Source organism: Chionomys nivalis, chromosome X (assembly GCF_950005125.1).
Source record: "Chionomys nivalis chromosome X, mChiNiv1.1, whole genome shotgun sequence".
NCBI classification, from domain to species: Eukaryota; Metazoa; Chordata; class Mammalia; order Rodentia; family Cricetidae; genus Chionomys; species Chionomys nivalis.
Genome location: NC_080112.1, coordinates 118,428,497 through 118,568,498, shown reverse-complemented (window position 1 = coordinate 118,568,498; position 140,002 = coordinate 118,428,497). Strand labels below are relative to the sequence as shown.

Here is a 140,002-nt window from a genome sequence, read left to right as displayed (position 1 = left end):
CCAGAGAGCTGGACCTTGAAGATAAAACCTAGAGCTACAGCAGCTGTCTTAGATCATGAGGTTACCTGACAAATAGAAGCTACGAGCAATGGACTAATGAAATGGAAGAACCATAGGTGTCTGAGATCACTGGGTGTTCAAACACTTTATATCAGCCCCAGGCTGGTATAGTCCGGTTATAGAAAGATGGGTTTTCTTCTTGTTGATGCCACTATTATTTTGGAACATTGTTACTCTTGGATGAATCTAATACTAACCAATACAATACACATATGGAGAGAGGCGCTATGAGTTTGAAACCAAGAATACTATGGAATGGCCTGCATTTAAAAAAAACATGCATTTTATTATTTATTTATTATTTATTTGGTGTGTTGTGTGTGTGTGCTAATATGTGTGCTTATGTGTGTGCATGCACTCAGGAGTGTGTACACTTGTAGGAGTCATTTTTTTTCCTTCCAACGTGTGAATCCTAAGGACCAAACTAAGATCACCAAGCTTGATAGCAAGCCCCTCTACCCACTAAGAAAAATGTCTCTGCTCCCGTTCTTCATATGTGAAGTGTGTATGTATGTATTATATGTGTATGTATATATATATGTATATAGAGAGAAGTGGAATAATAAGCCCTTTATTTTGTACAATTAATTTTTTAAAAGAAAAATCCCATTTAGCCTGGCATGGTGATGCATCCCAGTAACCCTAGCATTTTGGAGGTAGAGGCAGGATGAGAAGTTTAAGATCATATTCAGCTAGAATAGTGAGTATGATGTCAACCTGCGCTATATAAGACCCTGTCTCAAAAAATAAAGAAGAGGAGGAGTAATGGAGAAGAAGGCAGAGGAGGAGGAGAAAAGCAAAGAAAATGTACATATTTTTCTTTTCCATTTTTTGACACAGGGTTTCTCTATGTAGTCTTGGATGTCCTGTAACTCTATGCAAGCCAGGCTGGCCTCACAATCAGAGATCCTCCTGTCTCTACCTCCCAAGTGCTGTGATCAAAGGGGAGCATCGCCATGCCAATCTGAAAAATGTTATTATCAAAAGCTTAAAAATTATTCCATGAAGCAATAATACTGAGAAGCTCCTGAATGACACCCTAACATAGCTACTATAGTCAAAAGACTCATGCTGTTACCTTTAAAATGTATGTTTAAGATTTTACAACGAACTGGAAATCAATATTTGATAAAGATTGCCCACCATTTTCTGCAAAGAACAGTAGCCAATACTTTTATTGGTTGTTTGCTAGGTGCCAGGTCCTGTTCTGAAAACTTTGATCCAATAACATCTGAAGTAAGGGTCATACTCACCATAACCTTCCCCATTTTCTTCTTCTTCTTCTTCTTCTTCTTCTTCTTCTTCTTCTTCTTCTTCTTCTTCTTCTTCTTCTTCTTCTTCTTCTTCTTCTTCTTCTTCTTCCTCTTCCTCTTCCTCCTCCTCCTCCTCCTCCTTCTTCTTCCTTCTTCTTCCTTCTTCTTCCTTCTTCTTTCTCTTCCTCCTCCTCATCCTCCTCCACCACCACCACCACCTCTTCGTCTTCTTAAATTGTTTGTTTGGTTTTTGAGACAGGTTTTCTCTGTGTAGCCCTGGCTGTCCTGGAACTCACTCTGTAGACCAGACTGGCCTTGAAAACTCAGAGATCTGCCTGTCTCTGCCCCCGGGTACTGTGATTAAAGGCATGTGCGCCCCTGCTGGGCTACCATCCCCATTTTCTGAAAGAGGAAGCAGAAGCACTGAGAATTCAAGGAACTTGAATGCAGCCAAACTAACAGCAAGTGTTGGAGTAAGGATTCTCACCAGACATTCTGGCTACAGAGCCCTTGCTCTAACTATGGTGAAATCTTATTTCAGTATCAGTAATTTTACAGCAATGGTACTTTGAGTTGCTGCTGTGCAATAAGTGGGATTGTTTGCATGAGTAAATAGCCGAAAGCTGATAGACACTATTTTTAGTATGCCATTAATATAACTTTAGTAGAGCTGTCTGCCCATAGCTTTTCAGGACTGATAATCCCCCACACTGAGGCTTGAAAAGGTTACTTTCTGAAACCAATCAGGAAAGACAGTCCTCAAGGGAGTCTTGTCTATGTTTTCATTTCCATCAATCTTTTCGTCATTAGCACCCTTGGTCGGTAAGAGAGGGATAAAGGTTGAAGCTGGATTTCATGTAGCCCAGACCGCCTTCAAGTTAACTATGCAGCAGAGACTGGCTTTGAACTTCTGCCCTGCCTGCCTCCATCTCCTGAGTTCTGGCATTATAGGCACTGTGCCATCATGCCAGTGATAGCAGATTTATTTTAGTATGATTTACTCATTCATAGTGAGTTCAGAGCTGGAGATAGAGCTTAGTGGTAGAGCAATTGCTTAGCATGCCTGACGCACTGGGTTCTAGCTTCAGAACCAGCCCTATGAAATATGACTACAGGAAATTCAAGGGGTTTCAGTATGCTCTTGTGCTCACGGGTAGTCACTTCCCACCATCCTCACTTAGCTTTAAGTCACTATTAAATTATTGTCTGTTTATTAGCTTTTCTAAATATCTCTGTAATGGAATAATATAGATCTTTCCTCTTTCTAGTGTCTTCTTCAATTTCTTTCTTCAAAGATTTAAAGTTCATGTCATACAAGTCTTCCACGTGATTGATTAGAGTTACTCTGAGATATTTTATGCTATCTGTGGCTATTGTGATGCGTGATGTTTCTCTGATTTGTTTCTCAACCCATTTATCATCTGTGTAGAAGAAGGCTACTGATTATTTTTAGTTAATCTTGTATCCTGCTATATTACTGAAAGTGTTTATGAGTTGCAGAAGTTCCTTGGTAGAATTTTTGGAGTCGCTTATGTAAACCATCATATAATCAGCAAAAATAGCGAGAGTTTAACTTCTTCTCTTCTGATATTTATCCCCTTGATCTTCTTTTGATGACTTATTGCTCTAGCTAGGGTCTCAAGAGCTAACTATATTGAATATATGGAGAGAGTGGACAACCGTGTCTTGTTCCTGATTTCAGTAGATCGCTGAGAGTTTCTCTCCATTTAGTTTGATGTTGGCTGCTGGCTTGCTGTACATTGCCTTCATTATGTCTAGGTATGTTCCTTGTATCCCTGCACTCTCCAAGACCTTTGTCATGAAGGCATGTTGTATTTTGTCAAAAGCTTTTTCGGCATCTAATGAGATGATCATCTGGTTTTTATTTTTCAGTTTGTTTATATGGTGGACTACATTGACAGATTTTTATATGTTGAACCATCCCTACATCTATGGGATGAATGTGACTTGATCATGGTGGATGATGGTTCTGATGTATTCTTGAATTTGATTTGACAGTATTTTATTTAATATTTTTGCATCAATGTTCATGAGTGAGATCGGTGTAATTCTCTTCCTTAGTAATGTCTTTATGTGGTTTGGGTATCAGGGTAATTGTAGCCTCATAAAAAGAGTTTGGCAATGTTCCTTATGTTTCTATTGTGTGGAATAATTTGCAGAGTATTGGTATTAGTTCTTCTTTGAAAATCTTGTAGAATTCTGAAATGAAACCATCTGGTCCCAGGCTCTTTTTGTTGGGAGGCTTTTGATGACTGTTTCTATTCCTTTGTAGTTATAGGTCTGTTTAATTTGCTTATATGTTCTTGATTTAATTTTGGTAAGTGGTATTTATCCAGAAAATTGTCCATTTCCTTTAAGTTTTCCAATTTTGTGGAATACAGGTTTTCGAAATATGACTTCATGATTCTCTGTATTTCCTCCACATCTGTTGTTATGCCCCCTTTTCCACTTCTGATTTTGTTAATTTGATATTCTCTCTCTGCCTTTTGGTTAGTTTGGGTAAAGTTTTGTCTATTTTGTTGATTTTCTTGAGGAATCAACTCTTTGTCTCATTGATTCTTTGTTTTGTTTTCTTTGTTTCTATTTTGTTGATTTCAGCTCTCAATTTGATTATTTCCTGCCATCTAGTTCTCTTAGGTGAGTTTGCTTCTTTTGTTCTAAAGTTCTATAAATTCACTAGTGTGGGATTTTTCCAGCTTCTTTATGTGGGCATTTAGTGCTATGAACTTTCCTCTTAACACTGCTTTCATTGTGTCCCATAAATTTGGGTATGTTGTGTAGTCATTTTCATTGAATTTCAGGAAGCCTTTAATTTCTCCCTTTATTTCTTCCTTGACCCATTGATGATTCAGGTAAGCATTGTTTAATTTCAAGCCATGCTTTTTTCGTCCATTCATCCACTACTGAACATTTGGCTTGTTCCTACAATTGTGCTATTGTGACCAGTGCTGCTGAGAAGATTGGTTCAAATACATTTCTGATTGCCTGCTTTTAATTCTTTTGGGTATATACCTGGTAGTACACTTGTTGGACAGCAGAACAGTAACACATCTAGCTTATTTGCAGTGCCAGGGATTGAGCTCAACACTTTACTCATGTGAAACAGGTGTAGGACATTGAATTATATCCCTAGCACTGTGCCCACTATTTAGAGTAATCTCCATACTGTTTTCCGTAACATTTACACCATTTACATCCCTGTCAGTAGACAATAATAGGATCACATACCTCCTTGTCTTTGCAAACACATTTTTTTTTGGAAGGAGGGGGTAATTTGCGGGAGACCTTTTGGGCAAGGTCTTGCTATGCAGCCCTCAACGTTCTAGAACTTGCTATGTAGAAACGGCTGGCCTTTAACTTGCTGAGATCATCTTGGCTCTGCCTTCTAGGTCGTAGAATTACATGTGTATACTATCAAGTCCACTTAACACTTATTATTTCTGGTTTGTTGTTGTTGAGACAGAGTCTCATGTAGCCCAGGCTAAAAACTTATTAAGTAGTATCTTATTATAGTCTTTATTTTCACTGTCTTAAGATTTATTCCTTATAGTTTGCTTGCTTTTTTTTTTTTTGACAGGGTTTCTCTATGTAACAACTCTGACTGTCCTGGAACTTCTTTTGTAGACCAAGGTGGCCTTGAACTCACAGAGATCCACCTGCCTCTGCCTCCCAAGGGCTGGGATTAATGGCGTGAACCACCCCCGCCCAGTTTGTCTGCTTTTTCTTATTCTAAATAATCAATAAATGCCTTACAAGAATGAAAGACTCTGTTTATGAAACAGATACCCCTAAGTATCTACAAGTTTCTAAAGTTAGCTTGTTTAAAGTCAAGTGCACCTGTGCCTGAAGAAACTAATTGCTTCCAAACTTTAAACATTACTATGGCAGACACTGCCAAACACTTGTCACAGGTTAGGTTAACCAGAAGTCTACTCCCTGGCGAGTTGTTAAGGAGTGACCAGAGGACAAAGTCCTATGAGAAGGAAGAAGAAGGCAGTATTTAGGTGCTCATCATTGTGTGTGTATTCGTGTGTGAGTGCACACATGTGCATGGTCGTGAGTGTGCATGTGTGTGTGCACATATGCATGGTAATGAGTGTGCATGTGTACATGGCCATGAGTGTGTGTGTATGTTTCTGTGCACATGGGCATAGTCAAGAGTGTGTATGTATGTGTGTGCACATATGCACGGTCATGAGTGTACATGTGTGTGCACATGTGCATGGTCGTGAGTGTGCATGTGTGCACACATGGGCATAGTCGTGAGTGTACATGTGTGTGCACATGGGCATGTTTGTGAGTATGTGTGTTGCATCATATTGCATGCATGTGAGTTTGTGGGTTCACACCCCTGCACTGTATATGCAGAGTCCAAAGAAGGACATTCAGTGCCTTCCTCTATCACTTGTCTCCCTATTTCCTTGAGACAGTGTCGCCCACTGAACCAGGAGCTAGGCTGGCCAGCCAGTGAGCTTCTCTCATCTGCCGGTTTTCACTTGCCAACACTGGAGTTACAGGCACAAGCAGACATGGCCAGTTTTTTTGTGTTGGTGCTAGGGATTCAACCTCAGGTTCTTACACTTACACAGCAAGTGCTCTTACCCACTGAACCATCTCCCCAAGCCTCAACGTTTTTTAGGCATTCTGACCCTGGGATCAGAACATCTAAGAATGACTAGCAGAGGTAAAACTCTGAGTCACTTCAAATCAAATTGTTCTCAAGCTAGTGAGACCAAAAGACCCATTCTCTTGTCTCATCTCCCCCTTTCATATTCGCTTGCATTCTCTCTCCCTTTCCTCCATGTATTTTCTCCAGGCTCTGTCACCTTCCCAGATTTATTTCTTTCTATACCACTTCCGGGATTTGTGTATCATCTCATGTTCTATGCTTGTATCTTTTCTATGGCTCACTCCTGAAATTTCCATAAATTTGTAGGCAGTATGATGAAGACAGCTAGGAGAGTTTAGATTCAGTTTGGTTTCTAGGACTTCTAAATCTAGAGAGGCATTGTGTTGTTCACTGTTCTGACAATCATTTTTCTACACTGTAAAGTGACATTGCACATTGTAAACCAGAAAGCTTCAAAAATATCAACAGCATCTACTTAAAACTTATCCCAAAGAATGAAATAATTGCCAGCAGAAGGTTAGGTTGTCCAATCTGAGTAAGACCCACTAGAAATATGGAAGTTTGGTGCCTCTATTTATTTCAGTCTGATTGTGGAAACCACCAGAGACCAGAAAAGCACCCAAAACTCCACCAGAGTGCCAGTGTTCATACAGTAGCATGGTAAGTCTTAGAAGAATGTCATGCTACACGGGACACAGAAAAAGTCAAGACTTGAAGCAACTCTTGTAAGGAATCTCAAAACAAACAATGTCAAATGAGACGAGACCCTTTTCCAGCTTGGAAACTTTTTGCTTTTTAGCAAAGAAAACACTTTGTTTCCTCTAATTGACATGAATTCAAACACAAGCGTGTGCACACACACACACGTGCGTCCACGCACATGCACACACATTCATATTTACGCAGCTTGCTAAGTTTAGTTGTAGCATTGTTATAATAGTGATGATGAAATTTTCCTCTGACCACAATGTGTTTGAGCCCAAATGGTTCCTCTTTCCAGGCCCAGGTCCGAGCATAAATAAATTGGCAGTGGGGTGACACCCACTCTCCTGAAACAGGACTCCTTAGAAGTGGAGAGTAAGGATGGGGTTGTCCTCCATTAAGTAGGGAACACACTAGGGAATTGAACTGCATCCCTGTGGAGGAAGCCCTACCGCCTTTCTAGTTCTTCACAGAGACTGACGATGCCTACTAAGCCAGCTTTACCATGGCCAACCGAGAGCGTCCTCCACAACTGAGTGTGTGCTGGCCAATCTCTGCCAACCTGTGGTCTGAAAACCACTGGGACTAGGGCCTGCCCATTCCTGTGCAGGATCACAGGGACCCTTTTCCCAGAGGGCTTCATCACAACAGCTTGAACACGTACGCTGGTCTGGGGATAGAAGGGTAAGAAGAAACAGGAAACTGACTGGCAGCAAAGGAGAAATGAAAGAAAAAGGACGGAGAACACATAAGACAATGCCAGCAGAAAGGAGAACACCAGATGGGGAACCAGAAGCAATGAGGGAACTATAAAGTGAAATATGATAGAGTGCTAAAAATTCTAATAATAGGTCCCAGTTTAGCATCCTTGATACACTAGGTACTGGGTAAACATTTATTTGAGATTTTATTTTCTTCCAAACTTTATTTAATACAATAAACCTTTTGGAAGGTATTACTAGTACGCCTATTTTAAAGCAATGAAATCTTGTAAAAATTAACAAAATCCCTCAAATTTAAAAGAAGTCAAGAGAGGAAAGGATGAAAATAAATAGAAAGATGAGCTAACTAGCATAAAATCAGATGACTGAAATAAAAATGTTAGGTTAATTGTAAGCAAACTAAACTCCGTAGTTAAATGGCAATGGTTTCCTACTGGAAACAGAAAGAAACTTTACACTTCATGCTGTTTCTTAGAGCAAACCTATATTGTAACAGTACTGAAAAGAAATATCCCTGGCACATACTAGCCAAAAGAAAGCTTATAAAGGTCTATTCAAATTAGTCAGAACTGACTTTAAGGCAAAAAAACAATACTTAACTAAATGATGAAGGTTTGGTTCACTAAAAAGAATAACAATTCTAAAGATTTATATGTATCTGATGAAATAACATCAAAGTACACATTTAAAAGAAAAAATAACTATACTATCACAGCAGGGTATTTTAATACTTGCCTCCTCATAATTAGTAAGTCCGGTAGACTAAATAAATAAATAAATAAATAAATAAATAAATAAATATCGCAAGTAACCAGATGTGGTGGCAGAAAGCTATAATCTTAGCCCTCAGCGGATGCCAAGGCAGGGGGACTTTGAGTTGAAGACCAGTCTGGGATACATGATATATTTGAGGTGACCTTGGGCTACACACATGAAGACTCTGTCGTAAGGAAACAAGAACAGAGGCAGGTGGGACACTGCGAGTTCGAAGCCAGATTGGTCTACACGTCATGAGTTTCAGGAGAGCTAGGGCTATATAGAGAGTCTCTGTCTCAGAAAACCAGAAAGAAAGAGAGAGAGAGAGAGAGAGGGAGGGAGGGAGGGAGGGAGAGAGAGAGAGAGAGAGAGAGAGAGAGAGAGGGAGGGAGGGAGGGAGGGAGGGAGGGAGGGAGGGAGGGAGGGAGGGAGAGAGAGAGAGAGAGAGAGAGAGAGAGGAAAAAGAAAAAAAGAAAAGAAAACAAAAACAAAAAGAATCAGCAAATACACTGCTGTTTTGGTCTGCACAATCCAGGAACTTGATTTAATGGATGCGTGCAGAATACTGGGCTCAAAAAGTGGAGAGTAGATACTTTCCTCAAACACTCATAGGCCATTTATGGTGATAAATTACACATTGTGCCACGAAGCAGACGTCATGAAATTCACAACGACTGGCACCATCATGAATGCTGCAGATGCAAAGGAGTGGAATAACTGAACCTTGCTTCTGAGCGAGAACTGGAAGTTCTTTTAGCTGAGCAGGTGCAGCCACAGCACTGTGCCACGGGTGCCGTTGAGGAAGTCTTTTCATTCTATTACCCAGGATCCCAAGAGGCAATGCGTTGAAGGGGTGTGGGCCAGAGGGAGTAAGGCAGCAGCTGCACTGGGAAGGGTTCTCTCTCTCTCTCTCTCTCTCTCTCTCTCTCTCTCTCTCTCTCTCTCTCTCTCTCTCTCTCTCCAAGCCTGTTGTTTTTCAAGAGAAAAGTGAAGCCTCAACTCCATGTTTGCATAGGGACCTATCCAAAAGGCAGATACGCAAAGTGATCCATGGGGATACAGTTAAGGTGACATACAAGTCAGAGCCCTGTCTCTTGGGGAAGAGTTACTGGTATACTAAGAGCCTCCTACTCAGAGAACCTTTGCGGACTGAGGTCTGAAACTAGACTTTGATTTGGTTAAATGGAAATATTATTATCCTTGCCTTTCAAAGCAAACAATGGACAGCTTTCAAGGTGCAGGGGTTGGACTCAAATGTGCAAATGGTATATTTGAATATTTAAACCCAGGACCCTGAGACTGGAATAATAAGGTAACGCTAGAGATCAATGAGGATACACCACTGCACTAACCTGGCTGTTAAAAGCTGCTCTTGAACTAGGGATGGTAGTTCAGGACTGGCACTTCCCACCGCTTGGAAAGCTGAGGAAGGAGGATTGCCTGGAGTTCAAGGATAACCCCAGGCTCTAAATTAAAAGGTTTTACTAATAAAAGAAAAAAAAGCTTTATATGACAGTAGTGAGATTGAGGTAGGTTGATGCCTGATTTTCTGAGAAACCACCACACTGATTGCTTGTACAGGTTTGCATTCCCACCAGCAATGCAGAAGTGGTCCCTTTACTCTGCATCCTCTCCAGCATCTGCTATCATTGATGTTTTTGATCTTTAGCCATTCTGACTGGTGGAAGATGGTATCTCAGAGTTGTTTTGATTTGCATTTCCCTGATGGCTAAGGTTGTTGAACATTTTCTTAAGTGTCTTTCAACCATTTGAAATTCTTCTGTTGAGAATTCTCTGTTTATATCTATACCCCATTTTAATTAGATTATTTGATAGTTTGACGTCTAATTTCTTGAGTTCTTTACATATTTTGGAGATCAGTCCTCTGTCTGATGTGAGGTTGGTGAAGATTCTTGGGGCAGACTGTGGGGCCACTGGCAGTGAGACTAAGATTTATCCCTACTGTTTGTTCTGACTTTTTGGAACCCATTCTCTCTGGAAGGATACCTTGCTCAGCCTAGATATAGCGGGGAGGGCCTTGGTCCTGTCACAAAGCAATGTGTCAGACTTTGCTGACTCCCATCAAAAGCCTTACCCTCTCTGAGGAGTGGATGGGGGTGGTGGGGCAAGGAGGGGGGGAGCAAGAGGGAGAGGGAGTGGAAAATGGATTTAGCATGTAAAATGTGAAAATATGGTTTTTAAAAAATAATAAAGTAAAATAAAAAGATTGGGCAGGGAAGGGGGTGAGGCCTGGAGAGGATTTTGATTTATAGTCCAGAGGGAACACTGAGCAGGCTACTGGGGGTCCTGGCAGAGATGCTGCTACCAGAAGCCAAAGGAAGTTCTTTATATGCTAACACTTCGAGGTCCTTCCTCTTTCGGCCACTGAGGGTTGGAAAGCAGAATAGGGCCGGCTATAGGGAAGCAGTGTTCACAGCCTGAGAAATGGAGGCCAGGGAGCCGGGAATGTTCTGTTTTCATGTGGGTTGAGGGATTCCTGGCCCTGGGGCATACTCTTGTATAAAATAGCACTGCTTGCTTCCCTAGAGGTCACCGTGTTGACTTGCCTGGTGGCCAAGCCCTCAATTACCCCCAGACTTTCAGACCTCTAGATCTCAGTAACTCGTCTTAAACAGCTCTTTATTACATCACCGCTTTGTTTGGAAAGCTTTGCTTATCAGATTCAGCCACAGAAGCTGAGCTCCTCCTTTCCTCTCCTTCCTGCCCCCCCCCCCATCTCTCCTCCATTCTTGAAGGTTTAGTTCAGCTCTGAATGAAAAAAAAAAAGAATTAGAAAAGGAAAGATTTGGTCAGTGGTGCATGCCTTTAATTCCAGCACTCGAGGGCAAAGGCAGGAAGATCTCTGTGAATTTGAGCCCAGCCTGGTCAGCAGAATGAGTTCCAAAACAGTGGGATAACTAGGGCTACATGGAAGAAACCATGCCTAGAAAAACAAAAAAAAAAAAAGGAGAAAAAAACAAAAAACAGGAAGGATAGGACTGCTCCTAAGTATGGTGGAGGAGAAGGTTCATTGAGATGAAAGGGAACACATAGCCAGAGGCAGGGACATCTGGGAGAGTCCAGAGTGGACATGACTAGGCTGAGCAGGTCATGTGAGGAGAGGAGTGAGGAGAGAGGGGAGAGGAACTGCTTACCAAGAGGAGAGCCCTGGGCCAAGAGATCGGCAGCACCAAAATGGCTGAGTTATATACGGGTCAGAAGAGCTAGGAAAAGGAATGCACAGCCCAATAACTTGGCTGGAGAGTTTAGGGCAAGGCAGGGGGTATGCCAGCCAGGAGGGCCCTGTGACAAGTAAAGACTGAGGGATGCTGGGAGAACCTGGCAACCAGTGTCTGCTTTGATGTATTAATCTCACCTTAGCCATTTGTCCCAGGTTTGAGACCTATAAAACTCCTGTCTAATTTATGAGATCTTCAAAAGCAAACCTGACTATATTTGTCTGCCCCAACTTTTTCTGAACTTGACCCAGGGACAAAGACTTTTGTCGTTTGCTTATTATTGTGTATTATTATTATTAATTGTTTTTAATAATATTTTATCTTTGTTTCGTGTAACCTTCCAAAGTTTAGGCTAGGAGCACAGGAACTGTTGCCTTTCATTTGTTGGTTAGTATCCTTTTACAGCAACTAAAAATGAGTGATTTATTCATAAATTAAAACCTGATCTCAGTTTGGAGGCTTAGGAGTCTCTGGGCTTCAGGACATGGACCCAGCAGGACCTGCTGTGACATGCTTCCTATGCCTTAGGTTTCCCCGAAAGGGTCCTGTCACGCCTCATTCGCCAAACCTGTAGCGGAACACTTGCTAAGGAGCAAGGCCTTTCGATCCAATTAAACATGAGCAATGAGGGCACTGCATGTGCTGCTAACCGCATTACAGTCATCTGTGTATTTTCTGTGGTGCCAGGGGATGTCTTCTGGAAGCCACCCCCGAGAAACCCAGAATCTAAGCAAGAACAGGCCGCTTGCTCTATTGGTATGGCTTAAGGACAAGCCCCCCTGATGATTGTCTCTTCTCAGCCTTCTCCTAGCCTCTCTAGGGCCACGTGGATGGACTTGAATCTCACGGCAGAAATAATCCTTCCCCTCCGCACCCCTCTGTAACTATGACTGCAGAACTTACTGAATGCTATGAGGGGCAGGAAGGAATTTTGCTGTGGGGGAGCAAAGTAGTTACCAACAAATGTGACATCTGGCAAAAGGAGAAGAGCAAAGGGATACCATTTGTGTGGAGACAACAAACAGGAGCCAGGCAGTGGCAGGAGCTGGCCTGGCCAGGGAGCAACGGTGAGTGCACCGCTGCGGCAGACTGGAACAGGAGCGACACAAGAACACAAAGGCTGCTAGTCAGGAGGCCTGAGTCTTGCTACAATTGGCTGTGGGTCTAATAAAACGACAGTATTTTGGGTTTCTTTAAAGAAGCTGTAGGACGGGGAGCTACAATTCAGTCAGCAGAGTGCTTGCCTAACTTAATGAAAGAAACCCTGGGCTCACTAAGCATGGTGGCTCATAGCCTCTATCCCAGCACTCAGGAGGCAGAGGAAGGCAGACCTTTTTCAAGGAAAGCCTGGGTTACAGAGTGAGTTCCAGGACAGCTAGGGCTGTGCAGTGAGACGAAGAAGGCAGAAGATTCCCCACTCAGAATAAATGGCATATGATGACCCTCAATCCAAGCACTTGGGATGTGGCAGCAGGAGGGTTGGGATTCTTGTCTCCGTAGCCCTTTTTTGGCTTGGGATTTTTGTTTGTTTTGTATTGTTTTTTGTTTTTCAAGATGTGGTTTCTCTGTGTGGTCTTGACTGCTGGGATTAAAGGTGTGTGCTGCCTTGTCTTGCTTACATAGCCATTTGGAAGACAATCTGGAATACGTGAACCAGTTTACTTTTTTAAAGGGAGGGAGTAGGGGACTGTAGATCTGGAGGCACATGTGTGTGCATGTGGAGGCCAGTGGTCAGCTTTCGGTATTGTGTCACGAATGAGTTTTGTTCTCCACACCCCTCCCCGCCCTGATCTGATTTTTGTTTGTTTTTCCTCTTTTAGATTATTTTATTTAATTTTATGTATATGAATGTTCTGTCTACATGTATATATGTGTGTCACATACATGTCTGGTGCCCCTAGTGATCACAAAGGGAAACGGAATCCCTTGGAACTGGAGTTACAGATAATTTCGAGCCATCGTGTGGGTGCTGAGAACCAAAGCCAGGTCTTCTGCAGGAACAGCCAGTGCTCTTGATGACTGAGCCGTCTCTCTAAAACCCACTCCATTGGTTGAAATAAAATCTTTCACTTGGCCTGGAACTCACTGATTGGGCTGGCTGACCTGCCAACCCCAGATCACCTCTGAAGTCCCCACCCCCTTTCAGAAGACAGTTTTGTTAGGCAGCCTTGGCTGGCTTGCTACTCATTATGTGTATAACTACTCCTTGCCAGGAGTATTTTCTTCCCATTTACCTGACAGTCAAGACAGCCAGAAACATCCCCAGACACTGAGCAATCCCCTGTGGGAACACTTGGATGGCAAGAATGAAACAATAGGTTCCATTCCCTGAACAGAAAAAAGGTCAAATTTCTTCAGGGGATATTCAGTCTAAAGGTAACCAACCACCTTTTAGCTGGTTGGCAGTGGCAGGGATCTAAGTGCCCTGGGAGGAGCTGGGCTGCTGATGTAGCTGGGTGGGAGTCTGGAGAATCAACCTGCCCGCATGAGGAAAACCTGCAGGCAAAGAAATTGGAGGCTATGTGACACTTTGAAAAAGGGTGTCACTTAGGAAGGTTATGTGGAAGAGTATAGTGGTCAGATTTGAGCACTGAGATGTTCTGTGTTGGTTTTCAAGGCCAGCTGATAAGGACAGGAAGCAGGACCCTGCGTGTCTAGGTAGGATCGAATCTGAGAAATGCTTATCCTAATGTAGTAATTGACTGCCTGGCTAGACAGTATGATGGAGGAGCTGGGTGTAACGTGGGGAAGGAGTCTGTCAAGGCAATTGTAGCATTCATCTGATACAGGCAAGCACCGGAAAACGGGTGAATGAACACCAAGTATAAAAGACAAGGAAGAGAAAGAACCCCTAGTTTGGGATTTATCAATTCTGGTGCAAATGTGTCACTCTGAACAGGCTAAATCTCAGTGGTGGGCCTGTCCTGTATCTAGTATAAGTCAAGAATGTTCTCTCCCCAACCATCTCTGACAGCCATGACAACCAGTAATGTCCTGAAAAAATGTCACCTGGGAGGCCGAATGGCCCTGATTAGAAGCCATCACTCTAGAGTCATTAGAGGGAAATTCCTTGTGACTTCCCCTCTTCCCTTGTACTTCATGCTGTATCTGTTTGGATCCTCCCTAATTAAAGGTTGAGGACATGCTGTGGAATATTTTCCTAAGAGATGGGCACTTTTAGCTAAGCTCACAACATACTCTGCCGTCCATGTCCTTTTCGAATTTGTGAGGTTCTTTGTCACTGGCTCCAGGGAGACCTGATTTAAGGAAAAGAGGGACATCATTCTTTCCCCTTAAGGTGTCTTGTCTGCTCCTTTTGCACTCCTGTAGGAGGAGTGCCTCTGTGAGAAAGTGAAAATGAAAACAGCTAACTGTAGCTAGGCAAAAAGGCTGTGCCTATCTTTCCAGAACGGTGGAAGAATGGCTGCTGGTTTGAGGCCAGTCTACAGAGTAGCTGGTGACTTCCAGACCAGTCTGTAAGTCTGGGCTACAGTGCAAGACTCTGCCTAGAAAAACCATCCTCTCCTTTACAGAAAATAAGACAAAATAAACTAACTGAACCGGAGGTGGGCCCCACTGCCAATCCCAGTATTCGGGAGGATGGGATGGGAGAGCAGCATTGTGGAGGCTAGTTTGGGTTCCACGGGAAGACCATGTCCAAAAGTAGGAGGGAGAGGAGGAAGAATAGAAAGAAACAATAAAAACAGGCCTCACTCCCGCCCCATCCAGAGTGGATGAGGTTCATAGATCAGCTCAGAGCTCCAGCCACCCCAGGGTCAAAGTGCAAAAGAGGTAGATAGTAGTCTCAGGCCCAAGTCACATGGGCTGGAAGGGTCAAAACGAAACTCAATGTTGCCTCATCATGACTTGGATCGTTCAAAGCCAAACTGAGAGTTTCTTTTTAACTGCAGTTCCTGGAAAGCTTTCCATTTGTCCTTCTTCTTGCACACCAGAGGAGTGGCCTCATTGAATCTAATGTGTCCTTTGAAATAGAGCACGCAGAATCTCTAAAGAAGAGTTGGATTTTGAAGACGCATCGCTAGAACTTCTCTTACTCCACCCCTCAGATTAAAAAAATGTTGATGGATGTTTAGAGTCAGAAAGAAAGGGAACTGGCTTCATAGATTCACTCATGGACAGTAAAGCAAGATCAGCTGCATGAGAGGAAACCCGTTCCCTCCCCTCGCCTGTTCCACCCTTTGCCTTTTCTCTTGCGATGTTCAAACTCTCAAGGCTGTTTCTGGAGGTTAATGAAAATGACTGCTTTAACTTTTTAGAATCATTTTTTTTTTGCCATTGCTGTGCAAGTTTTAAAGCACTCATTCAATCTAGGCTAGGCAGTGCCCACGATGGCACACAGCCAGTCCCCAGGGATTCTCTTTCCAACTGGAGACTCCTTAAAAGGCAGGTGGCATAATCATTTTGGAAATGCTATCATAAACTTATTGTATAATGTTTATAGAACATGTCAACAAGTGTGTATGTTTGAGGTGATGAGGAAAGGGGAGCCTTGGGATAGAGAGTGCCAACCTGCTTACAGAGAGATTTTAAAAGGGCTGAACCAGCTACCAGTTCCATGGGCTTTGATGGTATTGTTTTCAGAATCATTATTTTATTTGATAATACATATATGGGTGTGGCTTTATACTGAACCTTCGACAGTAAGAATCAGTGTCTCAAGATTCACTGCAAGCAAACCCCCCTCCTAGAAACCTTCCTTGCCCCTTCCCTATCATAACACATATTCCTTTGCATCATCCCATAGTTCCACGTTCATGTTTCTGGTGATGACCCCAGAAACTGTTTGCAGCTCTTTGTTGACAAGTTCTATCTTTCCTGCTTTTTCAAAAAATGCCATTGCTTGGTGCTGAGGACAGAACTTAAGAGTGTTTCGCGTGCTAAGCACAAATTTAACCACAGAATCAGACACTTCCAGCAAAGGTCTGTCTTCAATGATTTTCTTCTACAGTTCTTGGACTTCACAAATATTTACTGAACTCAAGAGTTTTCATTCCAGAGTGGAGCCTTTGTTTAGCTAGATCAAACATTCTGATGGCCTCTGGGTGAGGTCGAGACTAGATATAGTATAACTAGGTATAGGTTATTAATAACTGTTTATAGCTACTTTCAGGTATTGACTTAATCTAATGAAAATACATCTCAATGCGTCTCATCATCCACTCAGACATCTTTATCAGGAAAAGAGAGATTTTTTTCCAGCCATGCTCTAATACTTAATAACACTTATAAGTATATTGCCTTACACAGTAAAAATGATTTTGACTTTGCAGAAGTGATTAAAACAATAGATTGGTGTGTGTGTGTGTAGGTCAGAGATCAATTATCATTTGTTTTTCCTAATTGCTCCCCACCTTATTCTTTGAGACAGAGTATCTCACTGGACCTGGAGCTCACCAATTTAGCTATCCTGACAGATTAGCAAGTCCAAAAATCCAAAGAATATTCCTGTCTCTATTTCCCCAGGGCTGGGATTACAGGTCCACTCTTCTGTCCTTGACTGTTTATGTGGCTTCTGGGGATCTGAACTCAGGTCCTCACGCTTGTGTGACAAGCACTTTACCAACTGAGCCATTCCCCTAATCCCCAAATCAAGCCCTCTGAAATGTTTGGGTTATTATTGTGGACTATTGCTCTATCACAAGGATCTTCGTAAGAAGAACATGGAGATAGATTGGCCAGAGTAAGAGAAAGAGATGTATTTTGACCACAGAAACAGAGGATTGCGTGTTATAGCAACAAAGCAAGCAATGTCTCATGGCATTAAAGGTCAAGGAAACAGTTTGTGTCTACAATCTCCAAGAGGAAAGTGGCTCTGCCCCCACTTAGGTTCAGCGCAGTGCGACTTCTAATTTCCAGAAATGTACTAAAGCAAAACTTAAGTCACCAAATTCATGGTGACTCTCACAGCAGCGCCACAAAACTTACAAAGCTCCTTTCTCTCCTTTCCCAGTCTCAGGAACCCTCATTAGCACCCAGCATTGTGACTCCCACGTGGAGTCTTTTAACAACTCGAGATCTTCTCAATGCACATTATTTACATTTTCACCGCATGCATTTGTGTATGTATGGTGCCCGTATGGAGGTCAGAAGTCAACTGGCAGGAGTCAGTTTTCTTCTTCCTCCATGTGAGTTTTGGGTATTGAACTCAGGTTGTCAGGCTTTGGAGCAATCATCCTGTTACTCACTGAGTTTTTCTATCTTTCTCTCCTCCTTTACTCCTTCCTCTCTCTCCTGCTGTTTCATGTTAATTGTGTCCATCATTTGAGACATGGTCTTACACTGCCAGCAGGCCTGGTGTGCAATTGGTGGCAGCACTTGTACTTCAGTCCCAGAATTGTTAATAACTTGTTCAGTCTAAGCCACTGTGAAATATCATACCTATCTACAATATAGAACTTGAAAACGGAATCTATAGTAGTTTATTGTGTGTTTAAACAAATACGGGTACATAGGATAGTGGCACTGTCCATTGTTTGGGGACTATCACTTTACAAATCCCATTCAATGTTATTACCAGCTTTCAAATATACCATCGTTGCCCTCTTGCACAAAACAGGGTGCCAATAAAGTCCCCTATTTGGACTACCAAGCCCTCCCAGAGAAATAAATAAGGTATTACTGATCTGGGAGTCAGGGCTTAGGAAACAAGGGCTCAGAGACCTAAGGCTGGAAGCCAGGTTTCCAAGCTCCCAGGCCAAGGTTCTTTCCCTACATGACCCTGCCCTAGTGTCTAGCAGGGTGCAGTCTTTGGCACTTGGGACAAATAGGCATCCTCATAGAAGTGGGAGCAGGGAGAAGCAGTGACTGGAACCTTGCCACAAAGCTTCAGAGGAAGTCGCCTTGGGTCCTAAACAGGACGTTTCTGTAGCTGTGACAGGTGGTGGCGCGGAGGGAGGCCAGGTGTCACTCGGTGGGAGCCAGGGAGCCGCGCGCCCCGCCCGTCGACTGCCCGCGCCCTGGCGCCCCCGCGCGCTCGGGTTACCTGCGGCCGTGGGCGGGGCGGCCCTTCCCGTCTACGCCTGCTCTGGCCTCCAGGGCGCTGCAGCCGGGAAGTGGGAGCGAGAAGCGAGGAGGCGGAGACTGTGGCGGCTCCAGCCCGGCCGCGCTCCGAGCCGAGGGGCTGCATGGCGCGGCCAGCGCGGCTGTGTGGGCTGTGGGCGCTGCTGCTGTGCGCCGCAGTGAGCCCAGGAGCCGCGGCCACAGGTGAGTGTGGCCCCGGGTTGGGGGACGTGGCGGGTAGGGACGTGGACCGGTGGGCAGGGAGCCTGGGGCGGAGGGGGCTTGATCATCGTGGCCTGGGTGCGCGCTGAAGTGGTTGTTGCTTGGACGCCCTGTACTGGCCATCAGCCTTCTCCCCTAGTGCTGGGGCTCCCGGATCCTGCTGGATTGCGGGGGACTCCGGTGCTGGGGATTTCCCAGGCGAGGTGGTGGGGAAGCCGGACTGACTGACCCTCTCACTTCCCTTGCGCTCTAGGGAAGAGCCAAGGAGGCTGGAGTCTGGAGGAAGGGGACTAAAGGGATTCTAATTTTGCCGAAATGACCCCATACTAGTGGCCTTGCCTGTGAAGGGATGAGGGATCCGGGGTGGGGGGGGGGGGGGGGGGGGGGGGCGCCACCAAGTCCTGGTGAACTGGGAACTTCCCAGGGCTTCTTGCCTGGAGCCTCTCAGATGCTTAGTTTGGAAGTGTGGATTTGGCGGTGGAAGTTAAAGGGAGCCTCTGAAAATAGATCTTAGACTTAGTAGTAAAAGGGCACAAGGGTCAAGACCTCCTCTGGCATTAAGAAATCCATTGAGAAGGCCTGACCGGCATCCGATGCCTCCCATCTTTAACAAATCGTATATCATGGGGGAAAATCTCAAATTTATTTAAAAAAAAAAAGTTGTACATTGCTTCTCAAGTCGCTCCATTGCCCTTGTGCTTGTGAGCAACTTTTAACTAATGAACTTGGCAGAGTTGTCGTGAAAATCGAAGGTGAGTGATTTCCTCATGGACTGGGCCTGGCAAGCCTAGAGATCTGGGCCTTTTAGAATAGGTTTTATTATCACATCCACACACACGAAAACCAATTTGCTTAGCGAATGTTTACTGAGTGTGTTGTGCTTTGAAACGAAAGCTGAGATGGTAATTAGGAAACTCCCATGCGCATCTACACAATATATATTGTATCTGTGAAGGGCGGTATTTCTAGGGGCTGAGGCTGTCACAGTGAGCAGAAGGGATCAAGACCCTGAGCTCTGAAGCTAGTTACACCATTGGCTGAGGCTGTGTGTTTCTGTGTATTGAGTAAAATATACCACTAATGTACTATGGAGAGAAACAAGACAGGGTAGAGGGTTAGCGTTGTAAATGGCACACAGCAGAAAGACTTTCTTGAAAAATTGGCATTTGAGTGAGACCTGAGGAACACTTAAGTCTGTTGGACAGTTATTACCCTTTTTTCCTGGGTTCCTGGAGAGGGTACCTGAGGGCTTCATGCGGGCTCTGGGGCTGAGTCACACCTCCAGCTTTTGATAATTATTCGAATGTTGGCCTTGTTTGTTTTACACTGAGCCAGGCTCTGGAAGGTTGACTTAGGATCTTAGAGTACACAGAATAATCTCTGTCTGTGAAACATCGCTACTTCAGTTGAGGACACCAAGTCTCTGTAGGTATATAGGAAAGCTGAAGACCACAGACTTACCTAAGGTCACCTATCTCTCGAGTGCCCTGATTTTCACAGTGTCATTCCAACACAACTCCCTCCTCCAGGTTTCTTCCCACACACACACCTGAAACAACAGCTGGCTCTTTAGACAAGACTGTCAACCCTCAACTTCTGGGCTTATTTTTGTCACCGTCATTTGTTGGAACCTTAGACTACAGAGGTTGACGTTTGTATGACTCTGACATGGGCTGGCTGTGAGACTCAGGGTTTGTCATTATCCCTTCCGTGGGTGATGCTTTTCTCATGGGTGAAATGAAGCGATTGAGCTGTGTGTGTTTTAAAGAACTGTTTTAATTGTAACGTCTGTGTTTGGGTGTTGAGAACCCCATTCATCTTAAGTGCTCCTTTCGTTTTGATCCTGCTGAATATTTAAAAAACGATTAGCTTACTAGTTGAGTTCAGTCTCTTTAGCACAGCAGCTACGCTGTGACATTGCTTAATAACAGCTAGCATTTCCCTGTCTACTGTCTGCCCAGCAGTTTTCTAAGGACTTGACTTCGTTTCATTTAAAGTTGCATTTGACACGTCTCTGTCCCATGAAGCTCGTTTTATATTATTGGCAGAAGCTGTGTGTTTCTTTGTGTTGAGGAAAATATAGTATTCCGACACTTCTAAAGTACTATGGAGGGAAACAAGGCAGGGCAGGGGGTTACAATTTTACTTACTAGTTTAGTTCAGTCTGTTTATCTTGATAGCCCGCATTGTGGTATGGTGTAATAACAGCTAGTCTTGAACTCCTGGCATGCAGAAGAGCTAGGTAGGTACCTTTCAAGGTACCAGTATAAGACTAGTTGGGATCCGTGAAAGTATATACAGACTAGTCAGTATAGTAAGAATAGTATATTGCCGGGCGTGGTGGCGCACGCCTTTAATCCCAGCACTCAGAAGGCAGAGGCAGGCGGATCTCTGTGAGTTCGAGACCAGCCTGGTCTACAAGAGCTAGTTCCAGGACAGGCTCCAAAGCTACAGAGAAACCCTGTTTTAAAAAAACAAAACAAAATAGTGTATTGGAGACTGGCTTGTAGTTTGACACATAATTGGAGTTTTGCTCTCTAGCCCAGGCTACCCTTGAATGAACTCCCTGAAATCCTCCTGTTTCGGCCTCCTCCTTGCTCAGACTATAGATGTGTGCCACCTTCCCCGATTTTAAGTCTTTCACTTCTATATCATTTAACCTTTACAAGCAGACTAAACTTCAGGTGTTAATATTGGTTCCCTTTTGTATACAAGGAAGTCGAGGCACACTGAGGCTGAAATTCTTAACTAAATAAAGTCGAGGAGCTAGGCTTCCAACCTTAGCAACTTGATTCCAGAGGCTATGCCTTTAAACACTATTGCTGTATTCAGTACCTCTTTCAAAAGAATTAAGAGGGAGTCCTTGGCATGCAGAAGAGCTAGTTAGCCACCTCCCATGGTATCAGTATAGGCACTAGTTGGCATCCGTGAAAGTAGAGGCAGACTAATCGTATATTGGAGACTGGCTTCATAATGGTTAGACCATGTAGTCCAAACAATAGGTATTCAGAAGAGAGGAAACTGAAGGCTGGCAGTTTCACAGAATAGGAAAAAAACTTGAGCTAGACCTCAGAAAAAGGTGGGATTTGAATGGAGAAAGTGTGTAGTGGAGGTTAAACAGGAGCAGCGATGAGGAAGTGGCCGGTCAAGAGCCTTGTGTGGTCAGAAGAAAGAGCGGCAAAGTCAGTCTGTGCAAAGAAGCTTGATTTGCTCGTAAACATCCTGATCAGGACACAGTCTGAAGAAAAGTCAGCAAGGAGACTCGTCTGGGTAGAGAGAGTCCTTGGCGTGTGGAGCTCAGTGGATTGGAAGGTGGCAGACACCAGTCTCTATAAGAAAGATGCACGGAGTGTATGCTCGTCCTAATGAAGATCATGACTTAGTGGTATCTTTCCTCCTTGTTGAGTTTAGGAGAGCTGGGGATGATTATGAAAGATGTAGCAAGGGGGGGCAGGAGTTGATGACTGCATGTGAATGAAAAAGACAGATGACTCACGTATGACTCTTACGATTTCCTTCACTTTTCCCGAAATCTGCATGCCTCTGCCAACTCCTGAGATTGGAAAAGAGAAAGCAAAAGCAATCAGTCAAATGAAGCACCTTAGAGTAAAACGATTACTGGTCGTATTACCCACTAATTCACACAGAATGTGAGGGTAAACAATAGGCAGACATACTTGGGGTTTAGCTAAAAAAGCTTCTTCTTAGGTCTTGTCCTGTTCTTCCCTCCTCATCTAAAGGCGGTGTTCATCTCCCAGCAATTGTTGGCAGTTGATGCTGAAGGAAAGCAGAAGAAGCCTGTGTTATGCCTCGGAGCCCATAGGTCCATTTTCACAGAAAACCAATGCAACTGTTGATTTTCTTAGCAGGTCTAAATACTTGCTGTGTGCAGGAACTGGTGTAGCGCTTCACCTAGTTTTTTACTTTTTGTTTTTTTTTTTTTGAGACAAAGTCTTATTACATAGCCCCCATTACCTGGTGTTTGTTACTTATTCCAGCTTGACTCTAAACTCTTGGCAGCCCTCCTCCCAGAGCGTCTTGAGTGCTGGGATTGCAGGTGTGAGACATTATCTATCTTGTTTAATACTTATAGCCACACTAGGTTATGATTCTCATCCTTAACATTATGGATGAGCAAGCTGAGGAGGAACAGGGAGGTTAAGTAGTTTCAGCGCTAGGATTTGAGCTAGGGTCGGCAGCCGATGTTCTTAATCTCTCCACTGTGGTGAAACCAGTCACTCAGAGCCCCTAGAGACAGTTCAAGTATAGTCAGCACTTATTTATGTATGTGCCTTACAATGCGTACTACAACATTCACATGTATTAATATGTGCTTACAATCTGGAGATTACGTGCTATCTTTTAGAAAGCACGTGCACTCTGCTATGTTTGGGGTTGAACCCAAGGCCTTGGGAACTCTAGGAATTAGATGTTGTACTAAGGTGGAATCTCTGAACCTGCTTCAGCCTTGGCCTTCAATGTTAGGTTAGGAACTGCATTTTTCCCATTTATAAGGATCATGCTTTCTCGGCAATGTCTTCTTTCAAAACTAGGGATTGTACCCAGGTTCTCACAAATGTAAGAAAAATTTTCTATGACTGTGTTTCCAACCTATTTAATTTTTTTTTTTAAATTTTGAGACAGAATTTTGCTAAGTAGCCCAGGCGAGCCTGAAATTTGCTCTGTAATCCAACTTCCAACCTGGCCCCTAACATCCACTCCCCATGCGTCTGTCTCCTGAGTAGATAAGATTGTAGGCATGTGACACCATGCCCAAACTTGAATGTTTTTGTTATGAAAAGGCATTTATTTGGGTGGCAACACCTGCAGAACATTGAACCCAGAGCCCTGTACATGCTACGCGCCCTAGCTCCAGTTGCTGAGTTTTGTCAGGTTTTTGTTCTGCATCAAGAGGGATAATGCCGTGTTTTTCCCCTTTCATTGTGTTAATGTGATATATTATATGGATTAATTTTCGTATGTTGAGTCATCCTTCCAGGAATAAATCTCACTCGGTCATGGTGTACAATCCTTTTGGTGTGTTACTGAAGGCCCCGTGTCGGCATTTTCTTGAGGATATCTTGTGTGTTGGGATTTAGGAACAGGTAGTACAGGGCTCATAGAAAAAATTAGGAAGCATTCTTACTCGTTAAGGTCTTTGAAAATGTTTGGAAATGTATAGTATTGACTTGTTAGACACTTGGTTCAATTTGCCCATAAAGCCATCAAGGTTGGATTTTTTTTTTTTTTTTTTTTTTTTTTTTTTTTTTTTTTGGTCAGGAGATAAATTTGAATACTGACTTAATACCCTTATTGATTACAGGTCTATCCAGATTATATATTTCTTTGTGATTTAGTTTCAGTAAGTTTTGTGTTTCCAGGAATTTGTACATTTCATCTAAAGCATCAAATTTGTTAGTATTGAGTCGTTTCTACTTCTTTCTTATAACTCTTTTTTATGTCTTAGAATCAGTAGTAATATACCCATTTTCATTTCTGATTTTAATAAGTGCAGTCTTCTTTACTGACAAAAGGATTTAGAAATGTTATTGCCCTTAACAAAGCCCTTTGTTTTGTTAATACTACTTTACTTCTCTGCTTCTTATTTCATTTATCTCTATGCTAATCTTCTTCATGATTTCCTTAACTTTTCTAAATTTGAATCTGTCCTTTTCTTTTTATAAGTCCCGTAAATTGTGAAGTTAGAGTCTGTTTGGATGTTTGTAATCCTATCTTTCATAAATTTGGGGAGCTTGCAGTTATTACTTCTTTGTTTGCCTGTATTTGATTTTCAGACAAGGTCTCGTGTAGCTCAGGCTGGTTTTAAATTTGTTATGTAACATAGCTGAGAAACTTGAACTGAGGAACATCGCTGAGGAACCTTGAACTCCTGATCTAACTGCTTCTGCTTCTGGGAGGACAGGTGTGCATCAGGCCTTCCCTCCCCTTCCTCCTCTGTCCCTCCCGTTCGTCCTCCCCCTCCTTTACTCAGCCTTAGAGAGCTGGTCCTCAGGTACTGTCCATTTGTTTTTGTGGGTCTCTTACTTGCCTGTAGCTTGCCAAGTAGGCTAGGTTGGCTGGCCAGTGAGGCGCAGAGAGCCGCGTGTGTCCACTTCCTCGGTGCCAGGATTATAGTCACGCTTGCTTTGCCATCTGAGCCATTTCCCCAGCTCCTTGTTATTTCTAAAATTTCTCTTTCTTCCTTTTTCTGTTCTCCTTTAGCCTCTTCCCCAATGCAGCCACTAGTCTAATGATGATATCCCACAAGTTCCTGAGGTTCTCTTGATTTTTAATTTCATCTTAAAAAAATGACCCACTAAGTCCTGTTAGTGTTGTCTGCAGGAACATAAACAACCTACCAATGGCCAAACCGCCAAAAAAAAAAAATGGTTCTCCCTCCACTAGCAGCTATCAGTGGCCAAGGGGTGGAGTCACACGAGCCCCTCCACCACCCATGTTGAAAATATTGATTGGCTTGACATTGTACAGGTAAATTCTTGTGTGCAGCCCCAGGGACAGACCTGACTGGGACTTTGAGGGAATGAAGAAAAGACAAACAGACACATGGACAGAAAGCTAGGAATCAGTGGTCTGGGCTCTCTAATAGAGAAGGCACAGTATCCCAGAAGCTGTTTATTATATAGAGTTGACTAGGAAGGTGGAATTACTGCACACAGCTGAGGAAGGAGGCAGAGTTATTACATACAGCTTAAACAGGGAGGTGGAGTTATTATACAGAGATAAGCAAGGAGTCAGGGTTTATGGTATGCAGCTAGATCAAGGAGACAGGTTTAGCTGTCTCAGCAGGAGCAGTAAAGTACAGTATAGTACAGAAGAGCTCGGGTGGGGGGGGGGAGCAGGCATCAGGCCGTAAAGATCTGGCAGGAGAAAGCTATGGGAAACATTTTCTGTCCACATTGTCAGCATCTACACATGAACAGAAGGGACGGCTTTGCCATTTCTTTCTGAGGCTTGGGTCCATGGCATGGCTGTGCCCATGTCAACAACACACAGCCACTCAGAATGTCACATACTCAGGGCTTTCTCTGTTCCCTGCAGGTTACCATGGCTACAAGTGAGCTCATGAGTTTAATGCCTGTAGTACGTCTAGAAGCATTTCACAGCTTTTCTCCTCATCCTCCATCTTTGAAATTCTTTCCATCCCTTTGCCCTTATCCCCTGAGATGCGAGAGGGTTGATATCGCTGTCTCATTTAGGGCTGAACACCCAATAGTCGTTCTCAGCGCTTTGACCAGTTAGGAGTCATCTTGTTGACTGTGGACGGCTGCAAAAAGAAGCATCTAGGAAAAAAGATTGAGAGCAGGACCTATTGATAACTATAAACATAAGTATTTAGAAGGCCGTTCTACAATCTGTCTAGCAAAACAACAGGGGTACCTTATTCTGAGGGCATATGATTTCCTAGCTATGGGCTTTTGACGAGTTTTACAGCATTAGGTATGAATTCCCTCTTGTGAAACAGGCCTCAAATCCCATCAGAGAAGAGTTGGTTCCCCCCAAATGGTCCTGCTGTTTTTCCACCAGTGCGAACACTTTGCCTGAAAGGTTGGTACTATAGCATGCAGAGTCCAATGCTGTGTAAGTTAGCTGATGAATTTTCTCCCCTGGCAGCCCACACAACACCTTTTATAACAACTTTCTTTGAAAGTTGGCTATCATCCCCGAGGAAGTATCTCCATTACTCCCATCTCGATTTCTCTATGTGCTGTGATCAATATATGTTGTGTCTTACCATCTCTCTGCAGTGGGCACTGAAAAGCAATGGTGATATTCTGTGTTATTGGGTGGTTGGTGGGCTCTGAAGCTTCCTTGACCAATAATTCAGAAAGGTGTCCCATAAATGGGACTGAAATTTAATTTAATAACCCTCATCTTCTGGGGAGGAGCATTGTGCAGAGTACCTCTGCTCAGACTCTTTTAAAAAATGTTATTTTTGTATTTATTTCTTGAGGGGGGTAAGCAAAGGACAACTTGCAAGAATTAGTTCTCTCCATCCACCACGTGGATTCTGGGGCTTGAACTTAGGTTGTCAGACTTGACAACAAGTACCTTAACCTGCCGAGCCATCTTGCCAGCCCTCCTCCTTTAAAAAAGTCATATAAAAACATATATATGTGTGATATATATATATATATATATATATATATATATATATATCTTGCTTATGAAACAGTGGGTTTCAGGAGTGTTTTTTCATACATCCCAAGTGTTTGTTAATTCTTCCCTCTTTGCTCCCATCTCTAGTTAAGCCTTCCACCCCCACTATTCCCCTGCCTAACTTACTTTTTTATTATATATGTTCTGTAATCTGCTTTCACCTTCAGAACTCTTCCCCTCTTCTGTATCCTAGGTCCTTTCTGAAGTCCTGTTTTTTATAGACACTGCAAGTCAAACACACACATCTACAATGCTTTGCTAAGATCCATGTTTCTTTAGTATGATCTTTCTGTCATTTAGACTCAGGAATTTTCATTGCATTATATTTGAGTTTGCTGATTATTTCATTTGCTTGATCCAATCTGGTTTTAAATACCTCATTTCAGTTGTTTACTTAGGTTTTATTTATTTCTTTATTTATTTTTGGTTTTTGGATACCTCACTCATGTAGCTCTGATGATCCCAGAACGCACTCTGTAACCCAGGCTACGTCAAATTCCTAGTCATTCTCCTGCCTCTGTCCTCTTAACACTGGGATTTCAGCTAAGAACCACCATGACTGGTTCAGTTATTTTATTGTACATCTCCAGAATTTGATTTTAGTTTCTTTTCAGGTTACTGCTGTTTCTGTTTTGTTTATCTCTCTTTTGTTTGTTCAGCATCTTTAAGACATTTTGTTTTGTAGCCTTTGTCTGGCACGCTCACCCTTCTCAGGATCGGTTTATCCTGATGGTTTTTCCTTTGACTGGCTCGTACTTGCTGGGATGTTGCTTAGTAATGAAGCACTTGCCTAGCATATACAAGGCTCTGGGTTCTGTCCTCAGCATCACCACGTCAGAAAAAAAAAAAGAATACCCATACTTTACTATTTATGAATTGTGATTGACTTTTATCAAAAATAGAGTATCTGAATAAGTGATGTAGTAATTCCAGAAAGCAGATTATTTCCTGGCTCCGGGGTTTTTCTGTCCCCCACCTTTCTATTAGTTTCTTTGAGAGTTTTGTGCTATGAGTTTTGATTATATTCACTTCGCCCCCTCAACTCCTTCAAGATCCATGCCCTTCCCTAACCGGCTTTGTGTCTTTCTTTTTTCACCCATCAAGTCAAATTGCTGCTGCCCATACATACATGGATGTGTGGCCTTCCACTAAACTGTGATCAGCATACCAGGGCAACATTCTTAGAGTCTTCCCTGTGCCAGAAACTAGCATCCCTCTCCAATAGTGCCCCAGCCAGGGATGGAATCCATGGCCGCCTGTACTCTCCATACTTGGATTTGGGCTGGTTTGAGCTTGCATGGGGCTTGTGCATGTTGTCCCAACCACTGCAGCTTCGTATGTGCAGCTGCGGGCTTGTGTCCTGAGGACACTATTTCCTTGTATTCGTCCAGGGATTTCTGTTTTGATCATCTGTGTCTGTTTATTTTTATTATTGAGAGTGTCTCTCACTTGAGATTTTCTTAGGTCTTTTGGAAGCTTTCTCTTTAATCTTCCTCACGTATGCAGTTATTTTTAAAAGTCTTGACTCTTTAATGTGCAAAAAGAAAAAAATAAGGGAAGAAAATGAGGAAGAGAAGAAGGGTACCAGTAATGTAAATTTCTTGAAAGCCACGTCTGCTAGAAGAGGAAGGACTTGCAGTGAGACAGTCAATGCAACAACTTGGTCCTGGCCTTTCTGTCATTGCCTCTTTCGTTGGAAGTAGCAACCAGTGATCAGAATCCAGGTCTCAGATATTTGGAGGTCAGGGACCTCTTTGCCTACTTTGACAAGCTTTATGCCAACTATCCCTGGGACACAGTCACGTTTTCCTGCCCAGGGTTGACTTTCACTAACCATTGTTATGTGGACAGTTACCACCGAGCAAAACTTGATTATAATGATTGTAAGTCACTGCAGTTTTCCTGGTCAATTCCTTTATCTGGAAATTGTGAAGCTTGTCAGTTACCTACAGGGTCTCTAAATAGTCACATCAAACAGATTCTTTTTCTTTTTTTTCTTTTCTTTATTTTTAGGGTCTTGATTTTATTATTAAGTTTAAATCAGTCATTAAAAATAAAATCAGATGGTTTACCTGATTAGCCAGCATGAAGAACAACTTTACCAGGAGATGTAATGGTTTGAACTAGATATTCTTTCCCTAGAAAAATAATATTGAATGCTAAGCAATGGTCCTTCACATGGTAATTGAACTAAATTTCAGTTACTGTGGGAAAAATGACAAAATTTGTTATATTTCTTAATTTTATAATTCAATTAGAGAATGCCGTTATTATGTTTGTCAATATTCATGTTTTCCACTCCTTTTCATTTCTCTCTCTCCCTCCCTCTTTTCTTCCCTTCTTTCTTTCTGAGAAGGATTTATTCTGTAATCCAAGCTGGCCTCGGATTTGTGAAAATTCCCATCCCTCAGCCCCTCAAGTGCTGAGGTGCTGTGCATGATCCACCATGCCTAGTTAGGCTGTGGCTTTGTATGCCTGGACTCTGCCATTCAGCAACACAATAGTTTCTGTGTGTGGGGGGGGGCACATATGCTTTAGACAGGATCTAGCTCTTAGCCCAGGCTTGCCTGGATTTCATAGCCCAGTGTGGTCTCAAAATCATGCCAGTTTTCTTACCATAGCTTTCTGAGTGCTGGGATTACAGTTTATCAGATTCTATACTGTTTCTATCTAGGTAGGATGTTTCCTATACTGCAACACCCCCCACCAGCAGCCACGTATAGTTTTTCAATTATAGGGAGTACAAAAATTTCAGCAGTTATGAAGCAGCCACCAGGGAAAAAACCAAAAAGAAAAGATGCCTGATAACCCCCAAGTAGCTTCTGTGCAAACCAGTTACATCTGGCTAAATAGCATTTCCAAACAGATGGGAAAATTGAATCTTATTTGGGAAATTAGAACTAGGGAAGACTTTTGATTGATTTCAAGTATAAATAAGAGGCCGAGGTAGAAGGATTGGTGTGAGTTCTAGGTCATCCTAGACTGCAGAGTTAGTTCAAGGCGCCTGAACTGGAGTGAGACACTATCTCAAAAACAAATAGAAAAAGCGGCAAGGGGGGGGATGGGGTTTAAACATCTTAAATTACCTTAAATTTTAGAATCCAACAGAAGTAAAAATAAGTAATAGTTTTGTTGTTTTTATTATAAGGCTTAAATTTTTTTGTGGGGGGGGAGTAGATAACTGGGTAGCTGAAGTGTCAGGAACCTGCTAAGCCAGAGATCCACGATTTCTGCTAAACTTTGTTTCTGGAAACTGCAGAATGAGAGAGATAGTCCTGAAGTAGATTGTGCTCTCGAAAATCCTAATTGATGGAATTTAGCATGCAGCTCAGAGTGACCTCAAACTCAAAAGTGATCCTTCTGCTCCAGTCTTCTGAGAGCTGGAATTCTCTCTATGATTCACCACAGCCAGCTACTAGCTCAGTTTAATACATTGGGCCAGGAAGTCCCTGCTTCTAAAGGCCTTGGCATGCTCAGGGATGCACGCTCCCCAGACTGGGCCATGGGAAAAGCTTATCAGTAGTTGTCAGGAGGGAGGGAGTGTTACATTTTAAGGGCTTTTGTAGACTGCTGCCCAATTAGTGGCTGCGCATGAAATTGAGTGTTGGGAAAACCTCAACTACATAGTGTCCGTGGGGTTGATGTTTGGGACTGATGGAGTTTTTTTTTTTTTTTTTTTTTTTAGTCAGATAAAACACTCTGGGGTTCTTGAACCGTCATTTTAATAACATCAGTTATTATTATTTGCAGTGCTGGATTAGAACCTAGAGCTTGACAAATTATAGGCAAATGCTCTACCACTGAGTGGTACCCTTAGCTCCTAGAGGACTATTTTTGCTTTAGTTTGTTATTTTTGTTGGCCTTGGTCTTGTGTTTGACATGGAAGTCTCCGTATGCAGTGCAGGCTAATATTAACTCATCACTCTTCTGCCTCCACTTCCCCACTGCTAGGATTGCAGGTACCATGTCTGGCTGGACTTTTAGAGTGGCTTTGGGAAACTTTGTTTTGCAATGTTTGCAGAAGCCTCGTAAAGAAGGGCAGAGAATTCCTCTCCATGCCCGCGCCCTGCTTCCGGTGTGGGGCTTTGATAATCCTGGCCTTAGAAGTTCTCAGGAAAGTTCAAGACACTTTTTGTTTCTCTACTTTTCCTTCCCTCTCCAGCTCCAGCTGTTTAGTGTCAGATCCCAAGGGGAATTGGGGTGCTAAATTTCTCTCAGTACTTCTTTGGAAAAGCTATAAAAACAAACAAACAAATATCAAGGACTAGAACATGTTCCTGAGCTCAACTGAAGAGAGCGCAATTGAAAAGGAGGTTTGCAACTCAGAAAACAGCTGAGTAAACTGGCTGAATTGAGTGTGGGGATATTAGTATTTAAGAGTTCATAGTCCAGACATGGTGATGCCTGCTTTTGGGAGCAGAAGCAGGTAGGTATTTGTGAGTTCAAGACCAGCCTGGCCCATATAGCCATAGCAAGTTCCAGGCCAGCCAAGGATACATAGTGAGATTCTATCTCAACAAAAGGTCCATAGTTTCTCACTCATAGGCCCTGTGTTTTCTGGTAAATTGCATGTAGATTAAAAAAAGAAGAAAAGAAAAATCTAAAAACATTACACCTGTGCTGAACATGTTATAAGTTTGTTTTTCTTGTCATCATTTTTCCAAACAATACAATACAATGTTGATCTATATACCGTTAAAGTATATGGAAGGATGTTGATAGACTATATGCAAATCCTGCAAGGAGCCTTTGCAAATTTTGTTATTCACACAGGCTTCTGAAATAGGCCTCCTGTGGATACTATGGAAGGAATATATTATATTTATATTAGCTATATTTAATTAAGTATATGGCTTTGGAATGTAGGTCAGCGACAGAGATACTTCCTGTGCTCAAGGCCCTATTTTCTATCCCTAGAAAGAAAGAAAAGATGCAGGCCATACTGGTGCATATGTATTTCTATACCGATTGAGAGCTGGAGGTAGATCAACAGTGGGAAGCCAGCTATACTAGGACGTTTGGGATCAATCTGAGTGGAAACAATCTCAAAAACGAATGTGACTTTAATGCCACATTATCCAGGTCGCAATCCCAGCTATGCCACTGATCATGGAGTATGAGGTAAAGTGACTGGCTTCCTTGTGCCACAGTCACTTTTGCTGTTCCTAGTCTTTTGAATTTTAAAAATGTAGGTATATGTGTTTGCTTGCACACTCATGCCACTGCACGTTTGTAGAAGTCAGAGGGCACCTTCCAAGGGTGTGTTCTCTCCTTCCACCATGTAGATCCTGGGGATTGAACCTGAGGTTACCAGGCTTGTGTGCAGGTGACTTTACCCACTGGGTTACCTTGACAGCCTGATTTCCCTTTTTCCTTTCCTTTCTTCCTTCTTTCCTTCCTTCCTTTCTTTTTCTTTTCTTTCTTTTTTTGTTATAGTCTGAGTCTGTAGCTCATGTTTGCCTGGAATTTACTGTGTAGCCCAGGCTGACCTTAAACTCAGAGCAATCATCTTGCCTTGGGCTCCCAATTGCCGGGGTTGCACAGGTGAGCTACCATACCCAACTAGTCACTGCATCTTTCAAATGACGCCAACAGTGTCCCTGTTTCAAAACTGTCTGTGCACATTTTCATTAGTATGTGTAAAGTGTAACCTTGTTTGTCTCAGCAAATGTTAGATGTTGTTAATTCAGCTTGTTATTGGTCTTGGCCCTAGGGTGTGGGAGAATGGATTAAATGAGCCATTAAAATTGATCTGGCGTTGATCTATGTTTGTCTTATGTTTGATTTGAACAGAAGTTCAGCCACCTGTGACGAATTTGAGTGTCTCTGTTGAAAACCTCTGCACAATAGTATGGACGTGGAGTCCTCCCGAGGGAGCCAACCCAAACTGTACTCTCAGGTACCTTAGTCATTTCGATGACAAACAGGATAAGGTAAGTGTTCTAGAGCCTGTGCCACTGCTGCGGCGAAGTGGGCAAACGCTGTGATCAAAGCAAAGAATGAGTCAAATTCTCATCTCCAAAATGGCAATGTTACTTTACGTTGTTCCCAGATGTCCCCTGGGGAGACCTATAGAAACAACCATCAACAAAATCGAACATTTGAAAATATTTGCTAATTCTTGATGATTGAATATAATTGATTGTCCTGATAGAAAATGCTGGATAGCCTTATGTATTTGGTGCCCAATAAGTAATCAGTTCCATTATTGATGTTTGTTCTTATGTTATTGTCTGTAGCTCTATCTTCTTGAATTTATTTATTTATTTACTTACTTGTTTTTTGATTTTTTTGAGACAAGGTTTCCCAGCAACTGTGGAGCCTGTCCTGAAACTCGCACTGTAGACCAGGCTGGCCTCAAACCCACAGAGATCCGCCTGCCTCTGCCTTCCGAAGGCTGGGATTAAAGACGTGCACCAGCTCTTCTTGTATTTATATGAGCCTCCATCACAGAGCGTTTTCACATTTAGCATCTCCTCGTTCATGTCTACCGGTAGATATGCATGAGCTTTGGGTCTGAAAGTCAATGCCACGAGGAATGGAAGGATGCGATGTTAGTGGTCAGTGGGTTTACATTTGCTGGTGCCTGAGGAAAATAACAGGGGAAAAATTACACCTTGCCTATTAGAAGTAATCAGCTGAGGACTTAAATAAATTTTGGGTGGCCTGGTGAGATGATTAGGTTCTTGGTGGCACGTCTATTCAATAGTCTTGTGAGTCTATTCCTTCTTGCATTGTGTGTGGTGAGAGAGGTGTTCGGGCTAGACCTTGTCCAGTATTTTGAAGAGGCACTACTGTCTAGACCTCCTGCAGTTTGCCACTGGGAGGCTGCAGATGAGTGGCAGGAGCAGTGCTTCTCTTCCTGTCCTTTGGGTGCAACCTCAGTGCATCTATAGAGTTGTATGTAGCCACTTGACCTATTGAACAGCGTGTAGTGTACCCAGAAGTCCGGTGTTTCCAAGTTGCTCAATGATATCAAGTCTGCAGGTTGCTTTTAGTCTACACAGAGAGGCTTATTGAGACAAGAGAGATATGCAGACAGGGGTTTTTTATATATAAAAAAAGCAAAGGATTGATATCACTAGTATCCCTCTACCATTGTTTTGTCCAGGTCCATTAAGTCTCCAATCTGGCAAGTAGAAGGCCCCTCTGGCAATGCATTTAGGTTATCTTTCATCACCGAGATAGGGAAATCCCGCTGGAAGAATAAATCAAAGGCTCTTGGGTCCAGGAATGCACAGAGGCCTAAACTGAGGCTGGCTTCCTTTCCTGCTGGGAAAGAACTCTTTAGCCGGGAAAGGTGTGACGGAGCCAAGAGGGTGGTCATTTTCAGGGAGATGGACAAATCCAGGACTGCAGCCTTGGGCTTGGATACAGTTTACAAGAAGGCCAGATTCCCAGAGGGGTGGAGCATACTGTCATAGCAGTTACCAGAGTGCAGTGACTTTGCTGGGAAGAACTGCGTTTCCTGTCTGATACAGGGAGGAATGTTTCACTTGGTGATCATTACTAATTAAGCCTCCTATTTTATTCATAGCAATTTAATATTACATAGCTTGGAATTGGAGCTTTTCTTTTTGAGGCAGGGTCTTTTGTATCTCATGCTGATTTCTGCCTCCTTATGTAGCTGAGACTAGCCTTGAGCTCCAGATTCCTCAGCCTCTGTATCCTAAGTGCTGGGAATCCAGGCATGCACCACCATAGAAAGAGACTTCAAAACCATTACCTTTAAATATCTGTTTTATTATTCATATTGACTAGAAGATAAGATTCAAATCTATGTTTGAAAGCATTTTTTAATTTAAAAATGCCAGTATAATAAAACTCTTTTTTTTTTTTTTTTTGGTTTTTGGAGACAGGGTTTCGCTGTAGTTTTAGAGCTTGTCCTGGAACTACCTCTTATAGACCAGGCTGGCCTCGAACTCACAGAGATCCACCTGCCTCTGCCTCCTGAGTGCTGGGATTAAAGGCATGCGCTGATAAAACTCTTTAGCTCTCTAGCTGGAGCAGTATCTAAAGATAATGAGGCAACTGAGATCTCCCACTCCCCCGTGATCCTAATTTATGATTTCTAAGAAATTCCTTTTAAACTAGAAAAATTACTTTAAGCAAAAAACATCAAAACTTGAGATACTGGGGATTGAACCCAGTGTCCCACTTTTGAGATAAGTACTGTGCCCTCATTTATGATGTTTGCCCATCCATTGTCCCTTGGCGTCCTCAGAGAGTGACCGCATCTCTCAGGTGAAAATTAGGAAGAATCCTCGAGTCGGCCAGGCTCATTCAGCAGCTTGGACTTAGTAAGGGGGTGAGGTTGGTGAGAGTTACATTGGAAGTTCTCCTGCCACCTTTATTGCACTTTTGAGGGCTGGGCTTGAGCTCCTTGGGCGCGGTCAGAGACCTTGCTTCCTCAGGCTGCATTGGTTCCTAAGGGGACAATCCTAACTGATGATGCATTCCAGGAAGACTTCTGTCAGCACTGTACTTTTCATCCCGGTAGGGACAGCTTATATGGGAAGCCAAATGATAAGTAGATTTCTTGGCAAGGAATCAAGAATTCCTTGTGAAAAAAATGTCCTTGGCTATGAATAGCCAGAGGCCCCGCTGAGGATAACCATAATTTTGCTGGATTCTCCATGTCCACACTATCAAGTCAACACCTCCTTTCTCTGAGCCGGGATTTTACTTGAAGAGATCTATTTTTTTTCCTGACCTACAGGCCCCACTTTTTCGGAGTACTATCCTAACTGTGGTTAAGAACTATTCTGTGTCCATATTCAACTTTCCTCTGGTATCTTTCCTCTGAGAGCATCCTCATGTCCTTGTTTCAGAGGTGACTGGAGTTTCCCTCAGGCCCAGCCAGCAGCAGGCATGCAAAATGTCACACTAGTCGCTTGAGGTGGTAGATTAAGCGACGTGACCATTTCCCCTCTTTTCATGGCTACCAGGAAATTATGAAAGGAAATACTATGGGAAACTTGAGTCAGGAACTATTGCAAAACAGGAAGTGCTCTTTGGAACTCTGATTAAAATCCGCTTCATTCTGAATTATTCCTCTCACCTCTGGCAATGTTGATTTCCTAGAGAGCCCTTTAATAACGTTGCTCTAAGTCATAATAAGCAGCTCTGTGATTTACTCTTAGATTTCTGCAGTGTCTGGGAATCTGTGGTTTCACAAAGCTTATTTACCCTTTTCTGTGTTCCAGATAAAGCGTGCAAGTGCATATAGCAAAACAGTCTAAACTTGCTCAGACACTACAGAAAAGTGTTTAATGAAAAGGGTCTCTTTGGCCCTCGATCCCTAGAGATCACCACAATGACTGGAGTGTTGATGTGGCCATTTAAAGCCTGGTCTTGATGGAATTTTGATAATTGCTTCCTGTCAGTTTGCTTGTAGAGAGTTGATGCTAGCTATCATGGTAGACGTCTAAGTAAATTTTACGATGGCTATACCCTTAAGTGTGGGAATCTCTTTATCTATACTAGAGGTTTTCAGTGGCAGGTGGTACTACTAGTGCCTAATGCAGGCATATTATTTATTGTAGGAGAAAGGTGGGCTAACCTATTCATTACAGGGTGTCAGGTATCATTCCTGGCCTCTGTCTATTAAATGTCAGTAGTGTCTTGCTTCTCCGCTTCGAAGTTATGACAACCGAAACTAGGGCTGAGACCTCATTGCAGGTCTACAGACATGGCAGAAGAGCAGAATAACCCTTTCAAAACCACTCACCCACACTATCTAAGAATGTATTGTTTTTCTTATACACTTGGGTCTGCTAAGACTTTGTGATTTAAGTGTCCCTTTTTTTTGTTTGTTTGCTGTAGAAGTTACTTTTTTTTTTAACCTTCCTAATCTCAGATAATTGCTCCAGAAACTCGCCGTTTAAAGGAAGTACCCCTAAATGAAAAGATCTGTCTGCAAGTGGCATCCCAATGTAGTACCAATGAAAGCGAGAAGCCTAGTGCGGTGAGGAGAAAGTGCATCTCGCCCCCTGAAGGTAACAGATCCAGATGTTCTCCCTTGCGAGTGAAGAGCATAGTCAATTGCTTGGTGTGCTCACATTCATGGTTGGTGGCTTCATTTCATTCTCAAAGTTTTGCTGAGTCAAATAAGGGTCAGGCCCTGTACCGGATGCTGATAAGTTTGAGGATGTTGCTGCTTTAAGTAGCTCAGACAGTTTGAATAATAGTAATGTTTACATAGTTAGAATGCTTTCTTCTATAATTTGAAAAATGAACACACACACATTGACACGCACTCCCTCTCCCATCCCTCCCTCCCTAAAATGTGCTTTACACACTGATCTGAAGTAAGTAAGGCGTGCATTGTTCTCCAGATGGGCTGCACCATGGAGAAGAGGCTGGAGTGGCGTGCTCTAGGTCTCAGGCTCAGCACTTTAGGGAACCTATAGCACTGTTGTGGTTATGCCATATGGAAATTAGTCTGCTATGTAGAATATTTAGGGGGAAATGCCAAAGGAGAATAAGTATGCTGGCCTAGTTTCAGGACATGACTAGTCAAAGAAAAAGCTCTTTGGTGGTGAGGATCAATGTCCCCTACTTGCACTTTACCCACAATCCTTCTGTGTCTTATATTATGTCCAGGGAGGAGCTTACATTAATTACAAGAAATGCTTCCTGACACCAGCCACCACCATTTAAAAATCCCAGTTCTGCCAGTTACTGATTGTGTGACCTTGGTTAGATTACTGCCCCACCTAAAAATGGGAGCACCTGCCTCCTACAATGATTGAGAGGATGACAATAAATAGTTTTGCACATTTTGTCTTTTCATATTATCTTGGCCCTTTGTTAGGCAGATCCAGGTCCCATCTCCAGCCTCTAAACCTTAGCATTGCATGGCTTGTTGTTTAAGGCATTCTCTCATTTGCGCTAATCAAAAGAAAAACCGTATGAGGCACTGCTCTTAAAGGTATAAAAGTTAGGACTGCCAGGTAACTGAGATCATGATTTAAACCAGCATGGCCATGATGGGCAGTGGGCGGCGCACGCCTTTAATCCCAGCATTCAGGAGTCAGAGACAGGTGAATCTCTGTGAGTTCAAGACCAGCCTGGGCTATAGAGTGAGGCCCAGGACAGCCAGGGCTACACAGAGAATCCTTGTCTTGAAAAACCAAAACAAAACCAGCTTGACCAACCATATTTGTAATTTTGGAAGTTCACTAACTTGAAAAGCAGTTATATTGTGACATAAAATGGTTCATGATGGCTCAGTAGAGTATTCCTTCAAGGAGCATGAAGGTTAAAGGCTGACATTTTAAACACAGGCATTAAATTAATGTAGGGACATGATAAATGAAACCTCTTTATCAAGAGAGATGTCATATCAGGACGATTTCAGGCCACATGTGGTGGCAAGTGCCAGTAGTCACATTCCTTGTGAGGCTGAGACAGGAAGAATTGTTTGGAGTCAGGAGATTGAGCCGGTTTCTTGAAAAAAATCCAGCAAGAATAACAAAGAGTAACAAAATAAAGAATAACAAAAGATAAAGATGGCCATCTTAGTGATCCACACCTCTAATCCAAGTATTCGGGGGAATGAGATAAGAAGATTGCAAGTTCACAGCCAGTTTGTGCTCCATGAGAAGTTCCAGGTCATCCTAGGAAACCATGTCAGAGAAGGGGGATAGGAGGAGAGCACCTAAAACCGCAGCATACAACAAGCAACTATTAAAGCTTAGGTTATGCTTCTGATCCCCTAGAAATTCCCTAGATGTCAGTACTGACGAGAAGAAAGGCAGGTAAATTGTCTTTATAAAAAGGCTTGCCTCTTCCAGAGGACCCTACTTAGGTTCTGAGCATCCGTGTCAGATTGCTGACAGCCACCTCTCACTCCAGCTCCAGGGTGCTGGATGATTCTGACCTCTGCAGGCACCTGTTCTTTCATGCACCTACCCATATACAGATACACAATACCAGCTGGTCAGCCCTGAAATCATACACGCAGCAAACAACAAAAGCAGACGACTCAGCTGGTTGAATTTATATATTTCTGCATACATGTGTCAGCTTTAAAAAGGCCATCAATTTGAGGGGAATAAAAGGGGATATGAGGGTGATGGGGGAAAGAAAGAGAAGGGGGGAGTGACATAATTATATTTTAATTAAAACAACTAATAAAAATGATAGAATATAGGGGCTGTTTGTATTTTTACATCCATTCAGTTATTCCATAGTCACTGAATATGGCTGAAATATTATTTGACTTTTCACCATTTTCTCTAGTTAGAAGAAGAGTAAGGCTCCTTTAGAGATACAAAAGATGCTTTCTTAATGCATGACCTGACGTTGTGGAGCCCATTCTCTATGGAGGGATGCCTTGCTCAGCCTAGGCGTGGGGGTGGGAAGGCTTGGTCCTGCCTCCACAAAGGAATGGGACAAACTAAGTTGACTTCCCAGGGGAGGTCTTACCCTCTCTGAGGAGCGGATGGGAGTGGGGTGGGGGGAAGTGGGAAGAGAGGATGGGGATCTGGAATTGGCATGTAAAGATAAGTAAATGAATGAATAATTTTAAGACAAAGGAAAAAAAAACAAAGAAACAAAAGCCCCACAAAAGATGCTTTTGTTGTATAAAGAGGTGAGAAAGAAAGCTGTGACTGAATTACATTTGGATTTTTACTGTCCTAAGTGACTTCTGGGTAAAATGGGTGTGAGATTAGGGGTTAGGTCAATAACTACTTTCCATGACAAGGACTCTTGCCTGGACATTCTAGGTGATCCTGAGTCTGCCGTGACTGAGCTCCAGTGCATTTCGCACAACCTGAGCTATATGAAGTGTTCCTGGCTTCCTGGAAGGAATACAAGTCCTGACACAAACTATACTCTTTACTACTGGTGAGCATGCGCTGCAGGCGCAACAGACTAACTGAAACATTGTGGTTGTGTTGGGAACCTTTGAGGTCAGCCTTATTTAAAAGAGGAATAGCCTATTCTTTATATATGGTGGTGGGCATAAAACTCAGGGCCTTGGCCCAGCAGTTGTGGCACACACATTTAAATCCAGCACTTGGGAGACAGAGCCAGGCAGATCTCTGTGGGTTCGTGGCCAGCCTGGTCTACAGAGTGAGTTCCAAGACAGCCAGGGCATCACAGAGAAACCCTGCCTCCAAAACAAACAAGCAACAAACCACCAGAGCCTTGCAAATGTCATGGCCTGATGAGGCTATTCTTCATCTATGAAGGCGGTAGATGAGTAATTAGTAATGAAACACATTATTTGGTATGGTAACTTAAAAACTAATCTAGAAAAAAAAATAAAAAAGGAAAGACACATTAAGAAAGCCCAGCAGGTCAAAGGCACTTGCTGCCAGGCCTGGAGACCTGAATTTGATCTCTGGAAACCACATGGTGAGTCTGGTAAGTTATTCTCTGACCTCCTCACATGCTCAATGACATGTGTACCTCCCACTAAATAAATACCTATGAATAAATAAATGTAATACGATGTTTAAAAAGTATAAAAAGGAAAAAGAATGTCCACCCTTAAAAAAAAAAACCAAAGAACAAAAACAAACCACCAAAAACACCACAAGAAGAAGTGACAACTGACTAGAAAATACATCAACTTAAAAGCACTTCCTGTTTTGAAATGTCCATTCCCACACTAGCGCGACATGTATCTGGGACGACCCCACACTCCTTTCACTCCTTTTCTCTCAGTGGTCAACTCTAGAGCAATCTAAAAACCAGGAAATTAGTATTGACAGTCTATGGCCTTGTCACATGACACCAGTCTCGTGTGTATTTGTGTGTAGAGATCTGTGTAGCTTTATCACACCACACGGCTCCGCCACTACAAGGTTCCTGCCAGTTGCTCTTCCATAGCCTCTGCCATCCCGTCCTCCTTTTCATTCCTCGCGCCCAAGTCTCTAACCTCTGGCAGCCACTCCCTGATCTGTCCCCCGTCCATATAATTTTGTTATTTCAAGAATGTCACTGGGATGAAATTCTACACAGCACATACCATATAAAATGGGCTTCAAAAAAAGCAGCACAATTCCCAAGAGCCATAATACACACACACACACAAACGCACACACACACACATTACATTCCTTTCTCTGTTTTTGAAACAGGTTCTCACACTGTAGCTTAGGCTAGCCTGGAGCTCACTGTGTATCCCAGGCTGGCCCCAAACTGTGGCAATACTCCTGGGATCATCATGCCTGCCTGAAACTGGGGGATTTTTACAAGCAGGTTTATTTACGCTTTATAAAGGCCCAACAGACTTCATTGATTTGATATTTGTAAATATTTGTGGAATATAATATTATAATTTGGTTTCTATAAGCTATATGCTGTGACCAAGTCATGCTAAATACCATATCTCTCTCCTCAAAAACTTGTTTCTGTATGCTGAAAGCCTTCAAACTCATTTCTTATCTTTGTAATTAGCTGTTATGGGTGCTAGCCCTGCCAGCTGTGGAACACTGAACTTACTCCTTACCCCCTTACCATACCTACTACCCACCCTCCTCTATCTATCTCCCTATCAGTCATGAAGACTGCATTAGTCATGGTTATATTTCTGTATAAAATGATAAAAAAAAAAGCAGCTAGGGGATGAGAGGGTTTCTTTTAACCTAAAGTTTATAATTCCTCTTGAGCAGAATTCAGGGCTAGAACTCAAGCAGGAACCTGGAGGCAGGAACTGAAGAAGAGGCCATGGAGGAGCGCTAATTACTTGCTCCCCCTGGTATACTCAGTTTTCTTCCACAGGCTGGGACCACCAGCCCTGAGGTAGTCCCACTTGCACTGGGCTGGGCTCGCTCACACCAGTCACTAATGAAGAAAATGCTTCTTCACAGCCTTGCCCACAGAGCAATCCCATGGAAACAATACTTCAATAGAGACTCCTTCCCTCTTTCCAGATATGTCTAGGTTTATGTCAAGTTGACAAAAAACAAAATCTATCCAGGGCAAGGATATTGAGACACCGTGACAGCTGGCTGGAGAAAGGAGTCCAACCTTGGGAATCTGGCCTCTCCATGGCCTCACTCTCCTCACTTGTTTCAGAAAACATCTAGGAGAGAAAGGCACGGGACCATGTCTAGCGCCTCTGAAGATGTATGTTCTGGAATATCAGATTGTGCCTGTGGCTCAGGGGTAGAGGATTTGCCCAACATGCACAAGACTTTAGGGAAAGAAAGCAAAATCTTAGAGTGACCATTTTGCCTGCTTACATCATGGAACATATTCGTACTATATTAAAACACTCATGGGTATGGGTGGATCATGAAGCAGCATGCGAAACCCCCATATGGTATTTTCATTTAAATTTATTTTTAAATGATGCATAAAAATCTTGCCTATTTATGGGCTACCACGTGATATTTCAATATATATGTGCGTGCATGTGTGCACTATATAAACCAGGCTCAGCATGTCAGCCCCTTCAAATCACTTTTTCATTGTTGAATGAAATCCTCCTAAATGTCCCGGGGCATTGCAATCACCCTCCTCCCCATTGGGTGGGAGGATCAGCCTGATAAGGTTGAGACACACCACAGGTAACCGTAAGATCGTGTGGTCAACTCTGTAGGCTTCTTTTTCCCAATCCCCCGTGTAAAAGTTCCCGTTGTTCATTCTTGGTACCCACTGGATCACCTTTTCTTATGCATCGTGTGGCGCTCTTGTACCTTTATGGTAAAGCCCATACTCTTCAACATGACAGACAAAGCCCCTTATCACCTGGCTACTGACAACCTGTCTAGCGTGTCTCATCCCCCTCCTTGGACCTCTGCCCCTCTTACAGCCTACACTGAATTTATTTCCACTCTTTACACGGTCTCTTCAATACCCAGAATAGTGGTCCTCAAACAGGGATATTTACCTAGACCAGTGGAAACGTATTCTACCTTCTCTCACAGTCTGTACCTTCCCCTTTGACCTAATGTATCCTGTTTGTCCTCCGCTCTGCTAAGATGCCATTTCCTCTTCAGACTGTCTTCCTGTACCTCTCAAGTCTGGAGACATATTCCCAGCAGTACCTTTGAGTGTCACGATGCTCTCTCTGCACAGTGCATCATCATTTCCTGTTTACTTGGTGGTAGTTCCCTTCTCCAGGCTGCAATCTCCTTTGCGAGCAGAGCCAGTGTTGTGCTTCTCCCAGCACTCGACACTTGGGGTACGTGTTACATAAATCAGTTATGAAATTCTTGGTAGGATCCAAAACTAGAGAACAGTCAGGGATAGGATGAGGCCGTAGAAGTATAAGCCGTGCAGGATCTCTATAGTCCGGGAGTGAAAAAGAAGGGTTGAGTACATCTGGCTCCCCAAGACTTGGTAGCAGGGAAACAAACAGAATTAAGCCTTTAGGAGTCGCCTGGCTCTGTGCTGCGGTGAAAGGCATAGAGAGATGTTGGTATAGGCTTGAAAGATACCTTAGGAACTGGTAGCATGCCTGTGTTTATTATGCTGTTAACCCCAGAGTTATCACAGGGAAAGCCTTTAGAAATGTGTCTATAGGAGGGGATTAGAAAGAGAGTGAGGGGGAGTCTTAAAATGACCTCATTTTACAACAGACTGAAGGAAAGCAATCCAGTTATTACAATTGGGGTGAACTAATCCTTAAGGATCTATTAAGTAAAAAAATAGGAGGAGGTGCGCACGCCCTGGAGATATGCTAGCAAAAACCAAGACTCAGTGCAAGCTGTGCAATGTCCCTGTGGCGGTTTGAAAGAAAATGCCCCCATAGGGAGTGGCACTATTAGGAGGTGCGGCTGTGTTGGAGGAAGTGTGTCACTGTGGGGGTAGGCTTTGAGGTCTCCTTGCTCAGACTATACTCAGTGTGACACATAGTTGCTTCTGCTTGCCTGAGGATTCAGATGTAGAACTCTCAGCTCCTTCTCCAGCACCCTGTCTGCCTGCACTCCGCCATGTCCCTGCCATGATGATAAAGGACTAAACCTCTGAACTGTAAGCTAGCCCCAATTAAATGTTTTCCTTTATCAGAGTTGACATGGTCATGGTGTCTCTTCACAGCAATAAAAACCCTAACTAACTAAGACGGCCTCCTTGGGATTAATCTGGGAAAGCATTCTTCTTCTCTGAGATGGTGCAGGCTCTTGTCACAGTTGACGACAGTGTTTGAGTTGGCCTTCGGCCCCAAGTTGACGCATTCTGGCAGAGCACAATCTGTAACTGGACATGGCTCAAGGAGTGATCTGGAAAGTGGTGGTTTGCTGACACCCCAGTGGTCAGTTATCAAAGATACTACTTCTTGTCAATGTATTTCCAGTGCTGGTCATTTGACAGAGGCTCTTTCCATGGTTTACGTAGTGTGTACTTGGCTGCTCAGTATAGGAGAGACTAGCTATGTATGACTCTGCCTTCGTTCCTTTTCTATTGCTGTGCTAAGACTTCATGACCAAGACAGCTTATAAAATAAAGTGTTTAATTTGGGGCTAACAGTTCCAGAAGGTTAGAGTTCATGACTATCATGATGAGACAGCAACCAGCCAGGCATGGCATTGGAACAGTAGCTGAGAGCCCACATCTTGACCCTCAACCACGAGACAGAAAGATAGCTAACTGGGAGTGGCGTGGGTTTTCCAAAACTCCAAGTCCACCTCCAGTGACACACCTTCTCCAACAAGGCCACCTCTCTGAATCCTTCCCAAACGTTTCTATCAACTAGGGACGGAGCATTCAAATATATGACTAATGGGGCCATTCTCATTCAAACCACCACAGGCTGTTTACAGTTTAATTTCAACGAAATTAAAACCTCGTTGACTCCGTCTGAACAGCCAGTTCCAGAGGTCACAAGTGACTGCTGTATTGGATGGCCCATTTCTGTTGTACAGTGTTGTCCTGTGTTGTCTGCTCTCACCACTCCACAACTTCTTCATTCTGGTGCCAGACTATGTGTGTGCTCAAATCCTTACTTGTAATGAGCCTTTCTTATCTCTGAGCCTCGGTTTTATCATCTGTAAAATGGGGATAGTGATGCTAACTACTTCTGAAGTTGGGGGCTCTTATACAAAAAGTGCTTGGAATCGTGATTGACGGTCAGCATGGCAGCTCCTGAGGGCCGGAGATACCGATGTTTGTTGGTTATTTGTGCTCCCTTGCAGATACAGTCACCACTCAGTGATTCTCGCTTCTCCTTCCACACGGAATTGGCATCAAGCTCATACTTCCTCCTCCCCTCCACTTCCCTAGATGGATTCCTTTCGATCAAAACCCCAAAGGCAAGGGAGTCCAGACATGTTATTGGTTAGCAAATACGAACAATGGCCTAGGTATCCATGTAGATCACATTGCACTAATTGCCAGACTGTTTGCCCTAGTCCCCAGTCAGAAAATGGGGAGATTATTTTTTTTTTAATTCAAAATCATGGTTTGTAAAGCCAGAGCGGTGACTTGTATCATAGCAGGGTCATTTGGGATTAGAAAGAGCCTGACCTGAACAGCTCCAGTTCGGTCAACTTGATGAATTGTAGGGATCCCCCCCCCACATTAATCACCTTCAGAGTCCACGAGTTATCTATGAACTGTTGGGGGGGGGAACAAAATGAACAATGAACCCAGAAGACTGTACATCACAGGAGCTCCTTTCATTATATTTTAAAAGTCACATTTATCACTAGCTTTTGTTATGTAAGAAAGCAATGTCATTATTAGTGTTAGTTTCTGTTTTGGTTGGAAAACATTCCAGACCTGTCTAATCCCAAAACTGCTTATGGCCATAATTTAAGATTCTAGAAGTATTCTTTTGTGATCCATAGAGACTTACAACTAAGAGGAAAGATTCCGTGCTTTTAGATGATCATAGCAACACTTTGGAGGGGGAGACTGGACAATCCTAGGAAAGAGTGAGTTTGAGGTCAGTCTGGCCATCAAGACCCCGTGTCTCAACAACAGCAACATAAAGGGATGAACTTTCTCTTGACAGACATTCTATATCAAAGCACTTCTTTGTAGTATTTGTAGAGTAAATATATTACATTTTCATTAAAAAAAAAACCTGGTTTTCAGCAGGATTTTACTTTTTCTGAGCTCAGGAAGAACTACAGATAATTCTGAGGTTACAGGTCAAGGGTTTGAGACTCTCTGTTCTTTTCTCATTTTTAAAAGTGATCTTCCTTTTCTACAGAACCTTTGCACAACTCCAACTGTGGCAGATGGTGTAAGACTTGACCTTGTCTTGTTCCAGTTCCTAAAACACAGAGTTCTCTGATAGCTGATGTGAAAGAGAGACAGAGAGAGTGTAATAAACACATCATATCCATTGTCTAGGTGCTCATGGTCACTTGGGAAGGCATGGGTAGAGATGAAATGGGATTTAGGATGCCAGCAGCACTAATTCTTAAAGCTGGACGGTAGAGTGAACACTGCGAAAGTCATCGTGTGCTCAAATGCTGATCTGGCAGTAATGAGAAGGCATTAGTAATGAAGATTAGAGGGGTCAAGTATGAAGTCTGAAGCTGTGAGATCATGAATCAGGGGGTGACCAGTGGGAATATCACAGAAGATGAGACTCCAAGAGAATTGGCAAACAGAATTTGGTGCTAGGATATGGAGAAAGAAGAAAAAAGGTTCATTATTTCAAAGTATCTAAGGAACATCAAGAAAATGAACTCGGAATGGGAGAAATGTGAAGGCGGTAGAAATGGCAGTTTGGTGAGGGATGGGGTGGGTATGTATGGGGTCTTCAGTCAATGGCTGAGGCAAACGGGAAGAATCATTAAAGTCTGGGATGAGCAGGGTGGTGGTGCACACCTTTAATCCTAGCAATCAGGTGGCAGAGGCAGGTGGGTATCTGTGATTTCCAGGGAAGCCTGGTGAATTCCAGGCCACCCAGACCCTGTCTGGAATAAACAGACAAACCACCAAAACCTACAAAATCTTGGAGGAATTCTGAGGTGAATGGTCAAGTTTAGGAATTTCCCAGAATACATATTAAAGTAGAAGGATGGGGTGACCAGCAGAATGCGTGGATAAGGAAATCAGAAGTAGAGAAAGGGAGGGGCTGAGGAGATGGCCTTTTTGGTACATATACCGCTTACTTTGTAACCATGAGGATCTTCATTCATATCCTTAGCACCCAGATTTTTTTTCTTAAAAAAAAGCTGGGTGCAGTGGTGTATGCTTTTAATCCTAGTACTGACATAGAGAAGAATGAAGGATCCCTGTGGCTTGCTGATCAGTAAATGTAAGCGAAGTATCAGTGAGCCACCCTGTCTCAAGATACAAAGTGGAGAGCCATGGGGGAAAATACCAACACTTCCCTCTTGCCTCTATATGCATATGTGCGGACACACATGGATACATCCACACATAAAACAGAAGCAGAGAAGAATGTCATTATGACTATCCCCCCCCCCCTCCCGGAGCAGGGAAGAATGAGGGAACAATCAAAGAAAGCAAGGAAAAAAGAGACAGAGTGGAGCAGAGGGAAGCCACTGAGGTTCGGTATATCTGCCTTTTCAGAAGGGGTAAACCTTCTCATTCTGGCTTCAGAACTTCTCCCCTCATACAGAAGAGCAATGGGAGGGTTCCAGTGCCTATGGCTATCATGAGTACTAATGCCCATCGTCAAAGGACAATCTTTTCTCCTAGAATATGAAATGAGCCACGTTAGAAAGCAGGCTCTTAAATACGATCATGCTGGGGGCTGGAGAGATGGTTCAGCGGTTAAGAACATTGCCTGCTCTTCCAAAGGTCCTGAGTTCATATCCCAGCAACCACATGGTGGCTCACAACCATCTGTAATGAGGTCTGGTGCCCTCTTCTGGCCTACAGGCAGAATATTGTATACATAATAAATAAAATGAATTATTTAAAAAAACGATCATGCTTTATTGCATATATTGTTTTTCATGGAGATTTCTTTCTGCCATTTTTTTTTAAATAACTACCCTTGTCTCTTGACCTTCTTCAAAATAACTCAGAGCATTGTCTCATTTTATTTTGTAGGTACAGCAGCCTGGGGAAAGTTCTTCAGTGTGAAACCATCTATAAAGAAGGTCAACGCATGAGCTGTTCCTTTAAACTGACTAAAGTAGATTCGAGTTTTGAGCAGCACAACATTCAAATAATGGTCAAGGACATTGCTGGGAAAATTAGGCCATCCTTCAAAATAGTGTCTTTAATTTCCCGTGGTAAGTTTGCAAAGCCCTCTTGGACAGCATGGATAAAAGGTCGTTCTGTCTTTGAATGGTTAAAGCAAATAATTGAAGATGATAAATTTCGGTCTGAAGATCTTCCTGGAACAAGAGACTGCATGCACACATGCTTTTTTTTTTTTTTTGATTGATGCTTTAAGAAGCAGATGAGAAATGGTATTTCTGGAACATGAGTACCACATGCTTTCTTCTCGTTGACTTAGAAACAGGCAGAGATTTATTAGGGCAGCCAGTTGTATGGCCAAGATTGGAACCTGGGCTCCCTGACTCAGAGATCTCGTTTCACTTTGGTACTCTGGAGAGCTGCTCTTCAGATGTTATAGTCTCTGAATAATCTTTTGGCTAGAAAGCCTTGGATGGGATACAGTGCTGGGGATTGAGTGCAGGACCTTGTGAATGCTGAGCAATGCTCTACCACTAAACATATGCACTCACCACTGTATTCCAATTGCGTGACTGCACATGGCACACGCATGGATCAGTCATAATGCCTAGGACACCCAGATCTGGACATATTGGCTAAGTATCGACTTGTTAGAGAGGCCAGTGGTAGTTTACTTCTCTGTTACTTTGATAAAACACTGGTTCAAATCAACTTGGGGAGGAAAGGGTTTATTGCCTTACATTTCCACATTGTTGAAGGATGCTGAGGAAGGAGCTCAAGGCAGCAGGACTGGAGGAAGGAACTGACGCAGAGACCGTGGATGAAGGCTGATTACTGGTTGCTCCCTTTGGCTTGCTTAGCTTATTTGGAGGTGGAATTGCTCACAGTTGCCTAGGTCCTGCCACATCAATCATCACCCAACAAAGTGCCCTACAGATATGGCTGCAGGTCTATCTGATAGAGACAGATCCTCAGTTGAGGCTCACTCTTCCCAGGACTCCAGTTTGTTTCAATGACAAAATTAGCCAGCACAAGGCTTCAACTTGAACAACCAATATTTGGTTGAGGACTTAGTGCCTCCTCTTGTGATGGGGGAGAGTCTTCTGTTTTGTGTTGATTTCATTGGTTAAATAAAGAAACTTCCTTGGCCCTTTAATAGGACAAAAAATTAGGTAGATGGAGTAAACAGAACAAAATGCTGGGGAAAAAAAGCCAAGTCAGACAGTCGCCATGATTCTCCCACTCCAGACAGAGGCAGGTTAAGATCTTTCCTGGTAAGCCAGCTCGTGGTGCTACACAAAATATTAAAAATGGGTTAGATCAATATGTAAGAACTAGCCAATAAGAGACTAAAACTAATGGGCCAGGCAGTGTTTAAAAGAATATAGTTTCCATGTAATTATTTCATATAAAACTAGCCGTGCGGGCGGCCGGGTGCCAAAAACGTAGCCCGCCGCTCCTATTACTACACTCTGGTCAAAGCACATAGACCCTTTTTGAGTGTTTCCTTATTTGTAAAATGGAATATATAGTCCACTTTGACCCCAAAGAATTGTAAGAGCCAAAGGGCATGAGGTATCAAAAGGCGTTTTGTAAATCTCCAAATGAAAATAATGTCAGTATGTCGGTTTGCTTGTTGCGGTAACCTATGAGGGAGCTCAGATTCTGGCTAAATGATTAATAGAAAAGAGGCATCTTTTGACAAAGGCTTATCTAAATCTGTAAGCAAAACACTACTTACCACTCCTCCAGATAATCTTGGAAGTCAACTGTAGCAGGGGACCAAACGCAGCCTAGTTTGTAGGCCAAGAGAATGAGGTCAGGATAGTTTATCACATGGGGTTGGCTGAAGTAAAGTCCTCTTTTTTCCTCTTACTTCTTTGGCAGACTATCTTAGGTAGGGTTTTAAGGTTTATTTTACTGGTCGTTTTGGAATTAATGGTGACATAAAGAATAATTCTTCATGACAAGAAGTTGGCCTCTATATGTTTTCTGCTAATTACCCATTATTTTCTGTTCCTTATTCTTAAGTACAGTTCATTCCTGCAAAAGTAATATGACCTTTGAAAGCTAATGCTTTCAAAGTATTTTATTCTTAATTGGGATTCTAATCATCATCATCGTACATGCACGGTAGTGCTAAGTATATTCATATTGTTGTACAGCAGATCTCTATGAGAGATTTTTCTTTTCTTGTTTTGAGACAGAATTTCTCTATATAAAAGTCCTGGCTGTCCTGGAACTCGGTCTATAGACCAGGCTGGCCTCGAACTCGCAGAGACCCACTTGCCTCCACTTCCAAAGTGCTGGGATTAAAGGTGTGTGCCACCACTGCCCAGCATCTATACATTTTTTCATCATGCACAAGTGAAATTCTACCTATTAAGCATGAGTTCTGCTTCCCTCCAGCCCTTGGCAGCACGCCTCTGTGGTCGGTTCCTTTAACTACAGCTCCCTTAGTATTTCACAGGAGCAGGATCACTGCACTCCTCTTGTTTTAGGTCAGCTTGCTTCGCTTCACAAAATGTTCTCAAAGTACAGACACATTACAGCCTGTAGTGGAGAGCAGGCTATTTTTTTTTTTTAAATCATGATCTTGGAGTGGCATCAGTGAGGGAGAGCTCGAGAAGCCTCTGGTACCTAGTATTTTCTTACCCATGTGGTGGAAGTACCTGTGCATCCAGGAACTCATTTTCTCTATCCTCTGTGTGGCATCTAGAAGTCCTGGTTCTGCTTTGACCATTTTCTGACTAGACTCAGATCAGAGTTCATGTCATTTACCAGATAACCCCAAAGGCTCTCCTTAAATCCATTTTACTGGGCAGTTTTAAATACACTTCCTCTGCTAATTGTGGGTAATCAGAAATTCTCAAACTCTATATCAGATCATGTGAGGCCATTAAAAGCCATCAGCCCTATTCTGATTTCACTTTGTGAACCTTCATTATCCAGTTTACATATATAATCGTATCTTATATACACATAATTAAATGAACTTGTAAAAACTAATTTTCTTTCTTCTATCTTTCAGTGAAACCTGGTCCTCCACATATTAAACATCTTTTCTTCAAAAATGATGTCTTATTTGTGCAGTGGAAAAATCCTCAGAATTTTAGTAGCAGATGCTTATCGTCTGAAGTGGATGTCAAAAACAGTCAAAATGGACTACATTCTCTTTTCTCTGTAAGTTTGGTTAGATGGTAGGTCTTTTATGGAGTGTTTTCTTTTACTAAAATAATGAAATGTAGCTCTTAACATTTGTCAGCAGATAATAAAAAAATTAAAAATAAGGCATAGTGCAAGTTTTGAAGATTTACAGAAGTATTGGGTGCAGGGTTTAAATTGCTTAAAACATTGCTAATTGTCTGCCGTGTACCAGACACTTTTGCTTGCTACAGCAATGAAAATGACAGCTGACAAACATCTCTCGCTCTCTCTTTTACCTCATGGAGATTGCTGGTTGAAAAGAAGTATGTGACTTAGTCAGCTAATTTCACAGTGTATTAGGAAGGAAAAGCAAATGGGCTGATAAGTAGAAGGACTGGAAAGGCCTGAGGAAATATTAGGTAGGGAAGTCACATGAAATAATGGTATTTGAGATAAGAGCAGAGTGCTTAGCAGGAGCTAGCTGTGTGAGGAATTGGGGTTAGAAGGGGCAGCAAATGAAAGAAAACCCGAGTCAAGAGTGGGCTTGATGTGGTTGAGAACGGAGGGAGTGGGCGTGGCCAGAACAAGACAGGAGAAGTGTTTCAGCAATAGGCAGAGACAAAACCGTGCAGGTGTGTAGAGGCCCTAGGGAGGATACTCTGTTTTTTTGGAGTTTGTGGTAGGAATGTAGTCAAATTGAAATAGTCAGTGCTTGTTGGATTACACACATATCTGCCGTCCAAAAACCGATGCAAAACATACAAATTGAAAGTCTCTGTGGGACCTTCACCAGAATATGGTGTAACTTTAGGGCATCAGTCCCATCATTTGTTTTATAGATTCTTGTGAGGACTTTGTTGCTTTACTTAGTAAATTTCAGTTGGAGTGGGGAGGCTGGCCTGATTGCTCAGTGGTTTGCTGCTAAGCCTTATGAGCTGTGGGATTCACAGGGGTGGAAGGAGAGAAGCAATTCCTGCAAAGTTTTCCTCTGACCTCCCCATGTGTTCCATATCAGTCACACACCCACACACATGTACACATGCCCAGGCACACACTAAATGTAATAACTAAAAACCCTTTGTAGGCCCAGATTTAAAGCCAGACCATCCTACGTGTGTGTTTCCATAAGGTGGCGCCTCAAGACCACGACAGTACCTTGCTTTCTTGTTTGCTACTGGTCGGGGGTCCTTTGTGCATTTTTATTTTAGAAGGTCTGTACTAAACTGTGTTAGATTGCTTTTAGAGGAGCCCAGTATCTTGCATGTGGCTAAAAATTCTGGGTCCACTTGTTTTCGCTCATTATGGAACTCTCCAAATGCTTACTAAAATAAGTCAATGTTGACATTCTCTAACTCCACAGGGAGTGCCCAGCTCCGCAGCAGAACAGAGCCCTTCAGGGCGTTTGCAAATGAAGCCATGTAATAATGTTCAGTCCTTGTGAGTGTTAGAAAGCATCGTGTCCCCATGCGAAAAGAAATTATTTCTGGGGGCGGGGAGGGGAGAATGTTGGGATTGAAAGCAAAGTCAAAGTGAGTATTTCGAACACTCCAGCCTTTTCTCTCCCCTGGTACTTCTGTGGGAAATGCCAAAACAGGTACTGCTTCTCTGAACTCATTTGCTTTCTAAAGCCTGACCACACTTAGGCCTCTTCTCTCCATTGAAAGTAGGCAACAGGCAGCAGGTCGTGTCGACTTCATTCTGTCCTTGGTACTAACAACTTATATCCACCAAATGGTGACTATTTAGGTTTATTACTAAGTACTTTCTCTCAATTCTCTCATTTAGAGATCACACTAAGCCTAGGGACCTATGTCCTGTTATTTGATCCCTGCCTTACATTGGGAAAGTTTTGTTACACCTAAGGCCATATTTCTAGTAAAAGAATCACGATTTAAGCAAAAGGGGCTAGAAGGGTGGTCCAGTTGTTAAGAGAACTGGCTGCTTTGCTGGAAGACTTGGCTTCGATTTTCAGTTCCTACATAGTGGCCCAAGAATGACTGTAACTTTAGTTCTAGGGATTTGATGCCATCTTCTGGCCTCTGAGGGCACCATGTAGCATACATGCCAGCAAAATGCTCATGTGTATTATAAAAACTCAAAGAGATTGAAGCAAAAGTCTTAACCCCAAGTTTGTGTTTTTAGCCCCTGGAGACCACCTTAGTACTTCTCTTAACACTAATACCTACCATTTATTAGCTGTCTAGAACATACTCCAGAGACACTGGTCTAAGGGCGTCTGATGGATTAGTTCATAATAATCCATGAAACTAGTGGTATGAGAAACCAAGGTTGAAGAACCTTCACACAACTTGTAAGTCAGTATGAACTCAGAGGCCAGTCTCTGTGTCTTCGACTTAGCCCAAGATTACTTGGTACAATACTATGTACAAATCATCAATAAATGAGGGCTAAGTCTATATCTTAGTGGTAGAACCCTTGCCTAGCATGCTTGAGGTCCTAGGTTCAATCCCTGGTCCTTAAAAAACATACCAATTAAAGTCTTGTTGAATTAATAAATATTAAGAAATATGTTGCTTCTGAACTAAAGAAACCGTGTATGCTGTGGATGTTATATACATAGACCGGACTGTAGTCTCTCTGGAATGACTCTGTTTGTGCTTGAGTTTAATGCTTCCTTCAAGCAGATGTTCACCAGCTGCTTCCACCCTAGAATGCCATCAGCTCTTTGTGTGCTAAGTTTGAGCTTTGCTGATGAGAACCTTTTTCTTTCAGACAGACTACTTGAGGAGTCGTAGTTGTCTGTTGGAGTTGCAGGTCTGGGAATGGGTAAACTGAATCATGGGCTCCTACCCATACTGGGGGCCGTTATATTCAGAGACAGCTTGGAACAGAATTGTGAAATAAGATAGGAATTGTTTTCTTATCCCCACTCCTTCCTAGACAACTGTCTGCTTGGTGTTCTGTGCCCTCGTTTTCCTCGTCTCAGAGACAGCAGCAGCTGCTGACCCATACGTGAGGATTTCCAGTGGAATGAGAGCCTAGATTTAATCTACACAGTGATTTGCTAACTTTGGCATTCGTATGTTTGGGAAATGGTCCAGGAAAGAAGTGACATCAGTCTACAGCTTGATCCCTCAAGTGGCACTTGACACTTGCCATTTCCCAGAAGGCCAGTGGTTCCAGAAATAGGACACTGAGGCTACCTGCTTTTTCTCTGCCTGTGTATGCACTACTGGAATGATAGACTTTTCTCATTCTGTTGGCCTTTTAGCTCTTTAGAAATGCTGGTATGGACTATTTAGTGAATGACATTGAGTGCCAAAATTAATGGAGGTATGTTGTGGTCCTTGCTCCATGTTTAAATGTTTCTTTGACATGGGCTGGAGAGATGGCTCACAGTGATTAAGAGTACTGGCTGTTTTTGCAGAGGCCTGGGGTTCAAATTCTAGCAGCCATGGCTCACAACCATCTGTAACTCCAGTTCCAGGAAATCCCACACCCTCACATAGACACACATGCAGACAAAACACCAATGCACACAAAATGAAAGTAATTATTGGAACTTTTTAAAATGTTTGTTGACCTAAGTTTGACTGTTAAGACTAAGCAACAGATTTTCATGCTTGATTTGTTTGACTGTTGTTGAAGAATTCAAATTTATATCTTAGGTATTCAACAAGGAAGATGAGTGTCTTAAAAATTAGAGGTGGAGGGCTAAAGAAATGGCTCAGTGATACAGCCCACCTATTGCTCTTGTAGAGAACCTGTGTTCAGTTTCCACTACCCACATGGTAGGGATCAGAACTGTTGAAACTTCTAGAGAATCCAATACTCTCTTCTGACTTCTGCCTATATATGTGCACATACATCCACTCAGATAAACACATTAAATAAAGAATTTTAAATATTTTTGTAATAGAATATAATTCACTCTAGAAAAAAATTGTGTAAGTCATAATGTACATGTCAATGATTTTTTATAAGTGATTTTTATTTATTTGAGTTTTGTTTTGTTTTTGTTTTTAGGGAAGAGTCTCATAGAGCTTGTCTCAAGTTCACTGTATAGCTGAAGCTGGCCTTGAACTCCTGGCCCTCCAGCCTCTGCCTTCCAAGTGCTGAAATTATAGGCATGTGCTTCTGCAAACAGCTTTAGAAATGAATTTTACAAATTACCTTTCACCTGTATAGCCAACACCGCAGAAGCACCTCATTATCTATTCTAGGTGCTTTACCCCGAAAGGAAAACTATGATCAGGACTTCTAATCATGTAGATTGGTTTTGTTGCTACTATTTAAACTTTCTCAGGCATTCTAGCCATATCTAGAGGGCTAAGAGGAGACTAGCTTACCCAGGGGGTTGAGATCACCCCCAGGAAATGGAACAAATTTATGTCTCTTTCTCTCTCTCAATCAATGAATATTTGGACAGCAGCTATGTTCACCATTATACCATCAATGCCACAACATATTTTCTGTAGGTTTGTCATCTTTGATTCGACATAAAGTTTACAAGACTTTCCCAGTACATGTAGATGGTTAATTTTCATTGTGTGCATCCCATTGTGCAACTGTATCACTTTCTACTAAAATGAATTTTCTCATTGACTTGGCAAATTTCCAGTTTAAGCTACAATGAATAGTGGTTTACAGACATTTGCATACCTGTCTCCTGGTGCATAAGTGCAGAACTCTCTGTGGACATGCCTCCATTTATGTGGGGGGTGGAATGTCCACAGGTTACAGATGATTGTGTCTACAGAAAATGACACTTTTCCCAAATGTTTGTGCCAATTTGCACATTTAGCAGAAATTGAGAGTTGCAGGCACCTTGTGACCCATCAACATTTAATAGTTTCTGGGAGGTGTGCGTGTTGTTCTTTCTACTTCATTTGCACTTCTCTGATGTCCAATGAAGTTAAGAACTTTTTCTTATTTATTGCCCACGTACATATTTTCTTGTGAATTTCCTCTTCAGGTCATTTTCCAATTATTGAGCTGTCTTTCATTAATATTTAGAGGATGAAAATATTCACAGCCTTCGTTAGGGTTTATACAATATGTTTTCTTCTTCTTTACATTGCCTGCTTGTTTCCTTAATAGGTTGTGTTTTTTTTCAGTGTTAACATTTTATAAAATATTTCTTTATGGTTCATAGGTGCTGCTTGACACGTCTTTTTCTCTTTCAAAGCTATAAAAATGGGTCCGCTGATGGCTTGCTATATTTATGTGTTTATGTCTGTTCATTTATTTTTTCCTCTCACTTATGTGTGGTGTCGGTGTGTGTTTGCATGTATGTGGAGGCTCAAGGTTGACTTTGAGAGTCCGCCATTATCATGCCTCAACTTTCTTCACTGAAAATGATACGATCTCTCAATCAAACATAGAACCCATTGATATAGCTAGCCTTCAGCTTGCTATGAGCAATCGTCTGCCTCACTGATACAGCTAGTCTCCAGCTTGCCTCCATCTTTCTGGAGCTGGATTTACAGGTGAATGTCACACCCACCCACCCAATATTACACATGTGTCCTACTGCTCTGAACTCTAGTCCTTGTGCCTGCACGGTGGGCACTTAACCACTGAGCTATCTCCACGGTCCCTTTGTTCATTTACTTGACTTTCCATAGGTCCGTTTGCAGCACACTTGAAATTGGTCTTGTGAACGGTATGAGGTAGAGGGAAAGACTTTTTTATTCGCAGGGATATGTAATATACACAGCACTGCTTATTTCTCCACTGAATGTTTCTCTTTTATTTCTTTAAATTTTGCATCATTTTTATTTATGTGGTGGGTGTGTGTGTGTCTGTTATGGGTATGTGCATATGAATGAAGGTGCCAGAGGAAGTCAGAGGTGTTAGATTTCCTGTAACTGGAGTTGTAGACTGTTGTGACCTGCCTAACATGGATGCTGAAAATCAAACTTTGGTCCTCTGGAAGAGAAGCAAGTTCTCTTAGCTGCTGACACATCACTGCAGCCCACAGGTTCTTGTAATAGGATGCGAGGGAAGCCTGTTAGAAGTGGCTAAAAGGCATAAAACATTTTTTTTTTAATTTTGGAACTATTTTTTTTTCAAGGTTGAAGAGGACAAATGCCAGAATTCAGAATTTGATCAAAACATGGAGGTCAGTTAATTCAGCTTTTGTCTGGGCTTAGACACCAAGTAATGGGGGCAGGACAGGTCGGGAACAGCGTAAATTTGAAATGCTTAGTGAAAAGCAAACTGTTTTGTTCTGTGGATTATTGCCAATTTTTTTTCAGGAGTCAAAATCAGATAATCTGAATTGTAACCCAAGTCTTAATCCCATACAGAATATGACCAATGATTCTAATTCAACAGCAGAGCTAAGGGGAATTAACTGATGATATTTTTTGTGCATTTCTGCTTTGTCTCAAAGGGTGCAGGCTGTTTCATCCTCCCTGGTGTTCTTGCTGACACTGTCTACACCGTCAGAGTAAGAGTCAAAACAAACAGGTTATGCTTTGATGACAACTACCTGTGGAGTAACTGGAGCGAAGCCCTGAGCATCGGTAAGAGAACACAGTGCCATTACAGGCTAAAACACTGATGGCGGGAAACTAAGTTGAAGCACAAAATAGATTGGGAAAGGGGCTGCCATTCTTTCTTGATGCCAGGGAGCATTTAAAATGCACATTTTCTTTCCATCTAATTGTTATCAAATCGCCCAGGGTTGATAGACAGCATACAGTTCTTTGGAAGACCATGATCCATAGGGTGTTATCCTCACCTCTGCCCCATCTCCATCTTTATCAGAATCCCCCCCCCCAAAAAAAACACAGAAGCCAAACACCATAAAATCTTCAGGTTGTATCAGGCCAGAGGACTGTCCTGTATGCTGGTTGATAGGCTCAGGAGGGTAGCAATGAGCTTGGTGGTATTTAATAGAGGTAAGCCTTCTTAGTGGCTATGCTGAGCAGGTCGTGCTCAAATAAAGCATGAGAAAGACCTGTTTGAGTTGGGTGCCAGAGAAAAACGCATGCACAGTCTTGGCTAACAGTGCTGGTGTAGCTCACAGGTTAAGATAGTGTTGCAGGGTGGGGCATCTGTGGTTCATCCCCATAGGAAATATGAAGTCGGGCTAAGGACATAGCTCATCTGGTAAAGTGCTTGCCGCGTAAGCATGAGGACCTAAGTTCAGTCCCTAGCACCTCCTTAGAAAAAGCTTAGCATGGGGATATACACATGTAATCCCAGTACTCAGGGGATTGGGGCAAGAGGATTTCTGAAGCTTGCTTGCCAGCTAATCTCGTTGAATTAGTGAGCTCCAGGTTTAGGAAGGGACTCCGTCTTTAAAAATAAGGCAGAAAGAAACAGAGGAAGACACCTGACTTTAACTCTGGTTTTTACTTACTTACATGCAAACACATACACACACACACACACACACACACACACAGAGAGAGAGAGAGAGAGAGAGAGAGAGAGTTTGTGGCAACACCTTTCCCAATTTGTGTATGGAGCATCACATTGTAAGAGATACAGTGACTGCCTGGAATCTGTCATTGGAAGGGTAATGAGGATACTGAAGAACCTCAATCTCAATAGGGAACTGTACATGGAGTAAATTTGAGAAGATAGAACTGTTAAATTCTTAAATTTAAGGCATTGCTGGGTAGAAGAGGAAATTGGCTTTTCTTTTGGTGGCCACTAGGGGCAATATAAAACCAACATGAGACTTTTCCAAAGGCTGATTTTGTTGTTGTTGTTGTTGTTTGTTTGTTTGTTTGTTTGTTTGTTTCAAGACAGGGTTTCTCTGTAGCTTTGGAGCCTGTCCTGGAACTAGCTCTTGTAGACAAGGCTGGCCTCGAACTCACAGAGATTCGCCTGCCCCTGCCTCCTGAGTGCTGGGATTAAAGGCATATGCCACCACTGCCCAGCTTTAAAGTGTTAAAAGAGTCAGAGGAATGGGTTTTTGGAGAATGTCACCCTCTATTCATTGAGAGACTGAACAAGCTGTGTGTCAGATGTGGTCAAATTAGTTATCTGCTGTTACAGAACAAAGTACACCAACATTATCTAAGAATGGCGGCTAAGATCTATAATTCCAGTACTCAAGGGCTTTGGGCAGGAAGATTGGTATGTTTGCAGCCAACCATGGCTGCATAGTGAATCATTAATCAGTCTGGGCTACAGTGTGAAGCTCTGTCTCAGTAATAAAAAAAATCATAAAAACAAAGTAAATGACACCAAAGTTCAATAGCTTATAATTGCAGACACCTACCAACCACATACTAGTTTCTTAAGGTCAGGAGACTAGTGTAGTTTTAGTTTGTTTGGTTGTTTTTTGGATTTTTGAGACAGGGTTTCTCCGTAGCTTTTGGTTCCTGTCCTGGAACTAGCTCTTGTAGACCAGGCTGGTCTCAAACTCCCAGAGATCCGCCTGTCTCTGCCTCCCGAGTGCTGGGATTAAAGGCGTGCGCCACCACCACCTGGCTAAGAGTCTAGTGGAGTTTAGCTAGAGGTTTCACAGGGGTTGCATCAGGACTGCAAGTGGTATTGTAATCTCATCCAAAGACTTGGCAGGGACTAAAGAGTCCACTTCTAGGTATACTGAAGGGGAAAAAAGAAGAGGATGTGCAGAGAGCTGCTAGGGGGAAAGTCATATGAAGATGAAGGAAGATACTGGAGTAAGGTAGCCACAACCAAGGAATTCCAAAGACTGTAGAAGCTACCAGAAGCTGGAGAAAAGTGGGAGACTGTTTCCTATAGCCTTCAGAAAGGAGCATGGCTTTGCCAGTATCTTGAATTTGAACTTCTTATCTCCTGGACCATGAAAGAAAAGTTTTGTTTTTTTCAAGTATCTAGCTTTCTGTAATCTGCAGTGGGAATCTAATAGAAATATATGTTTTTAGTTCCCTGTCCCCTTAGGCCTCTCTACAGGGCTCCCTTCTGACATAGAAATAGGCTTCCCCAGGTGAGCAATCCTAGCAAGAAAGGCTTTATAAGAGAACTGTTATGGTAAAAATAAAAGCTGTGGTTTCCCTGGGGGGCACAGCATCAGAAATGCTGCAGGTCCCCAAGTGGCAGTAGTGGGCAGTGGATCCTGAGACCATGGCGGGCCACAGAAGCAGTCAGTCCCAGGCAGGGAGACTGAGATGGATAGGTACGCCATGCAGAGAAAGTGGATATTTATCTAGTGGGTTATAGAAGGAAAGTGAAAGGAGAAGGGGAAAGAGCAGAAAGAGGGAGGGGGAGAGAGAGAGAAAGGGGGGAGAGAAGAGGAGCCATAGCAGCAGCTACTTCTTGGGAGAGAGACAGAAAAGAAGGGGCTAAGACTGGAAGCAGAAGGAAGATCCACCTGCCTCGGTGGTAGAGGTAGGGAAGGTAGTGGGAGGGGCTTGTCTCTTAAAGGGATAGGACAGACCATTACAAGAACAGCCTTGTAAAAACCATGGTCCGTCATCACTTATCTTGAAGATGAGAGACCAGCACTGGTGGTGTTTTGTTATTTAGAAGAAAGTCAATCAGTGCAAACCATGTCTAGACAGGGGATTTTATGATCACTGGGAGGCAGGAATCATTTAGGGTCATTTTTGAAGTTCCCTAAGACAAGGATATTAGGTCCTGATGATGCTTTCTAGAATCCCATGCCCTTGTGTTGAACATAGAAATATATAATTAGCTTTCCATGTTTTAGGTGTAGTAAAACAAAGTTTGGAATTGGACAGTTCTATGTTTGAAGCCTGCCTGAGCCTTATCCCTGCATAGTTCTGCAATAATATTGTCTAACAGATAGAATAGCTCAGAGATAAATATGTCAGAGCACCTGATATGGTACTAGACATATAGGGGAGGCACTCTAAGAATCATAATGGTAGTAGTTATTAGGATTTATTTAAGTATTCAATAGTGGCAGTAAGAAAGTATGATAGTAAGTCTTTAAGTAAATAGTAATAAAGGGCAGTCAAGCTTGGTGGTAGTGGTACACACCTCTTCCCGGCACTTGGGAGGCACAGGCAGACAGATCTCTGTGAATTTAAGGCTGGCCTGGTCTGCAAAGTGAGTTCCAGAAAGAAAGAAGAAACAGGAAAAGAAAGAAGAAAGAAGAAAAGGAAAGGAAGAAAGGACAGTCATTGTCAGATATGCAGTCTTTTATTTAATACTGTCTAAAACAAGTTAAGATGCCCTGGTTGCTAACAGTCCTTAAGGTATTTGCTCATCTTGAAAGCTCAGGCACCAGAATAGGATAATTTTTCAAACTATTAAGATAATTGAAGAATTTGGGGAAAATGTGTTGTGACATAGGAAAGAAATAGCTGTGATCTTACTAGCAAATAGAATTGTTGCCTGGCTCATTACAAAAAAGAATTTGTAGTTCTCATGTCTTTATGCCTAACTTTCTATTCTGTAGGCAAGGAGTCGAACTCCACATTCTACATAACGATGTTACTCATCATTCCGGTCATTGTTGCAGGTGCGATCATTGTCCTTCTTCTTTACCTGAAAAGGTAAGCCACTGCCCAGGCAGATTTTATAGTTCTTGCTAGCCTGTGTGTTATGCTTATTACTCTTCATGCTGGTGTATTGTTGGCCGCAACTTTTTGCACAATTGCAATCAGACATGACTTATGCTGAAATGATGGGCAAATCATCATGCTCATTTTGTGGTAAAGGAAGCATCGAGTGAGTTTCCCACAGCACTGCTTTGGCATGGCTTTCTGTGTACATGTCTAGCATTGCTAAAGAGACCTGTGCTATTTTCTTTTTTTAAAATTTATTTATTTATTAAAGATTTCTGCCTCCTCCCCACCACCACCTCCCATTTCCCTCCCCCTTCCCCAATCAAGTCCCCCTCCCTCGTCAGCCCTAAAAGCAATCAAGGTTCCCAGCCCTGTGGGAAGTCCAAGGACCCCCCACCTCCATCCAGGTCTATTAAGGTGAGCATCCAAACTGCCTAGGCTCCCACCAAGCCAGTACGTGCAGTAGGATTCAAAACCCATTGTCATTGTTCTTGAGTTCTCAGTATACCTCATTGTCCGCTATGTTCAGCGAGTCCGGTTTTATCCCATGCTTTTTCAGACCCGGGCCAGGTGGCCTTGGTGAGTTCCCAATAGAATATCCCCATTGTCTCAGTGTGTGCATGCACCCCTCATGGTCCTGAGTTCCTTGCTCGTGCTCTCTCTCCTTCTGCTCCTGATTTGGACCTTGAGATTTCTCTCTTTTCAGTACCTGCTTTATCCACAGTTAGTTGGAAACTCTTAGAATGAGCTTTTAGAAATAGGGGATTAAGGGGGCTCACAAGACATCTCACTGGGTAAAGGCACTTTCTGAATAAGCTTGGTGATGTTTGATCCCTAAAACCCATGTCAGTGTTTAAGGAAAGAATCATTTCCACAGCGTTGTCTTGTGCACATATAAAGATCACAAGTGGCACGTATAAAGTGGCACCCACATGTGTGCTCCCTCCAAAACCCCATGCACAATTTAAAAAAAGAAGAAGTTGGGTCTGGGAGTGGAGCTTGGTGGTAGGACACATAGTTAGCATGTTTGAGACTCTGGTTCAGTTTCCAGCACCAACAGAAAAGGAAAATAAGAAAAAAAATCTATTGCTAATAAAATGACTTATCTAGTGTTAATGAAAGGCAGGCCACTACTCAATGGCACAGGAAAGAGAACTCTGCCAGATTATCACTAATATATGCTACTCATTCTTTAAGAATGCTTTTATTGCTGAGCATGGTGCCACCTTCAGTTCCATGAGACCACATGTCAAAAAAGAGAAAGGATGTTTTATTTCTCTTTAGCAGTGTAGAGATAGTTGCCGCTCTTCTAGTAAATGCTCAAGATTGGAATGAAAGTATTGATCTGGGCCCCAAACCAATGCTTTAGCATTATTTCAACATTATATGTTAGATATCTATTTATATGCTAGCTAGCATTCAAAGTGCCAGGCTTATGGCGTGAATAGAACACAGGCTCTCTCTATATTTTTAGAGGGGATAATACACATCCATAGCAGGAATTCAGGTTGGCAGGAGGTAGAGGAAGGCAATGCTAGAAGACTCATTTCACATAAGGAGGCCAGGGAAGTCCTCTCCAAGAAGATGATAATTGGATTAGAGACTCATAAAATAAAGGCATTGAGCTATTCAACTATTTTCCCAGACTAAGGAAAAAGCAAGTACCAAGGCTCAGGGGCTAAAATGAGCTTGTGGTGTCTGCCTGGAAGAGATGGGGTGAGGGAGAGTGGCCAGAGATAAGGCTGTAGAACTGGCAGATAGGATCAAGTACGGTGTGAAAAGGAGCTGAGACTTTTTATCCTAACCACGGAAGAGACCTTGGAATACCCTAAGCAGAGAATTTGTGTGGTCATGCGTGTACTGTTAAGTATAGAATCATGCCTCTATTAAAGAGTTCGTTTGGACAAGAATAGAAGCAAATGGAAGGAAGCATGAAAAGAGCAGTCTTTATTTTTGGTCATTTTGTTTGTTTGGTTGGTTTTTGTTTTGAGACAGGGTCTCACTATGTCGCCTTGGCTGGCTTGGAATTCTTTATGTGGATCAGGTCGGCCTCCATCTCACAGAGATCCATTTATCTCTGCCTCCTGAGTGCTGGGGCTAAAGACATTTAACACTATGCCTATTGAAAGCAGTCTGTATAAGGAGGAAGGAAGAAGTGGTTAGATAAATTTGAAGTATATCCCAAAAGCCCAAATTAACAAGACTTGCTGGTGGTTAATTACTTATGGAGGTGTGAGGGAAATTGAACATTCCAGAGTTTGACCTTCAACAGCTGAGTGTCAGTGACATTTTCCAGGATAGGAAAAACGATGAAGAGCACTATCTTTAAGAGAAAGGGAAGGATTTAAGTTTTTAATCTATTGTAAGAGATGCCCAGTAAGTATCCAAGTTGATGTATACAGTAGACAACTGTATGCCTAGACCTGGAGTTTAAGGAAGAGCTCTAAGATAGAGATAACATTTGGGGAGTCATGTCATGGACTAGGTTACAAATGATTAAAGCAAGCAATTAGATAAAGACACAGGAAGACATAGGGTACACATCGAGACCCACCCTGAGAGGTGAGGCAGGCCCACAAGAAAGAGAGGAGAGGGCTGAGGGTGTGGCTAGGCAGCAGCTGACTTGTCTGGCATGTGCATCACTAGGATTGAAAAGCAGTGGGAGAGCAGCAGGAGGAAAAGAGAAATGATCAGCTTTTGGCTGTGTGAAGCAGCGGGCGCGTGCCTGTAATCCTAGCACTTGGGAGGTAGAGGCAAAAGAATAAGGAGTTCAAGGCCATCCTTAACTGTATAACAAGTTTGTGGACAGCTTGAGCAACATAATATGCTGTTTAAACAAAAACCAACCAAACAAAAAAACAAACAAAACACCCGCAAAAAACAAGGGATTTTTTTTGTGTGTGTGTGGCAATGCTGAGCATTGACCCTAAGCTCTTGCACATGCTATAGGCAAGCACTGTAACCACTAAGCCATATCCCCCAAACCACTTCTCACTTTTTAAGACAGGCTCTAAGTTATTTAGACTGGCCTTAAAGTTACTCTATAGCTCAGCCAGGATTTGAACTTATAACCATCTTGTCCCCAAGATCCTAAGTAACTCAGATTACAGGCCTGTGCCATTAGACTACTGTGTGTGTGTGTGTGTGTGTGTACTTCTCAAAATTATAAAAACAAGCTTATTTGCTAAAATTATGCCCCATTATTTTATTTTATTTTTGAAACAAGCCTCACAGTGTAGCCATAGCTGGCCTGGAATTCCCTATGTAGACCAGGCTGGCCTTGAACTCACAGAGATCCACCTACCTCTGCCTCTTGAGTGCTGAGATTAAAGGTGTGTGTCATCATGTCCGGCCCTCATTATTTTTAAATGATGTAATTTAAGTTGGTGCCTTGTTTCCTCTATGCAGATTTGGTGGTCTTGGGACACTGATTTCTCATAGCCATTTAAACATATCCTTCACAGTTCCGTTATGACTAAAGGTGACTTTCTAAAAGTGACTTGTGCACTGTGGCTTTTGTATGCCTATTTTTGACAGAGCTGTCTTTATGTGAGAGACTCCTGTGCATTGGAAAGTTTGATGCAAACAAATCTCTCTTTTCTTAAAGGCTCAAGATCATTATATTTCCTCCAATTCCTGATCCTGGCAAGATTTTTAAAGAAATGTTTGGAGACCAGAATGATGATACCCTGGTAAGCACTACCTCCATGGGGGTTGAAATGGGGTGTGTTGGGTATGAGACTGGAAAACTTATGGCACTATACACATAACATGAAATTAACTATTCCAACCATTTTAAGTATATAGTTCAATACCCAGCACATTTTCCGTGTTTTACAGCGACCATCAGTATCTACTTCTAGGACTTGTTCATCATCCTCAGTGGAAACTGTACTTCACCAAACTCTAACTTCTTGCTCTCATATCCCTTCCCCCAGCAACTACTACTCTGTTCTGCTCTGTGTATTTGTCTATTCTAGGTTATCTCATATATATGGGATCATGCAATATTTGCCTCAGTGATTTTGGCTTGTTTTATTTGGCATCATGTTTTCAAGGTATATCATACTGTAGCATGTATCAGAATTCTTCAGATTAGTTATTGTATGTATACATGCATGTGGGGGGGTTACACATGTTGAGACCAAAGGAGGATGTTGGGGGTGGCCTTGCTCTGTCAATCTCTGCCTTATTACTTTGCAAAAGGGGTCACCACTGAGCCTGAAGTGAGGCGGGTGGGCGGTAGGTGATCCCCCTTTTCCTGGCCCCCAGAGCTCTGGGGTTACATGTCTCAACAGCCATGGCCATTTTTTAAAAGAGATGCTGATATTTCAAACTCACATCCTCATGCTTACACAGCAAATGGTCTCATCTAAGGAGCCACCTGCCCCAGGCCAAAATTGGTTATTTTAGCCTACACTTGATCTAAAAGATGAAAGAGTTGATTTAAAATGTCGGATATCTGACTAAGCATACCAGCTAAGAAATTCTCAGAATACCCTGTCTGTCTCAGGTCACTGGACTCCATCCGCTTTCTGAGGAATGAGATATCTTGTCTAAACACATAGCAGAAAGAGCCTCCTTTGGGAAATTAACCTAATGGAGGGGCCTTGAACTTTTAGATACCTTTCAAATGTTGATGGGGAAAATATAGATAGGATTAACAGTTAACAGGCACTTTGTCCATCCAGTTTCTCTAGAAAGATGGGCCCTAAGCACATAGAAAGAGACTAGACCCACCCAGTTGTCGGTCTCCTACAGACTTTCATGCTGTGGCTGGAGACTTAAGACACTGGAGCACAAGAGTTCGAGATCTCTGTGATAAATGCCTTCGCTGTAATAAGATAATGAAGAACATGTATGAAATAAATATTAATAGCACTGTAGGTAGCTTAAATTAGTACTAGCAGGCATAGGGCGGTTCATTTAGAGAAACACTGAAGTGTACTAGATAATAGCCTGACTTCTGGAGTCACGATGTCTGGACTCAGATATCCGCTGTGTCGTTTACTGTCTTTTTGACCTTAGGTCGCTGGCTTAGCCTTTCTGTAACTTGGTTTTCCATTTCTAAAGTAGTAGTAGGAGTAGCACCTGTCTCCTGTGGATTAAATTCATACAGTGCACAGTAATAATAAAAACTAGTTAACATACCTCACACTTTAGACATGTTTAATTCATGTTAGCAGGGAGTAGTGCTTTTGACAGTAATATACATTTATTGTTGACTCTCCTAATAACGGATTGCTCATACTGGCAATGATACGATTCAGCTAGGGACAGGAAGGAGGGAGGTTGACAGGCCATCAGAGAAGGATCCTGGTAGAGCACTTTAATTTTTAAAAGCAGATCACTTTTGTAGAGGGTGGTAATGCCCAGGCCAGGGTACCACGGGGCAGGTAGGTCCAGCAGTCTACAACAGATATTGTGTAACTTAGGTAAGGTTAGTGTGGTCCTTTAACTCTAGTTGAGTCATAATCAACGAGAATTCTTGCAAGCAGTACAGGTTCCTGGGCTCCGTCTCCAGAAATTCTGGCAGCAAGTCAGGAGTGAATCCTATAAATCTGCATATAAAAAGAGGCCAGAGGTGATTCCTGTCCTGGTAAAGCAACCTGTATAGCATGCTGTTCTTCGTTTCAGCAACTACTCCAATAGATGCTGGAAGCAGTTGCTGAGTGTCTAGGGTATGTCAGGGAGGGCAGTGAGTGCTTGGCCTGTGTTACCTTATTGAGTCTTAAGACCCTCCCCCCATAGTGTAAGCGTTTGGGATGGTCAGTTCTGTCAACCTGATGGAATCTAGGATCCCCTGGGATATAGGCCTTTGGAAATGCCTGTGGGCATGACCTTGATTATATTAATTGATGTGAGAAGGCTCCTGTTAATTGTGGGTGAGACCATTTCTTGGGCCGTAGATCCTGGACTTTATTGGGTAGAGAAAGCATGCTGAGCAAGTGTTAGCATGCGTTCATCTGCTTTCTGTTTGCAGATGCGAGGCGATCAGCTGCTACAAGCCCGATTGCCTTGATTTCTCTGCTCTGATGGACTGTACCTTGTGCTGAAATAACCCTTTCTCTATTAAGTTGCTTACATCCAGAGTATTATATCAGAGCAGCGAGAAAGCAATTAAGACGGTGCTGTTGGTATAGTTTTTTCCAGATGAGGAAACAGAGACTGAGTGAGGTCTAGGAACTTGGCCATAGTCACACATCTGGTGGGGAGTGAGATTTTATAGCAAAGGACTTGGGATCATCTTACGATTAGCATGCAGTGAGACAGTAGTGGGAATGAGGAATGGCATTCTCATCCTAGGGGGCTGCGTTCGAGAAAGGAGGACCATGCCTGCCATCAAACTAGAAGTAGGCCTGCTTTGCAACCGTAGATGCCTTCGTTTGTCCAGTGTGCCTTACTTACAATCTTTCCATTTGGAATAGTAGCAGAGTGTGCATTCTCGCATTCACCTGCGCTCTGCCATTTCCAGTTCCACCGTGCTGTCACACATTGGCCTCAAGGCCAAGCCACGGAAAGGTATTTGAGTTTGCCTCTCTTTTCAGCAGGATGGAGACTACCTAAAATGCCGCAATGCAAATGCCCAGTGTCTGTGGGCAAAGGCCAAATGCACGTGCCAACCAAGCATTGATGTGGTAGTTTGAATGAAAATGGTCCCTATAGGCTCAAATGTATAAATAGTCAGCCCCCAGAGGGTGGAACTGTTTGGGAAGGATTATGAGGTATGGCCTTATGGGGGGGGGTGTATTGGGTTTTCTAAGCCCACACCAGGCTCTGTTAACTCTCTGCCTTATGTTTGTGGATGAGATATGAGCTCTTAGCTACTGCTCTAGTGCCATGCCTGCCTACCTGTCTGCTGCTGTGCTCCCCCACGTGATGGGAAATGACTCTAATCCTCTGGAACTGTAAGCTTCCTCGAAACTTTCTTCTGTAAGTTGCCTTGGTCATGGTGTCTCTTTGCAGCAAAAGGAAAGTAAGTATGACAAGATATAAACTGCCTACCTAATGCAGTTCTAAAAAGAAACAATAACAAGTAGCTAAGAAAGTGGCCTTGTCACGCATTGTTGGTGGCCCTCCATACAGGCTGAGTGTCCCTTATCTAAAATGCTTGAGAACAAAAGTATTTTTTCAGACTTTAGAATATTACATAGATTTTACTGTTTGATCTGAAAATTGGAAATCCAAACTTCAGAACTTTTTATTTTTATTTTTATTTTTGACGGGGTTGGGTCTCAGTATGTGCCTTGACTAGCCTGGAACTCATTAGGTAGACCAGGCTACTCTTGAACTCATATAGATCCTTCTGCCCTATCTCCTTAGTGTTAGGATTAAAGGCATATAATACCACACCCAGACAAAATTCTGAAATTTTAAAGCACCTTATCACTGTGCAAACAGCTTCAGATTTTGGCACATTTCAGAACTTGGGTTTTTTTTGGATCAGGAGTATTTAACCTTTCTTGATAACAATATAATAAACATCTTTGATCATGAAAATCATGCTCTTGGAAATAAACATTCAGGAAATAACCAAACAATGGCACAAGACTGACCCATGTCTTATTTTGTTCTGATATGAAAACAGTGAGTTACCAACAATTAAGAATTGATTTTATTTTTCAGAACAAAAATATGCTATGAGGAAAATTGTAAGACAATTAGTAGGTAAATTGAGTCAACATATGAATAATGACTTATTAAAAATCAACAGATAAATGAGAAGCAAAATTAATGAATAGAATTTTCCATGAGCAGATGAAACTGTCTGAATCTCATATATGACTGTGCAAGTGTCAGAAAAGTTTGCTAAAGCATCTAAAGTGAACTGGGGGTGTCTCACATCTAAGGACAGTAAAAAGTTAACAGCTTTCACACAGAATAATAGTTTACCTATAAAGAAGACTGCTACCGTCAGACTTTCTATCTACAGCACTTAGAGAATAACATCTTGAATTGATTTTTTTAAAAAAGTTAGGTTTCAAAGAATAGTATCTCAAAAAGAAGAAGAAAGAAAACCCCACTTATAAGAGTACAAAACAAATTATAAATATCTAGTAAATCACAATCCCAATTTTTAGAGAACTATTAGATACACATAGAACAATGAGTAGAAGGAACTGGGTCAGAGGAATTATGGGTAGCTGATATTCTGTCTATCTCCCTGAAATTTCCAAATTGCCTATAATAAGCATGAATTACTTTTACAATGAAAGAAACCATGTACAAATCATTAACAAGGAAGAAGGACCATTGTAGTCATCCAGGTCTGGGAGATAATGGAGACTTGGACTTACATGGTGGCAGAGGAGACTGATAAGAAGACGCATTGTTAAAGGAATACACTCTGACTTGGTGACTCTGTGTGGGTGAGGAAAAGTAGGGAGAATAGAAAATAATTGTGAGTCTTCAGTTCTGGGTGATAGAGTGAATGATGGCAACACTGACGGCAAAAATCAGATCAATTATCTTTCTCAGAGACGGGAAAATTGCGGGGGATTTTTCAATTTGCTGTCTAGAGGATAATATGTTGTTTTTTTGTCCCAATGAGTCAGATAATTCTGTAATTTCGTGAGCTGGATATATTGACAAGATGGACTGCTGAAAGCATGGGACATTTTCGCCCATGATGGCTGCAGATCATTAAACAAAACCAGGTCTTTCAAACTACAAGTAGAATAAAATAACGCTGCCCGTGGGCAAGGGTCAGGGAACAATTTTCTGTGTGCTTTTAAGCAGATGAATAATCCACTTTTTAAAAAAGTATTCTCCGTGTGTTGGGAGAGGATGTGCGTGTGGCAGAGCACAACTTTGGGGAGTCAGTTATTTCCTTTAGTAGTCTGTAGGTTCTAGGGGCTTGAACCCAGGTTCGGGGGCTTGAGTAGCAAGAGCCAGCACCCCCTGAGCCCATCTCATGGGCCCCGTTATCTGCTTTCTTTACACAGAAGTAGTCCTCAGAAAGTGATGTACCTGCACTAGAGAGACAGCCATTCCCTTCTAGAATCCTTTAGTCACAGAATGAGCGTGGTCTTGGATGCTACTGAGGAGACACAGGGTTATGTGCTGAATTTTTGCCTTTAATTACTAATTTACAAAATCCTAGATGCTCTTCCTAACACCGTCACTTTAGAGATGGGGACTTTGGGGGCCACTGAGAAGTCTCCAGAGGTAGAGAGGTGACTACAAAACTACTTGGACTAGATCCCAGTATCCCAAAAGATGTCACCTCCTAATCTGAAGACAGAAGCCATGTGTTTTTGAAACACCTGTTACTTCCACACCAACGCCATCAATAATGCTGCTTTAAAAACGCATTTAGATGCGGCCACAAATAAATCTTCAGCGTAGTTTTCCTTAAGGTTTCTAGTGTTTTGATGCTGTTTTGTTCATCACCATAGTAACAGTTTGGCCACCAGTGTTTCTTCCTGTTGCTTTGCTTTTTGCCTTTTCCATGTGACTAATTGGGCTGTTGGCCACATTCAGGGGTGGGGGAGGGGACTGGAGAGGGAATTGCTTCTCTTCTGCATCTGTATTTCTCGCATCCATTAAAAAGGAAAAAAAAAACACACCGTTATTCCCACACTTCTCAGCAGGCAACTGTGCTGTGCCTCTTTTACATGCCCAATCACAAAGCCTTTTAAACTTCCAAATATATATATTTTTTCCTTCAGTATATATGCTTTCCTCTGCAACCGAGACACCATCACATCACGGTGACTGAAAGATTAAGAATTCCTAATATGATCTAAGGCTCAGGCCCTGCCTGAATTTTGCCAGTAGTCCCAGTTCTTCAGAGACAGATACCATCCAATGAGCCCACCATTAGTGAGGTTGAGAATGACCCCTATGTTTAAGACGCCAGCAGCATACTCCCTCTGGTTACTCACGTCCTCCCTCCACCCACTGGAGATACTTTGCTGGGTATCGTGTGGCACCGTGCCAACCCTTCAGCTAATGCTTTTACACCAGTGGATTGCCTTTTTCAGCCTTGAGGTGTTGTTAAAGGACAGTTTGCTCCTCTCTCCTTTTGTCCTTTCAGTTCTGTGTATAAATCTGCACCTTTCCGTGAGGCATTGCTTTTTGGTTGTCAGCTAGGCTTTTTGGCTGTTCCGAAATTCAGTTCCTGCTAAAAGGACAGAATGCATGCTTATTTTTTTTTCCCTTTATTGGCTTATAAAATGAGGCGTTGGGTTAATGGCCACCACAAATGGTTTCAAATTAGTCCCTTTCATGACACGCTTGACAGGGCTCTTAGATGTGGGGCTCTCCAATCTGTTCTGTCCAGCCTTTTGTTTTTTACTATTCTGAAGAAGACTGGGGCAAGAAATAGGTTGATTTCTGTCCAAAAGACCAGTGGTTTCGCATGGTGCTTAGCTGCGTGAAATTTACTTCACTTTTAGACACCGTGGGGAATACTGTAATCAAACTTGAAAAAAACTGTTAAATTGAGACTTGATTTTCCATAATTCTCCTGAATTTTTGCTTTACAATATAAAAACCCGTGATTTTTTTTTCTCTTTGGCCACTATTCTATTGTTGATGATGGCCCATTTCTTTTATTTTAAATGACAGATTAAGGATTGATTTGTGGACTGGTAATTTTGGGGGTTTTAAAATTAGGCTGGCAGAAAATTCGTAAGATTGGATACTAAGGCTTTGTGCTCATTCTTTCTCCTTTATGTGGGCATATTCCATGCTGTGCTGAGAGAAAGTCCATGGTTCTGATAAAGGGTTTAAAAAAGAGCATATCATGTATTCTGTATTACAAGGGCCCCATGTGCTCTGTATTACAGTTAGCCCCTGCGTCCTCCCATGTCTCTTCCCATCTCAATCAACTACACTCCCCGCTTTTCCTACCATTCCCTGTCCTGGGTTCGTAAGTTTTGGATTTGTTTTGTGACCCATTTGAATTAACCAGTGCCATCCGTGTGATCAGTGGATTGGAACTGTTCATTAGAGCATGGTAGGGTCACCGGTTAGTGGCCAATTAAAAGCAATGACTCTCCCCTCTCCATGAATCTATCAGTAGGAAATGGTAAGCCATGGGGGGTAAGAACCCCTGAGTCCTTCCTTCATATATACATGTATGAAACTGTCAAAGAATGAAATTAGTCAATAAAAAAATTTAAGAGTGTTGGGACTGGAGAGATGGCTCAAAGGTTAAGAGCACTTGTTGCTCTTGCAGAGAACATGGATTTGGTTCCCAGCACCCAAATGGCATAATATCACAACTCTCTGAAACTCCAGTTCCAGGGGATCCCATATCCTCTTCTGGCTTCCATAGGCAACATATATGCAAGAAAAACAGACACATACGATAAAATGAGTCTAAATTTTTTAAAAGAGTAATCCAAGTTTTATTTTGGAATAAAAATGTTATTTGTAAAGATTGTCCTTACAGATTGTTTCTGACCCCGTATGAAAAAATTAAAGTTTTGTTTGTTTGTGTGTGTGTGTGTGTGTGTGTGTGTGTGTGAAACAGGATTTCATCCTCAGCCCCAGCTGACCTTTAGCTCCCTAGATAGCCCAGGGTAGCCTAGAATTCCTAGCAATCCTCCTGCCTCAGCTCCCTGAGCATTGGGATTATAGGTATGAACCATCACTAGTGACTTACAAATTGCTTTTTTTCTGATCCAACATAGCATTTTCTATGTATATATTTTAGGAAGCTTCTACAGTAGTAGGTTATAACCATTTCTAAATGTCTTTAGTGTTAATTTTCCTTCCATGTACTCCTTCCTTTAGCCTGTTTTCCCATCCCCTACCTGCATTAACCCTTTCTGTCCCATTATTAATTTTGAACCCTTTATACTAGTGCATTCTGTCTCCTTTCCCTTTAACATTGTTTCCCATGGGATTTTAGCAAGTTCCTGCCCTTATGGGTATTCCAAGTGAAACACGCATGTGACATGTGTCTTTCTGGCACACGGTTACCAATGCTCAAGGATCATTACAGAGGTGGGGGCAGCAAGAGTGTAAGAGCTGATGATTGGTGATCAAAGGAAAACCTGCCTTCCAGATACAGCAGGCCTGCTGCACACATGAACTCACAGTGAGTTTAAAACAAAACAAGAAGCCAAAAGCAACACCGCGTGCACACACGCACGCGCGCACAGACACACACACACATGTACGTCCTGCTTTGACTATCTTAAATCTGTTATTCTGCTATAAAATATTGTTAAAGGCATCTGACCATATAATATTGTTCCATATTAAAATACTTGAGTTTCCCTCCCGGGATTTTCAAAAATATTTTCCCCCCAAAATCCAATAATCTTACCAGACCCATTCTTGATGTTGGCCGTTCTGGGCTGATTTTTGTCAGGTACATGTTGAATACCTCTAAAGTAAACATCTAAAGTCCAGAATGCTGGAATAGTTGAACTATTTTAAGGGCCAATATGATGCCACAAATGGAAAATTCTGCTTCCTAGGACTTTGTTTTATGCACAAAACTTCAATGTGCTATGCAACCTTCTCTTGAGTTATGACTATTTAGTATATGTGAAGCATGAAAGAATTTTGAGTTAAGACTTGGGTCCCATCTACAATATATCTCCAAATTTTGAAAAACTTTCCCAAACCCCAAACGCCTTTACTCTGGGGCATTTTGTGTGAGGGATGTCTGACCTAGTCTATGCTTGGCTCTTGCCTTCCTTCTCCATTTGTCGCACCCTTTGTGATAATTGTCTAAATCCCCATCACAGGTGCTAGTTCTCTGAAGACATCATCTAACGATTGGTTGCGTTTACTCGCCCATGGTCCCCTAGCTTAGTCTTCATTTCTGAAAGGAAATTATTATTTTCCTTTACTACTAATTCTTTACTGAGTCTTCTCATTTAATTTCTGAATTTTTCTCATCTAATTTTCTGAATCCTGTTCTGAATATTTATAGATTCCTTCATGGGATTTATAATTTCTCATTCTGTGTAAATTTTTCTTCATCAAGTTTTCAAATATTAGGGTATAGTTTTCATGGACATATTTCTGGCGACTTTTACTTCTGTGGAGATATTATTCTGTCGTACATTTTTATGTGAATTTGGTTTCCTAAACTTTAAAAAAAAAAAGAGAGAGAGAGGCTTTACTCAGGTCCGCTTTACTAATTTCATGATTATATAGCCCCCTTTTCTATGGCTTTGAGAAGTTTTGAAAATTATAAAAAGTGACTTTGGAAGGTCCTGCCTTCCCATCTGCCTCCTTTTATTTCTCTTTAGTGGTGAGAATCAGTCTCTCTAGGTAGTCCTGACTCGCCTGCAACTTCCTCTGTAATCCTGGCTTCCCTTGAACTCGTAGTTATCCTTCTGCCTCTGCTTCCCAAGTGCTGGGATTCCAGGCATGTGCCAATATACCTGGCCTTTTCTTTTTATAACTTCTTCCTCCATCTCTCCTTCCCTCATCTCTATCTCCACATTTATCTGGATTTTCTTTCTTTTTTTATCCAGTTCTTTTTCCTACCATGCAAATCCTTTGGAGTCTATTCCCCCTAGTTTCTCTTCTGAGTGCAGCTTCATCCTGCAAGGGAGACTCAGTTTAGAGAGCTTGTGTCTTGGACTTTTTGTGACTTAGTAGACCCTTAAAATGTTCAGAAATTCGCTCAGTGATGTTTGAGATCCAACCAACTTCTTAGGCCTCTTGGATACATGTGGATTCTTTCTGTGTACTCTTCCACATAACCATCACTTTCATCCCCATAAACACTTATTTGGGGTATTATTTGTTTGCTTTACTAATAACGCTGTTTGCCTTTCTTATTTTTTTAATGATTGCATTTGTATAGAGAGACAAATACCATACCATGCTGCCACAAACTACCTTCCTGCCTTCATATCTCTGCAAATTGCAAACCATGAGCCAAATCCTGCCGGCTGCCACTTGTTTTTTTATACCCTTTGATCTAAAAATAGATTTTTGGATCTCTCTCTCTCTCTTTCTTTTAATACTATTGATGGAACTTTGCACATACTATACTACTGACCTGCTCCCCAAGTAGCTTTTAGTTTAGAAATGTGCAGATTTGAAGTGACAAATTATTATCCAAGGAGCTCGTGTGGCTTGAATAAGTTATGTGTATCCATGCGTGAAACTGCTTTTGGAAGTTAAAGTATTTGAACCCTGCTACTAGTAAATCTAGAAATTTGTATACCCTAGTTTTAATATAGACTTCCTGTGAATATAATTATTTGAATTCTCATGCTTAGGTAATATGGATGTTTTGTTTAGCAACATATGTTACAAATTCTCATAAAATCATTTGTATTTAGATAATCACCATAAATACGATAAAAGGCAACAATGGCTAACAAGGCAAAGGATGATTATTTAATATATGAAGCTAGAGAAATTTTTTTCTGCAGTAAAACTACCTCTCAAAAATGATATTTTGTGTGCAGAAAGTCTATACCACGGGAAACTTATAAAGTTGTTTCCTTGTGTATTTAGTTGACTGTGTGTTTTATGCTTGGGGCCTTATTGGTGGAGTCTATGAGGGAGTTTTTAGCTTTGTTTTTCAAATGCTTAGCCAGTTGGCATGGCGCCATTTATTGAGTAAAGCGTTGTTTTAAGGCTATCTTAACTTTTTGGGTTGTTTTTCTTAGAAGTCCGAACATTTCACACTTTTTCAACTACAGAATTTTTCAAGTCCAATTTACAAATAACAAAATGTATCCTTTTTAAGTGTTCCCTTAGAAGAATTTTAGCAAATAGATGCAATTTTGTGGTCTCCACTCCAGTAGAAATATAGAATATTTCTGTCATTTCCTTATGTGTCCCTTTGGAGTCAGCTCCAGCCCTCACTTGAGACCAGTGGTTCTCAAATTGTGGGTCTCAGCCCCTTTGGGAGTCAAACAACCCTTTCACAAAGGTCCCATATCAAATATCCTGCATATTAGATATTTACATTATGATTCATAACAGTAGCAGAATTACAGTTATGAAGTAGCAAAGAAAAATATTTGGGGGTCACTACAACATGAAGAACTGTACTAAAGGGTTGCAGCATGAGGAAAGTTGAAAACCACAGGTCATGTCCCTTGCAACCACTGATCTGTTTTCTGTCCCCAGAATCTTTTTCCATAGTGTCAAACAAATGGAATCCTAAGATACATAGATTTCTGAGTCTGGCTTCTTTCACTTAGTAATGATGTAGTAAGAAAATATTTGTATCATTGCATATGCCAACAATAGTTTACTTCTCTATATTGCTATGAAATACTCCATAGTTTAACATTCTCTTGTATAAGGACATCAGGACTACACCTCGTTGGGTTGTTAGGAGTTAAGGTGCTGTAAATAAAGTCTCTGTATGAACGTGTTTTCCTTTCTTCTGGGTAAAATAGACAGGAGCAGGACTTTAGGGTCCTATGCTAAGTGTATGCTCAGAGTTACACAATTACAAGGCTGTTTCACAGAGCGACTACTAGTTTACATTCCCGCCAAAAATACGTGACCAATCAGATTCCTCCGCATCCTCGGCAGCGCTTGCCCTTACCGATATTTTTAACTTTCACAACTCTGTCAGGTATGCAAGGGTTAAATATTTTATTTAGGAAAAAGTGGTTTTTTAAACAGCATCTCCCAGTTTTTAGCTCCATACACTACCACTACTACTACTGGTCCTATTTCCTCAATGCCGCAGCCCGCCACAGCTGAACAGGCTGCTTTGTTTCTGTCTCTCTGACTTCCCCATCTTCCCGCAAGCTTAATGAACAGTAGAGCACCAAGGAGAAAGGGAGCCCAGCTCCAAGCCTGTGCAGGGGGTGGTGTGCCTTTATTTCTGCAAAGGGTTCTTGTTTTATTTATAAAGTCATTCCCTCTCTGCAACAATTTAAAGCTTACAGAATGAAAACATCTAAAGGCAATACAGAAACACGTGATTCTCTTTCAATAAAAACTTGATTTCCTCACACAGGCAGTTAGCTAGGCTCGTCTGTGCCTCATACTTTGCCTATACTTTTCTCTGGCAGCTTTTTTTATACAGATGACAGAACTGAGTTTAGGGTTCATCCTTTCCCCAGACTGACAAAGATGGCCATAGGACCAGAATGTTGGCTTTTTACTATGAAAATATGCTTGGATCCCATTCGGGAGAAGCTCTGTGTAATGAGTCCATTACACATAATGTCTAAGAAATTGGTCCGTCTGGCAAATGATGTGAAATGAAGGGTTAGTATAGAGATTTTCACAGCTGCTAGGACTCAAACTTTCAGGACATCCAGGGTCTTGTTAACTAGATGGTAATTAACTTTTGGGAGCCTGTGATGTTTCTGGAGCAGCGGTCCAATGTGAGTGGTAAGAAAATAAAATCCCAAGTGTGACAGTTTTAGTTTATTTCCCAAAGACTGTTTCTAGTTTTTGCAAATATTTCAATTTGTTTATCTCTTCAGACAGCCACTAAGTGCTATGTAACAATCCCATGCTTTTCCTGTCTTTGATATTCATTCTTGATTGTTTGGCTCCATTAATTGTCCCAACGATGAGTATTCTTAGATCAGAAGACCCAAAGCAGGAAAGCATTGCCCTTACGGTTCTTGTGCATACAAACTTAAAAATAAGCGCTGACTCCCAGTGCCCAGGGAGAGAATGTGGCTGTGAAGTCACCGGACGTGTTCTTGTTCTTCCTTGCAGCACTGGAAGAAGTATGACATCTACGAGAAGCAATCCAAAGAGGAAACGGATTCTGTAGTGCTGATCGAAAACCTGAAGAAAGCGGCTCAGTGATGGCGAGAACTGACTTCTGGTTTTCCTTCAATGTGACCCTGTGAAGATTCACTGCAGTCTCCGTCTGTTATCCGAGGGCTTGCTAAATAGAAATCGAAACTACTGGACCCTTGAAGCACAGGCAGCTCCTAAGAGCCGTGGCTTTTTCATGTCAGGTTTGCACCGAAAAACCCAAACTAATGGAGCTCTTCAAGACGAGAGCAGAGCCTTTCTTGTTCTCGTTGACTCTTAAAAACAGATGTCCTTTGCCAAGTGTCCAAACTAGAGGACAAAGAAAAGGGGACAATGAGCATGCGTTCTTCTTATCAGGAGTCGTGATGACTTCCTTAAAGAATCTCTGCTTGCTCTGTATTCTTTCTGTGGATTAACACCAAGAAATTTTACTTGTGAGGAAACTCACTTGGGGTGTGTATGCTAATGCTGAACTTGATTCCCAGAGAACATCTAGCAAACAAAACTGATACAATCTGCTGCCTATTGTTCGGGAACCTACTGAGTAATGTTTGTGGCGATTAAAATGCGCTATTATTATCCACTTCAATAGCATTTCCCTCTGCCTTGAATTTCCCAGAAGTCATCTTGGCCACGGTGATGACATGTAGAAAAAAAACACAGAGGCAACTTCTCCACCAAGGCTGTTTTATGTCCTGGCAGGATTTTGTAGGATAGTGGAGGCAGAATGACCTAGTGTTAGAGCTGGAGTCAGGGAGTCTGGAAAGATGTCTGCCCCACGTTATTTCTGCTATTCAAATCAAGTATGGACTATGTATCTAGCTTGTACTTGTATCTAGTGTGAGGGATGGGACCCCACTCCTGGGTTTATATAATTTGGGGACTCCTTATTTCTTAGTACTTTCTTTATCTTCAGATAGCCAGCCATTTCCCAGACTTTTGAACTTCTCATGGCCTGTGCTTATTCCCTGCTATGCCTACTCCTGCATTCTCTTTCCTATAGCCTTTCGACTTTTAGTGGAAGTGAGGGTACAAATTTGCTTAGACTATCTAGTGGAGCAGGGAATAATTTGCATCTCAGGTAAAAGATGAGTATTCTGAACAACAGTGACTAATTCATACAGGTTTTTGCCACTTCCCTGTGAGCCTGCAATTAGTTGAGGGTTTCGAGCAATTGGTGTTTCTTTGTGTATTTTTTAATAGAGATGATGTCTTTTCTTCGCTTAGAATTTAGGCTCTATTTGCTTGAGGAGAAAAAAAGATTAGTGTCTGTTTTTCTTTGTTTGTAAGATAGGCCTTAGGATGGCTATTTTCCATGCTGCAAATGGTTCTGTCCACTCAAATGTTCTGTGTTTTATTGAGAGGGAGCCAAGTGGGGCTTCAACTATGTACTAGATTTTTGCATATGTTGGGTTTCCATTCTGCCCCATTCCCACAATATATGCATATGTGTATTCCCCCTATTCCACCTGCTTCCCGTAAATTCAAAACAGTGAGAGGTACCCCACTTCTCTTTCTCATACCTACAGATCACTAGCAAGGACTGAAGAACTTTATATCACAAATTCTTCAGGCATTTACCAGTTCATGTCAATAAAATGATGCTTCTTGCATCTCTTGTCCTTAAGCAGGGAAGATAAGAGACCCCTGCTCTCCACAGGCTGGGACAAAGGGGAGTCTTGCTTCCGTAGTAGTAGTGGCAGGAGAGGAGCACTGTGCCCTCACATTTTAGGAAATGAGGGTGCGTGATGTGATTGACTCATGGGTGTCATCTCCCAGTGCTCTTATTTTGGGTGTCAGATTGTTGCTGGGCTACAGGCCACTAGAATGAAGATCTAGCTTCCTGTAGAAGAGTGAAACCACTCCTTCCCCAGGATTTCATAGTTCTTGGAAGGAAAGCACCTAAATGCCTTGCACAGGGCCACTTTTCCTGCTGGCCTGTGTGGATGGTGATGAAGAGAGCACCCATTCTGATAGTCATGCAGCCTGGGAACAAGGACAGCTTATTTTGCTTCCAACCTCCTCTTTCAGCAGTTCTGTAGCAAGGGGAAAGAGGATAGTAAATCATAGGAATACTTTTGTTTTAATGAACAAGAATAATCTCCAGGACTTAGGAACTCTTAATGAGTACATTGCTTATTGGAAACTTTTAGGTTCATATATTATTTTGACTAAGGCATATGGATTGTTTTCACATATATAAGTAAACCCAGCGTAAGGAGAACCATTTCTTTTCTTCCATTCAGATAACCTTTTTCTGAATCTGGGCACTGAAGGGATACATGAAATAATGTTAATGTTTTTGGTAATGTCTTCAACTAGGAGTCTTTCTGTTTAACTTCTTATAAGAAAGTAAAATAAATATTGTTTTTTTTTGTATGTCACCTAAATGCTTTCTTTTGACCTTGTTTTTGGGAGCGTGTTGTTGGGAGTGGATGGTAGAGAAAATGACATTTGAAACAATAAACATTATACAATTAATTCCAAGGCAGCTATTTCGTCTTAACAAACATTTGTTACAAGTTTCCCTGATGTCTGGTTGTGTCAGTTTTCTGAAGAAGACACACATGTAAAATTAGTTTTATGTTAGGGCAGCCTTTCCAGGCATCAGCTTAAAAGACGGAAGTATTTGATAAATTGTGACGACAAAGATGAATGGTGGTCCAGCAGGATGACTCACCAGGTAAAGATGCTTGCTGCCAAGTCTAATGACCTAAGTGTGATTCCCCAAGCTCCATATGGTAGGAGAGAGCCAACTCCCTCAACTTATTCTGTTACCTCCACACACACAGTGCCCACACGTACAGATGTATGCATGCACTCATACACAAATAAAAAGCTAACTAAAAAAATTAATGGAAACTGATCTGGTCTTTTGCAATATCAAGCAGGAAACAGAACACAGTGCACTTACTGTCATCCTAGATGTAACGTGCACATGATATTATACACAGCTATCATTGCCTTTGTCATAGAAGACCTCTAGTTATGTTATGAATATTTGCTTATATTTGAGACCAAGAAAACTGTTTTTCAGTAGCTGACCTCTAAAGATCTATCTAGCTGCTTAGTTATAAGCTTCATAGTTTCTTTTTTAAACTTTTATTTGTATTGTGATGTACATGTGTGTGTTGTGTGTGTGTGTGTGTGTGCGCGTGTGTGTGTACATGCTTATGTATGTCTGCATGCTTAGGGCAGGGGTGTACTTGTGTGTACATGTATCTGGAGACCAGAAGTCAAGTGCTGGGAGTCTTTCTCTACTGCCCTCCTCCTTTGTTGTTAGGTCTCATTGAATCTAGAACTCACCAATTGGACAAGACTAACTAGTCAATGGGCTGCAGAGATCCTCTCTGTCTCTGCCTTCACACTGCTGGGGTTAGAGGTATGGGGCACCTCTCTTCCTAGCTTTCTAACATGATGGCTGGCGATTTGAAGTTGAGATTGTAAATCTATATGAGATCCATGGAAATCATAAATTCCTGTAGCCGCAAGCATGCTCACCTCATCTCGGAGAGAGAGAAACCAGAATGACCTATGCGTGTTTGCTTTTCAGCTTGTTTGCCATCTAATCGTGACCATGAACTGCTCTTTGAACAGTGCAGCGTCATGCTTACGTGAATTGTGAATTGTGTTACTAGGCTTTTGGTTTTGTTTTGCTTTGTTTAGTGATTTTATTTTTTTTCTTTTATTGGGGGGGTGGGGTTTTTTATGAGATTAGATCTTGTTATATTACCCCGGGTGGCTTGAGCTTATTACATAGCCCAGCCTTGTCTAGAACAATCCTCCTACCTCAGCCTCCGTATCTCTGGAATTATGGACATGTATGACCATGTCAGACTCACTAGGAAGTGAGTATTGGCACCTTGAGAGGAAAATAAGGAAACAAACACTTTTATTTTGCCTGGAAAGACAACTTGGCATGTAAAATAAAGGTGCCTGTGGACTTGAAGACCTGAGTTCTCTTCCCAGAGCCCAATCAAAGGTGGGAGGAGAAAACGGGCTCCATAAGATTGTTCTCTGACTGCCACACATCTTGTAGTGTGCGTGTCCATATCCACATTCTACACATGTGCCCGTGTGCATGCACACTCACCCCACCCAATGATACTTTGTTTTCTTTTGTTTTTTCGAGACAGGGGTTCTCTGTGTAGTTTTGGTGTGTCCTGGGCTAGCTCTCATAGACCAGGCTGGCGTCGGACTCACAGTGATTCATCTACCTACCTCTGCCTCCTGAGTGCTAAAATTAAAGGCATGGACCACCACTGCCCAGCAAGAATAATAAAAATTTTAAAACCCTTTTATTTCAGAAATGTTTTTCTTCCACACTTATGGTTAGGCAAAACAATCTTAACATATATGTGTGTGTGTGTAAAGATTTTATATATATATATATATTTAATATATATATATCAACTAAAATCTTTGAATGCTTTTAGTTTCATTAAGGGAGAAATTTCATTGATGTTGATATGCTATTTGTTTTTTACATCAATCTTTTTTTTTTTTTTTTTGGTTTTTCGAGACAGGGTTTCTCTGTAGCTTTGGTGCCCATCCCGGAACTAGCTCTTGTAGACCAGGCTGGCCTCGAACTCCCAGAGATACGCCTGCCTCTGCCTCCCGAGTGCTGGGATTAAAGGCGTGCGCCACCACCGCCCGGCAACATCAATCCTTAAGATGATTTTTTCCCCTTGACTTCTCTGGCCTCTAACCATCTTTCCCAGTGGTTGCTGGTTCTCAACATTTGTTCAGTAGACTAGTAAATGAAAAGAGAAAATCGGTAGTTTCTATTTTGTTTCAAGTTATAAACGCAAGTGCCGTTTCGCTGATTCCCCATACCAGTCTCTTGAGATTGCCTGCATGACCTGCCCTTTCCCAACACAGACAGTCGAGGCTGATTGAGCTCTGGAAAGCCATACGGTTGTGGGGTTGTGAGGCAGAAGAAAACAAGTTCACCCGACTTGTAAGGCTGTATGGTGCAACCAGTGGTGCATTGATTTGTCCCTAAGCAGCAGCTACTAAAAGAAGAGACACCTTATTTCACGTTACTGCCTAATTGTTCTTTAGCTGTAAGACTTTGAGAATCCAGATCATTCCGTTATAAAGTGAGCATTTGCAAGATCTCAAGGTTCATTGTGTAATCACTGATGAGTGTGCCAGGTAGGGTGTGCTGAAGAAAAAGAATTTGGAAGTGAATAATGTTTGGCTCTGTAGTCCATAGCTGATTAGTCAAGGACAGGCTACTTTCTGTGAGAAAAAAATAAGCTGAATTAATGTTTTGGAGTTCCCAAGGATACTGGGCAGATAGCGCTCCCTGGCTGGATCTGCTTCCTTTCTGAGGAGTCGGTGTTTTGGTCTGTGAAGTTAAGAGGTTGCACTACATTTACTATATTGCTTCTGACACGCAATAGGGACTAATACAATTGTAGCCTTATAAATCAAGAAAACATGTTTATCATCATTTACTCCAGCTGCTATAAGTGGTAAATGCCAAAAGCAACCAGGGGAGCAGGTCCTTTAATGGAATGTGAAGAACAAAGGAATTGATACCTTGGAGGAGCTCTGTTTTTCATCCAAGTCAAGCCTTTTCGCTGGGGTTCAGCCAAGGTTGTGACTAGCGAATATTTCTTAAAGCCGTCAGATGATTTTAGAGCATATTTCTTCGAAGCACACAACGGACTATGTATAATACGCATTGCTTCCATAATAACGTGATTTGACATAGTATCTAAAATAGGGTCCATTTCAATTCGATTATAGAAAATTTGGGAGATGAGCTTAAGTATTTGATTTCTTTGGACAGTGCTGGGGGTGGACCCCATGGCTTCACCCATGCAAAGCGGGTGTTCTACCCCTAGACTACATCTCCAGCCAGCTTATTTTTTTTTATTTGAACAAAATAATGCATGCATGCACAAAACGTCTAAAATCACGGCGTATTATAGAGGTTGCTGTGGTCTATATTGTTTGTGTTCCTCAAAGGTACATGTGGATTCATTCCTGTCACGGTGTCATCGGGATGTGACCGAAGCGTTTTAAGAGCTGGGGATTTATTGGAAGCCTCTGGATTATTGAGGGCTACTTCAGGGTATGTCAAAGGAGGCAATAAATGGGAGCCCAGCCCATTCCTCCTGTTCTCTTCCCGGCGAGGTGCTCCTACCATGATGTGCCACCATAAACCTAAAGTAATAGGGACAACTATTCATGAACTGAAATTTCTATGAGCCAAAATAAGCCTTTTCTCTTCATAAGTTATCTTAGGCATTTGTTATTATAACAGAAAGCCGACTACACACGGCTCATAATGTAGAACCATCTATTCCTCTGCCTTGCCCCTTTACCCCCAGGTTCTACTTTCAGAACAGAAGTCTATACCCCAGTTCCCAGAACCCAGGAATGTGTCACTTTACACAATAGACATTTGTGGATGTGGTAAGGCCACAGGCTTTAGAATAGAGAGGATTTTCCTGGGTTAAATTATTGAGTTTGGCCACGTGAGAAGAGTGCTTCTCTAGTGCGCATGAGTTCTGGGTTCAATCCCCAGTACAAGAAAATACTGTGTAAGCTTCAGCTCTCAGAAGTGAGAAAGCAAAAGAGCAAGAGCAAGTCAAAGTAAAAACGGCTCAAAGTACTGTTGCCATCTTGAGGATTTAAGGGTCCACGTTGAAAGGGTGGGATGGAACTAATTACTGCCAATAAATTGAGCAAGCCAGGAAGCAGCTTCTCCCCAAGAGCCCACATAGAAGAGTGAAACCTGGCAGATACCATGACTTGGGTCTTAGAGGACTCAGGAGAGAAAATTCAGCCATACAGTGTTGGACTTCTGACCAACAGAAATGTGAACTCATAAATTTATGTTCTTTTAAATAGCTATAAAAACATTTTTAGTTCCTTCTTTTGTTATAGAGTATACTACTGTGGAAGAAGTAGCTAATGTTACTTCTTATTTTTAAATTTAGAGATTTATTATACATTTCTGTTACGTAAGATAAGAAATTTCCATTTTTTTCTTGGATACTAGAGATTGAACCCATGACTAAATGCTAGTTCTCTCTCTCTCTCTCTCTCTCTCTCTCTCTCTCTCTCTCTCTCTCACACACACACACACACATTCTTTTCTGTCTTTCTCTGTTTCTCACACACATGCACACACTTCTACAAGTATAAAAGTTTTAATGACAATATTCACTAGCTATATTATATCATGTAAGTATTGCTCACAGTTGATGCATGCAGAGTGCAACTCATTATTTTTCTATTTTATTCTCAAAAAACCCTCTTTATAAAATTTATTATTAAATCATACCATCTATTTTTCGGACAAAGCCATAAAATTCTGCATAGTATTATCAAACACTAAGTAATTCATGTGTTCCATTTATTTTTCTTGAAGAATTTGCTCTTGGAGTTTTCTCCCTTCTGATTCATTCTGGAACAGTTGTTTTCTAGGCTTGCCACCAAACTGTCATCCTGGGAATTCCTCTCCTGCATTAGCATCCATTTTGTAGACCCGAAGTTCTTTTGGTTTACCCTCTAGCCTTGCTGGACCACACCCTTTGCTAACTTCCTTAGAAAGATGTCATCATCAGAGGTGATTTTTATTTGATTATTTTTCTCACGGTGTGCCCTTCCAGAGGTGATTTTAATAAAACCTTTCTGTGTCTGATTATATCCTCACACATGATTAAGTTTCTGCTAGGTGAATAAGTCTTCATTGGAAACAATCTCCTCTCAGGATGTGGAATGCATTCTTCAAATTGAGCATATTCTTCCAATATGTTCTTGCTTCCAAAATAGAATCAGCCCTCCATGATTTCCATCTTCCTGCGTGTAATTGTTTTGCTCTTCAAGACTGTCTGTTGGTCCATAGTGTCTTATAATCTAATGATATGCCTCAGTGCAGAGCTTTCATTAGTAAGCTGGGATTTGGTGTGCACTGTTCAGTGGAAGAACTAGCTCTTCATTTGTTGCATATCGAGTTATTTCTCACCTGTATCTCTGTTAGTATTCAGGCATCTGTACCGGCCTGCCCTTGGGGTTCTGATGGGCTATATCCTCAGATGCGGCCACTAAGAGCACCTTCTGTGCATATTAGTTACATTCCCTTTTAAAAGGGCCCTGCCATCTCCCATCTTGTCTTCTTCCCTCTGTCTCTCTGTCTCTGTCTCTCTCTGTCTCTCTCTGTCTCTCTCTGTCTGTCTCTGTCTCTGTCTCTGTCTCTGTCTCTCTCTCTCTCTCTCTCTCTCTCTCTCTCTCCCGCTCCCTTCTCTTCTGTTGCTCCTGTCCCCAGAGGTCGGTCTCCTCCCTCCCCTTTCCTCTTTTTATGTTCCCTTTCCTCTAATCAAAACCCCTCCATGTGAATTCTGTTGTATGGCATCTTTCTCTCGCATGCTGCTTTTAAAAAAAAAAAAAAAATTACAACAATCTCCTCTTCTATTGTCTGTGTCTCTAGAACACCTATTACTTAGCTATTGGTTGTACCGGACTGATCTCCTAACTTCTATATTTTTTTTCTCACATTTTCCATTTATTTTTAGCCTTTGATTTTAGTTTCTGAGAAATTACCTTCACGCGGTTTGAACTTCAGTTCTTCTTGGTAGAATTTTACAATGGGTCCTACATCCCTAGGATTGCAGTGAGGGTTCAAATGACACGTAGAGAGTGCTTAGTATGGTGAGCTGCCATGAGCAGTAGTTAGGAGCCAGTTCCTTGTCCCTCGGCACATGAACATACCCATCTGAGTGGAACCCACATCTGGCTCTCACAGCACCATACTATAGTATTTACTTCCTTTGTGGTACCGAATTTATAATGACAGTTTTCAATTGCACTGTTTTTGGAAAAGTTGAATAGCATACATCAAATTACCATTATTAACTCTGTTTCAAAAAACTCTTGAAATCAAAGTTTTTTTTTTTAATTCTTTTCTTTCTTTCCACCTTCCCCCACCCCTGAGAAATAGATGTGAACTGGAAAACAGATGCTGAGTAGCTGCTCTTGATTGAAAAAAAATTAGTTTGGAGGTGCAAATGCACTAATTTTTCAGGATGACAGTTTAAACCTTTAATATATGAAAGTTGCCATATACTCTGTCATATAGCCAGTACCTGGGGTACCAAAGAAGCTAAGAAGCAGCTCATAAACCTCACGACTCAGAGAAGACCTAGGTTTGGTACAAATGTGGTCCTGCCTGTGTTTAGGGGCCCATGGAGACCAGAATTAAAATCAGAGAAGAAGAACACTCAAGATTTAGTCTTGCCACTTCATTCATTCATTCATTCATTCAAATGACGTGGGCACCAACCAATCAGACTGGATTCCAGTTCCAGTTCCTTGGTATGCATGTTTCAGTCTTGGGTGTAACAGCTTTTTATTGGGATGTGGATGTAGCCTAGTGATGAAGCTCCTGCCTCATGTGTATACATTCCTAAGTTCAACCCCCAGCATCACTCAGAGCAGATATTTCTTGCCTATTGTGTGTCAAATCTCTGCTCAGCACTGCATGACGTTTGGCATTGTTTCATTTCCTCTGAGATTCAATTTTCTCCTCTGTGATAAGCAGAGTGGGAACAGGAACCCCTACAGGTCCAGTAGTCACAGTAAACCAAATGATGAGTTTTGATTATTTTTAGGAAAGTAATGGAAGCAGCTAATGGAAAAATTGCAGATGACCCAAGACTCACAGGTTTTAAAATGTGGAGGAAAAAAGAAAACAAAACCAATTCCATGTGTTATTGTTTGACATAAAAACTGAGATAAGGATAAATTCTACATGATTTCCCCCATAATGCTGCCAGAGGCACTAGAGACGGGACAGAAATTGCTCTAATCCGAAGCTGAGTTTAAGCCTGGAGTGATGGCTTGGTTGGTTGGTAAGGTGCTTGCCATGAATGCATGGAGGGCCTGAGTTTCATTTCAGAATTCGTGAGCATAGGAGTTTGATCACAAGAATCCACACAAAATGCCTGGTAGTGGTGCACACTTGTAATCTGAGTGCCGGGGAAGCAGAACCGAGTGAATCCCTGGGGCTCACTGGCCATCCAGCCTTGCTTGGCGTGCACTAGGCCAGTGAGAGGCTCTGTCTTAGTGATAAGACACACAACTGCCTAAGAATTGACATTCAAGGCTGTTCTTTGAACCCCACACGCATGTGCAACTCCCATGTTTCCTGTCATACAGAAATATGCAGACAGATATGGTGGAATAAGGGACACAGTCAACGCGCACTCCAGTGTCTATATACACAAACTGACCCCCTTGGGTGCACACTACTTTCTTTTAGCATCCTCCCCAGCTGCTGCCACTCCAAAGCCTCTTGCTGATTGGCTAACAGTGGATTGGTAAGTCTTGCTAGAGTTTATTTTCTACACTTCCCTTACTGCCTCTTTTCCTGCTCTTTCAGCATCTGCCTCCTCATAATGTATAACCTCAGTTAATTCTTGTATCAAAAAAGACAAGAGAAAATTGTTGGTTACCATTCTTGGATAAGATTCCTCTTATAAGCAACCTCCCCCAAAACTGTTTCCATTTTCATGGAGGATGTTTAAACATTTTTTCTTTGGGGAAAATTGGAAATGCATTAAAAAAAACTAGAGATTTTATTACAATATACGACCATGTACTCATCACCCAGCGTCAATAATTATCAATTTGTTTTATCGTGTATCCTGTTTACCTTCATCTATTGTCCATTTCCCACAGAATAGACTAGTTTGAGACAAACCCCAGCCATCATACACTGTCATCTGCCAATACTTCAATGCATATCTCTACAAAGTAACTTTTATTAAAGAAAAACACACAACTTTAAAAAGTTTACTTCACCCATAGTCTCAGATACTTGGCAGACTGAAGAGGGAGGATTGGTTGAGCCCAGGAGTTTGGGATCAGCCTGGGCAACATAGACTTTTTGCAAATGCTAAAGTCAATAGCCAAATAAAAATGTGTATGTATACCTTCAGTACCATTATAACACTGTTTAAAATATCAAAAATACAGAACATTGGCACATATCATGTTAGTGTTCACATCTCCTCAATTGTCTCAGGAATGCTTTTCTTACAATTTTCTTAAATCAAGATCTAAAGAAGCTCATGCTGGCTTTAAAAACTACTAATACTTTATGATTAAAAAGGCAAGAATTTGATGAAAATAATTATTTGGCTTTAAAAGTCATACTATGTCAGCATCTAGTAATGAATATGACCCTCTTAGCACAAAGTCACTCCCTTTTGCCCTTCCAGATTGTTTCATTTCAGGAATTCTTCACAAACACAGTAAGCCATCTGTGAAAGTAGGAAAGAAGTGAAAAACCGAAACTTGGTTTTGAAGTTTTAAAATTTGTACACATTAAAGACATAGTCTCAAAACAAACCAACCAACCTGGACTGTGGGTATATCTCTGGAGCATGGGTTTAGTATGTGTGAGAGACCCCCGGCATCAAGACTAAAACCAAGACAAAATGACTCATGCACACGAATGTCCACCCATACACACTAATGCCAACTTTGCTATGTCCAGGGAGTGCTTTGGCAAATGAAGCAGAGAACACATCTGTTTCTTATCATCACCCCATAGGGTAAGGATCAGCAGAAGTATGTTGGACATGTGGTAGTGAAGGACAGCACACTTATGCATGAATTAATTAAAGCCAAAGACTTTCAGCCTTTTAACAAATATTTTTGAAGTGTGCAGAAAACTTGAAACCAAGTGGAAAAAGAGATTTAGGTTGGCAGGCATGACATATAGTTTATGTGTGCACAACTTCAATCTGCTGCATTTACACTTGATAATGAAGTTTGCAGTAAGTTGCTGCCTCAGATGCAGCTGAGAAATACGAATCAAAACCTGTGAATCAAAAGAGATGCAATCTATATATAACACATATATTACATTATATATATATGAAAAACTACAGAGATAATATCATGAATTAAAACTACAACTATGAAAAGAGGGCCCAGGTAAGTGCTATTTACAAATGTGGCTGTTGGGACCAGACAAAAGATCAAGAAAGTGGTCTTTGGGGAGGAGCTGATTAAAATGCACCATGATGCACTAGAATCGTTTGAACAGATATATAAAAGGAAGTAATTGCTGGTTTTTTTAAAGGAGGAGTTTGTGCAAAGGCCTGGGCCCTGTTGGCAGTATAGACTGTGGAAGAAAGATAATAGAGATGCACAGATAAAGTAGGAGATTTGAAAAGAGGTCGCCCTCCCACCACAATGTCACTCCCTTTTGCCCTTCCAACTTGTTTAACTCCAGGAATTCCTCACAAACAATCTGCCTTGGGTGGACCTGCATTGTGGAGGAGGAGGCACAGATCTGAGATAGTTCAGAGATGGTGTCTTTGACTTCTAGTGCTGGGATAAAAACACTCTAAACCAAAGCAACCTGGGGAAGAAAGGGTTTATTTTAGCTTACATATCCCCAGCGCAGTCAATCATGGAGTCGGAGCAGGAACCTGGATGCAGGAACTCATACAGAGACCATGTGGGTGTGTGCTGTTACTGGTTTGCACCTCACTCTCATGCTTTTTCACAGAACCCAGGATAACCAGCCCAGGGATGGCACTACCCACAATAGACTGGGCACTCCTACACCAATCAATCATTGAGAAGATGTACCACAGGCTTGCCCACAGACCAATCTCATGGGGCCGTTTCCTCAACTGAGGTTCCTTCTTCTGAAATGACTCTCAACTTGCGTCAAGTTGACATAAAAATGAGCCAGCACAGATGGTTTCTTCAGGACTTAATGCACAGGAGGCAGGGGCTCCAAATAATGGAGCAGGATCTGGAGGTGCACACCTGGGATCCCAGTTCTCTGGAGGATGAGGCAGGAGGGCCGCACGTTAGAATCTGGGCTACATACTGAGGCGCTATCTAAACAAGTGCAGATATAAAACCCACAGGCTTGAGTTGGGAAGTGCATGCAAACCCTGAATTCTATTTCAGACACGTGGGTTGTAGGGCCTTAGAGAGGATCATTAGGCCACGATTCCCAGCGCTGTTCAGGCACTCAAGGAGAACAACTTCAAAAGCCAAGGGCAAGCAGCCCGTGTTTTCTCTGGTGTGTGGAATCCAAATTTAAGTGTGACTGTGTGGAGGGTGGAACAGAACAAGAGAGGTGAAGAAGAAGCCTAAAGGCAGGGAGAAGGGGAGAGCAAAAGAGAGTGCTGGAATCTACGTGCTATGAAAGCAGAAGAGGAGACTGTTTGAGGGGAGGAGGAGAAACAGTAAGGGGCAGAGAGAAGTATGAGAGCAAAGTATAATTACCTTATATGATTTAATATATACATATATGAAATGTCACAATGTACTCTATTGCTTTGCATACAGATACACACACACACGGGGGGGGGGGGGGCGGCTGTTGAGTACTTGCTGCCAAGACGGACAACTTGAGTTCCATCTCCAGGACCCACTTGATGGAATGAGAGGATCAACTCTCACAAGTTGTTCTCTGACATCCACAGCACCCTATGGCACCCATGTACCCCTTCGCAGGATAAACAAACAAACGAATAAATATAACTGCTGTGGGAGCTCCTTCCACCAAGAGCCTTTAAGCTATTGCCCACTTTGGGCGTGGTCACATGTACTATATATGCAGATGTAAAAGCATGCACGGCCCCTGGGCTGCTGGATTCGGTTCCAGTTCCCCGCTCACACAGAGGACTTCTGCTCTGTGAGTCTACCCTTAAATAAAGAAACCTTTATTCTGCTCCATCCTGAGCTAGTGTGGGCCTATTTTATTATAATCTGCAACACATACCATTGAGAAAAGAGAGGCTCCTGGGAGCTACTCCCCAGAGAAATATCAAGGAGGTAACTATCAGAATTCCCTTTGCATGTCTTCTAGCTCAGGTTCAAGAAACCCCAAAGCCAAGCTTGCTGCACAGCCTGGGGAGGGACGTGGGACAGTGCAGAGCTTAGCAGGCACTTGCTGCTTAAGAGTAGCACATTACTGCCACCTGGGGGCTGTGCCTATAAACTGTGATGGCAGCTTTATGAAAACCTATTTGCAATGGACATAATCGAGAGGACATGACCCCTCCTCTCAAGAGCCTTTTATAGTACTCTTGAGTACTTTCATAGTACTCAAATACTAGAATGATTTTATGTCTCAGTTATGCTTCCTTTCACTAACATCCTGTCATGAATTGAAACTAGGTAGGCCTTTGTTCATTTGTTCATATTCATTCATATATTCATTCAAGAAACTTTGGTTTAGTAGCTATAGTGTGTGCTGAGTACCAGGGATACTTTAATGAGCAAAGCCACATGCATCCCTCAAGCAAACTGGATTTCAGTGTAACTGTAGAGGTGTGTGTTGGAGGGAGGGCTTGAACCAAGGGTCTTGCACCTGCCAGGCGAATGCTTTACCACTGAGCACGTCCAACCCCTGATCATTCCAGTGAAGAAGCTGCCATTAGGGGAAGTTGGATGAGGCAGCAAGAGCAGGTCACGGGGAATCTCACTGGTTACGGAGGAGGGCGAAAAGTTTTCGGAGATGTATTTCTTAAACCAAAATGTGAAGGTTTGGTGGGAATTAGGCAGAAGCTAACTGTTCTGAAAAATGCAAAGAGCACAAGTCCAGGTAAAGGAGAACCCATCTTTCTGAGTCTTCTGCCCTCAAGATACAAGGCATTGGAGAGACTAACCCCTTCACATGGGGAGTTCCTCCGAAGGTCTTCACTTCTGCAACGCCCTGTAAACTAAAATGAAAAGCGCATCTCTAAAAGAAAGATAACAAAATAAACAAAATAAAGATAACAATTAGAACAACCACAGAAATTAGGAAACTAGGAAATCTAGAAATAAGAGACCCCCATATCCTAAAAGGACATCTTATGTCTAGAAATTAGACTGCCCATTCAGAACGGGATAAATGCAAATAAAGACGATGCACTCAAAACACTATGCTTTCATTCATTTATTATGTTAAAGAATAAAGCCATTTTTTACTTTTTGTTTTTTTCTTTCCAGAAAGAAATTTTACCTCATATCCTAGGCTGGCCTCAAATTTATGATCCCCTTGTCTCAGCTTTCCAAGTGCTGGGATTACAAGCCTGCCTAACCATGTTTGTTTTGAAGTGGACCAGTTGATTGTTGTCCTGCACATTGATTTGAACAGCTTGAACACCGTGCCTTAAATCTTCTAACACATTAATTCTGGATAAAAATCAAAATACCAAAATCTGCCTTTCAGATTCTTCACTAGTGAAACAGATGAGATTAGGTTCAGAGACTGGGAATGTAGCTCACTGCTTGAGTGCTTCTCTCGTATGTACAGGACCCTGGATTCCATCCCTAGCAACAGCAGAAAAAAGATAATAGCTCCATCCATAGAGAACATTTTTGCATTACCACTTGAAAAGCACTTCAATTAGAGTCTGGTGCACAGAAAGCACATAATATATAGCACTCTTCTTACCCGCTTATAGAAGGAGCTAGGGAAATTGGCATCAGACTGATAGAACCCTGAGGTTTTCAACACAGTGTGTCATGACAAAGGTGACACTTCAGATGCTCACCCTGACATTAGACATGGTTAGCAAAATGAGAAATGAAAGAATTGTGCTCCATAGATGCCCTACAAATTGCCTGGCTTGTAGAATATGCACACACAAAAAGAAACTGTCTCTGAAGCCCATACATGTAAAAGATTCCCCGCCCCCATCTCTCTAAGATCTTGCTGTCTAGCCCAGGCTGACCTCAAATTCCCGATCCTTTTACCCAAGACTTCTCAGTGCCGGGACTTCAGGCGTGCGCCACCACACACAGGAAATCATCTAGTCCCTGCCTGACTAAAACAGCGTTCCCTGTTTTTAAATAAAAGCTAATGTATGCAGCAGTAGACAGCTTTAATTTTCTTGATCAATCTATCATATTTCTCATATGCTTGCCCATTAATCTTTCTTCCGCCCTGGAGAAGCAAACGGAACACCCCCTGCCCATGACAGCTGAAATCAGAGGAAGGACTGGAGATCACAATATCTCACTGCTGCTAAATTTCCTGGATTTGATCACCGTCCTGGAGTCACCTACAAACATATCTCTTTCCCTAGGAGATATACAGACACTCAGAGAACTGAAGCGGCATGATATATGAAACTTGTCTACGCACTGCTTTGAGTAGAACCTGGATATGAAAATGGGGAGACAGAGCGATAAATCTGTCAGCTTGCTCAAAATTGATGAGGTTTGGACAGACACGTGGAGATTCCTTGTTCTCATCATGAAGCTCACCAGTAATTTTGAAATTAACTCCTAAGTCCAGTGTTATAAAGACTCTGCCTGTCTATGTGTTGAGACTACTTTGTCACATTTACTCTGTTCTGTTTCTCTCACGGACTTACTTTTTCCTTGTCTTTCACTTCTTAACCCATATTGACTGAGAGTGTTCCATGCCAGGGCCAGAGCTGAACACTGTGGATATGGCCCAGAAGAAGCTTGTCTGCCTATGCTTGTGTCTCCCAGAACTACCTGTAGCATGAATTTCTAATTGATCTTAATAATAAAAACCCAGAGTCACATGTTAGGGGTAGAAAACGGGAAGATCAGAGAAACAGAGCAGCCAGCCACTAGTTCTTACCTCTACCAATGCTCAATAGGCAAGATCCTGTCCCTATGAATCCTCAGATTGAATGTGGTGAGCTACTGTCTCCTCCTACCTTGTATTCCTCTCTCCACTCAGCCATGTCCCTTCCTGTCTCCATCTCCCTAGTGTGGGAATAAAATGTGTGTGACTCCCAAGTATTGGGATTAAAGGTGTGAGCCACCACCGCCTTGCCTCTGTTTCTCTTTTAGACTGGTTCAGTCTTGTGTAGCCCAGGGTGGCCTTGAACACACAGAGATCCGTCTACCCGTCTCCTGAGTGCCAGGATTAAAGGTGTGTGCCACCACTGCCTGGCCTCTATGGCTAACTAGTGACTTAGCTCTGCACACTGATCTTCAGGCAAGCTTTATTTGTTAGATTATAAATAAATTATCACCACAGGTACCTGTGACAATCCAATTATTCAAAAATATTTCATGCTAATAAATGAGACCCCTATGGAGGAAGAATCGGTGTGAGGGGAGGTGGCTTGACAGTGCTTAGCTGACATTTCTCGACCTGGCAAATGGCCCCACAATCTACAGTTACAATAATACAAAGGGCAGCGAGCCAAAGAGACGAACGCTCCTTTATGAAAAGCCTGTCAGCGGAGAGGAAGGGCACGGAAGCCTGCACAAGCATTTGACAAGTTGTTCTGTCTGCTCTCTTAAATGTCACAGCGCTCTGGAAAGAGATTGCCTGGGTTTGAATGACAGTTGCTGTGTCCCAGAGATATTACTGCGAAGGAAGAAAGAGTAAATTTGGTGCCTTGGGGGAGGCTGGACTCAATTATCAGAAGTCCAGCCAATGCCTCCAACCCGGGGCCCCAGTTCCTGCCGTGCTACAACACTTACCCTTTATATTCCCTAGCTAAATGCACTGATATACATAGTCATGGCAACCCCATGCTGCAGGGTTTCAGTCCTGAGAACAGAAACTGCAAAAAGAATCATGCCAATTTCTACAGTAGGATTTGCCTTACAGTCTAGATTAGAAAAGCTGAGGAGTCGAGCCACTAACATGCATCTCCCCAAAATAGCCATTTATCATGAAGATGGGCTTTAAGGTCAAGTTAAGGATGAAATTATGAATCCTAATATCTAAAATGCAATAAGCCTTCAACATATTGATTATTGTTCTTATCATCATATAAGATGATATGGAAAGGTAAGGAAAACATGTAGCATACATGAGAACATTGGATAATTTTCTTCAGGGCATTTTCATGGGCAGGTACAGGGATTAAAATGGAAGGGTATAAGTACTGGGTGGGTTTTTTTTTGCCTATTTCAGAGGTCTGATAATTTAATCACCTAGTATTTTAAATAGTCAATACTAAAATGTAGTGCGTGCATTTTATTTACTCATTAATAGCATCATAGTTCTGATTACTATGAGACTGTTCATAGTGTTTTCATCTCTATTATCTCATCTGACCCTTATAATAATCCGATGAAATATCTGTTGTTAATGACTCTGTTTTATAGATGAGGGAACTGGTCTATCCAGATCTATGGGTGGAGAGTTTTGTGTGTGTGTATAGGTGATGTATGTTCATATATGTGTGCTTTCGTATTTGAGAGCTTGTGTGAACATGTGTGCATGTACCCATGGAAGCCAAAGTTGCCATCGTGTGTCTTCTTACATCACTCTACACAATATTTTATTTTAGGCAGTGTCTCTTGCTGCACCCAGATTTTGATGTTTCTGCTAGTTTAGCTCGTTTGCCCAGAAATCTCCACTTTTGTCTCCTTAGTGCTGGGATTTTCTTTCTTTCTTTCTTTCTTTCTTTCTTTCTTTCTTTCTTTCTTTCTTTCTTTCTTTCTTTCTTTTTTTTTTTTTTTTGCTTTTTCCAGACAGGGTTTCTCTGTGGTTTTGGAGCCTGTCCTGGAACTAGCTCTTGTAGACCAGGCTGGTCTCGAACTCACAGAGATCCGCCTGCCTCTGCCTCCCAAGTGCTGGGATTAAAGGCGTGCGCCACGACCGCCCGGCTGGGATTTTCTTAAGAACTTTAAGTTTTGTTCCCATTTGATTTTTTATAATGGTTTTTATTGAGCTATATATTTTTCTCAGCTCCCCTCCCTTCCTCTCCCTGCCCCTTCTACCCTCTCCCATGGTCCCCATGCTCCCAATTCACTCAGGAAAGCTTGTCTTTTTCTATTTCTCATGTAGATTAGATCCATGTATCTTAGAGTCTTCTTTGTTGTCTAGGTTCTCTGGGATTGTGAATTGTAGGCTGGCTTTTCTTTGCTTTATGTCTAAAAGCCACTTATGAATGAGTACATATTACACTTGTCCTTTTGGGTCTGAGTTTTGTCACTCAGTATGATGTTTTCTAGATCCATCCAAATTTGCCCACAAATTCCAACATGTCATTTTTTTCTGCTCTGTAGTACTCCATTGTATATATGTACCACATTTTCTTTATTCATTCTTCGGTCAGGGAGCATTTAGGTTGTTTCCAGGTTCTGGCTATGACAAACAATGCTGCTATGAACATAGTTGAGCACATGTCCTTGTGGCATGATTGAGCATACTATGGATATATACCCAAAAGTGCTATTGCTGGGCTTTTAGGTAGGTTGTTTCCTAATTTTCTGAGAAATCACCATACTGATATACAAAGCGGCTGGACCAGTTTGCACTCCCACTAGCAATGGAGGAATGTTCCCTTTTATCCACATCCTCTCCAGCATAAGTTGTCATCAGTGTTTTTGATCTTGGCCATTCTGACAGGTGTAAGATGGAATCTCAGAGTTGTTTTAATTTGCATTTCTCTGATGACTAAGGATGTTGAGCATTTTCTTAAGTGTCTTTCAGCCATTTTAGATTCTTTTGTTGAGAGTTCTCTATTTAGGTCTGTACTCCAATTTTTTATTTGATTATTTGTTCTTTTGATGACCAATTTCTTGAGGTCTTTGTATATTTTGGAGATCAGACTTTTGTCTGATGTGGGGTTGGCTGAAGATCTTTTCCCATTCTGTAGGCTGCCGTTTTGTATTGTTGACCATGTCCTTTGCTTTACAGAAGCTTCTTATTTTTGGGAAGTCTCATGTATTAATTTTTTCTCTCAGTGTCTGTGCTACTGGGTTATATTCAGGAATTGGTCTCCTGTGTCAATGCATTCAAGTGTACTTCCCACTTTCTCTTCTATGAGGTTCAGTGTGACTGGTTTTATGTTGAGGTCTTTGATCCATTTGGACTTCAGTTTTGTGCATGGCGATAGACATGGATCTATTTTCATTCTTCTACATGTTGATATCCAGTTATGCCAGCACCATTTGTTAAAGATGCTTTCTTTTTTCCATTTGACATTTTTTGCTTCTGTGTCAAAAACCAGTTGTTTGTAGGTGTGCGGATTGATATCTGGGTCTTTGATTTGGTTCCATTGTTCCTCCTTCCTGTCTGTCTTAGAGAGAGCAGAGAGGCAAGGAACATACCAAAACATAATAAAGACAACATACAGCAAGCCAACAGCCAACATCAAACTAAATGGAGAGAAACTCTCAGCGATCCCACTGAAATCAGGAACAAGACAAGGTTGTCCACTCTCTCCATATCTTTCAATATAGTACTTGAAGTTCTAGCTGGAGCAATAAGGCAACAAAAGAAGATCAAGGGGATGAAAATCAGAAAAGAAGAATTAAAACTTTCACTATTTGCTGATGATATGATAGTTTACATAAGTGACCCCAAAAATTCTACCAAGGGACTTCTACAACTTATAAATACCTTCAGTAATGTAGCACTATACAAGATTAACTCGAAAAAATCAGTAGGCCTCCTTTACACAGATAATAAATTGGGTTGAAAAAGAAATCAGAGAAACATCACCCTTCACAATAGCCACAAATAACATAGAATCTCTTGGAATAACTCTAAGACCTGTATGACAAGAACTTTAAATCTTTGAAGAAAGAAATTGAAGAAGATACCAGAAAAGGAACAGATCTCCCATGCTCTTGGGTAGGTAGAATTAACATAGTAAAAATGGCAATCTTCCCAAAAGCAATCTACAGATTCGATACAATGCCCATCAAAATCCCAGCAAAATTCTTCACAGACCTCGAAAGAATGGTACTCAACTTCATATGGAAAAACAAAAATCCCAGGATGGCCAAAACAATCCTGTACAATAAAAGAACTTCTGAAGGCAATCCCTGCCTTCAAACTCTTCTATGGAGCTACAGTACTGAAAACAGTCTGGTTTTGGCATAAGAACAGACAGTGCTGGGATTATAGATCACTGCTACCACTGGCTTTCTGCCGGGTGCTGAACACCTCCCAGCACCATGAATGGGAATTTTGAAAGTGTCTGGCCCTGTGATTTCATAGTAAATAAATCCCAAAGGTTACTTAAGCGTCTGTCATCTCAGTCTATGCAACTCTGTCGAGAAAGAAGCCTGGTCTCTATTTTCTGTAGTGTTAACCTTCAGATTTAATTGGACTTTACCTGGTTGCCCTCTATCGCACTCCAGTGTTCAAAGCTCTAGGGTATGGAACTGGTGAAGTACCAGTTGTGAAGAGCAGCTTCCTAATGACGTATGGTTTCCCGTGTTCTCCTGTGAGACATACACTTCCTCTGACCTGGAAATTATTTTGTAGACCTGGAAATTATTTTGTAAATTTTTTAAAAAGATTTTTTTTAAGTGGTTCCTTTCTGTGTGGGTTTGTGCGCCTTAGTGCAGTGCCCATGTCGACCAGAAGAGGGCATCTGATTCCAACTGTGGTAACTTCCAGGGACACAGGAGATTTAGGTTCCCTCTTCAAGGACACATTCTCACTATGCAAATCTACCTGTATACAAAGGGCTTGGGTTTTCGGATGGATTCCTCCACATTAAGTCAGAAATGTTATAGTCTGGGTTTGCATATCCTCCAAAGCCCACGAATTAAAAGCTGGTCCTTGACTTACAGCATTATTGAGAGGTGGTGAAACCTAGTGGGGCCTAGTGGACAGAAGTTAGGCCATTGGGGGTAATGATCTTGGAGTTATGTTCCTTCTCCTCTCTCTTGACTTGGTGATTGCCAGGATGTTTGCCTTCATTAGAGCACGAATCAGTATACTTCTTTCCTGGTGTCTTAATTGGTAGATGATCATTTGATTTGAGTTTCACTTGGGGGGTTAATATGTCGCTATGAGTTTTATTATACAAGTTGTGTGTTGGTGTTCACCTAGGAGTTAGATTGCTGCCTCATTCAGTAATCCTATGCTTAACTCTGAGGAGATTCCAGACTGTCTTCCAAAGTGAGTATGCCATTTTCCACTCCCATCAGCATTCATTTCTCCATATCTCGTCAATGTTTTGTCAAATCTTAAACTGGATTATCTGTCTTTTTATTATTGAGCTGTAACATACTTATACATTGAGATAAAAATCTCTTATATTAGCACGTATTTTCTTTTAGCTGTGGACTGCCTTTTACTTTTCCGGACAGTGTCCTGAGATATACAAAAGATTTTTGTTTGTTATTTATACTTTGGTGTTATATCTATGCATGCTTTGCCTAACTCAAGGACATATAGATTTACTTCTCTGGTTTCCTCTAGAAGTGTTAGAACTTTTGCTCTTGTACTTAGATAACTTAGATATATTACCCATTTTCAGTTGGTTTTTCAACATGGTGGGAAGTCGTGGTCCAAACTATCATCATTATCCTTATTATTTTGCATGTGAGTATTCAGGCGTATGTGCGTAGACTATTCTTTCCTTACTGAATGCTCTTGCTGCCTATGTTAACAATCAATTGTACATAGATGTAGGGCTTTAGTTCCGGCCTCTATACTCTACCTCACTGATCTATCCTTATGCCTGGTCCTATTGTCTTGACTGCCATAGCCTGCTAGTAAGCTTTGACATTGGGAAGTGTGGATCTCCCAGCTTTGTCTTTCTATTTCAAAATTGTTTTGACTGTTCTGAGTCCTTCGAATTCTGTAAGGATTCTAGAATCATGTTTATTTTTTTACAAAGAAGCCAAACTGAGATTCTGTTAGGAATTTTGCTAGCTCTGTGGATCACTCCATCGACTTCCATTTTGTTAATATTAGGTCATCAAACCTCAAAACACAAACTATCCTTTTCTTTATTTATATTAGATCTTTCATTCCTTTCAACTGTGTTTTATGGCTTTTTTAAAAATGTATTTATTTTGTTGGGGTTGGGGAGCCCCTATGGAACATAGTGGGCATGCAGAGGTCAGAGGACAGCTTGATGGAATGTAGGTCACCAGGCCTGGTGGGTGGCGGGTGCTCCCACCCACTAACCCAGCTCACGGGCCCAAAGGAGGACATTCTTGTTATTTTCATTCCTTTGTATTTTATTACTTTCTATCCTTCTTAAATAAGCTTAGGTTTCCCTTTTTCTTTTCCTTCTTTCCTGTTCCTCTTGTTGCATCTGAGATGGATATTTGACACTAACTTTTGGCCTGGTTTCACTGTTAAAGACTTCCTCAACCTAGGCCCCAGTTTAACAGCTTTTCCCAAACTTTGATTGCTGTTCTGTTAAAAAAAATATTTGTAATTCTACGATTATTCTTTGACTCACCAATTATTTCTGAGTGTGTGTCTTGATTTCCACCTATATACCAAGATTTTCCTGTTAGCTTTCTGTTATTAATTTAATTTGAAATTTATTTACATTTTTGATCACAACTCAATTATCCCAAGTTTGTGAGCCTTCCTTTTTGGCCTCATAAATGGTCATGTTTTGTGAATGTTCTGTATGTGTGTCCTGTACTACTTGATTACAATGTTTGGTACATTAGCTATTAGCTTTAGCTATGAGTCATGCAGTTCAAAGTTTCAGTATCTCTGCTTCCATAATCCTGTCCATATTTCTTTCACTTTTCCTGACCCAACCACAGAAGGAACTGACCTGTGGCTGTAGTTTGGCAGTCACTTGCATGCTTATCTTGTGCAGTGAGGCCTTGACTTCAATCACCAGCACTAAAACAAGCAACAAATGGCCTAAGGATTGGCTGGATTTTTTTTGTTTTTCTTTTAAAAGATTTATTTATTTATTATGTATACAGTATTCTCAGTATTCTGTCTGCATGTATGCCTGCAGGACAGAAGAGGGCACCAGATCTCATTACAGATGGTTGTGAGCTACCATGTGGTTGCTGGGAATTGAACTCAGGACCGTTGGAGAAGCAGGCAGTGCTCCTAACCACTGAGCCATCTCTCCAGCCCTATTGGCAGGATTTGTTGTTAATTTTCCAAAAAATTCCCCTCTCTACCTGTTTGAAAATCTCTATGCTTTTGCTATTAACATAATTACATGTTAATAGTTATATTCTGAATCATTCATTGTTTTTTTGGGGGTTTTTTTTGGTGTTTTTTTTTTTTGGTTTTTCTAGACAGGGTTTCTCTGTGGTTTTGGAGGCTGTCCTGGAACTAGCTCTTGTAGACCAGGCTAGTCTCGAACTCACAGAGATCCGCCTGCCTCTGCCTCCCAAGTGCTGGGATTAAAGGCGTGCGCCACAACGCCCGGCTCTGAATCATTCATTGTTGCCTTATGAGACTGTGACGCCTATAAATGCCAAAGACATTTCTGACACAGGGTTCTTAGAAAACTTGAATTCTCCTTCTGCCCTTCCTAATGACATCCTCATTTTATGATAGCTTACTTTTAAAAAAATCAGATTACAGGGGTGAGAGCCAAAACTCAGTGGTTCGAGAGTGCTCTCTGCTGTTCCAGGGGACCTGAGTCTAATTTCCAGCAACCACAAGTGCCTATAACTCCAGCTCTCGGGTCTCCGACACCTCTGCCTTTTGAGGACACCCGCAATCATGTGCATGTACTCACACACAGCTACACACATGCACATCATGTTTTTAACATCTCGAAATGAATGAAGTTTTGTCTATGTTCTTAGCTGTTGCATTTCCTTTTACCGGTGCTTGCTATGTGGCCCTACACTGTCACTTTCCTTCCTTTTCATCGCATTGTACACCTTCAGAATTGCCACCGATGTGACATACTGGTGAAAACCTCTCTGTTTCTATGTTCTAAAAATATACTGATTTTTCTGAAGACTATTGTGACGGACATTCCCATAAGGGCATCAGATTACCAAGCACAGGGCTTCTGTAAACATCCCTCTGCTGGTTGTAAATTCAGATGACAAGCATCCATCAGCACGCAGCTTCTTTGGTGGGCTCATGATGCCATTTCCTCTCCTCTCTGGGGCAGACGCGATGCTGCTCCTCTCCAGAGCAGAGGCAATGAAGCAAGCCGCCAGGTCGGACATGCTGAATCTTTCCCGGTAAGACTGATGCTACACAGATTATTAGAGATGGGTTGATCGGGATATGAGAATTAACCAGTAAGGGCTAGAGCTAATGGGCCAAGCAGTGTTTAAAAGAATACAGTTTGTGTGTTGTTATTTTGGGGCATAAGCTAGCTAGGCGACCAGGAGCTGGGGCAGCAGGAACACAGCCCGCAGCTCCCCCCAACAAATGGCTCCCCCCCCCAACAAATTTCTCAGTAGAACTGCTGAAATCCTTAAGAAAAGACAACAGATAGAAAAAAACCCTTTCCTCAGAGTGCAAAGGCAGCCAAAGGTAATTATTGTGTCTAATGAACACTTCCTCTCTTAACTTTTAGAAAGGTTTTTGTTTGTTTATTTGTTTTGTTTGTTTGGCTTTTCGAGACAGGGTGTGTCTGTGTAACAGCTTTGTCTGTCCTGGAACTTGCTCTCTAGACCAGGCTGGCCTCGAACTCACAGAGATCCACTTCCCTCTGCTCTGCTCCCCACCAAGTACTGGGATCATAGGCTTGTGCCACCACCGCCCAGCAATCGTTTAATTTCTACAGCTGGAAACTAAATACAGCCCTTTCAGAGTCCTTGGAGCTCTTATAATTGGAAAGCTCTTCTTCTAGCCCCTTGTTTGCAACCTGGGCCCAGGGATAAGCTATACTTCCTATAAAGTTTAAGTCATTTTAGTAGTTCTTCCTCTGAGCCTCACATGAAGCATCCCCGGTGTTCTTCTGGGATCTAACCTGGGAATCTTTGTATGAGCTACAATTTTGAGTCAATGTCTGATATCTAGCCTTCACCTATTCTGATGGCACCATGAAGGACCCACTGTAGACTGCCAGATCAGGAGAGGAAGCTAATTCAAAGGCAGAAGAAGATTCTGCTTAGAGGCCAGATTCGGCGGTGGTGGTATTGGGGCACAGAAACAAAAGCTTGAAAAGAACTCGCAAGCTGCTGCCGGCCTTGCCCCAACTGTGTGAGGTGAGCAACTGTCTCAGTTACTGTTCTACTGCTGGGAAGGGGCCCCATGACTTTCTTCATCACTGTGCTCTTGCTGTGAAGAGACACCCGACCAAGGCAACTTATAAAAGAAAACATTTAATTGGGGTGCTTTATAATTTCAGAGGTGTATCCTGTTATCACCATAGTGAGGAGCGTAGCAGCATGCAGGTAGACTAAGACAAGTTGAGAGCAATGTTATTATGTACAGGGAGGGAGAGAGAGAGAGAGAGACAGAGACAGACAGAGAGAGAGAGAGAGAGACAGAGAGAGAGACTAGGGTTGGCATGGGTTTTTGAAACCTCAAAGCCACTCTAAGTGACACACTTCCCCCAACAAGGCCACACTTCCTACTCCTTCTCAAGTAGGGCCACTCTCTGATGACCAAGTATTCAAATATACGAATCTCTGAGGCCATTCTTACCCAAATCATCACAATGACTGATACAACTTGTAAAAGAAAACATTTAATTGGGAGCTTGCTTACAGTTTCAGAGGGCGCAACCATGACCAGCATGGAGGGGAGCAAGGCGACAGGCAGACAGGCATGGCACTAGGGCAGTAGCTGAGAGCGTAGATCCTATCCAGGGAAAGCAAGACTGAGCATGGAGGGAGCTTTTGAAACCTCGAAGCCTGGCTCCCAGGGACAAACTCCTCCGACAAGGCCATAACTTCTAATCCATCCTAAAACTATTCTAACAGGGACCAAGCATTCAAATATATGAGCCTTTAGGAACCAGTCTCATTCATACCACCGTACAACCATCTTCCTTCTGCCTCCAGCACTGAGCTGCTCCTTTTCTGGGTCCAGGGAAGACAAATCCAGAAGAAAAGTTACCTGAGAGGCCAGAGAAGAACAGCACAGCAACTGAACTGAAGCAGGTGAGTTCTCTGAGTGGCAGAGCTCTAGCGCCGTCATTGTCATTGGGCAATCTAGTCAAATCATGGCCTCTTTAATTTTTAAGACAGACTCCCATACAGCTCAGACTGTCATTGAACTGACTGTGATGACAAAGATGATCTTGAACTTCTGGTAGTCTTGACTATACCTCTCAAGTGGGATTACAGGCATGTCTCGTCATATCCGGCCTAAACTGGGTTTTATGTCACAAACACAAACATGAAGGAGGAAGAGAATGCAGGGAAATATAGCACAAGAGTACGGGAATGTTTATAAGCAGTAGTGACCCAGACCAGTTAAAAAAAAGTATGCCTTAGAAAAATATGCAGCCTATAGTCATATTTCTACAGTCCTTCATTGTCTGCTATTCTGGCTCCTGGCCAGTCTTTAGAGCTCTTAAGCCACGTCATGGTTCCTTAGTGGGATAAGGGCTCATAACTCCAAGATTCTGGATGCTTACACTATCAGGAATCGCTTCCAGCTGCTGTAGCTGCAACAGCAGCTGGATGTCCGGGCCCAGAAGCTCAGTTTTTATCAACCCTTGGTGATACCAGCTCAGTCTGCTGTATCTGTGACAAAGACCACAAGTCGGCAATACACAACCACCCGGGGAAGCATTTATTAGGATGGATGCTGTCAATCCAGGAAAAAATACCCCAGAGAAACCTCCGGGGTTAAGCTGAAAAAAAAAGAAAAAGGCTGATGCTATTGGTAGAAAAGGCACATGACACACTCCTCCCTGAAATATAATTCTACCAACCACAGTCTTGCCTATTCAAAGCTCTCAGTTCTACCGTTCATGAACTTTACATAGGCAATGACCGCAGGATCTGTTTAGGAAACTATTAAAAACTTTGTAGTATAGCAATCACAGGGTATTTCCACCCCCCACCCCTGAGTTAAACAACTGCGGAGTGAAGTATTCTTGCTCGCAGAAGGAATACAAGCGTCCGAATCCCTGCAAGCTGTGTCTGGAGAAGCTGTGGTTACAGAGCAGGAGTAGTGACTTTCCTCCAAGTACCTATGGCTGCAGCGTCCTTGCAACTGGAGTGGGGTTTCCATGGAGGGCCATGGCTGTTCAAAGTAGAACTGCCTTGGGTATTGCCTAGCTGTTGTCAAAGGGACCAATTGGCTGAGAGCTCCCTCATTAAGGCAGACAGGTAGAAGGGAAGGATCTGACAATTGTCATCCCAGGGAACTGATAGCTTACACCAGGCAAACTCTAAAAGATGCTTATGATACCGATCAAAAAAATGAACATTTCTGTAGTAATATCCAACAATGTTTAACCTGGACATCGTGGTCCATGCCTGTAATAGCGATAATTGGGAGGCTGAGATAGGATTGTCCCTAGCTTCAGATCAGCCTGGGCTATGATGGAAGTTCCAGACCAGCCTGGGATATAGTATGAGGAAGACCCTGTCTCAAAACAACAATAACAACAAAGCAAACAAACAAAATAAAAATAAAACGATAACTAACCCTAGCCACGTGCCCTTAGGGAGAGCTGGGCCCTTCTGATAATATAAACCTTAGAATCAGCTACATCATCGGTTAAAATTATAAAACACAAAAGCATGCCCTACGCTCCTAAGTAAACCAGAATCCCCAGAGACTGGATCCAAGAATCTGCCTGTGTTCCTATCAAGATCCAAAAAAATGTTTTGTTTTGTTTCCCATATACATTGAACCAGGGTCTCATGTACATCGCAGGCTGGTCTTGAACTACCTGTGTAGCTAAAGCAGGTCCGAAATTCCTGATCCTCCTAGCCGCCCCCCCACCCCCACCCCCCAAGTGCGGCAATAGCAAGCACTAACCACCACAGGTAGCTTCAAAACAGCTTTCAACAGGGTCTTATGTAGCTCAGACTGGCCTCAAATTTCTGACTCACTTGCCCCTCCCTCCGTAGAGAGCTGGACTGCAGAGGTACGTCACCCTACCAAGCAATTCTGAGGCAGCCAGCTAAGGAGCCTCATACCAACCCCCCTTTTAATGTTTTTACCTGATTTGGGTTCTACCATGTCATACATACACATCTGGCCTCAAGACACAATACTGAGCCAAGGGAGAAAGGAAGAGGCAGAAGGCAAGGGTGGAGGGAGTCACAAACTCTGGGGTACAATGCAAATTGGCTCTCTAAACTAGCCCGGCAGCGCTGGCTGCAGAGGCCTGTTGCGTCTTTTCCATTTTCTTCTCCCCCGCTTTCCCCCCCCTCCAGCTGCCCCCCCCCCGACCCTTGGGCTAAGAACCGCCCCCACATTCCACTGATTGGCTCTGTTGGCCCGCTCGTCACACTTCTTTTGTGTGTCGGTAGGCAGCTGATAAAAGCGCTGCAGTGGACCTGGGAACTGCGCAGCTTGAATCCGGTTACCTCTGGGTTGGTGGCTGGGTGAAGCAGCTCTTTCTGGTAGCTTCGGGTCGCTCTGCGGCTCTGGAAGCACCAGCCCTTTTTCTTTTGCAGGGTAACCCGACTGAAAGGCCGATTCCGTAGCTGAAGGCGTTGCAACAGCTGCTGGCCAGCGGCAGATCGCAGGTAAAAAAACAAAACAAACAAACAAACAAAAAAAACGGGGTGGGGGGGGGACGCGAGTCCTTGGTAAGGAGGTGGGAGAAAGGGGGCGGGGAAGCCCGCGGGTCCTAGGTGGCTCCTGCCTTGGAGAATCAGCAATTGCGAAGCTGGGGAAGGAGCATTTGCATGGCCTGAGTGCTTTGGAAGACACCTGGAAGATGACACTTGGTAGGATTTGCCTGGCTGGGGAAGGGGTTGAGGGAAGATGAGGGAGAAGGAATTATGTTTGCCTCGAACCCCCTATGCATCTCCTCTAATTTCCCTGGGTACTGTGGGGGTGGGTGTGTCCAATTCATGTTCCCTTTCTCAGTAGCAGCTCATCAAAGCGGAAATCTCAACTTGAATTCGGTGCAGCTGATTGTTAGAGCTGGGTAGGCTAATGGTGTCTTGGGGTGCAATGCGTGTCTGGGGGGGTTATCATTTTAGATTGTATTTAGAAGGTGGGAGAGGGAATTTTCTGCCTGGTGACAGCAGAAGGGGGCGGGAGAAGAGGGAGGGGGAGGGTGCATCAAGATGACGATGACGATGGAGTCCGTTTCTGACACTTCCCTTCTCTAATGTGGCGCAGTCTTGATGTCCTGAGCTCCAGGATCTGTGAGCCCCTGTGGACCGAGATCTACCGTACCCCAGAGGCCAGCTTTCTCCTGGGAGGACACAGGTTGCAGAGGCTGGAAATATAGGCTCACTCCAGCGTCCTAGCTGGTATGTAAGCATCTGAGAAATCACGGGGTGGAGGGTGGGGGTAATGGTCTGGGAGCTTTGAGGGGGCAGTGTGGTTAAGATCAGAGATCATGAGATCTCCCTCTAACCCCTGTGAATTTGCTTTATTTTGAGAGCCCGACCTCAGTTCCACACACTGTTAAATCTACAGTCGAAGCAACAGTTGCCCTCCCTCTCCCAGGACTGGCAGGAGCGTATGGATGTCGTGACTGTAAAAAGCACTCCGTTAGTACAGAAAGATCAGCTAGCTCCGGGGGGCTACAATTGGTCTCCTCCCCAGTATTTTAAGGACAGTGGAGAGATATATGGGCTATTGAGGTGCGATAATTACAACTCTAGCCTGTTCCTTTATTAATCCCCCTCTCGCTTTATTTCTTGCAGCCCCTACTGAGATTGGAGACTGCCGCGTGACTGAAGATAACTTCCTGTGCATCACATATTAAGATATCCTATCGCCGTTGTCAGCCATGACTAGCATCCTTTCACGTTTGGCTAACAGCCGGGGGCAGAACCCACCCTTGCCCCCTTGGGCTCATACCATGATGAGGTCCCTGGGCAGGAGTCTCGGTCCGTTAATGGCCAGCATGGCAGAGAGAAACATGAGGATGTTCTCTGGGAGGGTAGAGCTAACCCAGGGGGAAGAAACCTTTGAAAACTGGCTGAGCCAAGTCACTGGGGTCCTGCCTGATTGGCATATGTCTGAGCAGGAAAAGGTCAGGCGCCTGATGAAAACCCTTAGGGGCCCTGCCCGGGAGGTCATGCGTTTGCTCCATGCTTCCAACCCCGGCCTAAATGTGGCAGAATTTTTGCGGGTAATGAAACTGGTGTTTGGGGAGTCTGAGAGCAGTGTGATAGCCCATGGTAAATTTTTTAACATGGTTCAGACACTTGAAGAGAAAACATCGCTGTATGTGATCCGTTTGGAGTCGCAGTTGCAGAGTGCTATCCAGGCAGGGGTCTTTGCTGAGGAGGAGGCAAACAAGGCACGCCTGCACCAGCTCCTGGTAGGGGCTGAGCTCAGTAGAGACCTTCGACTCAGGCTTAAGGGGCTTCTCAGGATGTATGCAAATGAGCCAGAGAGCCTTCCCGATTTCCTGGAGCTAATCAGGATGATAAGGGAGGAGGAGGATTGGGAGGACACTTTTATTAAACAGAAGCGGCCCAGAAGATCTGAGCCAATGATGGAGAGGGCACTCAGTCCAGTGACATTTCAGCCCCCCCCACCAATAATGATCAACAATACTGACTGCGATGTGATAGAGATAAATGACTCTCCGGATGATTCAGATGACGATGTAATCTTGGTGGAGCCCGAGGACCCACCACTGCCATACTCAAGTGCCGCCCCCGTCCTAGGCAGGGCTATATCCGAGGACCAAGTGCTGGTCATTGAGTCCCCCCACATTCCTGAGATTCAGTCTCCTTCCACCAGCAGTGGTTCTGGGCGTCCGAATAATAGTTTGGGGGAGCTGCGTAGAAGCAGGAAGCGGAGACTTGCAGGTCACTGCCCCGTTTGTGGAGAGGAGGGTCACTCCAAAGAAACGTGTGAGGCCGAAAAAGCCCAGTTTAATGAGAATCTGATCGTCACCATGCAGGAGATGTCCCACCCTGAGGAACCGAGGGCAAGAGAGGCCATTTTTGGACCCTTTTTCTTCTGTGAACCACAGTAAGATGCTCTCCTCCAGCCTCGAATTAACCCTTACCTGTATTCAGAGTTCATTGACGGAGAAGTTGGGGGAACAGACTTGTAAATGCATGAGGAAACCCACAAAGTGGTTTTCTTTTGCGGGTAGGGAAAGGGTCTTCAAGACCAGGACAGTAGAGAGAAATGGCCTGATCCATGTGTGGCCGCGCTCCCTTTCCCCACTGCCTGAATCTACTTTCTGTGTGCACCCATCCCCCTGGTGAACTTATTCTCTTTGTGAAAGTGCTATTGTCCTCTGTTCAATCTTCAAGTAAGAAAGAAAGCTATTTAACAAAGTAAAAATTACCCAGAACTCTCTACCCTGTGTACCAATTATCAGCGCTTTGGTGACTATCCTGCTAAATACTTCTCTGTACCTATGTTTCTAGATAGGTATGTGTATAGACAAAAGTGATCGAATAGAAGTGTTGTTCTATATGCTGTATTTTTTCACCAAAATGTATGTTGTGGCCTTCTTTGTCAATAAATATGCACACATGTGTCAGCATCTACTTTAATGTCTCTGCGGTATTATTTTAGGAAGCCAAGGAAAAAAGGAAAATATAGTGAGAAGGTATACAGGAGCAGAATCATAGTCTGAAGTGTTCTGTTTTTAATAAGCTTTTAACTTGCAGATGAGAAAAAAAGCCAGGCCTGGTGGCCTAGCTCTGTAGTGGCAGCTATCCGGGAGCCTGAGGCAGGCCAATCCTGAGTTCAAGGTCTCCTTGGAGCCTGAGGCAGGCCAATCCTGAGTTCAAGGTCTCCTTGAGCAATAGAGTGAGCTCAAAGTCAGACTGGGAAAGTCACTTAGAGCTGTCTTAAAATTAAAAGAAAAGAATTGGGGCTGTAACTCAATGACAGAGCATTTGGTGAGAAATCATAAAGATACAGGCTTAATCCCCAACACGCACACACACACATACACACACACACACACACACACACACACGAAGAAAGAAAACTAAATACAGAGGACTGGACTGTTTAGCAAGCATAAAGCTCCAGGCTCAGTACCCACCACACACACACACACACACACACACGCACGCACGCACGCACACTAAGAAAGGAAAAGAAATACAGAACACTGTTTAGCATGCATAAAGCTCTAGGTTTAATTCCCACCACACACAGACACATACGCAGACACACAAAGAAAGATAAACAAACAAATCATCAAATAAATGCAGAACACTTGTTTAACAAGCATACAGCTCTAGACTCAATACCAGCGTGTGTGTGTGTGTGTGTGTGTGTGTGTGTGTGCACTCACACGAAGAAAGAAAAAGAAATAGGCTAAATAAATCTCCTAAAGCAAAGGATCCCTTTGCCACAGCTGACCAGGTTCCCTGGCCTGTGGAGCCAAATGACGGCCTATACTGACTGACAAGTCTCCACTGCTTTCTTCTCGAATACTCCAGAGATGGCTGCAGGTGGAGAAGTCCAGTGCTGAGGGAGGATCCTAACGTGGGAGTTCCAATGATTCAGATCCTGCTCAGGTCCGGAAGGGCATTTTTCCCTGTGGGTGGCATCTTTGAATTTCAATTGCTGGCATCCTGCTCTCTTCTGCGGGCTGCTACTACCCCCTGCTTCCTCCCTGATTACGGGTGGGGGGGGGGCAGCATTTGAGCTTAGCATCAGCAGGGTCTGCCTTTGACAGTGGCCCAATCCTTATCCTGTGAACTATAGGGCATAGGAGCTCAAGAACCCCAAACCCCAATTCAACGTAAGATCACTTTCAATCCAGTTCATTCATACAGAGGCAAAGGTCAGCAATCTCCTTGTCAGGGCAAGGCAGTATGGAGAGAGTGAAATGGATTCATGCATTTGAGTCCCTGAGAGAGTTTATCATGTAGGAAATACGGGTCCCACAAAACTGAGAGAATAAGAGTATGCACAGTGCTTTATGAGCCAGGGGATAGCGGTGAGGGAAGGAGGGTTAGGAAGACTCACATGGAGATTGGTAGGGACAGATATCTTGGTAGGAATAGCAGACATGGGGGTTCATTTAGAAACCTGGTCCTCGCTGAACCAAGATTGGCCCAGATTTGTCTCTGAGACAGGGATCAGGCATGCCATTTTGCTAGCATTTGATGGTCCACTTAGAAGTGGCAAGAGGTCCTGGGCTGAGACCTGGAGGATGCAGCAGGCACCCAGGGCTGCCTACAAGAGGTTTTATCCGGAATCTGACTTTTTCTAGAATCGCCACCTCACCACCTCCTAGTTTCTCACCCTTGCTCCATTTCATGACCCCACAATCTGTCCTTACAATCACTACTGTCCTGTGCCCTGGGGCCATGTTCCCCCAGCATTAATTAAAAAAAACAAAAACAAAAACAAACAAAATCCTTGAGCCTCGGACACTCTGGCTCGCTACTGCTTCTGATCCTTTGGTTTAGAAGTCAGTTTTGAACAAAGACCCAAGAGGGCCAGTCTTTGCCTCCCTCCAAAGCACACATGAGTGCCTGGAAGCCACTCTACTCTTCAGAGCCAGAGAGGTGACTTCCTGTGCTCCTAGGAGGAAGTTGCTCCTTAAGCCACTGGAGCTTCCAATGTCCTCCAGTTTGCACAAGTTTTTTTTTTTTTTGGTTTTTTGAGACAGGGTTTCTCTGTGGTTTTGGAGCCTGTCCTGGAACTAGCTCTTGTAGACCAGGCTGGTCTCGAACTCACAGAGATCCGCCTGCCTCTGCCTCCCAAGTGCTGGGATTAAAGGCGTGCGCCACCACCGCCCGGCCAGTTACCTGCCCCTCTGGACACTTGCTGTATTACTTCCCTCAATGATGTGCCAAGACACTCTATCAAAGGAACCTGTGGAATACTTTGTCTTGGCTCACAGTGTGGCAGTGCAGTCCACCGCAGTGGAGAAGGCATGGCAGCAGGAGCCCGAGGCAATCGGTCCGCTGCACCTACAGTCAGGAAGCAGAGGGGAGAGAGAGAGAGAGAGAGAGAGGTGATGACTGTTGCTCCTCTGATTTTCTTTTTTAATTTGGGACTTTAGCCCATGGGATGGATGGTGCTGCCCACCAGCAGGATGGGTCTTCCCTCTGCAGCTGAACTTTTCTGGAAACCCAATCAGAGGCATAACTAGATGTGTGTTTCCATGGTGATTCTAAATCCAGTCAGGTTGACAATGGAGACTAAGCATGACATCGTCCCTTGCTGAATACCTACCTGTCCCCAATGTCTAGCACAGTTACCCAAATAGTTCTATGTTACAGATCAACTTTGTTCAATTCCGCTCTTCAAATACTTGTTGAATGATTGGTCCAAAGGCATAGCTTATGCTGCCTGCATTGTTTTTGGGCCCCAGGCAGGGTAAAAACACAGAAAAGGAAAAGAAACAAGTCCTGGATGTTCATGACCCTCCTCACTGCAGCTAGAGCAGTGCTTTAAAAAAAATCCACTCTGGGCTGAGTGGTGATGGCACACGCAGGAGCAGGCAGGTCTCTGTGAGTTCGAGGCCAGCCTGGTCTACAGAGCATAGCCCAGGACAGGCTCCAAAGCTACAAAGAGAAACCCTGTCTTAAAAAAGCAATCTGCTCTGCGATTCTTTGTCCTTCCTCATGCACTCCCCAGGCTCTGTTGTGCACATTGCTTAATTTTTTCATTTTGCTAACCTGAAACTCCTTCCTTCCTTCCTTCCTTCCTTCCTTCCTTCCTTCCTCCCTCCCTCCCTCCCTCCCTCCCTCCCTCCCTCCCTCCCTCCCTCCCTCCCTCCTTCTCTCCTTCCCTTCCTTTCTCTCTCTTTTCATTTTATGATACACCATCCTTTCCTTTACGTAAGAAAAATCCACTTTTCTTGGCTTGGATACTCGAATACTCAAATGAGACCACCGAGATCACTAAACAAAGGTGACTAGGGAGGGCGTTTGAACTATAATTCCCTTCTTTTCAAGCTATGGGCTTCTTCTTTCTCTTCTCTCTCCACCCTCACCAGTCAGTACAGGCTGAAAATGGCTTTTTTTTTTCTTGTCAGAAGCACCTGGCCTCTAAGTGGCCTTTTATACGGTCTCGCTCCTTCCCGGAATCTTTTCCCTTGGTTTCCATGGCACCCTTCTTTCATGGCTCCCTCCCCTCTGGCTTTCTGGGTGCTCTCTTCTGTTTCTTTTGCTTTTTTTTCTCTTCCTGACCTTTACATAATTGCAGTAAAAATTGAATCACCATGACCACTGGAAATTTTAAGAGTTGTTTGCCATGGCAAAGCAATTTCAAGTCCTTTAACTACACCCACTCGGTGCCAATCTCATACCAATCTTATAAAATAATCAAGGCTATGATCTCATTTCTTTAATGACAAAACAGACGGAACATCACAGAAACTCACCTGGAACTGTGAGGCCACTGGAAAACACAGGTATTTACATTATAGTTCCTAACAGTAGCGAAATTTACAGTTATGAAGTCGCAATGGAAACAGTTTTAGGGTTGGGGTCACCTCAGCATGAGGGACTGCACTTCACAGCCTCAGGAAGGTTGAGAACCTCGGCTCTAGGGTGGCTGACTCCAAAGCCTGGACCCTTTCCCCGACTCGTGGGCCCACAGCACGCTGGCACGTGGTGTGTCTTTTTACATACAAGGAAATGTACGTCTGTAAGGCTTGCTGTTAGCACATGTGCTTTGACCATGAAATTAACACGGGGTTAACCCATGGCAGGCTCTAGAGAAAAGACACCTGCTGGGTTCGAATACATTACTTAATCTGCTATGGAAGGAAGGACATAAGAAATGAAAAGCTGGCCCTGTTATCCACTCTGTGCTTGCTTACTGTTCATTTGAGGGTGTAACAGTCAGGCTCCTCAAGCTCCACTGAGCCTGGCTCCTGGCAGTCCTGATAGTCTATTCAGGAATGCCTGGGGTTTGCTGAGCATGGTAGGAGAATAAGATGGTATTGATTGACTGCCACAGTAGATTTCCTGGACCAAACCAACACTGCCCCCACTCCATGCATGACAGGAGGTGTGTTTTGTGCATCTGTGGGTGAATTCTCCTTTTCTTGTATGTTAAAGGCTTCCCGCGTCTTTTTAGACTGCTCAAAGCCACTGAAGCCGTTATCCTCAGCAGTGTGTGATGGGGGCAGGGGCGGGAGGACTGATATTAGAGTGACCCAGAACTTCCCCAGTGCATGGCAGGAAGGAGGCATGGCTGGGGTCTGATGGGTCCTTACTAACCAGCTAAGTATGTGTTGCCACAACCAGGGATCCCAGGGACAGGCTAAGACAGTGCAGAATCCTAGCTAGCTAGGGCTAAAAGATTTTGAAGGCATACATGGCCTGATGAAGTGCAAAGACTCTTTCTCTTGTAGCCCTTAACTAAGGAAGCATCAAGGAGTAGAAGAGACTAGTAAAGCAGTCGTCTGCACACTGTGAGAGCTGTGCTTTAATTTATAAACACCCACCTGGGAATGGTGGTACCCTCATAGGTTACATTTTATACTAGGTGTTTATAGTATGCCATTGTCCCCCTCCTTTTTTTGATTTTCCTTTTTCTTTTTGGTTTTTCAAGGCAGGGTTTTCCTGTGTAACTTTTGGAGCCTGTTTTGTAACTCGCTCTGTAGACTAGACTGGCCTTGAACTCATAGAGATCCACCTGCCTCTGTGTTGTAGGAGGCTACTAGTTCATTTCCTGACCGCCCTGACTCGAAACAATCACACAGAAGCTATATTATTTAAATCACTTCTTGGCCAATCACTTAAGCGTATTGCTAGCTAGCTCTTATATCTTAAATTAACCCATCTCTATTACTTTATATTTTACCACTAGGTTTGTGGCTGGCATCTCATGTCTTTCCCCTCTGGCGGCTACATGGCTTTTCCCTGACTCTGCCTACTATCTGTATATATAACTTTTCCAGCCTGGCTATATTCTGTTAAGTCATTGGCTGAAAGCAGATTCTTTATTCATTAACCAATAAAAGCAACACATATACAAGAGGACTTCCCACACCACCTCTGCTTCCTGAGTGCTGGGATTAAAGGTGTGCACCACTACTGCCTGGTTATTGTTCTTCTTTCCTGTTTTGTTGAAAACTTCGGTAGAACAAATTAATTCTACCTTGAGTGCCATCAAAAGGGGTAGGACTCAGCCCTTGCTCAGAGCTAGCTGTAAGGAGTGAACTAGCCAGGCAATGCTGGAGAGCTCCCCCTGGTGGTGAGAATGGGGAAGAGCTAGTAGGCTGACTAACCCTGCAACTACCCAGGCCCAGAACCAGGATTACCAGTTGGCCCACCCCAACTATCATCTGCCGGAGCACAGGAAGGGGCTGATCCTGCAGACGTAAAGCTGCAGGATCTCCATGGCACACAGCAACAGCAGAATATCACAGAGCAGGCCCAGTGAGGGCCCCAGCATCAATAGTGTAGCAGAAACCAGAGGCCTTGAACCAGGCCAATGATCTTTTTGCAATGAACACTTACAGGTTTTATATATATATATATATATATATATATATATATATATATATATATATATATATATGGACACAAGGATTTCTGCCTGACTCACTGTGTCACACTGCAGCTTCCATAATGAGAGTTTTCCTTTTTTTCCCTCTTAAATTTTATTTTATTTTTGGAGGTTGTGAGGGCAGAGGGCAGATGCAAATGTAGGGGGAAATGAATACAAGATACATGATGTGAAAGACACAAAGAAGAAATAAAAAGAAAATTTGAAAGGGGGGCTAAGTGTGACAGAGGATGCAGGTCTGGGTCTTGGGCCTCCTCCTGCAGCAGTTCATCTCCGACCAGGGCTGACAGCTTCTTGGCTGTCAACTATGGCTCCCACCACTATGGCTCCCACAACTACGCCCTTAGGTAGCTACTCTGTTTGGAGCTCTACTTTACAGTCAAGGACATCAAGGTATGGAATGTCACACAACCAGTATGGGCTACAGCTGAAACTGAGCTTCAGTCTGCCTCTCTGGAGTCCAAAGTCATCACAGGGTTGGAGAGATGGTTCCATGGTTAAGAGCAGTGGATGCTCTTCCAGGGGACCCAGATTGATTCCCAGCACCTACATGACGGCTCACAGACACCTATGACTCCAGATTTAGGAGATCCGATGTCCTCTTCTCATCCCTAAGGTTAAGAGATGTACTTGCAGGCAAGATGTCCATACATATTTTCAAAAGAATCATCGTGGATGTTTCTTCTAGGTCAATGAGCTCAAATCTGTAATCATTCCATTGGTCATATTATCATTGCGCTAATTTTTACATATCAGTAGCATGGTTCCAGTCTCATTTCTGTCATTAAACAAGACAGAAAAAAGTGATCTGCTTAAGAAAGTCTCTTATTGGAATCTGAAAATATCTTCATCTCATATTCTTTCCTAAATGTGATTTCTGGGAATAGACTCCCCCCACCGCCCTCTCCATTGGTAAGACTGGATGGGCACTGGCATACTCTTGCTGACAGACCAATTTAACAATGGTTAAAATAGGAAAACCTCTGGATCCAGCAACATAAGTTCCTAAAATTGGTGCAGATAAACTACTTGAACAATATAAACAATTTATAAAAACAGATATCTACCCACAATTCTATGTGTGTACATGTTTATGTCTCAAGTATGTATCTGTGAAAGTGTGTTTGTATTGGTGAGTTTGTATGCATGTTAACCAAATATAACCTTGGCCCTTGTTCCTCAAGTAACCTCCATCTTGTTTTTGGGACAGCATCTCTTACTTGAGTGGAGCGTATCAGTAGGTGACACTGGCTGTTCAGTGAGTCCTAGGAATCTGTCTGTCTTACCTCTTCAACACTAGAATTACAAGGGTGATGCACTTCAGTCAGCTTTTATATAAGTTCTGGGAACCCAAACTCAGAGGTTCATACATGCATGACAAGTACTTTACCAACTAAGTTATGTTCCCAGCTACCAGCCTTGCTTTTTTACTGGTAACAATGAAAAGCTGGAACTGACTTAAAATACCATGGGTATTTTCTCAATGGAATGATCTAAATCCAAGAAAATATAATAAACAGTAGACTGCTTAGCATAATTCATTTTTGAAACTAAATAAATGATGCATAGGGCTGGAGATATGGCTCAGTTGATGGAGCACTTGGCTAACATGCATACAGCCCTGGATCCACTGTTCTCAGCATCATATAAACTGGGCACAGTGGCACACACCTGTAATCTCAGTGCTCAGGAGGCAGCAGGATCAGAAGCCCAGGTCATTCTCAGCTACCTAGCAAGTTTGAGGCCAATCTGGTATACACAAGATATTGTGGGGGAAAACGTAAGGAGATGGAGAGATGGCTCAATAGCTGAGAGCAGTTGCTGCTCTTTCAGAGGACCTGAGTTTGGGTCCCAGCACATACATCAGGCATCTAGTTCCAGAGAACCTTTTTGTCCTCTCTGAGCACCTGCAGACACATGGGACATGTTACAGATAAGAAGGAACATACATATACAGAAATACTTTTTTCAAAAGTGATAAATAAATTTTTGCTTCTTTGCTAGGGTATTTTGTGAAACCTCTATTTAGTAAATAAAATTAACCTCTATTTAGTAAATACAATTATTTATTAAATAATATTAGTTGTTACATAAGCAGTAGTTTGAAAGGTCTCAAAGCTGGAAAATATTATATAATAATATTTAAATAGTCAGAAAAGTATGTAGAAATAGAAAAAACAAGCTGTAGGTAAGTGTTACATACTTTAACACATTTCTTTTAACATGCATTTCTAACTCTGAGTGCAGATACATGTATAATTTGCTTTGCTGAGATTGTACTCCCTATACAGTTTTTTTACATGTGAAAAATTGTTTTTATTCATTTCCTAATAAGTGTAATAATTTCTAGAACAAAATGAAAATTTGGCAAAAGGAGGTATAAGGTTAAAAACTCGAGGAAATATAGAAGCATATCAACAAAAACTACAAGAAATAAACTTATTTATAGGCACACGCTGGTCATAAATTATATTTTTTGGTTTTCTAGGAAAAAAAGCAAAAGAACTGATGGAAATATGTCTAAAAATACAACAATAAGGCATTAAGACAAAATCTGAATTGACTTAGGGAAAGAAAATTTAAAAAGATCTTCTGAAATGTACACAGATGCTTGCGTGAATAGAACAAAAAACCGTCTTAACTGGAAGCCGTGGTTGTGCTAGCCAGAACAGAGGGGATGACATCTCTCTAGAATCTCCAGGGCGCTAGCCACTTCTCAAGGGCAGTTCAGAGATCCCTTCCCGCATTAGTGTAACATGAAGGACCAGGCCTGCTTGTTTAGGTTTCTGTGCCGCCCAGTACCCCACAACTGTTTAGCCCCAAAGAAAATCACACATAGGTCTTCATAAATTATAAGCTAATTGGCCCATTAGCTCTAGCCTCTCACTTGCTAACTTTCACATCTTGATTAACCCATTTTTTTTTCTGATCTATGTTAGCCATGTGGCTCAGTACCTTTTTTCAGTGGAGTAGATCACATCCTGTTGCTTCCGTGGTCTGGGCAGGAGTAGGAGGAATCAACTTCCTCCTTCCCAGAATTCTTCTGTTCTCATTACATCATTTCTATTTCCTGTCTAGTTTTCCTGCCTATACTTCCTGCCTGGCCAATCAGCGTTTATTTGAAACATGATTGACAGAATACGGACAATTCTCCTGCACCACAGTAGGGTTACCACTGTGTCCAGTAGCCAAGTACGTAAGAGCCCTGGAGCAGGTAAGCCCATGGGACAGCAGAGCGTAGAGGTCTGGAAACTAGGAAGTCTCAATTTTCATATGTGGGGCCATCGCATAGTTGCTACTGACCTTAGCCTATGGGAGCTGCAAGAGAGAAATCTGAGCTCAAATCACAGTGAGGCACACATATTGTCTCTGTGGCAGAGAACCTCAAGCAGGAAGGCCAAGAGGCCTGAGAGAAGATGGAGGCTCAGAGCGCACACGTTTTCAGAAAGATCCAACAAAACACTTTTTTCTCTCCTGCAAGGAGCTGGGACCCAGGATCAAAATGGCTCTGCTGTACTTGGCTGGACTGTGCTCAGCTGCTCACCTAGTTCTGCTAAGCCCAGGCTGGACTCGGTTAGGTTACCGAACACTTTCCTTAGTAGGATTTGACTGGGCTCCTTCATGTCTCAGCTTGTTTTGAAGGAAAGTTCTAGCTGGGTTTGACTAGATTCGGCCTGGCTCGGCTCGGCTTGGCAAAACTCGGCTAGCCTAGTCTGGCCTTGACTCAGCTTGTCTGGGACTTGGCGATACTTTCGGCTATTCTCAGTAAAGTGCAGCTAGCCTACTTTGGATTCAGTCGGCTTTGGCTTGGCTGGGCTGGAATTTAGCTCAGTTCAACTAGACTCGGTTGTGCTAGCTTAGACTTGGCTGAGGCTCAGTTAAATTCAGTTACCCTTGGCAAAGCTCCACTTGGTTCATCTGGGCGGGTCAGGACTGTGACTTGGCTGGTCTCAAAAGGGACTTGGCTGGCTTTCCCTTTGCTGGCCTTTCACTGGGTTGCCTCGGCTGCCATCAACAGAGCTCGGATAGGTTGGACTTGACCATACCGGGCTAGACTAGGTTAGGATCGGTGTGCTCAGTTCAGTCGCTCTCAGCTCGCTGAGAATCATGGAATAAGATTTGAGATCATCGAGAGCTGTTTTGAGAGAGAATGGCCAGGCACTGTCCCGCTGACACAGGCAGTTTCCCCCCCCCCCCCCACCGTAAGTTTCTGTAGCTCTGTGGTGGCAGGAGAGTAACACTACAGCGGGGAAAGCAACGACAATCCCAGGAGTGACTGCGTCAGTTTCTGGGCACCATGAAGGAGACACCAACCCTGGAGGTTGTGGTGCCTTTTATGCTTCCCTAAGACAAAGAAGTCTCACTCTGCCTTTCTCCTAGATCAGAGAGCTGCTCTTGCATCTTTTGGCACCTCCCCATTGCCCTCAAAGTGCAGGATTTTTCTCTGCCGAGGAATAGGTGTTCCCGTGTGGACCTCTATCTCTTGGCTGATGTGGCAGTGTGTAAGTCTCAACATTTCCAGGGGCATGCCTCAATAGAGCAAACTGATAAAATATATAGTCTTTTGTGATGGGCTTTCTGTCATCCACCATTGTGTTTGCTTTTTATTCTATTTTTATTTTTTATTTTTTTATTTTTATTATTATTATTATTATTTTTTTTTTTTTTTGGTTTTTCGAGAGAGGGTTTCTCTATGGTTTTGGAGACTGTCCTGGAACTAGCTCTTGTAGACCAGGCTGGTCTCGAACTCACAGAGATCCGCCTGCCTCTGCCTCCCGAGTGCTGGGATTAAAGGCGTGCGCCACCACCGCCCGGCTCTATTTTTATTTTTTAAAAACAATCTTTTTATTTTACATGCCAGTCCCAGTTCCTCCTTCTTCCCTTCCTCCCCTCCTTCCTCTTCTCCCGCCATCCACCCACTATGCCCCATCCACTCCTCAGAGAGGGTGAGGCCTCCCATGGGGAGTCAATGAAGTCACATCACTTGAGGCAGGACCAAGTGCCCCCCGCCCCCTACTAGGTAGGCTGAGCAAGGAATCCATCCCTTCATAGGGAATGGGCTCTAGAGGTAAGTCCTGGCCCCACCGCCAGGGGCCCCACAGACTGACCGAGTCTCACAACTGTCACCCACATTCTGAGGGCCTGGTTTGGTCCTACGCAGGCTCCCCAGCTGTCAGTCCAGAGTCAAGTGAGCCCCCACTAGCTCAGGTCAGCTGTCTCCGTCGGTTTCCCCATCATGGTCTTGACCCCTTTGCTCATCTCACTCTTCCCTCTCTTTGACTAAACCCTGGGAGCTTGGCCCAGTGCTTATCTGTGGATCTCTGCATCTGCTTCCATCAGTTGCTGGATGAAGGTTCTATGATGACAATTAAGGTAGTCACCAATCTGATTACATGGGAAGGACAGTTCCGGGATCCTCTCCTCTATTGCTTAGAGTCTTAGTTGGGGTCATCCTTGTGGATTCCTGGGAATTTCCCTAGTGCCAGGTTTCTCTCTAACCCCATAATGACTCCCTCTATCAAGATATCTCTTTCCTTGTTCTCCCCTCTCTGTTCTTCCCCCAACTTGTCCATCTCATTCCTTCATTCCTTCATGTTCTCTTCACCCCTCCCTTTCCCCCTCCCCCTCTCCCCAACACTCTCAATTTACTTAAGTCGTCTTGTGTACTTCCCTTTCCTAGTAGGATCCATGGCATGATTTTCAAGGTTCATTCATATTGTAGTATCACCAATTATCTATTCCTTTATCTGGCATACTAATATTCCACTATATGAAAAATACTGAATTTGTTTTTTCCATTCATCAATTGAAAGACATCTGAATTTTGTCACTTTTTGCTTATTGTGGAATGTGTGAACATTGATGTAGGTGGATATATATATATATATATATATATATATATATATGATTGGCATGTACCTAGGAATGGGATTGTACTCTCATACAGGAGCTATATGGTTAGCTCTTCTGAGCACTTCCAGAGTGTTTGCTTATGTGGCCACAGTGTTTTCTGTTCTCATGAGTAAGTGGACATGCATTCCAATTTCTCCTCATCCTTCCGACACGTTTTCAGTGGGATATTTATTTGTCTAGACGGAGTCATTTTTGGTCGTTTGGTTTGTCTTGTTGCACGCCATTTTCATGAATGCCATTTCCATTACACACATTAGGAGCTGAAATTGTCCGTGGTTGCAAGGAGTACCATGGCTGCACCAGGGGGACAGAAACAAGGACTCTGCTTGGTAAGTAATCTCATAGAACAGAGAAGGGATGTTGTGGGAAGCACAGACACACAGCCCAGCTTGGGGAGGCCATAGCATTAAGTAGTATTAAGTAAGCCTTTTCTAGAAAGAGTCTTAATCTGCCTATGATTTTAAAAATTTATTTTAATCAAAGCTATTCAAATATAACTCTCTCTTTGGAGACAGGGTTTTGTTATGTAGCCCAGGCTAGCCCTAAACTTGTGATCTTCCTGACCAAGCCTCCAGGATGTTAGATGTGGTATAACCATCCATATTAAGTTCAATAGTTCTATGGCATTAGTCTTTTTTGTTCATTTGAAAGAATCTCTTCTGGTAGTTTTACATTTTATTCTCTCGAACATCTCCAGTGACCTTTATAGTAATTGCATTCCCACAGCAATGTGCACGTGCACCCTACAGTTGCTGCTGCGCTATTCACAGTAGCCAGGAAGCAGGAAATAAAGCCAGCCTAGATGCCCACCAACAGGTGCATGAAGAAAAGGCATGTGTGCGGGCACATGTGTGCATGCATTTGTGTGTGTGTGTGCATGTGTGTAATGAAAGTAGAAAAGGACCATGAAATAGGAGGAAGTAATCTCAAGGGAGGAAAGATAAGGGAGAAGAGAGTGATAGAATACATGCAACAGGAAAATAGACTGGAGGGAATCGGAGGTGCCAAGGTGTTGGGTGATTTTCCCAGTGTCTGAATCCCTGCATTATGTCAGTGTTTCTGCCTTTTGGCCTCAAAGTGCTAAACTACTCTGGCCTTCACAGAAAGATTTCCTGGCTTTTGCTTAATAGAATGAAAGGAGCAATGGAGAGCATTGCCAAGCTTTAGTGTTTATTACTTATAAAATGGAGCTGAGATGATAGGTCAAAGCAATAAATTCTAGGGGCATTTTTTTCTATTTATTTATTTACTTACTTACTTTTAGACAGGGTCTTTCTGTGTGGCTCTGGCTGTCCTGGAACTCACTCTGTAAGCTCACGGAGACCCACCCAATTCTGTTTCCCAAGTGCTGGGATTAAAGGAATATACCCCCACACCTGGCCAGTATATTTTAAAATCAGGCATATGTGCATGTGGGCGCAGGTACCCTTGGATGTCAGAGGATCTCCTGGAGCTGGAGTTACAGATGATCTTGAGCTGCCATGTGTGTGTTTGAATTTGAACCTGGGTCTTCTGCAGGTCCAGCCAGTGTCTTAACCACTGAGCCACTTCTCCAGATCTCCCCTAAGTTTTTAACTAATTAGTTATCAAAATATTTATTTCACTTCTGTTATGTGCTATGACATCTTAAAGGCATTCTGATAATAGTAACTCACAAATAAGAAACAAAATTCCTGCTCAGAAAGAAGAGGAGTCTGTCTGTCCATGGTTTTTGTGTGTGCTTTATTTTTTTTTCTGTCTTACTGATTGATTTTAGTTTTGGTTTTCCGATTTTTAGAGAGAAAAGGAACAGAGAAGGTGGAAGGGGAGGGAGAAAATAAACTTGAAGTTGGATGGATAAGGGGGTGGGAAGGATCTGGGAGGAACTGGAGGAGGGGAAGGAATATGATCAAAATACAATGTAAGGAAGCATTTTCCCAAGACTAAATTAATTTTCAAAAAGAGGAGCCCAAATATAAGATGGCATAAGTTGGAAGATGCAGCCTGAGATTGGATCTGGGCTTCACCAAGCTCTCTAGTTTGAATGTTTGAGGGGAAACTAGGCATAGTTTAATATGAGTGTGTATTAGACAAAGGAGAAACTGATAAGAAATGGCAAAAGTCATTAATCGAGAAATAACCGCAAAACCTCATCCCCCCCCCAAAAAAAGTACTTGAAAAAAGATTTGGAAGCATGTGTAGTAAACTGCTTGAGGGTGCTGTGTGGGCACTAGGAGCATGGTGGTTCTATTGTCTTGGCTTTATTTCATTTCTCCTTTCTCCTTCCCTCTCTTCCCCTCTTACACTTCCTTCACCCCCTTCTCCTGCTTCCCCCATTCCTTTCTCTTCCCCTTCCTCCCTGTTCCTTTCTTGACAGGGTCTCATATAGCCCAGGCTGGCCTGAAAACCCTGTGTAGTTGAGTTGAGGATGACCTTGCTGCCTCTACCTCCCAATCGCTAAAGTTACTGCCATGTGCCACTGTGCCTGGTTTATTTTCAGATTTCCTAAAATAAACTTTGTGGTGTCTGGAAAGAAAATGCCCCCCCCCCGAAGGCTGTGGTGCTATTAGGAGGTGTGGCCTTGTTGGAGTAGGTATGTCACTGTGGAGACAGTCTTTGAGGTCGCATATTCTCAAATCACACCCAGTGAGACGTCACTTCCTGTTGCCTTCAAGATCAAGACAGAAGAGCCCTCAGTTTCTTCTTCAGCACCATGTCTATGGTCAAGCTGCCTTGCTTCCTGCCATGACCAATAATAGACTAAACCTCTGAACTGTAAGCTAGTCACCACAATAAAATGTTTTCCTTATAAGAGTTGCCCTGGCCATGGTGTCTCTTCACAGCAATAGAGACCCTAATGATGACAATGCTATGCTAGTTTTGTAGTTGAGTAAGTAAGCAAATAAATGAACAAACAAATAGATAAGGAGTTATTTCCAATTAAAAAGAACCTCTCTTCGTGAACGTACATGCCAGTGACTTTTATAAGGATTTTTTTTTGTTTAAAATATTAGTACATCGCCGGGCGGTGGTGGCGCACGCCTTTAATCCCAGCACTCAGGAGGCAGAGGCAGGCGGATCTCTGTGAGTTCGAGGCCAGCCTGGTCTACAAGAGCTAGTTCCAGGACAGGCACCAAAGCTACAGAGAAACCCTGTCTCGAAAAACCAAAAAAAAAAAAAAAAAAAAAAAAATTTTAGTACATCCTTTCTCCCCTCCCTCTCCTTCCCCTCTCAGGTTCTACCTCTTATCAACTCCTCAATGCAGGTGATGAAGGGTCGTGGAGGTGCCCGTAAAGTAGCTATAGATTGTTTGCTCAACTGATGCTGTTGCTGTTGCTGCTGCTGCTTCTGGTGGTGCTGGTTCTGCTGGTGTTGGTGTAGGTGATACAGCTGGTGTTACTAGTACTGATGCTGGTGGATGTGCTTGTGGTGGTGTTGGTGGTGTTGGTGCTGCTTGCTGGTAGTGGTGCTGCTGGTGGTGCTGGTTATGCTGATGCTGGTGCTGGTGCAGGTAATGCTGATGATACTGGAAAGGCTGATAGTGCTAGTTGTGCTGGTGGTGCTGGTGCTGCTGGTGGTGCTGGTACTACTGATGCTGGTGCTGGTGGTGCAGCTGCTGGTGCTGGTGCTGGTGGTGATGCTGGTTCTGGTGGTGATGCTGGTGCTAGTGCTCCTCCTAGTGGTGGTGTTTCTGGTGCTGCTGGTGCTGCTGGTTCTCTTGCTGCTTGTGGTTCTGATGGTGCTGGTGGTGCTGGTGCTGGTGGTGGTGCTGCTGCTAGTGGAGATGCTGGGTCTACTGCAGCTCCTGGTGGTGGTGGTGGTGGTGGTGCTGCTGCTGCTGCTGGTGGTGGTGGTGGCTCTGCTGCTGCTCATTGTGCTGGTGCTGCTTGTCCTGGTGTTGGTCTTGTTGGTGGTGCTGCTGGTGCTGGTGGCTCTGCTGTTTCTGTTGCTGGTGGTGCCTGTGCTGCTGGTGCTGGTGGTGCCTGTGCTGGTGGTGCTAGTGCAGATGCTGCTGCTGGTGCTTGTGGTGCGGGTGCTGGTGGTGCTGGTGTTGATAGTGGTGCTACTGGTGCTGGTGGTGCTGGTAGTGGTGCTACTGGTACTGGTGCTGCTGCTGCTGCTGCTGGTACTGCTGGTGCTGGTGGCAATGGTGGTGGTGGTGGTGCTGCTGTTATTGCTGGTGTTGGTACTGCTGGTGCTGCTGGTACTTGTGGTGTTGGTACTGGTGGTGGTGGTGCTTGTGGAGCTGCTTGTGGTGCTGCTGGTGGTGGTGGTGCTGGTGGAGGTGCTTGTGGTGCTGCTGGTACTGCTGGTGCTGGTGGAAGTGCTTGTGGTGCTTCTGGTGCTGGTGCTGGTGCTACTGGTGCTGGTAGAAATGCTTGTGGTGCTGCTGGTGCTGGTGCTGCTGGTGCTGGTGGAAATGCTTGTGGTGCTGCTGGTGCTGGTGCTGCTGGTGCTGGTGCTGCTGGTGGTAGTGGTGGTGTTGCTGGTGCTCATGTTGTTGTTGTTGGTGGTGGTGGTGCTGGTACTGGTGGTGCTGGTTCTGCTGTTGTGTGTGGTTCTGATGATGATGGTGGGAGTAGTGGTGCTGGTGGTCCTCCTAATGGTGCTGCTGCTGATGTTGCTGCTGGTGCTGGTGGTGCTGCTACTGATGTTGCTGCGGGTGCTGCTGGTGGTGGTGGTGCTGCTGGTGGTGGCTCTGCTACTGCTCGTTGTGCTGGTGGTGCTGGTCTTGGTGTTGGTGTTGCTGGTGATGCAGGTGGCTGTGCTGCTTCTGGTGCTGGTGGTGCCTGTGCTGCTGGTGCTGGTGCAGGTGGTGCTGTTGGTGCTTGTGGTACTGGTACTGTTGGAGGTGCTTGTGGTGCTGCTGGTGCTGGTACAGGTGGTGCTGCTGGTGCTGGTGGTGCTGGTGGAGGTACTTGTGGTGCTGCTGGTGCTGGTGCTGCTGGTGGTAGTGGTAGTGGTGCTGGTGCTAGTGGTGGTGGTGGTGGTGGTGCTGGTACTGGTGGTGCTGGTGGTGGTGGTGGTGCTGGTACTGGTGGTGCTGCTGGTGCTGGTGGTGGTGGTGTTGCTACTGGTGGCGTTGGTGGTGCTGGTACTGCTGGTACTGCTGCTGCTCGTTGTGCTGGTGGTGCTGGTCTTGGTGTTGGTGTTGCTGGTGATTCAGGTGACTCTGCTACTTCTGGTGTTGGTGGTGCCTGTGCTGCTGGTGCTGGTGCAGGTGGTGCTGCTGGTGCTTTTGGTACTGGTGCTGTTGGAGGTGCTTGTGGTGCTGCTGGTGCCTGTGGTACTGGTGCTGTTGGAGGTGCTTGTGGTGCTGCTGGTGCTGGTACAGGTGGTGCTGCTGGTGGTGCTGGTGGAGGTGCTTGTTGTGCTGCTGGTGCTGGTGCTGCTGCTGGTGGTGGTGGTAGTGGTGATGGTGGTGGTACTGCTGGTGGTGGTAGTGGTGATGGTGGTGGTGGTGGTGGTGCTAGTGGTGATGCTGGTACTGGTTGTGCTGGTGGTGGTGCTGGTGGTAGTGGTGCTGGTGGTGGTAGTGCTGGTGGTGGTGGTGCTGGTGGTGGTGGTGCTGGTGCTGCTGCTGCTCGTTGTGCTGGTGGTGCTGGTCTTGGTGTTGGTGTTGCTGGTGATGCAGGTGGCTCTGCTGCTTCTGGTGCTGGTGGTGCCTGTGCTGCTGGTGCTGGTGCAGGTGGTGCTGCTGGTGCTTGTGGTACTGGTGCTGTTGGAGGTGCTTGTGGTGCTGGTGGTGCTGGTGCTGGTGCTGCTGGTGGTAGTGGTGCTGGTGCTAGTGGTGGTGGTGGTGATGGTGGTGGTGATGCTGGTACTGGTTGTGCTGGTGGTGCTGGTACTGGTGGTGCTGGTGATGGTACTGGTGGTGCTGGTAGTGCTGGTGCTGGTGGTGGTGCTGGTACTGGTGGTGGTACTGGTGGTGCTGGTGGTGCTGCTGGTGCTGGTAGTGCTGGTGCTGCTGCTGGTGGTGGTGCTGGTGGTGCTGGTGCTGGTGCTGCTTGTTGTGCTGGTGGTGCTGGTCTTGGTGTTGGTGTTGCTGGTGATGCAGGTGGCTCTGCTGCTTCTGGTGCTGGTGGTGCCTGTGCTGCTGGTGCTGGTGCTGCTGGTGGTAGTGGTAGTGGTACTGGTGCTAGTGCTGGTGGTGGTGGTGGTGGTGGTGGTAGTGGTAATGGTGGTGGTGGTGGTGGTGGTGGTGGTGGTGGTGCTGGTACTGGTGGTGGTGGTGGTAGTGCTGGTGGTGCTGCTGGTGGTGGTGGTAGTGCTGGTGCTGCTGGTGGTGGTGGTGGTTCTGCTGGTGGTACTGGTGGTGCTGGTGGTGCTGCTGGTGGTGGTGCTGGTGATGGTAGTGCTGGTGCTGCTGCCGGTGGTGGTGCTGGTGGTACTGTTGCTGCTGCTGCTCGTTGTGCTGGTGGTGCTGGTCTTGGTGTTGGTGTTGCTGGTGATGCAGGTGGCTCTGCTGCTTCTGGTGCTGGTGGTGCCTGTGCTGCTGGTGCTGGTGCAGGTGGTGCTGCTGGTGGTAGTGGTAGTGGTGCTGGTGCTAGTGCTGGTGGTGGTGCTGGTACTGGTGGTGCTGGTGATGGTGGTGCTGGTGCTGCTGCCGGTGGTGGTGCTGGTGGTACTGGTGCTGCTGCTGCTCGTTGTGCTGGTGGTGCTGGTCTTGGTGTTGGTGTTGCTGGTGATGCAGGTGGCTCTGCTGCTTCTGGTGCTGGTGGTGCCTGTGCTGCTGGTGCTGGTGCAGGTGGTGCTGCTGGTGCTTGTGGTACTGGTGCTGGTGGAGGTGCTTGTGGTGCTGGTGGTGGTGGTGCTGGTGGTGGTGCTGGTACTGGTGGTGCTGGTGGTGCTGGTGGTGGTGCTGGTACTGGTGGTGCTGGTGGTGGTGGTGCTGGTGGTGGTGCTGTTGTTGGTGCTTGTGCTGGTGGTGCCTGTGCTGCTGGTGCTGGTGCAAGTGGTGCTGGTGGTGGTAGTGCTGGTGCTGTTGGTGAGAAGCAGAACTTTAACTCGGATGTGTTTTTGATGGGGCTAGAAGCCACAGAGGAGGACCTTCGAGGCTGGAATCAATAGGCCCATCTAAAACAATGCTGAGGAAAGGATCCCAGCTCTAGTGCCGGCGCTATGTATCTCTGTGTGGTCTTTTGGACATATCAGGCTTCCAACACCTGATGTAGTTAACCACGTGAATCATGTGAGCACTCCTCTCATTCTCTCTTCTGTGTTGTGAGTGTGTGCTTTTGAGTATTGCAGTGGACATGTAGGCATGCCGGTTCACATGCCTGTATGTGTGTTATGTTGTGTGTACTTGCTGTGGGTGTAGGTATGAAGGTATCACTTTGCACAAGCATTAACGCCTGTGTGCATGCATGTGTGTGTGTAGGCCAGAGACCAGACTGTTTGGTGTCCTCTTCGGTTGCTCTCCACCTTTATTTTTGAGGTAAGGTCTCTCACTGAATCTGAAGTCCAATGGGGTTAGTAGGCTGGCTGGCTGGAGAGCTCTGGAGATGGACTTGTCTCTGCCTCCCAGTGCTGGCCTTGTAGGTATGCGGCACCATGCCTGACCTTTTAGGTTGGATCTAAGGATCCATGTCAGGTTCTCATGCTTGCCTAGCATGAACTGACTGAGCCGTTTTCTGAGTTTCTAGTCTTCTCATTCTTTTGCAAAAGCTGTTTTGAGACAGCGTTTCTCTGTGTAGCTGTGGCTGTCCTGCAACTCACTCTGTAGATCAGGCTGTCCTCAAACTCACAGAGATCCACCTGCCTCTGTCTCTCAGGTGCTGAGATTAAGGGGTGCGCCATCACCACCCAACTTACTTTTCTCATTCTTATTCTAGGCTATGGATTAATAAACCACAGTATGGACCACATCTGGCTCAGCATCAGTCTTTGTAAGTTGGTTGGTTGGGACACAGCTACACTTACTAGTTTGCATATTGTCTGCCACTGACTTTGTAGACTTTAATCTCTGTGATGCAGATCGGATAAAACCGACAAAGTACAAAACATTTACTATGCGACTTTAAAGAAAAGTTCTCAGACCCCAATTGCCATTCCCAAAGGGAATGACTGCCCGCCTTTGTTTCTCTGAGCAAACTGATGCTCTGATTTCTAAGCTTCCTTCTTTCCTGTTCTGTATTCTCCTTGCAGTTTGCATTTATTGTCCTGCGAGGCTTAGGAAAAGGCCAGCCTATGCCAAGGGTTAGAAAACCCATCAAGGTGTGTGCTACCTCATGAGCCTAATCAGTAATTGACAGTTTGATGTTCCTTTCACCTAGCCAAAATCTACTTATGCCTTTAAAATATTTATTATATATGTGTTGTGTATGTGTATGCAAGAATGCATCTTAATGAATGTACATGTGCCGGAGTGTGTGTGTGTGTAGTGTGTGTGTGTGTGTGCGTGTGTGTGTAGTGTGTGTGTATGTGTGTATGTGTGTGTGTGTGGTGTGTGGTCGTCATAGCGCAGCTTGTGAGAGTTTGTTTTGTCTTTCTGTCACATGAGCTATGGGGATCAATCTCTGTCCTTCAAGTTGGCAGCGAGTGTATTTACTTATTGAGTCCTACCAATTCTCCTTATTTAGGGCAGAGACCACCCCTGTGACACAGCCTCTTGAAGAGGTGACATTTTGGGATATTGTTCAAAGAACGAGCCAGCTATTCAAGGAGCTGGAAAAGGGATGTTTTAGACAGAATGATGAAGTGTAGAAGCCTTGGAGTCAGGAAGGACTTGACACACTCAATGGATGATGGAAGGTAAGGGAAGCTCAAAGACTACAGCAACTGGATTTATTCTAGATGCAGTGGGGGAATCCATTTATGACATTTGAGCGGGATAGTGTTAGGGGCGTGACTGTGGACATTTTGGTATTGTTGTTTAGTTATTTTGAGCCATGGCTTCACTATGTATCCATGGCTGGCCTGGAACTAGCTCATGTAAACCAGACTATCCCCAAAGTTGCTGTGATCCTGCTGTCTCGGCTCCTAGGTTATGGGCGGGTGTCACTACATCTGGCTATACTGTTCATAACAATAGAACTATCCAGCTATGATTATAGTACTACAAAGGCAGGGGCCTGAGTACTGTGAGCTTAAGGCCAACCTGATCTACGTGGTAAGTGGCAGACAGGCCAAGGGCCATAAAAGATGCCCATGTCCTGATCTCCCAGAAGGCATAAATACATTACCTTTCAAGACTTAAAGGTGTTTGTGGATCTGATTAAGGATCATGAGCTGGGAAGAATCTGGATTGTTCTGGTGGGCATAGTATAAGAGGAAGATGGAAGAGTCCAGGGTCAGAGAAAGCAATGGGATGACAGAAGCAAGGGTGAATGCTCGAGACAAATTTGGAGATGGATGAAGGCATTATAAGCTGGGGCATGTACTTAACCTTCAGACAATGGCAAAGGCTTCGGCCCTGCTGACATCTTCATGTCATTCTCCAGTGCAGCCCTCATAAGGCATACAGTCCGATTGACATCCTGATGCTAGTATTGTGACATCCATTCAGATGGCTGACCCTCTGGGCTCGAATATAATAGTCTTTGCTCTTTTGAGTCTCTAACCTTGGGGCAATTTGTTACAGAAGCTCAATGTGGAAAGAGAAACCCAAACCTGCTGTGATTAGCAACTCGAAGGGCGAATTAGAGGAGTGGAGAGGCGAGGGGCAGGGTAGAAGTGGAACAGAAGGGATAGAAAACAATTCAAAACATTTATTTTTAGTGTGTGTGTGTGTGTGTGTGTGTGTGTGTGTATTAACAGGATCATGGAGGCCAGGTGCATTGAATCCCCTGGAGCTGGAGCCGTGGTTACTGGGAACCAAAACAGTGTTCTCTGGAAGAACACAATGCGCGTTTAACTGCTGGGCTAGCTCTCTAGCACCCTCCAGCGGCAGTTAAGAACAATAGTCTTCTTGGCTTTTTCTTTTTTTCCTGTTAATTTTTTTATTTTTATTGCTTTATAAATAATACCATTCAAAATTTCCACTTCCTCCCCTCCTCCAATTTCCCTCCCGCTTCCCCACTCCCCCTCACCCCCTTCCAGTCCTAAGAGAGGGCAAGGTACCCTACCCTGTGGGAAGTCCAAGCCCCCCCCCCATCCAGGCTTAGGAAGGTATGCATCTAAATAGACTAGGATCCCAAACCAGCCAGAACGTGCAGTAGAGACAAATCCTAGTGCCATTATCATTGGCTTCTCAGTCAGTCCCCACTGTCAGCCACATTCAGAGAGTCCGGTTTGATCACATGCTCATTCAGTCCCAGTCCAGCTGGCCTTGGTGAGCTCCCATTAACACAGTCACACCATCTCAGTGGGTGGACCAACCCCTCGCAGTCCTGACTTCCTTGCTCATGTAATCCCTCCTTCTGCTCTTCAACTGGACCTTGGGAGCTCAGTCCAGCTCTCCAATGTGAGTCTCTGTCTCTATCTCCATCCATTGCCAGATGATGGTTCTATGGTGATATTCAAGATAGTCATCAGTCTGACTAAGGGACCAGGCCAGTTCAGGCACCCTCTCTTCCACTGCCCAGGGTCCTAGATGGGGACATCCCTGTGGACTCCTGGGAACCCCTCTAATGCCAAGCCTCTTGCCAACTCCAAAATGTCTCCTATACACAAGGAACAAAGAAGCAGAGAGGGAAATCAGAGAAGCATCACCTTTCACGATAGCCACAAATAGCATGAAGTATCTTGGGGTAACTCTGACCAAGGAAGTGAAAGATCTATTTGACAAGAACTTTTAGTCTTTGAAGAAGGAAATTGGAGAGGACACCAGAAAATGGAAGGATCTCCCTTGCTCTTGGATTGGGAGGATCAATATAGTAAAAATGGCAATTCTACCAAGGGCAGTCTATAGATTCAATGCAATCCCCATCAAAATCCCAATAAAATTCTTCACAGACCTTGAGAGAAGAATAATCAACTTTATATAGAAAAACAAAAAACTCAGCATAGCCAAAACAATCCTATACAATAAAAGAACTTTTGGAGGTATTACCATCCCTGACTTCAGACTCTATTACAGAGCTACAGTAATGAAAACAGCTTGGTATTGGCATAAAAACAGAGAAATTGACCAATGGAATCGAATCAAAAACCCAGATATTAATCCACAAGCCCATGAAAACCTGATTTTTTACAAAGAAGCTAAAATTATACAATGGAAGAAAGAAAGCATCTTTAACAAATGGTGCTGGCAGAACTGGTTGTCAACCTGTAGAAGAATGAAAATAGATCCATATCTATCACCATGCACAAAACTCAAGTCCAAATGGATTAAAGATCTCAATATCAATCTGAACACACTGAACCTGATAGAGGAAAAAGTGGGAAGTAGTCTGCAACACATCGGCACGGGAGACCACTTCCTACGTATAACCCCAGTAGCACAGACAATAAGACCAATAATGAATAAATGGGACCTCCTGAAACTAAGAAGCTTCTATAAGCAAAAAACACAGTCATTAAGACAAAAAGGAATCCTACTGAATGGGGGAAGATCTTCTTAGTTTTAATTATGTGTGTGTGTGTGTGTGTGTGTGTGTGTGTGTGTGTGCAGGTGCTCTTGGAGGCCAGGGGTGTCGGATCCTCCAGAACTGGAGTTACAGGCGGTTGTGAGGTACCTGGCAAGGGTTCCAGGAGTGAAACTCGGGTGCTCTGCAAGCACACCCCATCCTCTCAACTACTGAGACATCGCTCCAGCTTCCCAATGACAGCGTTTCTGAATATATATTTTGAGTATACATTTGAGTATACATAGCACCACAACACCATGACCAAAAGCAAGTTGGGGAGGAAAGGGCTTCTTTGGCTTACGCTTCCATATCACTTGCTGTTCATTATTGAAGGGAGTCAGGACAGGAACTCAAACAGGGCAGGATCCTGGAGGCAGGAGCTGATGCAGAGGCCATGGAGGGGTGCTGTTTTCTGACTTCCTCCCCATGGCTTGCTTGGCCAGCTTTCTTATAGAACCCAGGACCACCAGCCTAGGGATGGCACAAGACACAATGAGCTGTCCCCCCTATCAAGAACTAATTAAGAAAATGCCCTACAGGCTTGCCTAGGACCCAATCTTCTGGAGGCTTTGTCTCAGTTGAGGTTTTCTTCTCTCTGATGACATAAAGCTAGCCAGCACAAAAGCTGCACAGCCTTTAGGAAAAGGTCCCAGCTGTTGGTGGTAGGTCAGTTGGTCTTTGAAGTTCCCATCCACTCCTTGCTGTGTTCTCCAGTTCTAGCCGTCGTCTGTTTCATGGTCTACCATAGTGAAGGAACTTCTGCCATTTAATCTGATAGCCATGGGACGAGTTTCGGCCACCGCGGACTGAGAACTCTACAACCGTAAGCCAAGACAAGCCTTCTTCCTTTAAGTAGCTCCCCTGGGGTCATGTTATCAGAAGGATAACCAAATGAAAGAATACGCATGTTTCACCAGCCCGGATTAATATGGACAAAGAGAACACAGACAGGCACAAAGGAACTTTCCTATGCTTATTTATGTATTACTGCATTTCTGGTTACAGCCACAAGGAAAGGGTAGAAGGACAAAATACGGATGCTATGGACTGAACTGTGTACCTTCAAAAGTTCATATCTTGAAGTCCTAATCACCAGTGAAGCTGTATTTGAAGGTAGAACCTTTAAAGAGTTAATTAGGATTAAGTGAGCTCATAAGTGTGGAGCCTTATAGTAGGAAGAAATATTAGGATTATATAGGTACAGAAAAGGTCACCTCCTGCTAGGTGGTGGCACATGCCTTTAATCCCAGCACTCTGGAGGCCAAGGCAGATTGATTATGATTTTTTTTTCTGGTTTTTCGAGACAGGGTTTCTCTGTAGCTTTGGAGCCTGTCCTGGAACTCCCTTTGTAGACCAGGCTGGCCTCGAACTCACAGAGATCCGCCTGCCTCTGCCTCCCAAGTGCTGGGATTAAAGGCGTGCGCCACCACTGCCCGGCCTGGATTATGATTTTGAGGATAGCCTGTCTTCAAGGAGATTTCTAGGACATCCAGGACTGCACAGAGAAACTCTCTCTCTCTCTCTCTCTCTCTCTCTCTCTCTCTCTCTCAAAAAAAAAATGCCAACATCATATTCAGGTGACAGAGACCAATGTTATTGACAATTTGCTCATTGTTTTTCAGCCTTCAGAACTATGAGTAATAAATTTCTTTTGTGTGAGCCACAATTGGTGGCAGTATTATATTATTATTATTGTTGTTGTTATCGAAACATTTTATTTTACCTTATTTTGTGTGTATGGATGGGTCTTTGCCTACTTGTGTATCTGTGCATGCTGGAACCCATAGAGGCCAGGAGAGGGCGCCAGATCCTCTGAAACGGATGTCATGTCATTCTAGGAGCTGAACCTGGGGGTCTCTGGAAGAGTGCTGACGCTCTTGACTGCTGGGCCACCTCTTCAGCCCTGTAGCGTTATTTTATCTCGACACTCCTAATGAACCAAAATTCTAAGTTACTTTGGAAAGTACTGCTTGGACTGTACTGTAAGATAGTGGTTCTCAAACTTGAGTGTGCATCAGACTCATTTAGAGAACCTGCTAGAATTCCGATGCTAACCTGTAATCCTAGACTGTCTAATTTACTAGGTCTGGGCTGGGGTCTAAGAATTTGCATTTCTAACAAGTTCCCAAGTGATGCTAATGTTGCTGAGACCACACCTTAGAATTAAAGATGAATTACCAACTGTGTTTAGTATTGTTTTCCAAAGGACTGTGGGTTCAAAGATCCCAAACCTGTGTAAAGAAGTAATATACTGTGAATGATGAAAGCTGGATTTTACTGTCAGTGGAGGAGTTAAAAGTAGCAGTAACTTTAGAATGTACCTTGTGATAGTCAGGAGGACCAGTATCAATGCATTTTATTTTTACATACACACATCTCATTTCTTCTCCAGTACAATGATGATTGTCCCAAGTAAAAGTGGAGGCAAATTTTTATGACAAAGTATTAACGAGAAACTGAAAACATGTATAATCTCTGAGCATATCCCTGTCCTTTTACTTGCAAGAGGTAGAGGCTTGAGTTCAGTCAGGAGCAACCTAGAAGGCATCACCTAGTCTGATTGATGAAAGTAGACGCTGCCCATGGTGAAGCAAACGGCCATCACGTGCCTCGTGATATGATGGCCAAGAAGGATACAGCTCACGCGTCTGTAGTCCTTTTGCAGAGCACAAGACTTGAAGTTCATCAACACCGGCTATCAGATAAACACAAACTCCACAATGGCCAGTCATTTACAAACCATCTTCATGATGGAAATGATCTAACGGTGTGACAATTGAGGAAGGTCGTATATCATCTATAGGCTGTATTATAATATTGTTAGAACATTCATTTCTTTCTCTTTTGTCTTTTGAGACAGGGTCGCATGTAGTAATCAGTCTGACTTTGAGCACACTACATAGCTGAGGATGACCTGCCTGGTCCATCTGGTCCTCTTGTTTCTGCCTCCCAACTGCTGCGATTATGGGCACGTGCCAGTTCATTCCTCTTGAATGTTAGTTTCTTACTTTTTAAAACTGTGCTGTGGTTTAAATCATTTCTGAGATTATATCATCCTTCCTTATCATTCCTCCCTTCCCTTTTCTCCCTCCAAACCTTCCCATATATTCTTCCTTGTTTTTTTTTTGAAAAACCATAGCCTCTTTTTTTTATTAGTTGTTGTTATATATGCATGCATATATGTATGTGGCTCCTGAGTTGGAGCTGACCCAAATGGCTCCTCCCTGAGAGCTAACTTTCATGGCACCAAAAGGCACCATGCAAGCTTCCAAAGGAGGGAAGCAACCAACATTCCTACTGGACCATGACACCTATGAACCACAGAAATGATCATCATGGTGTGATATGCCTAAGGGCACCACAGTGGCATGCATACCTTGGTAGGAACCAGTAGCTCTCTCATTATTTTTGTGGGATGCCAACATTCAGAGAATCTATGGATGGTGGCAAAATCTTTTGTGCTGATTTTTACAATGTCTTTTCAACAATTTGAACTGAACTGTTTCTAAATGAAAACTTGAAACTTACTTTTCACACAAACAACCTTGGGTGATTTGTTTGGTGTGTAACTGCCTTGGCCTTTCTGATAGGGCAGAACTTAGGTAGGCGGAGAAAACTAAATGGCATACTGAGAGAAAGGAGGCAGAGTCAGAGAGAAGTCATGTAGCCCTGCCAGAGATGGACGCCGGAATTTTACCCGGTAAGCCACAGCCACATGGCGATACACAGATGATTAGAAATGGGTTAAATTAAGGTGTAAGAGTTAGCCAGTAAGAAGCTAGAGCTCATGGGCCAAGCAGCGATTTAATTAACGCAGTTTCTGTGTGATTATATCCCTGCTAAGTGGCTGGGAACCAACAAGCAGCGTCCTCTTACAAAGTCTTATTTGAAAAGATTGCTTTCTGGGGCAGGCAGATCTCTGTGAGTTCGAGGCCAGCCTGGTCTACAAGAGCTAGTTCCAGGACAGGAACCAAAGCTACAGAGAAACCCTGTCTCAAAAAAACAAAAAAAAAAAAAAAAAAGAAAAGAAAAAGATTGCTTTCTGGATATTCAATTTTGATAAAATGTAGGACAGAGTAGATCCCATATGTTCTATATGCCTGACCAGTGTCTTCATTGTGGGTTCATGATCTGCTGTCTATTAATGTAACTTGGACTGCTTATTTGGGTATTTTTTAATTTCATCTGTCTTCTTCCCATAGTTTTTGCACATATTCCTCTGGTATAAGAGAAAACAAGGTAAGAATCTTTCTTTCATTTCCTCCTGTGTTTGCCTCTGCCAAGGACCTTTCTCTAGATAATCCCGCTGTGTTCTTTTCACCCACGTTGTGTAGCCACTCAAACTGTGACCTTTATAAAGCCCTGCTGGTCTGGTGGATCTCCACATGACATGCCCTTTTCCACATTTAAGTCTTTCCATAGAATACGCTTCCTTTCAAATTTTCCCGGTTTAAAGGCTCAGCTGGAGAAGCATTCTGTGTCAAATTTACTCAGCCTAAGGTAATTCTTTCCTTTCCTGGGAAAGTAAGAGTTCTTTATTCCTCTTATCTGTCTCAGGTTCACATGTTCAGTCATGCTCATTGAACTGTACTTGCATGTAAAATCGGCTAGATTTTAATTTCTTTGACTATACGTTACTAACCTTAAACCAGTTCTATTTCCCATTTTAATACCATGCCAACGAAATTTAACCGTAATATCAATTGGTAGATCTCACAATGGGTGTTGTGTTCACTCTTGACTTTCCCTTGTTCCTATGAGTACTTTTTCCGTGAAATGTTGTAGTTGCTTCTGTGAAAACTTTTGAGTTGTGTCCACCAGAGGGCGCTCTAGGACTTGACTCAGTCCAGCACTAGCCAGCTACCGTGCTGTTAAACCGTATTTTGGTGTGATTCTGGCTCCGAGTCAAGATTGCTCCTTTCCATATCGCCTTCATTTCATCTGCAAATATATTTTAGTGCGCACGTAATGTCTTGTGTTATAGTAGAAGCCGAGGCTTCACCAGGTCAAGTCTTTGATCTCATGGAGCAAGTTAACAAGTAAAGTGAACAAACAAAGCACTTACTCTACTAGACAAAGATAAACAGGACAAAGAAAATGCTATGTGCGGGCTTGGAGGTCATTGTAACAACTTGGACTTTTAGGCAGGATGGGATGTTCCCTGAAGGGCATATGCTATCACAGTCTTTTTTTCGTTCTGTTCTTCGACCAGAAACTGGCAGCTCTCTCTGTCATCCCAGCATAGGGTGAGATCAAAAGATTCCCATGGTCATGAGCTGAACTCCCTAAAACCAGTTATTAAATATTTTCTTCTTTTTTGTTTCCTGAACACTTGTATTCATTTGTCTGTTTATTATTTGTATGTGTATGGCTGTTTTGCTTGCATGTACATCTGTGCACCGGATGCATGCAGTGCCGGTGGAGGCCAGAAGAGGGCATCAGATTCCCTGGGAATGGAGCTACAAAAGCTTTGTGAGCAGCCACATAGGGACTAGGAATGGAACCTGGATCCTCAGAAGCCCTGAGTCTTGTCTTCCTTGAAATAGATTGTCTCCAGTATTGTCACGGTGAAAATGGGTTAACACACGTGCTGCATCTCAGTGATGTTGAGGGCAAGTGTCTCAACCTCCCCACGTCTTCGTTCTCCACCCGTCTCAAGTTAGTAATAGCAGCCCTCGCTGGGGGTTTGCAATGAAACTGTGTGGTGATAAGTAATATACGTGAAACACTGAAAACCATGCCTAACAGACGGTAAATAAACTTCGACTATGTGTCTCTTCTCTTTCTGGAATGAAACAATATTTTTATCACTACCACGTAAAGGTTTACAAGATGAATACTTACTAGACGTTTAATCAGTCACCTAGGAAAAGAAACCAGGTTTCCCAACTAAACCAGTTTAAGTTTACATTTGTGATATGTGTGTGTATGTATATATGTGTGTATGTATATGCATATATATGTATATATATTGCATGTATTTTTTTTTTTACTGAGGTCATTTATTCCTTCCTATCACTTGGCGTGGTGGTTAAGAATCAAGGTTCTAGAGTGGGAAATGGCTCAGTGAGTAAGAACCTTGGGTGGGTAAACATGGAGATCTGAGTTCCAATTCCCAGCACCCATGGGAAAGTTGTGCCTAGTTACCCAGAATTGTATCCCAAGCATTGGATGGTAGAGACAGGCAGACCCTAGGAGCTTGTGGGCCAGCCGGCCAAGCTGAAATGGCCAGTTTCTGGGGCAGTGAGAGACCATGTCTCCTAAAACAAGGCGGGAATCCAGAGTGGAAGACTATCGGACA

General features: G+C 43.2%; 2 protein-coding genes across 5 annotated transcripts; both read left to right on the top strand.

Moving 5' to 3' along the window:
- The first annotated feature begins 18,452 nt into the window (after positions 1 to 18,452).
- Il13ra1 (interleukin 13 receptor subunit alpha 1) lies at positions 18,453 to 80,486 on the top strand. The gene is made up of 11 exons (XM_057760434.1): positions 18,453 to 18,607; positions 32,597 to 32,736; positions 36,663 to 36,801; positions 39,538 to 39,658; positions 47,747 to 47,931; positions 50,871 to 51,022; positions 57,024 to 57,071; positions 57,345 to 57,477; positions 61,320 to 61,416; positions 65,036 to 65,120; positions 78,058 to 80,486. The coding sequence occupies exons 1-11, from the start codon at positions 18,529 to 18,531 to the stop codon at positions 78,148 to 78,150; spliced, it is 1,272 nt and encodes a 423-aa protein (XP_057616417.1). The 5' UTR covers positions 18,453 to 18,528; the 3' UTR covers positions 78,151 to 80,486.
- Positions 80,487 to 107,173: 26,687 nt separating this feature from the next.
- Positions 107,174 to 110,349, top strand: Zcchc12 (zinc finger CCHC-type containing 12). Of its 4 annotated transcripts, none has more exons than XM_057759717.1 (5): positions 107,174 to 107,241; positions 107,326 to 107,397; positions 107,747 to 107,804; positions 108,002 to 108,135; positions 108,535 to 110,349. In XM_057759717.1, the coding sequence occupies exon 5, from the start codon at positions 108,621 to 108,623 to the stop codon at positions 109,821 to 109,823; it is 1,203 nt and encodes a 400-aa protein (XP_057615700.1). In that variant the 5' UTR covers positions 107,174 to 107,241; positions 107,326 to 107,397; positions 107,747 to 107,804; positions 108,002 to 108,135; positions 108,535 to 108,620; the 3' UTR covers positions 109,824 to 110,349. The 4 variants fall into 4 exon arrangements, with proteins under 4 accessions (XP_057615700.1, XP_057615704.1, XP_057615701.1 ...); XM_057759721.1 differs by having other exon boundaries at positions 107,176 to 107,241; positions 107,744 to 107,804; XM_057759718.1 differs by lacking the exon at positions 107,174 to 107,241 and having other exon boundaries at positions 107,248 to 107,397.
- Positions 110,350 to 140,002: the final 29,653 nt, after the last annotated feature.

Excerpts from the sequence above, each read along its gene's own strand:
- Il13ra1 (XM_057760434.1), top strand. The coding sequence starts at position 18,529 with ATGGCGCGGCCAGCGCGGCTGTGTGGGCTGTGGGCGCTGCTGCTGTGC. Across the intron at positions 47,932-50,870 it reads AGTGTCTTTAATTTCCCGTG|TGAAACCTGGTCCTCCACAT; the intron begins GTAAGTTTGCAA and ends TCTATCTTTCAG. Across the intron at positions 57,072-57,344 it reads AATTTGATCAAAACATGGAG|GGTGCAGGCTGTTTCATCCT; the intron begins GTCAGTTAATTC and ends TTTGTCTCAAAG.
- Zcchc12 (XM_057759717.1), top strand. The coding sequence starts at position 108,621 with ATGACTAGCATCCTTTCACGTTTGGCTAACAGCCGGGGGCAGAACCCA.